The sequence below is a fragment of the Denticeps clupeoides genome, chromosome 12 (genome assembly GCF_900700375.1).
Source record: "Denticeps clupeoides chromosome 12, fDenClu1.1, whole genome shotgun sequence".
NCBI classification, from domain to species: domain Eukaryota; kingdom Metazoa; phylum Chordata; class Actinopteri; order Clupeiformes; family Denticipitidae; genus Denticeps; species Denticeps clupeoides.
Window position 1 is genome coordinate 15,456,806 of NC_041718.1, and position 144,179 is coordinate 15,600,984.

A 144,179-nucleotide genomic window follows, 5' to 3' on the forward strand; every position below is an offset into this window, starting at 1 on the left:
GAATCCATTATAACATCTCCACATTCACAAATATACATTTCTGACATTCAAAAACAAATCAGCGGCCAATATAGCCACCTTTCTTTGCAAGGACACTCAAAAGCCTGCCATCCATGGATTCTGTCAGTGTTTTGATCTGTTCACCATCAACATTGCGTGCAGCAGCAACCACAGCCTCCCAGACACTGTTCAGAGAGGTGTACTGTTTTCCCTCCTTGTAAATCTCACATTTGATGATGGACCACAGGTTCTCAATGGGGTTCAATTCAGGTGAACAAGGAGGCCGTGTCATTAGTTTTTCTTCTTTTATACCCTTTCTTGCCAGCCACGCTGTGGAGTACTTGGACGCGTGTGATGGAGCATTGTCCTGCATGAAAATCATGTTTTTCTTGAAGGATGCAGACTTCTTCCTGTACCACTGCTTGAAGAAGGTGTCTTCCAGAAACTGGCAGTAGGACTGGGAGTTGAGCTTGACTCCATCCTCAACCCGAAAAGGCCCCACAAGCTCATCTTTGATGATACCAGCCCAAACCAGTACTCCACCTCCACCTTGCTGGCGTCTGAGTCGGACTGGAGCTCTCTGCCCTTTACCAATCCAGCCACGGGCCCATCCATCTGGCCCATCAAGACTCACTCTCATTTCATCAGTCCATAAAACCTTAGAAAAATCAGTCTTGAGATATTTCTTGGCCCAGTCTTGACGTTTCAGCTTGTGTGTCTTGTTCAGTGGTGGTCGTCTTTTTAGCCTTTCTTACCTTGGCCATGTCTCTGAGTATTGCCCACCTTGTGCTTTTGGGCACTCCAGTGATGTTGCAGCTCTGAAATATGGCCAAACTGGTGGCAAGTGGCATCTTGGCAGCTGCACACTTGACTTTTCTCAGTTCATGGGCAGTTATTTTGCGCCTTGGTTTTTCCACACGCTTCTTGCGACCCTGTTGACTATTTTGAATGAAACGCTTGATTGTTCGATGATCACGCTTCAGAAGCTTTGCAATTTTAAGAGTGCTGCATCCCTCTGCAAGATATCTCACTATTTTTTACTTTTCTGAGCCTGTCAAGTCCTTCTTTTGACCCATTTTGCCAAAGGAAAGGAAGTTGCCTAATAATTATGCACACCTGATATAGGGTGTTGATGTCATTAGACCACACCCCTTCTCATTACAGAGATGCACATCACCTAATATGCTTAATTGGTAGTAGGCTTTCGAGCCTATACAGCTTGGAGTAAGACAACATGCATGAAGAGGATGATGTGGACAAAATACTCATTTGCCTAATAATTCTGCACTCCCTGTATGGAGAAATCTCAGCACGAAAGCGGCAAGGCCAAAAACCAACATTGGTCGACCTTGACCTTCGATCCCTCAGGTGGCACTGCATCCAAAACCGATATCATTCTGCAGAAAAACATTACCATGTGGACTCAGGAATGCGTCAGAAAACCGCTGTGAGTTAACACAGTTCATTGATACACCTGATACGCTGATGCAAGTTAAAACTCTACCATGCAAAGCGAGGGCCATGAATCAACACCACCCAGATACTCTGGGCCCCAGCTCACCTGAGATGGACAAAAGATGGACCATCAATGCTGCGAGGTACAGTACAGGCCAAATGTTTGGACACGCCTTCTCATTCATTGTATTTTCTTTATTTTCATGACCATTTACGTTGGTAGATTCTCACTGAAGGCATCAAAACTATGAATGAACACATGTGGAGTTACACAGGCTGCATCTTTTTCTGGACGTTGCCTCTCAGTTCAGCAGGACAATGCGAGGACACGTTCTGCACATGTTGTAACAGCGTGGCTTCGTGGTAAAAGAGTGCTGGGCACTAGACTGGCCTGCCTTCAGCCCAGACCCGTCTCCAGTTGAAAATGTGTGTGCAAAATACGACAACGGAAGCCTCAGACTTTAGAGCGACTGAAGTTCTACATCAAGCAAGAATGGGAAGGAATTCCACCCACACACCGTCAACCATTAGTGTCCCCGGTTCCCAAATGCTTACGGGGTGTTGTTAAGGGAAAAGCAATTTAACAGATGGCTTTATACTTTATCGGAACGTGTCGCAGGCAATTCAAAATGACTGAAGATTTGCAAAAAAACAATAAACTTCATCTCCCTGAACATCAGATATCTCGTCTTTGTGAAGAATATAGGTTGAATATAGGTTTTTTACGTTTTTACACAACTTCCAAACTTCATTAGAACTGGGGTTGTGGGAACCCCCACAGAGCAGAAAAGTTACACTGATTAAAGAACCACGAAAACTGGCCCAATTGACACTAGTACTGAATCTGCAGGGTCTCGACAACGCCGCTGTTTTAAACATAGTCTGATTATGAATTTTGGTGTTGGTACACGACCTTAAACTTTTGATCTGTAGCGTGTTCCTGACCGGTGACCTCCGAAAACGGGAGGAAGGCGAGGAGTCCGCGTCTCTCGCCGTGGAAACTCGCCACCAGACCCCCGTGCGAGTGGGATCCCGCCCCCACCCCCCCACGGGCCCCAAGGCCCCCACGCCGTGCGTGCGTGGTACGTAATGGAAAAAAAAAAAAAAAACGAAGTTACTACTTTCGCCGCCGCCCTCTCCGACGGGATCGGGTTTATCCGCCCAGCACCCCTCCCGGCTCCGACGGGCGCGAACAGGACGGGGGGACGAGACGGTAAGGAGGGCGATGTTACTGCTGTTACTGTTACGGTTACGCGCGTCAATGTGGCGACTTCCGTCCACGATCCCGCGGCGCGTCGGTACCTACAAACCGAGCCAAAGGCGCATTATCAAACAGTAAAAAAAAAATCGACGTTTTTATAAATATATAGATATCTATATCTTGAACGGTAACTTTGTTACGACGCGAACCAATCAGACGCCGGCGCGGACGCACGTGCGCCGGTGCTGTTGCGCAACGCGTATCTCCCGCGGAGCGGATCAGGTGAGTCGGGGCGGCAGCATCCTTCCCTCCTCTCATCCCTCCTGTCATCCCTCCTGTCATCCCTCCTGTCATCTCCTCCGTCCCGCGGCTGACAGGTGAGCTCCGTGCCGGGGGACGTCGGTGGGATTATATATAATTAATAATTATATTATTATATTATATTATATTTATAAAACCACCGAACCGATCTGCTGCTCTGTGCGGGTTTGTTTTTTTTGGTCTCATAGTTGTACAGATGCCTTTGGTTTAGATTACGTACCGTCTTGGCGTTGCCGTTTACAACCTGTGTACTACAGTCTTACTGTACGACGTTCCGGTCGCGCAACCGCAGAGTTGCTGTACTAAGATTTCTGCTTTTTTTTTGTTGTTGTTTTAGATCACCGTGGCTTTAACAGATATTACTGTTTGTTGGCTTTTACGATCTTTGTACGTTGCTGCGTTGTTCTGCAGTGTGAACAAAATGTCGTAGCTGAATAACCTGTAGCTCGCGTGGCTAAACTGGCGTCTGAAGGAACATTTCCACCCAGAACGACCGCAGTTACTGCTAGCTGTCCCAGTTTAGCCAAACTTGTGTCTGCTCTGTATCGATAAAAGTCATTTGAAGCATGGTGGCAGCCATTAGCCCGCAGGTTCTGTGCGCATTTGTTGTGCCGTGGACGTTACTGGAAACACGTGGAGTTATTCCCACGCGTTCCATTATCCTCCAGATGACCTTTGAGACGATGGAGGACCAAAGGATCGACTCTACATGGAAACATTACCAAGTAATTGCATTTGACAAAGGACGTTATCGGATAACTTCCGTAGATCAATAGGTCAGGGTTGTGAATGTGTTTAAGAAGGTTCGAGTCATTCAGCTACAAATTTAAAACGGCTATGGATTAGATTTCGTCCTTCAAATGACCTCGTTGTTATATTTAACCTGCCTAAGAAATCACTAACAATAAAAAAAGACGCGCTAAAAACGTCTGAATTTAAGAAGTAAGAATGCAAATAAGTAATACCAATTATTACTGATGATAGGACGCTTCTGATTGTCCCCATTACGGTCCCTGTAAAAGTATGATATAGATTTTCTACATCTTGTGCCAGATTGACAGTCCCCAATAATTCTGCTGTAGGTAACGCGACCCCGGACCTTGCAAAGCCATGCACACCCTGTCTTACCTGGAAATGTGAGGTGGTGGGGCAATCGGATCTCCTGTATTAGTTACCGAAGCGAACATTTTCTGTGGCAGTAAGTGGCACCCAGTGAGCGGGTCGGTTGTTTATCGCGGTTTGTCATCAGTGGAGGATGGAAATGAACACCAAAATCTTAACTTCTGCTTTTGATCTTCTGTCAGTAGGTCGGTTTTTGGCGGATTCTTTTAGTCTGAGACTAGGCTTAAACCATGAACGGGAAACTGACCCTTATGAACATGGTTAAGACAGTAGGAAGGCTCTTGTTAGTTGTTAGAAGGCACTGAATGATAAGTGGTGGCCTAGCGGTTAAGGAAGCGGCCCCGTAATCAGAAGGTTGCGGGTTCGAATCCGGATCCGCCAAGGTGCCACTGAGCAAAGCACCGTCCCCACACGCTGCTCACCAAGGGTGACTGTCATGGCTGCCCACTGCTCACCAAGGGTGACGGGTTAAAAGCAGAGGACACGTTTTGTTGTGTGCAGTGTAGGACTTTCACTTATTTCATTTATGGTAAGTGTACAGGACCGCGTCACAAAGAATGTGCCAAAAAAAGCTCTAGCTGCACCTTCTTCAGGTGACTGTCCAGCAATGCAGCTGCTTCTGAACATTCCAGAACGCACAGGCTGCTGACATGAATAATTTGAGGCCGCCCAGGCAAAACAGGGAGGCAAGGGCAGCAGTCTGGACAACAGTGCTGCAGTGTTCCTGCTGTTTTCCTTCAGAGGAGTGTCCCCTGTAGCAACATTAAAGTCAGCTGCGCAATTTCCATCCCATAAACCGCTCTTTTACACCCCGACACTAATCAAAGAGCTTCATCTGACGCATTTATACTCAGACGGGCTCCATTAATTACCTAGAGCTAATGAAAGAGAATGATCAGAAGATTTTTTTTGGTAGGAATCGGAAGGAAGCACCTGCTTTGAGAACATTGATTATAATTAAACATCTGTTCCCACTAATGTTCCATCTGTCAATCCACAGTCTAACTGATCATGATCAATTAAGGCAAACCCAAAATAATGCTTGAAAAATTGAAGGCACATGGATAAGACTCCCCATTAAACGTCAGAAGAGATCATTAGACCAAAAACATTAATAATGGTATCTACTTGGTATCTACGTTCATGGTTTAAGCCTAGTCTCAGAAAATTACAGTAGTGTATGCAAATACACGACCGACAAAATGTTTATGGCCTGAGTGAAGACGTGGATTTACTTTTTAAACACGATCGTGAGAAGGTCTCCTTGCTTATTTTGGAGGTGTCCATCTCCTTTCATCTTAGTGTGAGGAGTGCTTCACTCTGTTTTGATGGAGGTTTATGGAGTGTCAGAGCTCATTATCACGTCCCAATGAGGAGGTTTATTCACACAAGTCAGTCGTGAGACTAATAGTGACTGAAATGAACATTGCTCCTCAGAGTTTCAGGCTGAGAATTTCAGTCGGCCAGTTGTAGAGTGTCTGTGGACAATCTCAGGTGCTTTAAGAATGCTGAGGATACTTGTGTGCCTCCTTGAAAATTGGTAGAATTCCTAGATGTTGTAACAGTGATCAAGCTTTTTCAAATGCCGCTTAAGATACACCTAAACAAAGCAATCATTAATGAACATTGTAAAAATGGAAATTTGCTTTTTTTTTAATGTAGAAGCCTCCTTGGCTGCTATAGTTCATCTCTGTTACTGCTCAACACAACTCACTGGTTCTCAAAGACTTAATAACATTATAATATTACAACACACGGTCCAATTCACCTTTATACCCGTTAGTACAAGCCCTTAATCTGCTGATTCTACTACTGGTCAGCTGTTCCGCCCTTCTCATCTCATCTTCCTGCCATGCACCTCCGCTCTTACAATAGAAGACCCCTGACTATGTGTTCAGTGTCTGTCGGTGTGAAATCAGAACATTTCAGCTGTAGTTACATATGCAGTCACCGGCGTCCAGCCTCCGATTTACTGCCTGATTATGAATGCCTCTGCCGCACATCAGCACCGGCTCCTAACTTAATTAAACTTGACCCGATCGCTTTCCTTAGAAGCTTTCCCCCTCGCCCACCGTGATTTATGCTTGGGTCGTAAAGTGTTTAAACCCTCCCTTTGCCTTATTGCCTCTGTCAAGAAGGATTCGCACCACACTAAACTATATAACAACAACAGTTATCACCAGCATGAATTAGCCATAGAATAATAGGCCAAATGTAAAATTTGAGTGCGTGCTTGGAAAGCATAGCAGCTCTTGACCTTATTATGTAAGGTGGGATGAGGGAAGTGTAACATTGAAGGCCTTCTCAGGGCAAAAGTATGACTGAGATTTAGGTCTCAGAATAGACCTGGAATCGGCTTTCACCTTTTCATTAGTTGGCTGTTTGGCCACCTATTTAATCCAAAGCAAATGACAAAATTCTGAAGCTTATTAGAACAGTAGTGGTGCATTTTTTTAACGCATGCAGTCCAGAGACCATGCTCAAGGGGGCGGTAATTATGCTTTATTTGGTGCATGTGCCAGGTTGTTTTGGGGGGAAGCTGTCATTCAATGTCTGCATATTTACATTGGACTGGATGTACTCTATGTACTGGTTTTACTCATGTACGGGGCAGCATGGGCCTAGCGGGTATGGAAGCGGACCTTTAATCTGAAGGGTGCCGGTTCGAATCCCCACACACTGCTCCCCAAGGGTGATGGGTTAAATGCTGAGGACACATTTTGTTGTGTCACCGCGTGCTGTGCTTGCTGTGTATCACAATGACAAGTGAAAGTAAAGTGATTGTCATTGTGACACAATCACTTTACTTTCACTTTCACTTTTATGGCACTTATCAGACACCCTAAATCAGTAGCTACAGGGACAGATCCCCTAGAGACACTCAGGATTAAGTGTCTTGTTCAGGGACACAGTGGTAGTAGATGGGGTTTGAACCTGACTTTCTTCTGGCTCATTGGCGAGTGCGTTACTATTACCAATTACATGATGTTGATTGTCCGTAATTGACCGGTCATCACTGTGTTTTATAATGTATTTCATTTTCTCTACGCATTTCTGCTAATTTTTAGCAGCTTTGAAAGGGCTTGGGTGTTTTACAGCTGCTTTCTTCTGAAGCAAAATCAACCAGCACAATGTCTTCTGCACAATGTGGCTGGAATTGGAGCGTGAAAGAGTTGATTTATTGTCCTCCATGATGATGGGTGGCATTTGGGGACTGCTTATTTCTACAGTTTAGCGCACTTACAAGTATTTATGGTAGCGGGTGCATCAGGAAGTTTTGATATGAGCAATATTTAGTGCGGTAATGATGAAGTACACCCCAGGCCCTAAGGCAGTCAGTCTTCTGTAGGCTTTTGCGTTGCCATTTCTAAAGGCTATTATTTATTTGTGTTTATTCATGCTAAGCTCATCTGGTTCATCTGTTTCAGTTGATGAACTCAATTGTAGATGCACTTACAGATACAAGGTTTTATAGTCACTCCTATTCATACAATGCAATCATATTTATGGTATTCCAGTTCACTGTATTACTCTAGCTGTTAATTTTCTGTGCATGATACAACTGGAAGGCTTTGGAATAAGGTTGGACTAGCAAAAGCAACTGAAGGGCTATTTTTTGAGAAACTGTACTATTGGCAAAATGTGGAAGCAGGTAGGAAAATACCTGGCTTGTAGTTACACCTTTACAGAACCGGAAACAAGGCAACTAAATGGGCCTTCAGAACCCAAATGAAGAGTCTTTATTAAAATGAGTAATAAATTCTCACTCGAGGGATGTCTAGGCAGCAGAACAGTGCAGTCGTTTGGCTAATTATACAATTAATGACTGGTTGTGACCCAGATCAGGCTTAAATGTAGACTACTCCTGCAGAACAATGTCATGTTCCAAAAGTAATGCAAAGAACATAAGTGTCCTTTGGTCATTTATGATGATCTCCATTTTGACATTAGGTGATCACAGTGCCATAAATTCTTACTGGGTCTTGGTCAGCAGACTAGTAGTTTCACCACCACAACCAGTCAACATTCATATCCTTGGCTGGTTTTAATGAACTATCACATAACTGGCAACACTATGCAAAAAAATAAGTCATTTTCAGTATTCATATTTGAGTCAGATTTAAATTGTGCACATGTGGTGCAGTCACCTCACTACTCCTTCCTCCGGCTGCTCCTGTTAGGGGTCGCCACAGCGGATCAGGTGGCCTCGCTGTTTGCACAACTGATTTGGGAAAGGTTTTGCGCCGGATGCCTTTCCTGACCCAACCCTCCCCATTTACCTGAGCTTGAGACCGGCACCAAGAAATATACTGTCATGTGCATGGGTGGCAGTAGCCTAGTGGGTATGAATCAGAAGACCCAGGTTCAGTCCCCACTTAGTATCATTGTCCTGAGCAAGACATCCTTGTCTCCGGTGTCTCCAGTAACTACTGATTGTAAGTCGCTCTGGATAAGGGCATCTGATAAATGCTGTAAATATAAATAAATGTAATAAATGTAATACAGCCCTCAGTGGCTGGAGTGTGAAGTCACCTCACTATTTCTTTCTAACGCTGGACAACTGAAACATTGACATCAAATAGGAGGGAAAAAAAGATTGTCCCCCTTTCAGGTGTTTCCTTTTGAATGCAGGTTCTGGTTGTGGCGAATTGAAGGGGTAGTGGGGGAAATGTCTTTCAGATGCAGACCACGAGTGGGTCTAGGGAGTTAAATAAAACAAGATGCCTAGAACATCAGCATCAGAGGGGATGTTAAAGTTCTGTTTAGCATGCGGTTGAGTCCCAGCTTTCATCCTGTGTTGTGACTCCATTGTAACCCACTTGTGTGTCACTCCTGGAGGGCGGAGGCTATCCCAGCATTCCTGATGCATGTGAGGTCAGCCAGCCCACATCTTTTCACCAACGAATTTTGAGTTTTGCCAAAGGCATGTTGAAGCAATGCTGGTACCCTCAGTGACACAAAATAATATATAGGCAACCCACTGATAGCAGGATGTATATTAACGTAATGGGGACTGTCAATCAAGACAGTTAAATTGTTAGCATGGCTGACTGGAGATGAGATTCAACATAATTTGAGATGAGATTCAACTTAATTAGTGAGAGACTGGTACAGTTGCACTAGTTCAAACATTAACTATTAATATGCAATGGCTTTAGTTATAAACAGCCATATGGTCTCATCACTGATCTAGAAAAGATGCTCGTTTAGGTAAAATATTTTCATGGATTCCTAAAGCAGATTCTACCCAAAAATCAAGGACTGACCCACATCTGACTTTGGGAAGTCTTCTGAATAGTTATTCTGACTACTAGACTTTACAGTGTGCTTTTGCAATGCCCAAAGTAATTTTGGAAAATCATGTTTATAGTGTGCATTTTATGTGAAAGTACTTGATAATATATAATTTGGTGATTAAGTGACAATTGCTGTATAATTTTAATTGATTTTCTATTTGTTCACTTCAAATAAATTTGTGGGATTGAAATATTACAGTCTGTGCATTTGCCTATTTCAGAATGTACTCACTAATTATACTTAATACAACTGCATCTTCCTTCCCTGGTTTAAGTCATGTTTTTGTTGTTGTTGTTTTTGTAAAATCTCACGTCATATTTAAAGATCGACGCGTGAAATAGTTTCAGCATGTTGCTATAGTTTCAGATGTTTCCTGACTCTGAAGCCAGTTGCCATACACACATGCAAACATTTATATGCTGGCAGGGCGCCACGAGTTCAAGAGCGCTAATCGCTCCCAGAAACTCATCACGGCCGGCACAAGCACACTTAACGCATCAAGAATTATTTACAATGCAGCTGGAAGAAATGCACGAGCAAACACACGATAATGTACCCTCGAAAAAGAATAACAACCTTAAAAAAAGGAAATATTAATGCATGTTTGCATAGAACTGCTCATTTGCACATCTGTAAGCAGATTTACAGATGTTGACCTTGTTCTTGCAGGTAAACATATTACATATGTTTTTTATGTCCAACGATTTAGAATGTTTTCTGTGATAGAAATTCCCTTGTTGCTTGTTGTTTATCTTTTTTTAATGCTGCGCTCATTCACTGTTCACCTACATGCAATAATTATCACTCATTTCACATCTTTCATGAGCTCTAGAGACTGTGATATTATTTATTAACATTATACGAATAGAAATTGATATATAGAAAAATACATTTGTACTATTTATTCTTTATAGAAGCAAGTCTAGTTGGACCCCTCCTGCAGATGATTTTTTGAATAACTGACCAAGATGGGCTCTTTTCCGGGGCATATGATCCTACAAAGGCACGTTGAGTATATAACCTGCCTTGTCCTTTGGCTGTCCCTTAGCATGGGCTTAACATTCGCTGTAATTTTCAGGGTGGCCACTGATGTATTTAGACTGAATTAAGTCCTCAATTTCTGTAGATGTAACACTTGGGTCATTTTTCTTACCTTGCCAGGGTGGCATAATAATCATATTAAAGAATACAAGCGCGGCTGTAGGAACATAAACAGGTTTATTTTCAATGTCGAACTGAACATAAATGCCGCTTGATGTTTTTCGGCTTCGGGCCAGGCCATTACTACAGTACAGATTCATAAAGGATTCATAAAGGACGTGCTCCTGGTCAGTAAGGTTGAATCCTGCAGTGTGAGCTGGGCAATTTGGTTTGTTGGTAAAAGGATTATGTTATGGCATGCTGTAAAGATTTGCTCTTGCTGCGAGGGTTGCCTTAGTTACAAAATAGATTTTCTTTGACTGCATCTTAATAATTGGTTTGAATTGTGTTACAGTGTTACTATATATCGAGAGTTGGATTGTACATCAAAACTAAATATATATATAATATATATATATAAAATCTGAGAATTGCAAATTAAATAGGCATTGTTCTAAACCCCATAATTATGATGGTCTAGTTTCACACAAATTCCAGTATCACTAATTGTATCAGTAATTTTTAAAGCTCATTGGTCATTTTTCATACAAATTTTGAGATCTACTGGAAATAATGAAATTTCCGAAGCCCCAGTGACATCTGTGCAAAGATTAACAGAGTTTTGGGAAGTGTTTTCTGTTGCACTACTACAAATTGACATTAGACCACTGTGTCATACCTGGGCTCTTTCGCTGAATAACGCGGCGTTTTGGACGCCATGCTGCGAGCAGGTGACTGGGCAGGGACAATTTATAGCTCGTATGTTATCAGGCATCAGCTCCTTGCCTCCACTCACCGGTGTTGATTGTTGTACAGGCAGGTAATTTAATCTTCGCCTTTGACCTTGGGTCGCACACAATAAAGATTCAGTACCATCTGGTGCTGACATCCCAACCTCCATTATTCAAACCAGCTCGGGCCACTGTCACTGTTCCACTCAGCAGAGTTCCTCTCCACGCTCATGCAGGTTTGGAGCCTTTTAATTACAGAATAAAAAGCCTTTACTCTTTCTGTTATGGCATGTTGGGGCTGATGACGCTTTCTGCTTGTTTATCATGTGTGCGCTAGGCCTTTGCAAGTAGTACGTGCATTGGGTGCATGCTAGGGTTGGTCAGATAATCAGTACAGATTATCAGTAATCTATCGAAAATATGACATCCATGCAAAATCAGGATCATGTGTTTTGTGTGGTCTTGCCAAAATAGATGTTATTCATAATAGCTGAGAATAACAATAGGGCATGCTTTGCTCTTTCTGAAATATGGCTTTTATGTCTGTTTATGCTGATGTCTGCTGAAGGCCCTTTTGTTTGTATGCTTTTGAAGGGTAATTTAAGTGTATTTTATTGTAGATAATCTAGAACTACTTTTTTGCACCAATTCAGTTCAGATATTCTGGTGGGAACAGGTAGTTCATTTAAGGTGACACTGCATTATAAAAATGCTCAGTATAGGCTACTATTAATTTATTTTAAGCTTACTTTCATTTAGTTTGTCTTGGTTCTACACCTTTTTCATTTTAATTAATTATGTAAATTTGTTAATAATCAGTAAGCCATGAAGTAATATGCCTGCGCAACCTGCAGCTAATAAGTGCAATACTTTGCATATGTTTGAATCATATATAGTGATGGGCTTTCTTATTAATGCATGATAAATACCTTTAAGAACTTTTAATGCACAACATCATATATTTAATTACATGATTTACTATACAGTGAGTCAGTGTACTGAAAATAATCAACCTATTTAGAATGAACCCCATCTCTTCCATGACAGGCTGTGCCAGCAGGAGCAAGCAGTCAGTAAATGTGGACTAAATCCAGATGTTCGTCGCAATTGACTGGAACCGACTGACATAATCTCTTGTGACAGACAGAAGTAATTTATTATTCATTTATTAAATGTTTAATTGAGAACCTTCCAGACACTTGTTTGGAAAATGGACAAATATGGGCAATGGCTGTGGTGGAGTGGGGGTGGGAGGTTCCAGTGGGCAGGCAGTCATGCCCAGGTAAAGATCATATATCTACCTTCTGGATCATAACGGTGTCCTATTGGACAGCAGGAGTGCCATTGGATTCTGGGCAGGTGAACTCTATCTGAAACAGTATCTAAGAGTGATACCTTCCACTGATCATGTTCAGGTATTATATTAGTCTGGTCTGTTTCCACCGGGCTTCATTAATTAACAATAGGAACTCGGGTCAAATCAATTATTCAACCCTCTGACTTCACGGAATTTAACTCTTGCCGAATGTAAACAGACTAGGCTGGGGAACGGCGTGTGCGTCTCAGGAAAGTGACCTCACCTGTTTTATTTTCTGACCTTTCAACAGAGACCGAGCCCTGTGAGTCGATATGTATGCAGCTCATTTGCAATATGAGTTATGTGCTCAGCTGAGCAACTGATGCTCTACACAACACCCTATGATGTGTGCATGAATGCAAGTAAAGAGAGAACTTCAGCGTTCACCACAAGGGGTTACGTAATGGAGTTCCAGTGCAGGTTCTGCTCCTGATACGTCAGGTGACAATTTTATGCGGAACCAAAATTTTACATTTACGGCATTTAGCAGACGACCTTATCCAGAGCAACTTACAACCAGTAGTTACATTGCCAGTCTCCCTGGAGACACTCAGGGTTAAGTGTCTTGCTCATAGACACAATGGAAGTAAGTGGGGTTTGAACCTGGGGCTTCTGGTTCATAGACAAGTATGTTACCCACCAAGTTACTACCACCCGAGCAGTATACATTTTTATTTTGATAAATTTGTATATTGCTAACAAACTAGCAATAATATGACTGCCAGGCTACAGGCTACAGACTACATCTGCTCCAATATTCAGTTAATGATATTGTCACGTCCGCGAGCTGACAGGGGAATGATTCGCAGAGTCGGGGCATACTGGGAATGGGATTTTATTAATAATAACACAACAAAGGAAAACAGGGGCAAAAGGGGGAGAACGAAAACAAACCTGCAGGCGTGTGGCCATCGGCAGAACTGAAAACAACACTACACATATGTTGCACGTCCACATAAAAATGTCGCAGCCCCGACCGGCTGCTCCAAAGTTCCTTATAACCAGGCTCCGCTGTCATGCAGATTGGTGCCAGGTGCGTCTCCAGGTGCACCCAGTCGTGACAGATATTGTCATTTCTATGGGTTTTCACTGGATTTTTCCATTGTTAGCGTTCAGCAGAGGTTGCGCATCCTGGAAGCCACAGTTTCTACAATTTCACAGTGCTGTGGCACCTTCAAACAAAAAAGAACAAATAACAAATTGCCTAATTTGATGTGTTTTTAAGAAAAACAGCAGTCAGATTGCAATGTGCAGCTTCCATCTCGGCAAACTCTGGGGTCTCCTTGGACGGGGTACAGAATAGTTTTTTTCCTTGCACCAGACCAGGAATATATCAGCACAAATTATAGTCCATTCCAGCAAACCGAACCAGGCTCAGCTGCTTAATTAAACCCCCCAACACCCCGCTTGCCCACCCACCTACCCACCCCGCTACTGCATGATTGCTGCAGTGTCTGCTGCCTTTCCCTGTGCGCTATTCTTAGTTGCTCAATGTCAAATGAATAACAAGGTACAAATCTGGTTGGAGGGAACCTTTCTGCCATTCTGAACAGGTGCTCGCAGAATGAAGGGAGGCAGAAAAAAAAAAAAAACAAGGAAGGAGACTTGTGGGGTTTATTCCACAGTTGGCTGAAGTGTGGAATTAGGGGACTTTTTAAGGGACTCTCTTGTATCCAGTGTTAAAATGTCAAATGCTAAATGAGCATGAAGGAATGTAACATAACCAAAGAAGAAGAAAACATTCCAGCTTTAAAAAAAAGAATTTAGTATAAATCACTTATGCAATGTAAGTAAAATGACTGAAGTATTTTAACTGTAATGTGGTGAAATTACCTAGAGTACAATCGTGGCCAAAAGTTTTGTGAATGACACAAGTACTGGTTTTCACAGTGTTTTTGTCAGTTGTTTCTGTGGCGTATTGAAGCGTAATTATAAGTATTTTATAAGCTTCAAAGGCTTTCATTGACCATTACATCAAGTTTATGGAAAGTATTTGCAGTGTTGGACCTTTTTTCTTTCAAGAATGTATGCTGTCATGCTGTCAATCAACTTCTGGTTCAAATCCTTACTCATGGCGACCCATTCCTTCATAATCAGTGCTTGGAGTTTGTCAGAATTTCTGGGTTTTTGTTTGTCCACCCAACTGTTGAGGATTGACCACAAGTTCTCAATTGGCTGAAAATGTTCCGGGGAGTTTCGGGGCCATGGACCCAAAATTTTAATGTTTTGATCCCTGAGCCACTTAGTTATCACTTTGGCCTTATAGCACGGTTCTCCATAATGCTGGACGAGGCATTGTTCGTCACCAAACTGTTCTTGGATGGTTGGGAGAAGTTAAATAGTTAAAAATAGTTCTTAGTTAAAATTGTGAGTGAACCCACTGCCTTGGATGAGAAGACGCCCCACACATGAATGGTTTCAGGATTCTTTACTGTTGCCACACGATAGGACTGATTGTATTGCTCACCTTTTCTTCTCCAGACAATCATTTTTCCAGATGCCCCAAACAATTGGAAAGGAGTTTCCTCAGCAGTCCAATCCCTGTATTTTTTTGCAGAATATCAGTCTGTCCTTGATGTTTTTCTTGGAGAGAAGTGGCTTCTTTGCTGCCCTTCTTGACACCAGGCCATCCTCCCAAATGCCCTCACACCCGCCTGCTGCCATTCCTGAGCAAGCTCTGCACTGGTGGCACCCCGATGAATCAGCTGAATCATCTTTAGGGGACGGTCCTGGCGCTTGCTGGACTTTCTTGGACACCCTGAAGCCTTCTTCACAACACTTGATCCTCTCTCCTTGAAGTTTCAGATGACACGATAAATGGTTGATTTAGCTGCAATCTTAGTTGCAGCAATATCCTTGCCTGTGAAGCCCTTTTTGTGCAATGCAATGATGACTGCACGTGTTGCCTTGCAGGTAACAGTGGTTAACAGAGGAAGAACAAAGATTTCAAGCATCACCCTCCTTTTAAAGCATCCAGTCTGCTATTCTAACTCAACCAGCATGACAGAATGATCTCCAGCCTTGTGCTCATCAACATTCTCAGTTGTGTTAATGAGAGAATCACTGAAATGTTCTTAGCAGGGCTGAAATGCAGTGAAATTTTTTTTGGGGGGGGATTAAGTTCAGTGTCATGGCAAAGATCACTCTTTCACACATTCTGGAGTATATGCAAATCGCCACAATAAAAACAGAAGCAGCAACATTTGTGAAAACCAGTTTTTGTGTCACTTTTGCCAACGAAAAGCAGGAGATTGTGATATATCATAATCCCTGTCCTCAAGTTCAGACAGAGAGCGCTGGTCAGAGTAGCAGACCTGCTCCGTAGACCGGCATCCATCTGCAGAACAAATAGGTTGTCAGAAAGGACCAGCTGTCTCATTATCGCTTATACAATGCGAGAGAGAAGTTTTAAAGATCGCCCCCAGTCCTCAAGTCTCACTGAATGCCACGTTGCCGACTTCGTTCGGGGGTTTTTTTTGTGGCCTTGGAACAGCAGCGCCCAATGAGAACGCTGAGCAGGTGGCTGGATTTTTGTGATTAACATTAGCTTTTGGAAAGATGAAAGAGACACCCTAGTGGTTTGCAGGAAGCGGGCAACCTCACTGTGTCTCTGATGTCATTGGTTGGCCACGGAATCCAGATTTATTGATATTAACATCTTCCTCGAAGCAGGTTACAAAACAGTTGGCAATAACATTTGAAGATGGATGATGATTTTTTTTTAGTTTAAAGTACACAGCATATAACTCTCATTGAGACACTTCCCAATGTTATCACCAGTAAATAAAGTTGTGGTAAGTAGTAGTTGTCGTAAAAAAGTACTGACAGCAACTTTATGACACACATCAACAAATCATAAAATCTTTTTAAAGGACCCCTATTAATAACAATAGTTACGTAAGTGCAGTGCTGGGGATCTACTGATTAATTAGACTTCACAGCTTTCCTTTAAGCCACAACCACCCTTCAGTATCGTAATGATCAGTTTCAGATGTTTCACAAGTTTCTTGCTGAAGATAGATCTTCTTTGGAGCACATTTGTAACATGGTGAATTTCCTATGCGACTGTGACTGTGTGTATCATGCATGCTTTGTGTGGTTGTTACAAACTCAGCGCTGGCCAATATTCTCGGCTGCCCACATTAATCCCCTGCCCTCGGTCTACATTTCTACATTCAGGCCACTGATCCATGATGTAAGCTGTGTGAGGTCCCTAACCATTTAGTCAAAGGTCAGTGAAATGGAAGCGTTTTGCTCCAGTTTTGGGTGGTCCTCCTCCAATAAGGGTCAAAGTTCAGGTGCCAGGGTGAACTGCAGGATGGCCTTTCAGCAGAGGGCAGCATTTGCCTGCAACCAGAAGCCCTGGCCCCAGGTTGTTCTTTCTGCTGTTGGCTTCCATGTTAGAACTGTTCGCACGCAACTGTTGTTACTTCATAACTATGTAGGTCATTTAACATAGCGCACCGTGTCATTGCAGCTGGCTCCTGTCTTTCTATGGGTCACAGCGCACAAATTATAGATACAAAAACCTGATAAATAATAAATACTTTGTCATTTAATTTAGGTTTTTAGTTACCATGGACTATTTTTGCTCATTTGGAACCCAAATAGGACTATTTTTAACATTTGTCTGAAACTGAAGAGGTGCATAATTGACTCATTATAAGAACGACTCCAGTCCAGTAAGAAACATCCTGTATTACATAAGATTGCATCTTGGCCTTATTTGGTATCAGGTCTTCAAACCACAGGTAAACAAGTCAACAAGTTATAATGTATACCATGCCAAGATGCAATAGGGTCAGTAAACCTTTTTTAGCATTTACCAGCTGCGCTTTTCAATTCTTAACCTCCTTTCATTATATATATATTTATTCAACATTATGTGTGGTGTGAAAATGTCATGTAGAGGAAAGCTCAATTACAGTGCTATAGATAGGACTTGATTTCATTAACTGGGGCCAGCACATCAAGTTGTAGTTAATATGAATTCCAGTGCACTTGTCTCACCTTGACATCACAGGCACCTGTCCTCATGGTGAACGGCCCAAAAGTCAGACCAGGTACGTCCAGGCGTAACAGAACAGATATGTTATATGGCAAGGGTCAGGCCACATATGAATATAATTCTGAAATATTATATAATGTTGCACGAGAGGCTATGTATTTTATGGATGCATCTTTTTCAACATTTTTTTTTGTTTCTCATAATATCATTTTTCCAGTAAGTTGGTAGTCATAGGCTTTCATCCATGTACCATGTTAGGCGTAAAATGGCAGAATAATGACTTCATCTCTTTTGAAAAATGGATTTTTTTTGGAAAAATGGAAGTTTCTTGTTGGCTGCAGGGGACTGATTGAAGTGAGGGACAGTCCATTTACTATTAAGCTCACATTATGTCATTCCAAATCAGTGTCAGATGCAGCTTCAGAAAAAAATTGCCACAGGCACCAGTTCGTCTAACAGTGTCTTCTAAAGCAGCAATGCACTGTGTCTTCCTTAAGCTTCTTGTTCCAAGTACGGCCTGTTCTGGAATACTGGATTTTTTGCAAAGTCGCTCAGGTTCATGAGCTAGAGAGGTCTGTCTCAGTTTTCATATTGGAACATCACTCGGCCTTTATTCAGCTCCAGAAGTAATAGGTATAAAAGAAGGGGTGACGACTGCATCTTGACCTTTTAAAATCATTTGAATGCAGTTTGAAAATGGGTCTTTGGGGATTAAGAAATGTTTTAGGAACTTCTGTTACTGTGAAAATAGGTTGCATGCAGTTTATAATTCATACAGTGCATCCATAAAATTTTTACATTACTTTTCCCACACTTTTGTTATGTTACAGCCTTTTTCAAAATGGATAAAAAATTTTTTTACATATAACAAAATGTGAAAAATGTACAGGTCCCACAGTTGACAGTTCATGTCAGAGCACAAACCAAGCATGAAGTAAAAGGAATTGACTGTAGACATCATTGTCTTGTGGCGCAAATCTGAGGAAGGTTCCAGAAAAATTCTGCTGCTTTGATGGTCCCACTGAGTACAGTGGCCTCAATCATCTATAAGTGGAAGAAGTTCAAAACCTCCAGGACTCTTCCTAGAGCTGGCTAGCCACTTTAACTGAGCGATCAGGAGAAAAGGGCCAGGAGAGTAGTCAGGAACCCGACCAAGAACCCGAACCCAGCTCCAGTGGTCCTCTGTAGACAGAGGAAAACCTTCTAGAAGGACAACCATTTCTACAGCAATGGTAGAGTGCCCAGATGGAAGCCACTCCTTAATTAAAGGCACCTGAAGGACTCACTCAGACTTGAATCCGAATTAACTTTGCTGGAGAGATTTTAAAATGTACACCAACTCTTCCCATCCAACCCGATGGAGCTTGAGAGACGCTGCAAAGAGGAACAGTCAACAGTGTAGGTGTGCCAAACTTGTGCCATCTTATTCAAAAAGACTTGAGGATGTACTTGCTGTCTAATGTGCTGTGACACATTAGTGAGCAAAGGCTGAAAATACTTATGTAATTGTGATTTCTCAATTTTTTCTTTCTAATAATGCATTTGCTTTTTAATAAGTTTAAGAATTTGGGAAACAAGCTTTCTTATTTTGTTATAATGGGGTGTTGTGTGATGAATTCAGAGAAAAAAAAATCCATTTTAGAATAAGGCTGTAAAATAACAAAATTTGGAAAATGTGTTGTGCTGTGAATACTTTCCTGATGCACTCTGTATTCTCAACCCATTCTTACTTAATGCAGGAGGCTGAGGACCTTATGAAATCGGGGTGGGACAGTTTATTGTGATAATACTAGTGTTAAATTTTCAATGCCCTGGTATCCAGTATCAATGTATTAAGTTTTAAAGTAAAATTGTTGTGTGAGCAGTTTTCACCCAAGCACCTATGCTAAAAAAAAGTAATTTAGGATACTATTCAGCTTTTCTTAGACAATTATAAACATTTCATGAGCATATTGTAATTTAGTGGACATGAGAGATTCAACAGTATTATCCTTGTCACCTAAACCTTGTCAACATATCAGATGATTCCCACCCCTATTATGAAACTCAGGCATCACCTAGTGACCTGTACGTGTGTGACTGGTAGCAATAACAGGGAGTTCAAGAGAACTCCCAGTGCTGGAACCAGTAATTCATGTTCCTGTAATTCATTCTTTCTTTAGCGAAACACTATCCAGTCAACCTCATATGGCATTGGCAAATCAAAGCAACTCACCAAAGTGCTAGCAGACCAGACCAACTGGGCCAGGAAACTTTCAGTAGGTTACTGCACAAGCCACGAGACTGCTAGGAGACTTATGGATCTCGGACTTTCTATAGTAGGCACATTTGGATGTCTGTTGATTCAGTATTGTGTAATTGGGATCTGGTGATTCCATACTGATTTTGTTTAACACCCTTTTTTAACAAGAAAGTCTTTGGCAGGTGTAATGTGTTTACACCTGCCAAATGGAGCTGGAGTCCAAATTTTATGTTGGGTGTTTTAATGCATTTGCCTAAACTTAACTTTGGAAATAGTGAGCTCATTCAGTGCAGTTTATAGGATGTCTGTTCGCTCTACATTTCAGGACTCTAGATTACAGCATCCGAAAGCCGCCTGTTGAGTTTGGGTCTCATATGTCATTGCGTCCCTTAATGAAGAAGGCCTTTGTAATGAATAGAGCATCCACTGCACCATGCAAGTCCTCATAAATGAACCACTCGTTCCTTTGTTTTCATTGCCTTTGGAAAATACATTTCAATGTGGCCATGCTTTAAATAACATTGAAAAAGGACAAGTTTGCAACGGATTGGAATCTGAATCCTGAACCAGCTGCTCTTTTCTGCTGTGCTCTGAACAGCTGACAGCATTATTGGCAGTCATTACGTGACATTAAAAGCGCAGCATTCTTAAAGCGCTCCTGCTAATGGCATGGAATTTTAATAGAGAGTTCTTATTGCTTTATGATTTATTCCGGAAGGCAAGAGTTTGACTCACCTTGTGAAGGGCACTGCGTGGGACCATTTGGATCAGCTTTTTAAAACATTATTTTATCGCATTAGCACCAGGCTTCATTTCGAAAGCAGAGTTTTTGTACCATGATGCTAGGAGCAGTACATTAAATATCAACATATACAACTTGTGCTTTGAAAAATTTCAGAAGATAAGCAATACATTGACAGAATTGTCAAACCTTGATTTTTAAAATTTATTAAATTGTTATATTTATATAATGTATTTTGGATTACGCAAGTATGACATACAGATGATGATTAATTCCTAGACCTCTAGTCAAAGATGAAAACAAATGGACATAAACCTCCTTATTATCCAACCAGAGGTGGGTAGAGTAGCCAAACATTTAATAAATGCTAATTATATGGATTAGCATTTATATATTAAAGAAAAAAAGCTAAACAATAACACTAATTCCTTCCTCCACGAAAAAAGTATTGAGGTCTACTTAGCTTATGGCACTATTTAACAAATGCTAAAAGGGTCGATATGAAACACTGGGATTCTGTATTCTTTTTGTAACCTCTGGTTTCAATTAATTCAATTAAAAAAGTAAATGTGAAAAAGCATAGCGTTGTAAAGCTACTCTTACAAGTAATTCACTTTTTCCAAAAAGTTACTCAAGTAAACGTAATGGAGTAAATGTAACTTGTTTCTACCCAACTCTGATTCCATCCTTAGCCACCCACTCATCCACTGATGCCCCTGCTTAATTAGCTACTGGATGTAGAATACATGCAGGGAAATTCCAGAATTCCAGAACTAATACTGACATAATATGTTTATTTTGATACTGAAATACTGAGCATATATGTTTTAATGGTTCAAAATATGCATTCAATTTCTGTAGGTTGCAGTTTTATGTTACACATGGAATGCACATTCTACGTTGTCCACAGAGGTTTCTGGAAGTCAGGAAGGCCATGCTACAACTGCCTGTCACTTGGAGAACTAGGGACAAATGGAGGGAAGCCACTGTTACGAGAAGTTGAAAGTTCCTACTGGGCCCAGTAAGATACTCTGAAAAGCACATGGTGGCTGCTAAATATAGCAGCCTCAGCATTTGTGTGGGGGAGGGTGGGCCGGCTATATAAAGCAAGCTCGGTCTGTGAGAGATGTCCAACTCCCACCCAAAGGGCATGGGAAGTCCGCTTTTACATTTGGCTTCACATGTCATCCTACGTTAAAGAGGCTCGACACTGTTTCCGTGATGCTTGGCTGGGACGCTGTCATTGAGTCCCGCGAAATCTGATGACATGTGAGACTACTTTACAGTCACCCCAATTTCGTATATATACAAAAGGATGCTTTGTGTGTGTGTGTGTGTGTGTGTGTGTGTTTCTTGTCACTGACAATGTTGTGTGAAAATGCAAGGAGAGACAGCAGATCACTAGACTGCAGCAAGTCAAAGCACACAGTCACCCTTATCCCAAACCCGGCATGTGGAATTGGATGAAAATAATTCCCCTTCTCCCGCTCTCCTCGCCTTTATTGCGGTGTAATGACTTATGGGGCACAGATTATGCAGGCTTTCCGAGGATAATGCACTGGTGGAAGGGGGTGTGGTGGTAGCAGGTGGAGGGTTGGTGTGGGTTGAGAACACTGAGGGGAGTTCACCACACACAGCCTGGTTCCCTCTGGCAGAGAGAGTGAGGGAGGAGAGGAGCGCTGGGATGACCGCGGTCACCTGCTGATGGGCCATCGGCGGCGAGAGCTCATTGCAGCTGTTCCGCTGTGACCTTACGCGACCTTACGCCTCACTCAGATGAAGGTATGTGCAGCGGCGTCCACTCTTCCACCCGATAATGGCATGGGATGGGTCACCGCGGGGAACCGGCTGCTGACTTTTCGGGCCCTCGGAATGAGTGTTCTCATGACAAATGCATTGTCCGTGGTGAAAAGCACGATCTGGGCTTTGCCGGCTATTTTTAGTGCCCGGCCTCTGCAGGATGTTCATGTTGAGTGTGACACACTTTCTCAGATGCTTTAGCGTAAGTACAGTTTCTGAATCTTGATCATCCAGTGTTTAATTCTACTTACTTTAAAGACAAAAGCGGCCTAACAAAGGTTGGTTTGGCTTAAGTAATTTTTTTGGTGTCGAAAAGTATCTCAATTCGGACTGTCTTCAATAAAAATCTCCTAAATATATTTTCCCATGTGTGCATGAATGGCTGCCGGGATTAAATAGCATTTTGTTTTTAAGTAGCCCATGCTTAACGTCCAATGTGTTATATTTCTATGCTTTCAAACGCATTGATTTGTGCCGTTATGTAACATGCATAAATAGCAGATGCCGTTTCATAATAATGCAGTCAGGGCTTTAAGTCAGCTTTTGCTGTGAAGTTTTGCTGACAGTTTTTTCTTGCTGGTGATTTTTTCTTGACTCAGACATAAGGGGCATGCTGTATGAATTGTAAAATGAAATGGGAGGTAGAATGTGCACGTCATGTGTTAGTCGTAGTAGGAATGTCTGCTGTAGCTTGTTGCCAGGATGTTGGAAATTCATGCCATCATAAGCATAGGCATCAGAAAAGGAATGCTTCCCCTCACATATTTCGTTTTTTTAGGTTTATAAATACAATAATCTACCTAGAGGCTATTGTAAATGCCAACTGGTGAAACCTTACAGGTGTTGCTAGGTCCGTATTGCAGAAGTTGATGCAAAACTCACTTTCTGTTCTTTATTATATTCATGAAGTAGGCCATGTACCCTCAAATGAATATTTTGTGTGTGTGTCGGTGTGTCTGATTATATAACTGTCATTAATGCTTGACGTGCGCTGGCTGCCCTATTGTCAGTGAATGGCATGCAGATTTTATTTATAGACTGCAGCGGGTCATTATATACTACAGTATCTAATTACTCTCAGAAGGAAATTAAAGAAGGAGAGAGATACGGTGACAGGCCTGTCGCCATATGCCCGTCATCAGCTATGCATTTTTTTAACTATGCTCTTTTGTTTTAATTTGGAGAATGTTCATCATTGCAGGTAAATTTGAAATCAGGTTGAAACAGGTCTTTTTGAACCACATTACTGCATCCGGTGACATCTGTGCTTAGTCAAAGTACAGAATAGTGAAGTAGAGCTGGTGCAAATTTAACGGAGGTCTTTACACATGGAACAGCACAGCAGTAATGATGCGGTCATACACTAGCTCTCGAAAAAAAAAATTATACAGAAAATTCCAGTGCAGGTGTTAAAAATAATGTTGGTTGCATCACACACTGTCACCAGTATTCTTTTATCCAGTCAACTGGGTCCCTGCCCACACATGTGCATTGATGTGAATGTTGGGGAGCAGTGCTAGAGCTCCGCTTCATTAACTTTTCAGTGCGCATAACACCGAGTATCTATACCCATATTCTGCTTTTTAAACACCTCAGAAAGAATCAACTGAAACTCACACGATACTCAAAATAGTTTTTCAAGAAAAGTACCGATTTGTAGGTTGGTACATTCTGGACACTTTACATGGGACCACTGTTTGACTCTTTGATCATTGTTCGAGGAGGCTGTGGTGTGGTCGATTCTCATTGGCTGTCAGAAAGGTCGCCTGAGGTTCGCTCTGGGTGAATCCCAGGGTAAATCTCTAAACCGTGATGTAAAATGTAAAGTCACCCAAGGTTCCGTCAATTTTTCCATGTGGCAAAGGCTCCACTGTTAGATAACGTCTTGTCATTATGACGCACATCCAGACCTTTAGCCCCACCACACCCTGCCCCGCCCCTGGAAAACCACACGGGTTATGCGGCTGCTAGTGGTTTGCGGGTTAGTCACACAAACAGTGAGAGAAGGTAAACTGAGCGGGTCGTCCACTGGTCGTCTGTTGAGAGATGGCAGTAATGGAACTGACAGTAATTCAGGGTAATTGGCTAGTTGAGATCGGTTGAAGGAAACGCATGTGCCCCATTTACCAGCCGTGGTGACACAGTTCTTTCTTTCGTCCTTCAAGACATGGACAGATTTATGCAGAGTATTTCCATGCATAGGAAAAAAAAGTGTGAATGCAGTTATAAGCAGCTATCATTTATAGCCTCTAAATAGAGCAACAATGTTACATAAATAATTAATTGAAGAGCAGTGTTCAGAATAAGTGTAAAAATAGGGTATAGTAATGCTCCTGTTACTGGCTAGTCATGTGACTGGCCGTATATGGCTGCCTAGTTGGTCGTTTTTGCCTCTGGCGGCTGCACATCAAACCAAATTCATCTGCACTCTGCTGCCCTGGGCTGTCTGCCTGCTTCATATGTTCCCAGCAGCGACAAACTCCCTCAGCCAATCAGAACCATGAGCAGATAACCACAGTAAGAGGTCAAGTAGTAGATCTAAGACTCTTAATAGCATAAATACAAGATCATTTATTTGAAATGTACTATAATTAATCTAAAAATTTGGTGAAATTGGAAATGGGTGGAGCCTACAGAGCCTAAGAAGTGAGAATTTAATGTTAAATTAATTTATAAACATTAGCAATTTTTCTTGCATTTGATATCAAAAGAATTTTTGCTAATTGGAAATAAATAGAAATCAAAGTTTCCAATAGACTCATCGAAATGGGTCGAGATGAATGTTTCAGCTGTTCTTTCTGCATGCTGTCAGGGCTACATTAGCAGAAATAATAATCAATTCATGCTTTGGATTTGACAACGGGGCCTTTAGCGTCGCATGCGGTGTTGAAAATAATGGAAAATCACAGCTAGCCCTTTCTTACACTCCGAGCAGTGGAAAATGCTTGCCAGTGGAAAGAACCCCGGAGAATAAATAACTTGATAATGCTAATGGCTGACTCAAAGAACAGCTTAGGAACCCATTATAGTGCCTGGCAAGATGCTATCTCCTGAAGCCAAGCTGCCCAAACCCGAGGACACATGAGCGACCTGCTGATTGTTCACCCACCGAGGGCTACCTGCCACTCCCGGGGTTACTCGGTTCAATTACGATACATAATCAATTGATTGTTTATAATAATCTTGGAAGTGGAAAAGAGGGGACTCCTGGCGGGAGGGGGTGGGGGGCGGACTGTATACTTTATGACATTTTGGGAGATGGGCTGATGCACATTTGCGTTTGGGGCTTCACATTTGCTAGCACTCTGGATTTCACAAAGTCACGGAGAGGCATTTCATCTTGGATGAAGGCTTAATGCATCCACGCTCAGTAACAAGCAGGCAGAGAGACCCTTGTGCTGAGACGGGGTTATGTTTTTAGCTGCCAGAGTTGCAATAAAAAGATGACTGATCTTTGATATGCATGTTTGATTATGTGACTTAATTAAATTGTGCTCCTTTAATGTTTACTGCCGTGTCACCCACCCTAGCAGGGTCATTGCTGGAGTAACGTCTCTTAAATGACACGTAATGTCTGTGATTTAGTTTAGCTAATTGACTTTCTTTAAAGCTAAAATTAAAGGTTGAAGAAGTAAACAAGTTTGAATGGCTGATATTCCACCACTATGCATGATACAATACTGTATTACTGAAGCAACTCCTTCTTATTTCCAGGGAGATCACATGATTAATCTGGCATTCAGTAATTCATCCCTGCCAATAAAATACAACAAAAAGGTAAGTCTGATTTATTAATTTGTCTTGTTTGAATTTTTCAGATATGTGCAAGTATGCAGCAACACTGTACTGAATGGTAGACTCCAAAATAAGAAAACACATGAACTTCTTAGCCCAGATCATTTTTGGATGACATTTATTTAGACCCACAAGTGCTGAAGACGGAGCTACAGCTCAACCATCACCTCTGTATTCTGCTGAGAGCAGCATTATTGACTCTGTGTTTGGGCTCTATTTTTATATGTATTAATCTTTTTCACCTCAACCCACGACACATTGATTAAAATGCTCGAGTGGACATGCACTGGGGCACGATCGTGGCAGCGAACCGCAGGACTGCGAACCGTTTATTTCAATAATAAAAAAATAACGCGGTGCTCCAACTCCCCTGAAAGTCAATGATTCGCATTTCTTTAACATTCAAACGTCCAGAGGAGCCCATTAACTCAGGATGAGTTATACAGCTCCTGGGCTAGTGTGCAGTCCGCTGACGGTAGGTAAATGGACGAACAGCATAAAACGTCTGTTTCTAGCCTCCAATTAAACACGCAACAGAGCAAATTCTGCCTGTTTACCACTAGTTAGTTTGATGGGATGTTTTCCAGTGCCGTGCAAGTGATGTGACTTTGAGCAGGAAGCCATGCTGATTTCTGGACATGTTTTGTGGAACGACTCCAGTGGGCAATTTTACCTGCTGTAAATATCTTTGTATTTATTATCACTCAGCTATGCATACAGTAGTCTTGGTGCGACGTGTCAGCGGATGTTTTGAATACATTAAATAGATAAAGTGTAATGTGGCTTATTGATTTGCCAATATCAACTCTAAATAATAGGCTTTGCCAAATCATGACTTTGATTCATGGAAAATGATGGAAAATTAATGATATTTAATGATATTTATCATTTAATGATATTTAATGATATGGAAAATGAATGATATTTAACATTTTATGGATCTAGTTTAATTGCTGTGTTTGTTTTATATATTGGTTTAGTATATGCATTAAAAATGGTTGGGGAGCCTTCATTTACTATAGGATGGGTCACGCTATGGGACACTTCATGCTGCTCAATATTTCAGTAGGTTCAACCTTGCTGCACAAGTCATATACAGAAGAAATAGGTAAAAGCTTTATTAACTTTTAAAATTGGATTTTGGTACACACTGTCGTGACTTATGTATTTATATAACAAAGGAAGATCCCACTTCGTAGTGAAAGGTCAGATTTTATGGTAGCTCATCTTCTTTGGTCAGTGTTGTGGCGGTGTAGTCATATATCGTAGCTCTAAACCACAAACGCTGCGTCAGATAACTGCAGCCGGCATTCGCTGTTACACAAACCCTGCCTGTTCTCTGTAGGAACTGTTGAATGGCCCTATAAATATAGATTAACCATCTTACTTACTATAAATTTGCTTCATATTGTGGGAATAGTACAGAGAAGTTGTGTCTGTGTGTGTTTGTGTGTGTGACAGTTCTGATGGAAAGAGAGGCTTATGCGGAGGTGTCTTAAACTAGGTCAGGGACACTGGGTTTTATGTTACTCTTTCAACAAAATCACTCTGTTCCGTGCAACAAGAAGGATTCAAACAAAAGATCCAACGTAAGAACAGTATGTTCTAGAAATTCAATGAAATGGAAAGAACCAAGACAATTATAAATGTTTTCACAGCATTTATCAGACGCCCTTTTCCAGAGTGACTTACAATCAGTAGTTACAGGGACAGTCCCCCCTTTGACAACTCAGGGTTAAGTGTCTTGTTCAGGGACACAATGGTAGTAATTGGGGTTTGAGCCTGTGATCATCTGGTTGAAAGGCGGGTGTGTTACCCACTAGGCTACTACCACCATGTCCAAGCTACACTATTCATATCCATAAGTTAAATGAGCAAACTCCTGGCATTTGTTAAAGTTCTGCAAAGTTCTGGCCCCCAACTTGCCTGCAGTGAGGAGAAAGTGTTGTGGATTTGTGCGCCCTTGGCATGACCGTGGAGCATTGCAGCAGGAGCCAGCCAAGCTGAAGCCGAGGCTGGGCCGGTTCTGCAGGTGGCCCTGGTTAGCATGCAGCGAGGCATCTCGCCGCCTGATCTTTAATCACACGCTCTACTGTCATTTAGGGGAGGCTGCGGCGCTGCAAGGGGCCGCGCAGCACGTGAGAACTGCATGAGTAATGCCAGCTGGACTTCTCAATACTCATACCATTCACCCTGCAATACTTTAATTGATGTACACTCAACAGTCAGATTATGTCCCATGTTAACAATGTTGTCAATAACAGTCCTTAATGGGCTCACCTCAGGGTTTCTCCGTAGCATTGCTGGGGGATAGGCTGGCTTAGGCATTGCACTAAGCCAACGGCTTTGGGCATTGCACTTATTTTATGCACTTTGAATTAAATTTTGCTCACATTTTTTTTCTGATATTGGCAGACTGAAACATATCTTACACAGTGGCTAACCATAATCAATATGGTGACCAGATTTCCTCTTTTCCCTGTCCTCTTTATGAGACCTGGAAATAGTGTTTTTAGAATTGTCCCAGTTTTTGAGCTGTTTAATAGTCATCACGTCTCTCTACATGCCTATTCACTTCCACTTGCGCTAGTGGGTTGTTTTTCTGCATACCCCTCAATCCTTGTTAGACACCGCAAAACTATTTTTTTTCTCAAGACTGCATCTAGAAGAGTGCATCGCTTGCAAATATAGTAGTTTTCAGTTGGTCACAGATGGACTTGCTTGACTATAGTTAATTGTTGCAAATGAAAATTTGAAGAAAGTGTAGCAAAAGAAACGGGCAATTAAATCAAACAACACCCAGCTCTACTGGTGACCATGGTGATGTCCTTTAAAGAATCTCAGGGCTGTAGGGATTGTATTTATGATGGCCGAGTGTTTTAAGCTTAAAAGGAGGCTAAACGGGGTCTTTCCTTCACTCAGACTTATTCAGTGATCATCACATTACGAGTAACACTATATAAAATGCAATAAACTTTCGGTTCCTGAGTAGAATTTACTTTTAAACCATCGTCGTAAATAGAAATTGAAAGCAGTGAGAACAGGGTGGGCCTTGTCCATGTATTTTTATCTGCTTACTACAAAAATAAATGTCAGCTGCAGTGGGATAAACAAGCCAGTCTCACGTTACTGAGGAGACAAGTCATCCTCTAAGAGTGTTATTGTCTCCAAGTGTTGGGTTGCCCTAGAGGTGACAGAATTATGTTCCGTCCCAAACTTGTTATGTTATTACAGATAGAACTATATACCATTTTATTAATATTGGGGTCAACTATTTGTGCACAAATTAAATATGGTAACTAAGGGTACAGTTTCACCGGTCTGCATAATACATCAGTTTAAGGGGTAAATATGGTACCACCATAATATATTTTTTTATAATAAAATATAAAACATATAATTTGATTTGCCTCACGGTCATGGTGTTAGGAAAAACCTCATCTTGTGTTCAGTCATTTCATGTTGCTACATTATGCACACTGATCACGATTACCCATAATATACAAATATATTAAAATAGACAATCTTTTTCATGTAAATATTTCAAAGGCACAGTGTGTGGCAATGTTTTATTAGTAGTGATGCTAATTAAACATGGACACTATATTTTAATTGCAAAAGAGGACCGCTTGGAACCAGGGACCCGACTTGGAAAGTGCGCCGACAAAAATGTTTGCATGTTTTTGTGAGCTCTGCCACCATCATCGCTCACACTGCTGGGTCTGGTTCGTTGCTTAGCAACTGGAACTTTTGAGGCCATAGAACCTTTCACCAAATATACTCAGGCGGGATGAGATCCAGTCTAATTGAGATTATTGAATGATGTGACTCCGTAGTCATGTTAGGTGATACGCTGGGTGTAAACCGCCCCCCCCACACATGCCCTCTTCACACAATTAATATTTAAAGGTGAATCAGACATATAAAGTTACAACCTGGACTAGTTTCAGGAATAGCGACAGAGGGCCGGACGAGCTCAGACGAGATGATCTGTGTCTTCACACTCTCTGTGTGTCAGTGTCACTGCGCGATACAGTGTGGCTCGATGTACAGTAAGTGTCATGCGGTCTCGTCACCAGAAGTCTGCCGCGAAGCCGGCCTGCTACAATTAGCGCAATGTTGACAAGCCCCGGTGATAAATGCTAGAGGGGTTTATGTGGTGGAGTGTGGCTGAGAATGGATTTTGTCATCGGCTGCTTCTTTTGCAGTAATTTACTATAGACACCCAAAGGCCACATGACGTAGGTCATTTCAGCAGGATGATATGTTGGGTCTGTATTTGGGTCAAGGATATAAGAAGATCCCTTCTACCAGGTTGTGGCACAGATGACATCATTTAACCCCCAGAAGTTTAGACGTTTTTAGACATTTTTACATTTACAGCATTTATCAGACGCCCTTATCCAGAGCGACTTACAATCAGTAGTTACAGGGACAGTCCCCCTGGAGACACTCAGGGTTAAGTGTCTTGCTCAGGGACACAATGGTAGTAAGCGGGACTTGAACCCGGGTCTTCTGGCTCATAGGCGAGTGTGTTACCCCTAGGCCACTACCATCCCAGCAGTCGTTGTGCTTCTGTTTTCATTAATACCCAACAGCTTTCATTTTTCTTGGGTATATATCAGCAGTGTGTGTCTGTAAAATGTATAATATACAAACACACCCTGCAGGTAGAGATGAACAGCAGTAGTGAGATCATAGACACAGGTTTTGAAATTATATGTAGGTCAGTGGCCTTTACTGTTCAGCAATGTTGTTTTATTGGTAATGTGTTATTCTATAGCCTGGTCTAGTCTGTTGTATAACCTAGTGTCACTTTTCTGCCCCAAAGTAAATAAATCTCTCCGGCCAACTAGTGTGGATTGTCTGGGACTGTCACATAAGAAGAGCCCTGTTCAGTATTTATTACGTCATTCTTACCATTGTCTTGTAAACCTCTCTTTTATTACTGTATTTGTGTAATATTTGTATTGTGGTTGGATGAATGGTTTGAGGTGGAGCTTTTTTCCTTCCCAGTCTTGGGTCTCTTGTGAAGTCCCGCCCACAGATCTTATGTCTCACTGTGTTGTAAACGTCTCTTTTATTACTGTATTTGTATTATAGTTATATTGTGGTTGGATGAATGGTTTGAGGTGGAGCTTTTTTTTCCTTCCCAGTAATGGGTCATTTGTGAAGTCCCGCCCACATATCTTATGTCTCATTGTGTTGTAAACGCCTCTTTTATTACTGTATTTGTATTATAGTTGTATTGTGGTTGGATGAATGGTTTGAGGTGGAGTTTTTTTCTTTCCCAGCCATGGGTCATCTATGAAGCTCCACCCACAGATCTTATGTCTTGGAATAGAAACATAATAAGCCAATCGTAACACTGGAAGAAATATCCTGCCCATCATAGTTCACATAAGGCCAGTCTCATGAGAGGAGTCTTGTACTGACCCGCAAAATCGATCTGAATGCCGTGCATTTAAAAGTCAGGCAACCCAAACATTATTAGGTTACACGCTTGGCCAGACGTAGGCTTCAGTGTCTGAAGACACAAAAATGAACAGAAAGAAACAGAACGGGTCACAGGATGAAAAGATGACTTTGGGAGCGACATATAATTCCCTCTCTATTACCACTGTAGATTAATCACAAACATTGTAGGGTATCAGATTCCGACATCATTATGACGCACATTAGATGTTTCTGATATTTTTTCAAAGATTCGACGCCTGTTACACATGTTCACCAGAAGACTGATATTTCATCTTCATTGTGTTCATTATCTGGCTTCCTTTCTGGTGTGGTTCTATTCATTGTTGCTCTAATTATGTCTGAGGGTACCGTTGTTTATGTGCACCATTTAGTTATCTTGCTTTCTGCATTTCAGTGCCTTATTTCTGTTTTATTATCTTTTGCATGAGGAAGTTTATTACTTTTGGCCCACCTATGGAACTTGAACACTGTGACACAGATGCTTTTTTGATCATTTGTTGGAACATATTAGGACTGGTGTTCTTAACACACTCAGCCGGGCCAAAGAAAACCAACACGAAACATTATTTAATAGGATTTAATATGAAACAGAAACCTTTTCTGGCCTCATAGGTGTCACACAGCACACCTACACAACTACAACCTGCTACATTTCCAAGAAGGTCCGGAGCCAACCGATTCCTGACTGGTCAGACAGTGCAGCAGGACACCGAGAACAGAGGCGTATATCAGCGCCAAAGCCAGTGTGCTAAGTCAGTCTGCACAGGCAGCGTGCCATTACATTGGTGAGACCATCACTGGTGTTGGTGCTGTCTGACTGCTGTAGTGGACAAAGCAGCCTCTGAGCAGCATGCCATCCTGGCAAAAATTCCTAGTGCAGTAAAAATAAATAAATAAATAAATAAATATATAAATAAACAATGGTAATAATTTGGTTGTGCTATTCCAGCGCCCCCAAACGTTAGCTAATGTGTCCAGGTGGCTCAGTCACAGAAACATGGCCACCACATGCCCTAAGGAGGACAAGGGTGTTAGGTTACAGCATTTAGAGTCGTGTTTCGGGAGTGACGCCGACCTGACACATGACTGCGCAACCTATTGAGAATGTGGTCTGTATTCTCAGAAGGTTTGATGGACCGTGGGTGACATGGTGTCACAGGTCATGCAGACTAGTGTCAGTAACGCTTTAGCGTGTAGGGTAGCGCCTGAACTTTGGTTGCCAAGTTATTCTGGGAAAATGGTGTCGGCCGTCTGCATTTTGATCACTGCGAATAATAAGTAGAGTTTGATATCCCCCCATATGAAATAAATGCTTGCAGGGAACCTTCGTTGTTCGGTTTTCACTGGCTCCGATGTAAACTTGAGGGGGGTTGGAGAGCGGCTGAGACCATGTGTCCTGCCTGCCCTGCAATTACTGGCCCAATAGGGCCTAAGGCTGTCCTGCACACATGGAAAGTCAATGTCACATGGCGTCTCTTGAACACACAAACTCAACCCATGCAGAGCTGGAGCCACATTCTGGAGCTGGAGCTAATTCTGATTGTAAAGAACTTTTGCTTCAAAAAGCAAAATGCTTCAAAAGTTATTTACAAAAGGTGGGTCAATGACACCACAGTTAACCCTTTAAATACGGTCAGTACCATAGACAGCTCCCCTAAATTATTCAGTGAATGCATTTTCCAGAGTCAGAAGTCAGGAATTTTGACCTAAGTATTTAGGTTAGGAAAAAGTAAAATAAAATCGTCCTCAGCTATAAATAAAGGAATGGGAAGAGTAAATACTGATATAGTGTTACTGGTACCTTCTCCATGCCTGTGAGCCTCCTGGCTGCTCCCACAATGCAATCCAACCAGGTGTCACACACTGATAGACAAGGTGAGAACACTTGCAGTGGTGGCTCTGTGTCTCTGGAAATTGGAGAGATGTTAAGTACTCCCAGCAGCCTGTCCTTTGCCCATTCTACAGAGACATTGTTTGATGTTTCTCTGATGTTCTGATTGATTTACTTATGACGTTAAGTTGATTCTTAAGCATCTTCATCTGAGGCTGATGTTCCGCCTTTGAACTGAGAGGTTGAACTAATTATATCCCCCTGTATAAGGCTGCTGTGCCATCTAATAGTTTATCATGCCAGAGCAACCATTAGCACCTTGTACAATTTCTTTGTTTGCCTGAGACATCACAATATTTGTGTGTCATTGGGGGCTGTCATGTCCGATGTCAGGGTGAAGTCCCCGTCACTCCCGAGTTGAGCTGACTTTCTCATTGGGCTGACAGCTCCCACTGAGAGCTCAGACAATATGGGCAGTCGAGAGGAGCACAGGCCTCCTCCCTTTTGGTCCCCTGCTCCCCACTGTCAAGCTGCAAGGTCAGAGGACGAATGCAGAGATGGAGGCTGCTGTCACACCACCCTGCTGCAGTACTGTGTCTCCCGCAGCCTCTCCTGATCACCAAAAAAACCCCACAAAATGCGGACACATCATCAGCTATGGGCCATGGGTTCTGCTCTGTCTCTGTCCCCTGCATTAATAGCACACTGCGCACTGTACAGCACGCAGGCAGGCTCCACACGACAGAGAGAGAGAGAGAGAGAGAGAGAGAGAGAGAGAGAGAGAGAGAAAGGTGCGAGAGATGTCCTGTCTTGTCTTAGCACAGTGTGAAAATGCTTCGTAAGCATGATGCTTTCCGTTGCATAACCCTGTCACAGGAATGATAATGAGGCTGTCTGCGTGCCGTGACTGATACGCCAGTTGCGATGCAGTTTCATTATCCATTTTTAACGGCATGCATAAATATACAGTAACTGCTTTAACCGTTTCACTGCTGATTCGCCATCCAGGACACATTTATGCATGTGCTTGACTCAAAAGGTTAACATCATCTCAACTCTGAATTGCTTTTAAATCAGAAATTGGCCTTACCATCTGATAGAAAATGTGTCTGCCCCATACATGTGTCTGCCCCCCTATGTCCTGAAAAGTTTTCAAATTATACTCCTCTGAGTTTGATAATAGAATTAGGTCTGTCCTGGGTATTAAATATATGTACATTTAATCTGGATTGAAATGTTGGAAAGAAGTCATTTGCATGTGAAACAAATTCACCCTCCTAATTTCATACAAAACAAAGGCCTGTGTTCCTTCTATGTGACTCATTCTGACTTGATTATATCTTACTGAAAGCATCACTGTCATTGCATTTCATTCCGCCATGATGCAGACATGCAAATGATAGTAAATCAATGCAGTGACACTAAGGTTGGCTGCAAAGAAACAGAAGTACTGTGGTGCAAACCGTGAATGCACCATTATTGACCTTTCATGAAGAAAAGGATCATACATTGATTTTAAATACATTTCATATGATATTCTTCAACAGAACAGTTGTGTAAAATAGTTTTGTAATGAGTGTTTTTATTGAACTTAACTTGTGTGAAGATATATTAATAGGTTCATGGTACTGTGTATAGCGTTAAACCTTTTAATGTCCTGTTGGTAGTCATATGAGGGTGGTAGTTGCCTAGTGGGCAACACACTGTCCCTGTAACTACTGACTGTAAGTTGCTCTGGAAAAGAGCATCTGATAAAGACTGTAAATGTACATTTCTTGTCTGTATTTTATTTATTTATGTTTTTATTTACTAGGAACTAGTAATGTTTTCCTGTGAGGGAAGTAGGGGAGTCAGTGATGAACACATTAAAATATGGACCACCTATTTGGTGCCTATGGAGACAGCGGTGGCCTAACATGTAAGGAAGCGGCCCCGTAATCAGAAGGTTGTGGGTTCAAATCCCGAAATGGCAAGGCGCCACTGAGCAAAGCTGCCCACTGTTCACCAAGGGTGATGGTTAAAGTCAGAGGACACATTTTATTGTCACTTTAATGTATTGCCCATATGTTTCTTAAAGTGAATGTGAAGCCCATATGACAGGGTCGCTCTGATTTAACACAAAATAGTGTCACTTTCCAGACTTAATTTAACTCTGACCTGGAGTGGACTTCACTACACTGTGTAGTGAATTAAAAGAGCACCAAGGGAGCGTAGATAGTCAACTCTTTCACAGTCACAGCATTTTCATGAAAGTGAAAATAAACTCATGGATCCGCCCTGCGACATTGATCCTGTGTAAAAAAAGAATTGCTTGGTCCTTGGCCCAACACTCTGGGTCACATTCTACGGTCAATGTGTGGGCCAGCCCGTTTAATTTAAAACTTGGCTGTCCAAGTTCAGTTGCCTCAGTTTCACCACTGACACAGTTTGAGAGCAGCACTTCAATGAAGTCTTTACTTACTGCACAGTCAGTTTAAGGACAGTGCTGTGTGCAAATGGGCCATTCTCCATTTGTAGGCATGAGACCAGAACTGTAATTTTAAAGACATTTGGGCTTTTTAAAATATGAGAGTTCTAGAAAATTGGGGGCATTTTCCCCCTCAGTTTCATACTTTGCTTTCGTCTAGAAACCTCTTCTAACAGCACTGATTGAGTTTGGCTTTGTGAAGCACTGAATCGTGAAGCTCTTTCTCTGAAATACAGATATATAGGAAGTTCTGCAGCGGGAGGGGATTTAAAAAAAAAAATCTCAGCAAGGTAATGGGTGAATTGTTATCAGATCTCTGTCCTGTATCAAAGCTGAGCCTCTGAGAAGCTGATAATGCAGTTTTGGAGCTTAATCCAGGGCCTCTGTGGACCACCCGAGACTGTGCGATCCAAAAAGCCACTATGCTTAAACCAGTCCGGCTCACTCTGAGGTAGAGGGGCTCCTTTCAGTACATCTACGTAGCATCTTTCAGCTGAGAACAAGGTCAGACAGGGTTAAGGCCTTTAAACGCTGTTCTGGCCACTGGTATTTGCCAGATCTAATTCTAACTTTATTACACTGTTCTCTACGTCCTGGTTGGTGAGGAATGCCTTTCAAGGGGTGTCGAATGCCATGCAGCAGTTAGGCTGGAGTTACATAAACGAGTGAAAGCTTTTTCGGGACCGACGTTAGGGATTCCCATATTAATTGAATGCTCAAAAGTGTTTCCATTTCTACTGTTCACTTTGATCCATGGGTGCTGTGACCTCCCTCTACAAGTATTGATAATTAGTTTCAAATCAAATGGCTTTGTGTTTTACATACTTTTGTGTTCAAACCCTGCAAATCTGTGTACTATATGGTGCTAGATGTTTTGCTCCAAAAAAAGCAGCCAGTGTGGATAATTTTACATCATAACACATTTATAAAATGTGTGGATGTTATTACAAGTGAAAGTGAAGTGATTGTTATTGTGAAGCACGGCAAGCACAGCAAACGGTGCACGGTGAGATGTGTCCTCTGCATTTAACCCATCACACCCCTGGTGAGCAGTGGGCAGCCATGACAGGGGAGCAGTTGCACCTCAGTGGCACCTTGGCAGCTCAGTATTCCAACCGGCAACCTTCTGATTACGGGTCCTCTTCTTTACCTGCTAGGTGACATTAAGTCTTTACATTTGCAGGGATTTGGCATGTTAAATTGAAATAGAACAAAGGGCTTTCATAGAAAAATGTGTAACCCAGTTCTAAAAACTCTATAGACATCATGTGCCTTATCAGTTATGCAAATATGAAGCCTCCTGCGGAGATTAACACCCATCTGATTCTTTTTTTTTATCCGCCAACATTTTCGTATCGGCATTTCCTCCGCCCACATCCAGCACTCTAATCCGAAGCTCAGAGGTCGAGGAAGATTAGAACACCAGAATACCAATTAATTGACCGGATCACTGTGGCACGGGGACAAAAGCGGGAGTTTTTACCACAGTCACGCTCTCCACTGGCCGTTTGACTCCTTCAGCACAGCGGCTAGCCCTCCACTAACCTGGCTGGTGAGCGTAACTCAAAGTGACGTTGCTGAGGGCTGCAGCCTCCGCGTCTCCAAGCGGATCATCTCTCAGTAGAATTGCTTTAGAAAAACAGAGGAATTAAAAAAATGATAAAAACAACCAAAAGGGGACTACGAAGGGACAACTAGTGCAGACATGTATGCATAACACCATTTAATGTCAAGTGGAGCTTTTGATGCCTGCTGTAGCAATCGAGAATGAAGACTTTCTTCATTAGATTTGCATTTTTCATCAGCATTTCCAGACCTCAGTATTCATAAGTAATGAGCCCTCTTTTGGTAAAGTTGTTTCATGCTTTTTGCCTGAAATCTCATGAGAGGCATAAAGAAATTGCTGCTACTGCAGGCTTTCCTGTTTTTTTTCGAGTATGTAAGGGATTGAACTCTTCTGTAACAGGTTTGTTTTTCGTTCTGTTATTTTTGCAGTGGGCTTTATTCCTTAATTCCATCGCTGTGGAGAATACCTTTAGAGATCCCTTCATCTGTCATTCTCAAATGACCAATATCAAATGTAATTACTACACAGTTTGATTAATTTCACATGAAAAGGGACATGGTTCTGATAAGGAAACCATGACCGCCGTGTCTGTCTTTCTGAAAACATCCGGAATATGAGATCCACCCAGGGCTGCCAGTCTGCGTCTGTCTGCATCATTGTGATGTGACGTTGAGTGGATGTTGAGTGGGCAGTGGTGGCCTAGCGGTTAAGGAAGCCGCCCCGTAATCAGAAGGTTGCCGGTTCGAATCCCCACCACTGAGGTGCCACTGAGCAAAGCACCGTCCCCACACACTGCTCCCCGGGCGCCTGTCATGGCTGCCCACTGCTCACCAAGGGTGAAGGTTAAAAGCGGAGGACACATTTCGTTGTGTCACCGTGTGCTGTGCTGCAGTATATAACAATGACAGTCACTTCACTTTCACTCATGGAAGTGTGTTAAGTCTGAGACATAGTCTGAGTTCTACAATGGGTCTAGTTTTTGTTATTTACTTGTAGGCATGTTTTTTTTGTATTTGTGTGTAATGAAGTGTAGAGCTTGTTGAATTTGCAATTATTTTGGACAGCACTTGAATTTCGCCAGTTGATCATACACTCTTGAGTGCATTTACCATTACATTTAACACAACATGATTAATTTCCTGTGATGACAGGTGCAGTAAAAGGTTAAAGACCCATGGGACTCCCTCCAATTAACTAAACATGATGCTTGTGTTATATTATGCGAGATGTGGGAGGGGTTTTTTTTTTTTGTGTTTTGTTTTTTTTTTTTGGCGGGGAAATCGTAAAGACCATACAGTTTGAGACAATATGTATTTTAATCATGTGAATTTTCTTTCCTGGGCCATCTGTCATGTAAAATAATAATTTGCTTATTAAACCCCTCCTGGGTTATGCGCACATGTGCCAAATCGTCTCTGTAAATCGTAGATCATATGCAGTCCTGAAATGTGTCATACAAACAAGCATGAATGAGCACACACGCATGTGTACACAGGCAGACCCTCACAGGACCACTGGCCAACTGGGATTAATAAACAGGACAAACCTGCAGCCATTGAATCAGTTCTTCCTGCACTGTTTGTATGCATCAGTAACTGAGTATTTCTTAAGGGCCTTTGGGCCGTTTTGGCTTCTTATGCAAACTGTCTTATGCTAGACTTATTACTGTGGTACTGCACCATCTAAATATCCATCCAAGGCTTCTCAGAAGCCTCATACTTGCTAATATAATGTTAATTCTAAACAATAACCGTGTTAGCTGCTCTATTGGCTTTATATTTAGAGTTTATATTTCTCAGTGTATAAAATGTATGTTTGATGAGAGATCTGAAGGGGAGTGAAATTCTAGTATCGAAGTTTAGGATTTTGAAAAAATATAATTGCTTTGTGTTGCTTTGCCCATTTTGCTTGGGCTAAATTCTAATGTTACAAGAGTTAATTGCGACAGTTTTCACAGTAATGTCCTATTTAGCACTTATAGAGTAAAACAAGGTCAAATATGTGTAAATATCTTTACTGTTATGACTTGACGAGAATTGTGCAAGTGGTTGGAAGATGTATTGATGTCCTTGAACGTGTTCAACTCCCAGGGATTCCTTGGGGTGTTGCTATGTAGACAAAGGGTCACTTTTATAATAAAATATTGTATGAGGATACAATGATGGCTACTATGTACTTATAATCATACATACATTTTATGTATCTTTTATTATTTAATACACTAAAATTAAATACATTCCGAAATCCTTTTATAAAAAAAAGATTTGTTAATTTATATCCATAAATTTCATTCGATTAGTGTGCCTTTTTAGCATAGATACCATTTCCCATGACGCTTCTCTCAATTTGTTATTTTCCTGCATCTCCTGGATACAGATCCCACATCGAGTGAGGCTGGTGGCTAATTAGTTGTAAGGGGATGTGTCCACAGCCCCAGTGTGTGTATCGGTAGTCTTTCGGTGTCGGGGAAGGCCGCAGGGCCGGGGCGGCGGTGCTTTGTGCTTTTTGGCTTCATAATACCATGGACAGCAGCTGAGTCGTAGCACTGGATGTGAGTTGAGACTGTCAGCTGGTGGAGCTGTGAATGCCCGGCGGGGGGGGCGGGGGTGTTGATGCCCGGGTCGACTTTTTGGGCAGTTCAGGTGGCCGTGTGACGTTGGTTCGCAGCCTCTCATGGCCAAGGCAATAAATAAGCTCCATCACAAGCCGAACTCCACGCGCTGCTACCTAGCAGCTGCTTTTAATTCGGTTGCAGCGTCTGCTGCTCTGCCCCTCCTGTCGTTTCCACATTGCGTGGTTTTCCCTGTTCTACATTCAAAATGATGGGTTGTTGATGTCACCGAGACTGGTGTGACAGGTCTGGGATCAGCGGCTCAGTGTCGAAGCTCTACCTGAGCTTCTTGCTGCACTGCAGCCCATACGGGGCAAACACTGCATTGATATTCAGAGGCCGACGTAGATCCTCGTCACTGCTCCTCTCCTCCCTCAACCCTTCTACCCCTCTATCTTTCCTCCCTCTTTGTCTCTTCCAGTGCAAGGGGCACGATTACTAATGTCTTCTGGACATTCTGTATCTGTATCTTGGAGCGGAGGAAGTAACTTTCCCACCCAGCCCTTTTTTGTTGGTTTGTAACCTAGGAGACAGACCGGAAAGCTGAAACTAAAGTGATTTTAATCCCCTCCTGTTGAATGCTCAGGTGTAGCACAAGGTCCCATCTCCTCCCTTCCTCCTCCATTTCCCTTTGTTCTCTATATGTCTCATGGGTGTGTCAGCAAACATCACAACACAATCTTATGTTATAGTCTTTATAGTCCACACCCTTTGCTAAATCAAACAGATTATTTCATTTTATTTTATTTGTGAACAGGATTTTTCAGAAGAAATTTGACAATTTTCTAGTGTCAGATGTCAGATTTTTCTCTTCTCATACCCTTCTCCTCTTTCTTTACCTTCTTCTTCACTTCACGCTCTCTTCTTAGCTCTTATTTCTTACCCACAATCCTGTCTCTCGCCCTGTGTTCATCTGTCCCTCCTCTTTAATTGTTGACCTGTCCTCCTGTTGTCTCCCGCTGTGTGCTGCCTGCAGTGTGATAAGTGTACCGCACCACTCGAACCTGAGAGCGAGCCGGACATTGGCGAAAATTAGCCCCGCCTCACATTTTACTACAGGTATGTGAGCTGCTCCCAGAGCTGCTCCCACAACTCAAAATGGCCTCCACGTCTGCAGATTTTTTGGGATTTTTTTCCCGTTCCCTCTATCCTGCCCTCGCAGCCATGTTACGGAGCTGAAGCCAAAGCCCGGTGACAGGCGGGCAGGTTAAAAAAAAAAACATCTCTGGGAGAGAAATCAGCATTTATGTGTCTGTGTGACAGGTCAGGCGTGTGTGTTTCTCTGATACAAACATGTCTGTAGGAGACATGTGTGTGCCCACCTGAAGGAGACATGAGAGATTCTAATGGCCCACGTCCTTGAAAGCCCCCCCGACCCCTCCTCTTCTTTCCACACCACCCAATAAAGTGGCGTCTCTCTCTCTCTCTCTCTCTCTCTCTCTCTTTCTGGTGCCGTTCCTCCTCTGGCAGTCGCCGTATCTGGGGACAGAGTGTCACCAGGAAAGAGTGAAAGAAACAGAGAGAATGTGAGACAGTAAGAGAAGACATTCTGTTCTTTCTCGCACATGTGATCTCTCTCTCTCTCTCTCTCTCTCTCTCTCTCTCTCCCCCCGCCACCCTCCTCCTCCCTCTCCACCTCACCACGTCGCTCCATCTTTTCCTTCTGCAGGACTCCCCCCCCCCCCCACCCCCGCCGTTCGGCGACATGGTACGGGCGATGCGCTGCGCTCCTGTAACGTAGCTCCGGGTTATCCAGATGCTCGGGCGATTACGCGCCGCTGTCGTTTAAATAACAATTTCCCAACTTCCCTTTTGGCGGGGCGGGATTTGAGAGTGAGTATGGAGTGCCTCTCCTTTTCATTTCCATGTGTGTGGCTGTAATCACATCTGGCTAGTGTTCTTCTGTCCATGCTGGCGTGTGTGTGTGTGTGTGTGTGTGTGTGTGATGGTGGAGCCGAGTGCGCTTCCGTGTGGACGTGGGGCTGCGTGTCCAGCATGTCCGAGCGGACATGGGGGTGTTAGTCTTTCTCTCTGATCCACCCCGGCCCCTTGGGGAAGCTCGGGTGACGTTTGAATGGGGTTTGGTCAGAGCCTTGTTAAAATGCATGACCTCTGGTGCGCTGCTCCCGGACGCGGTGGCGGCGTTGGCGGGGCGTAAGCGGCGGTCGGAGGCATGGGTTCGGGGGAGGTGGGGGTGGAGAGTGACACTTGACTGAAGGAGACGGTTTGCACGGCCGCTGAAAGTTACCCCCTGCTCTTCTCTCTCTCTCTCTCTCTCTCTCTCTCGCCCGCTCGATCGCTCCTCTCGTCTCGCTCTGGATGCGCCCGCTCTTTCTCTCCCTGTCTCTCCCTGTCAGCGCGTGGCAGAGGAAATTGATTCCTCTCCCGCAGGAGTGGATGGCGGTGACCTCCAGAAGCGGGAGCCACACTGCGTCAGGAGAGCCGTGACGGGAGCGCTGGAGCCGGCCGGTAAGGCGGGACGATCGGGGGAGAGGGGGACAGATCGGTTTGTCGAGTCTCAGTGGTCAGTGATGTGCACCTCTTCTCCCGAACCTGGCTGAGGGGATTACGCCACAACCTCTGGAGGGGTAAAGTGAGCCAAAAAAAAAAATGCGAGAACGTCCGCGTCGTCCTTGGTCCAGAAACAGGGGCGGATGCACGTCCCTTAAGGACACGTTGTCCTTCTGAACACCATGATCCCTCAGCTGATATTTGCTTTTGTCTTTCTAAAGGATTGCTCCTTCATCCGTCTGTCTGGAAGCGGCGTGGTTCTCCTTTTTTCCGTGGATCTCCATGCGCCAAGGTTGACTCATAGATTGTTATCTAATTTCTGGAGGGAAGGTGGTGGGGGGGTGTTGGGGGGGGTGTATGGCATGCTGTTGTTCGTCGGTACTTTCACTGTGGAAGATGCTCATTGGCATAGACCTGCGTGGGCGGGCAGCGTTAACAGCCCCTGTACATGCTTTCTCCACGCCTCGCGCGGCTGTGCCCCCGTGACCTTTATCGGGTGTTTGCCGAGCAACAGCGTAATTCTACGTGATGCGGGCAACCCGCATAACACTCTCACCTGCGACGGCAAGAAACAGATTCTCCCTCTGCCTTAACAGTCATTCGTCTAATAGTCCCGTCATCGCGGCGCGGCTCGCCAGCGTCTGTAACGTACTGCGATTTAAAGGCACGGGAAGATAAAGGTGCGAGGAACAACAACAATGCGTTACCGTATAAAACCACAATGGTCTAGGGAGGCAGCAGGGGGTCTCTGTGCACCACATTTCATTTTCGGTATATACGTATCGGTATTGAAGGCGTCCTCTTCGGCTACCACACTGCCCCTCTTTTCCCAGCAAAAATGGTGGTCTTTTAGCACCTCCCTGCTTCCATCACCGATGTACCGGGCCGCCAACGCCGTTCCTCTCAGTTGGCAAGTTAGCAACCTGTGCTAACATGCTCTAGATCTACACCAGTATGACAGGGCACAGATATTAATAGTTACTTTATTCCATTTTCTATATTTGCTCATATTGTCGTGCTGAAAACAGAAAGATTTAGAGATTGATCAGATTAAGCTCAGCCCCAGGCTGACCTTGCCACTGATATGTCACTAAAGAAAAGATTGAATTTCTCTATTTATCATTAAAATATCCAATTCACAGAAGGAATGGATGAATGAGGGCTAGCAAGGATTAGCAATTAGCTCCATTGTGGGTTAAGGTCTGTGATGTGGAGATTTCCAGCTGAGGCCCAGATGCAAAGGATGTAAAAATTCCCCCAAAAGCACGACGCGAGTGAGACAGCAATGATCCAGGAATAGTTCCAGGTTACCATGGGTGTGAAGTCTCTTTATCTTTGCACAAATGCTTGCTAAGTCCACGTAGGCTTGAGAGTTGGTAGCATAATTTCCTTTTTTTAGGACACGTCTTCGATAAACTCCTTCTCCTTTCCACAACTCTACGACAGATGTTAGCGTTTCTTGTCCCCTCTTCACCTGAGCTGCCACAGATGCCCATCCAAGATTCATTTTTCCCGCTTTGGATTATGTCTCCGCCCCACCTCTGTAATACTAAAAGGAAAACCATCAACCCCAGCCAAGTATAAACTGAAAGAGTGAAGACACTTTTCTGAAGTTGGACATTTATTTTCTGATTGGTCATAGAAATTAGTCTTACCATTTAAAAAACTACTTGTCAACCATAATCACCAACTTGAAAATATATACATTTTACTTTATGTGAAGTGAAAGTGAAGTGATTGTCATTGGGATCACAAGACCACATTAACACTCCAGCACAGCACACGGTGACACAACGAAACGTGTCCTCTGCTTTTAACCCATCACCCTTAGTGAGCAGTGGGCAGCCATGACAGGCGCTCGGGGAGCAGTGTGGGATTCGAACCGCCAACTTTCTGATTATGAGGCCGCTTCCTTAACCGCTAGGAGCGCTGGATCTATTGTGTTATTAATTCAATTCCAGTAACAAATTTCCCCATTCAAAATATGCATATTATATATTCTTTTATTAATGTTATATATGTGTTCTCATTTCTCAAAAATTGTATTGAAAACGTTCCTAATTCGTTCAAACTGAACGGAATGGGAACGAATCGATGGTGTCAGTACAGGATCCGCTCCTGCGTCACATGACGCCTGGGAGATTCTTGAGAGCGGCTCTTATATAACAGCGAGTTGCCTTTTCAAAGACTTAAAGAGATGATGCTCGCATGCTGGGGGAGAGCATGTCAGCGGCCGGCTGCCTTTTCACACCCATCCCGCTCCCGGCTGAGCGCTGACTAATATTCTGCCGCCCGATGTTTCACGCGATATACTTCAAGGCAAGTAAATAGCGCGAAACATACTGTATGTAGGCAGAGGACGAGCGTATGCAGCAACGGACAGATACGCAGCGGTCTCTCCCTCGTCCTCTTTCCGTCTCTCGTTGCCTCATTGCTTGTGACCTTGTCTTAATTATGCAGACCACGTGATTATTCCCTCCTGTTAAACTCCCTGTTCTCTCACTTCCTTCGCTCTTTTCCACTGCGCTCCTCTCTGCAGTGAATACTCACACTCCTTCCATCACACACTCACACACACACACACACACACGCTGGCTTGTGTGCTGTCATTTTTTTTCCAAAACATGTTTTCACCGACTTCTCTGCGCTTCGAGAGTGTAAATGAACCAGGCCAGTGCCTGGGCGTCTCGGAGCCGCTCTCTGGCATCAGCGCCTCCTTCATGTCACCAACCTCAACATCGCAAAGCGCTTATTTATAGAAGCACAAGAGACAAAATGGATTTAAAAAGTAAAATCTAGCAAGGCATAGAGAGGAGGGGAAATTGATTTTGTCCCCTGGCTTACTGTGCCCATTAGTGGACCCTAATTAATGTTCCAGAGACGAGGTTCTGACTGCTCTCGCAGGTTATTCATTAGCTCTTCAGACTGACCAAGCCACAGCGCAAGAGCATCTGCAGCAAGACGTGCGGCGACGATGACCTTACCATGCCCCTGTCGCTTTCACTACTTTAGCACTTCTGCACATTTTATTTTTGGAATGTTTGAATGTAAGGAGAGGTTCAGGATTTTTTATTACGTATTTTGACCTTGCAGAGAATCAGACCATGCTATAGAAATGCAATATATTTTCATGGTCTGGATAGTGAATGATTATGTAATGAAAGTCCCACTGCATGATTACATGTCGGGTAGAGATGGTTATTGAATATTACAAAGTTAAAGGTCAAAGTCCAAATTTTTTATAGCACATTTAAATAAAAAAAATGCATTACAGTTAAAGAGCAAATATCAGAATGAATTAAGGAATTATGGAGTTTAGAAAGATACAAAAAATTAACCAAAGTAAATCCTGTAAATAATAATAATACATATGAAAGTGTTTAAAATTGAAAACTCTCCATGCAACTTACAGAGCTGACATAAGACAGGGGGCTGTTCCATTATTTATGGTAAATTACAGAAAATGCACAAGTACGCTTTGACTTGAATCTGAACCCGGGTGCAACCAGCAGACTGAAGGCCTTAATGCCCTCGCTGAGACATATGGGGTTAGGAGATTACAGATATAGGCTAGAGTTAATCCATTCACAGCCTTATAAACAAACAATAAAATCCTATAGAACATAAATATAGAAAAAAAAGTAGATGTATATAATTTCACTAGATTTCACATTTTTGTGTAAAATTGTTGTGTGTAGCTTTGGCATTTTCAAACGAAATGTGCAGAGGTGTAGAACAATTTGCACTTTTTATTATATGTATTGTATAGTGTTATGAAAGGGAATTAAATAACTATTGTCCTGTATTAATCTGTCGATGAGTTCAAACAGCCTTATGGCTGCATTTTAAACCATGATTATTGGATATGCCAGATTGACACCTTCTCACACTCACACTGTCTTGTTTGACTGTATCTTGTTTGTCAAATTTCATACCTGAACCAAAAAAACATACCATGCCATGAGAACACTTTGCACTTTGTGAACGTCAAAAGAAATGAAAACTTTTTCCAGTCCAGAGCTGTCAACCGCCAGGGACTGCCAGTCTGTCAGCAGCCGACTGAGGCTCTAGCTGGAAGGAACAGTTTGCCTGCAGGGGTGCCGGAGAGAAATTTTAGAGGTTTTAGAGAGAAATGCCACTGTTAGAGGTCTGCTGAACAATGAACAGACTAATGGAACCACATATACTTTTGCACTGAACAGCAAAATCATTAAAAGATATGTCATACTGAGCTGTACTTGCAGCTAATTTGTAATTGCATTTTGTTTTGTGATCTGGGATGATGTGGCATGTGCAAATTTGTGTGTGTGTGTGTGTGTGTGTGTGTTCGTGTGTGTGTGACAATTTCAAGCCCGGATGATTGTGATAAAAATAAATGTGTTTTCACATTAAAAACAATCAGCAGCATTTACAGCTGCTTTCTGTTATTAACCTTCATGTTATTAATGTGTTATATACATATATAACTGATTCTAAGTTAAGAGGATAAAAGTCTCAATGTTGAGCGCAATTTATAAAGTTTGACCTGTGCATGGAATCCCCCAGTGCATGTATATGCGTGTGTGTGTGTGTGTGTGTGTGTGTGCACGTCTGTGCCCCATGTGTATTTCAGGCACATGGGCGCAGGTGATGACAGCCTCCACCCCACCCCCTCCCTGTCAATGACATTTTCAATAAGAGATGAGAGGGGCAGCCCTTCAGTCAGCACCCCCATTGTACATGATACTCAGATGTTGTTGTGAGAGAGCACGCCTGCTTGAGGCCACTTAAAATGCAGACCCGCCTGTTGAAAGTGTTAAAGTGTCCCTTATCCACTTGATAAAGGCACCATTTAGAATAAACACACACAAACGGCCACCGAAAGCTCCACACAGTCTTGTTGTTCCGTCTTCCTGTCGGTGCCCAAGAAACAGAAGGCCACCTATTATTAGATCAGCCAGATGTTTAATTCTGCATTGTTAGGTGACAGATGTTGTGCCTCGGAGTTAAACCAATGCAAAAAAAAAAAAAAGCAGTTGTAGCAGTTGCCCCCCGCCCCCCGTACTCAACCCTTAATAGTGCTGCCATTACGCAATAAAACAGACAGACAGGCTTTATGCCATTGCTGTGCCGAATAATAAGGTGTTGGCGATAGACTTGTATGCGCCTTGACGCATGAATTTGATGAATTCCTCTGTGTCCTAAGAATGAAAGTTGACAGCTATTCCATAATTTCAGACCACTGCATTAATAATGGCCTTTATTTGAGTTGATGTACATGATTTCTATATGATCTGGACCATATTTCTCTTTTTTTTATTTCTCTCTAATGTCTGTGCATGTGTCTTGTTTTACATTAATCTTTGCATTACCGTTCTTGTTCGGTATGGCCTTGCTACATCTCAACACAACATGTAACGTCCTCAGCATTTTGTGTATTTCCACCTCTGTGCATTTAGCCTCTCGTGCACTTACAATGATTAGCGGCATCATTGATTTGGTGTAAAAATGAGTTAGGAACCCAAATCACTAAGTCTTTAATTTATAGTCTTGTCTTGCTGCTTTTTTAAGATATCAGAAACCTCCACAGGTGTCACTATGAAAAGGTCACTTTTGCTGTGGTGCAACGTCGTGTGATAATGAAGGTAACAGCGGTGGGGCTGTCTGTGCGGCGCGGCGGCGGCGGCCTGCATGTGCTGCTGCTGCCTTTGGATGACCTTTCTGCTGAATGGATGAAGGTGTCGCGGGAATGCGAGGGTGTCCCTGAGTGTGACCTATTCACACACGTCCTCCCTGGTTTAATAAAGCCAAATAGATTAGTCACGGCAAAATTAGTAACATGTCCCCCGATTGGTTAAGCCAGTCATGTGTGGTTTTGGATGATGATCACTATAAACGCATTCCGAGCATCACAAGACTACATTAACACCCAAAAGTATGACAAATGACTTCAAAGCCCAAAGTCAGATAAATGTGATATCGACGTGCATATCGACTGTATGTCCCAGACAAGGCAGGGCTCAGGAAGCGGCATCCCTGGAGCACTGAAGCCATAAGTGTCTTGCTCAAGGGCCCAACAGTGGCCACTCATGGAAAACTGAGCTGACAACCTTCCGATCACCCTCGTGGAGCTTTTGATTGTATGTCGCTAGGCAACTGAAAACTGAACTGCTACACATGGCAGAATGGTTGTTTTGAATTCATTTGTATAATTATTATTACTATTAACTAGGCATCTCATTTTAACCCTGGACTGTGGGATCCAGTATTCCTACATGAGTCTAATAGACATAGGTGCATGAGTACTTCTGTACACATCTCTCCCCCATACAGCCATAAATACACCATCTCCCCTCACACACACACACACACACACACAACACACACTGAACTCAGAAAGCATGTTTTTTCAGAGCTTGTTAGCTGCCAAACCGGGTGATCATCCTGCAGGTGCACTCCTGGCTATTTACAGCGTCTGTCTGTGTGTTTTTGCTTCTGCCTTCTCCATGCACGCACACACACACACACACACACACACACACACACATGCAGTGCAGGGACAGCTCTTACTCACCCATATGCTGGCTGTCTGTTTGGTGTTCAGAGTCATACAGTGCTGCATGCTTGGAGCATGCATGCATTTATCTCAGTAATTCTTCTGGGTCAGGGCCCTCAAAACAACTGCATGCGTCATGCAACCTCTTGCTCTTGTCATAACACTGGCGGCGAGCTGTCGGAATCTTATTGCAGAGCCACATGTAGTTTGTGGTTGCAGTTTGCCACAACAGATCACAAGGGGAAAATGAAGAGGCAACATTCTTTTTCATGTTTGGATTGTGATTAAAATGTTGCAGTAATTAAGTGTATCTGCTGAATAACTGGAGCTGTCTATGGTTCTGATTTCTGAGAGTCAAAGGGGTTAACTCATAATCAATTACTATCTTAAAATATTTTAAAAGTTCATATTTTTGTGGTTTTATCAGGCATATAAAGTTGCAAAAGTGTTCCAGATTTAGTCCAGGGATTTTTATTCACTTGTCTTGTTTTTCCTTTGTTTCACATTCATTTTGGCCCAGTGACAACTAAATATTATTTAATATATATTCATTGAGATTCTTAATACTGATTAGGTAATCAGGAACGGCCTATATACAAAGTTCAGAATTTTGGAATTATAAAGGGTAAAATTATTTACATTTTCTAATTTATAACCTGTAAGTTTGCAATGAGGAATTGTGATTTCTACTGATTTGTACTTACAGTGCAGCTCATGGCTGTAATTCCAAACATAGCTAAGATCAGAAGGGTCCGTGGGGAACACACTAAGCAGAGAGGGTTTTTTATGTGTGAGTAGGGGGAGGTCACCAACCCCACCCAGGTCCACACAACATTCAGCATGAGTGATGGCCATTCGCCATCCCCTGGGGCTTTTTTCTGTAGGGGAATCCATACGGCAGCAGAGTCCATCACATGATGAGGACACGAGGGGGCTCAGGTGCGGGGGTGGAGGGATCCATGCTAAATGTTTAGTGCAATATTGACCTGCTGCTGGGCTGGGTGCTGTTGTCCATAATTCAAACTCACAGCATGTCACGCTGACAGACTAATTAGAGCTTATTCGCCTTATTTAATCAGTAAGGCTACCCCACCATTGGCTCACCCGATGAATCCAATGGCCTGCAAGAGGCCACATTTGTGCAAAATGTGAAAAAAAAAATTGAATTGGCATGTTTGCCAAAAAGTACAGTTGAAAAGAATGTGAAGAGAAGAGAGGAGCTGGGAGAGGCATCTCAAGGACACGGGTTAGACTGAAGACTCTGGAGGTAATGGAGGGGGAAAGAGGAAAGAGATGGATGGGGAGGGGAGTCGCGTCGGGCCGAGGGCTGTGATACTTGATCTGAAATGCTCATGAAACCACTCTACCCCTCTCCAGTGGCACCGCGGTGCCGCTGGCGAGGAGGATGGGCTCACGCTGGGCCATCCACCTTGACATGTTCCTTGCTTGCCAAGAAGCCCTTTATAGAAGCGGACCCTTTTATTCACCCTGGCATTGAAAGGCAGGACCTGCATTAAGGGTTCCCGCGGTAACAAAGATGAGATCACTCAAGCCCACGTTCCCGGCCAGTGATGGGAGAGGGACGGCATGTAATCTCTGTCACTTTCCTGTAAAATAGGGCCTTGGCCAGCCCAAAGCGATCCTGGATGCCTTTTTTTTCCCAAAGGGCCACAAATTCAGGATGAACAAAAGGAGACCCGATGCTGGAGAGATCTCTGTACACTAGGATGACTGCGAGCTTCACCGTCCCGCCTTTTGTGGGGCTACTGCAGCGTTCACTGTGGCTGACAGATGCTTTCAGAAGCACAATTACATGTCGCGAGTTGCAGCTAATCGGCAAAGCCCCAGACACACATTGTTGAAATTCACTTGCTGCCTAGGCCTCCGTGCTAATGTGAGAATGCAGTGGAGTCTGTTTTTTTCTTTTGTGAGGTTCTTAGATGCAATTGTTATATTAACAGTGCTGAAATGCACAGGTCCCAGCTGATGCGCAGAACTAACACGGCCTGAATGCTTTCATTCAAGCCGGTTTGCTGTGACATTTTCATGAAATGGCTGCTGTTGCAAAAGACAGATGGGATGAGTCTTTTGTGGTGAGGTTACTAATTAGCAAGTAATAGCAAATGTTAGTCATCAGAGTTCTGCGAGTACGCTTTTATTATCTGAATACAAGGACCACTCCACGTCCTAAACCATAAAGCTCTGAATAAATTGAATGACTGCTTGAATGCATTTATATTAAAATATGTTAATACATATTCATAATTTTATATGATATAATAATATAATTGTCAGTGCGTAATGCGAGCGGAAGGCAGGAGGTGCAATTGCATGACAGCTGATCACAGTGGTTCAGAAGTTCACAGGATGGGGGGACAGCCCAACCCATCGTGGCCAGGCACCCTATTTTTCAGCCTGGACCATAATAGTATTTAGTAACAGTTTATATTAAATGCTTTTATTACCTACATTGGAAAGCCACAGCTGCACTAGTGTCCTGTATTAAAGGAACATCAGTGGTGCACAATGTCAGCTAGGGGGCCATGTGAGCAACTCAGTCACCATCGGCACGCACACATCACAGTACACACAACATTAAATTTTAAAGGTCACAAACTTAGCAGAAATGACATGTGAGAAGGAGTAATTTTATATACTAGTGGAATGGAAAAAGAAAAAAAAAAAACACCTATCAGTAGACCATTACAGCCAGTTCCATTGCATTAGTAGAATAAATTAACCATATGCTTCATGGTTCATGCAGTAAAAGCCAATTAAAAATGTCACTTTAAGAAATGAAAAGCTCCCATCAATAATTAATGTGGCTGCTCTTTCTCTCCAATTGCACAATGTAAACTATTATATTACTCATGCGCATGGAAAGCTCTCAAACAAATGATATAAATTCTCTGACCGCGGGTCAACACTTGACTGCAGCATGAACGTGCCCCAGTATAGCACCACAGCTCAGTTAATAATGCTGTAACACAATCAGCATTTCACTACCTGATGCTGAGGACCAGTTGGCATTGAAAAATCCGTCCATGCATTCTGGGACATTTTCTGTGAACCTAACGAAACATGGCCTGCATGTAGTACTGTGGTTCCTCAAAAGAATGCACAGACCCTGATGAACATCGTGACGCACCTCGCAACGCCATCTCTTTTCTCGACTGCACTGAGATGAGTCATGGCTGCCAGTGTTGTAGATGCCATATTTGCTAATTTGCAGTGTTGCACTAGCATCCGAACTGAATGCCCCTTGGAGCATTTAGCAAATTTTAGTACTTCTCCTGGTTCAAGCACCATATAATGTTTCCACATGCCTACCTACTATAAAAACCATAAAGACCAATGGCCAGTTTTGGTGTATATTAACTGTAACTATAATGCCAACACACCATAGGTTGGATATACTTTGTTATGGGTGACATAACTGGGCCAGTGAGGGTTATAGAGGGCAGAAACTTTGAAAGAGCTGTGTGATTGAACATCTATTTTCTTTCTTTTGAGGCCAGGCAACATGCCCTCTGTACCATTAATATGGTAATATGTTAGAGCAAACCATTGACCCTGATAGATTTTTGCCATTGTTTTCCCTGCTGGAAATAAGTAGCATGACCAGCTTAAGACAGTTGACCAACTATTTTATTCATCTTAAACTATGTTTGCACATGATTTCATTTGGTCAGACCTTTACTCATCTTTTTTTCCCCTACCATATGTAGTTCTTCTTTTACAGGGTTATCCTTGTTTCATTTCTCAATATAATTTCAATATAATATGCATGCATAATTTATTTAAAAAAAAGTGTTTTGTGCATTTGATTCAGACCTGCTGCAGTTGTTCTAATAAAACGTTATGTTCTGTTCTGCCTTCGGTCTTGGTGCTGCAGGTGGTCTGAGAACATTACACTGCCTGCATAGGCTTTTTTTTTTATGGAGAAAGGGTCCATAAAAAAGAAATATGGTTTAAAATGGTGTAATGACACATTTAAGAACACAAAGGAGAACAATTTGTACTTTTACAGAAAAATAATACGTTGATACAGACTGGCCCAATACCTTGCTTTGTCTTCACCCTACTTCCTGCTGTAAATTAATATGTCAATCAGAGCGACAGGAGTGGTGCCCTGGGGTTATGATCCATGTTGCTCGTCACTTAGACTGACTCAGGAGACTGTTTTAGCAACAACTCTTCCCATGGACATTCGGCTTGGTCAAATTCAGCAGTCGCTGTACCCTCGGCGGGGACAGACTCAGAAAGGGGACGACCGATCTGGGGTTCGGCCGTCTCTTGGGTCCATCCCGCAGGACCAGTGCTGCATTACTGCCAACACGCTGCAATCAACCCATGCAATCAAACTCTGTCTGCATTGATTCATTCAGAGAAATGTTTCACAAGCGGTCATGAGATACTGTGATTAATCCCGGAAACAGATCTACTTTCTAGAAGCCTGGTGACCGGTTCAGGGCTAACCTTGCTCAGACGGTACTGTGCACAGAGGGCACCACAATGGCACAGCTGGCACAATTGGCATTGTCGTAATGGCGAGGGCTTAGATTGGCCCTGGAGAACAGGGACATCTGAGGTGGAGGTTCTGCTGTCGGTTGTATGCCAGCTCCACCAACCACCAGCACACTAAGACTGGCAGGGCCGGCGCCAAGAGGGGTTTGGTCTGTGCCAACAAGATGCCCATGATTGACGAAGGAAAAATTCTGTCATTTCAATTATTAAGTACGTTACTTTCACAGCATTTATCAAACGCCCTTCTCCACGGTGACTAGATGGACAGTCTCCCCCTGGAGGCACTTGGGGTTAAGTGTCAAGTGGGGTTTTCTGGACCATAGGCGGGTGTGTTACCCACTAGGCTACTGCCACCAACGCGTTACTCATGTCAGGCGCGACGGTATTGGCTGATCTGTGCAAGTCAGGTGTTTGGATTAGCATATGAAACAGTCACCCTCGTCGGTTACGCAACCTTCAGCGTTCGTCCCGCAGTCCCCTCCAGCTCACCTCGGCGCGCCTATGATGTACCTTCCCACTCATGTTCCGATGGCAGGTACTCACCGCATGGGAATTTCCGCGGCCCTTTGATGCCGACCACATACCCCTTCACCGCTCCGCGAGCAGCACACACACACACACACACACACACACACACACACACACACACACACACAACATCACAAGCACACGCGCGCGCCAAGGCTACCACAAGGCATCACAACAACACCATTAATATGCACAAGCTCTCGGGGCCGATCTCCTGCTGTAGGGGTTGCCGCTGTTACCGTCACGTTACCGTGACATAGGCAACGGCGTCAGCAGCCACTCCCCCTCAGCTGGTAGGACACCAGCTCGCATCCCCGCCGCAAGACACACAGCGAAACCTGCGTCCCCTCCCACCCTCGCGCCATCCCTCCCTCCCTCCCTCCCTCCTCCACCTCACATCTCCGTCTGCGCCGCTCACTCCTTTGTGCCAGTGCCTCGGTGACTGACTCCTCTTTCTCATCTCTCTCTCTCTCTCTCTCCCTCCCTCCCTCCATCTCTCTCTCTCTCTCTCTCTCTCTCTCTCTCTCTCTGTCTGAAGGAGTGATGGAGAGGAGCATCATGTAGACAAAGCCAGACGGAGGCCAGCCACAATGGGACAGAGCACATGGAGCGGTGCCGGTCTGCAGCCTTGGTGAGCGCAGGAAGCCTGGAGCAGCTCGTCCGGCGCTCTCACTCGCCCCCCCGGACGCCCGGGGAGAAGCCTGCCCTCCCCGCAGCCTGACGGCGCGCGCCTTCACACAGCGGACTGGAATTTGCTTTTTTTTTTTTTTTTTCTTCGGTTGTTGCTGTAGTTTTGGCTTCTTTTTTTTTTTACGAATCCCCCCCCAGTCCCCTTCCACCTCTCTCTACCATTCTCCCCCTCTGTTACCCCCCTTCTCGTCCATTTCCCTGTACCTGCCTCTCCCTCCCGGCATCACCTCCGTGACCGGACACTTGTTTTTGGGAGCCACTCTGCCCGGCGGCGTCCCGTCTCGCTGGTCGGCTCCCGTCGGTTTCTGCTGAAGATCCACTTAGCTTCACGTCGAGCTGTTCTGAGCAATACTCGCCACCATGGGGGACATGAGAAACAGTGATTTTTACGCCAAGAACCAAAGAAATGAGGGCAACCATGCCGGAGGCTTTGGCATCTCGCTCTTGGATCTGCGCACCCTTATGGAACTGCGGGGCACGGAGGCCGTGGTCAAAATCCAAGAGGACTATGGAGAGATGGAGGGGCTGTGCAAGAGGCTGAAAACGTCGCCGACGGAGGGTGAGTGTTCGCTCTGCACGGAGCTTTTCAGTGTGTTTGTTAAAGCATCTGCAAATACACACACACACACACACACACACACGCGCGCGGATCAGCCCACGTAGCACGCACTCCGGGGTGACTCATTTGACTGATGAGTGAAGAGTCCACAAAACCCCCCCCGCCCCAACCCCCCAATGCCTATGCCTGCATGCGGTGGCTCCGCTGTTTAAATATGCATTAAAACCGCTCGAGCCATTTTTGCTTCTAGTCCTGCTGCTTTGGAGTGTGCACACACTCGCTCTCCTTCGCACAGGAGTTATTAGAGGGAATATGTCTCCCAGGCAACAGCGTAGAGGTCACACCAAATGTGCTACCCTGTAATATTGGCGCGCTGCTGCACTGTAGAAGGGTTGCCAGCATTGATTGATGGTTTTAGCAAGGGAGAAAGAGAGATCCCCTTTAATGACACGATTTTGTAATTATGAAATTGAACCCATGTCGACCACCCCCCCGTTAGCGTTAAGCTGGAGATGTGATGGCATCTTCTGCTCTGGGACATTAACATCCGTCTGCGTACGGCCTTACCTCGATGCATAAATAGTTTTATAAATGCTTTATAAGGCCCTGTTTTTAATGTTGCCTGTTGCATAAACCTTCATATGTATTTACCATATAGAACTCTCTAGCACAGAAATGATGTGGCGTAATGTATATGTATAAAGCTAGCTTTAGCCCTGTAAGCATCTGAAATGATCTAAAGCCTTATAGGCAGAATGTCCAATAAATAACTGCCCTCTCGGGAGTATTGATCAAAATGCAGATTTGCATTTAGAGGCAAACATAACTGTGCTTCAGAGCATCTCCGCCCCCCAGAGCACGCAAAACTCATGCAACTGCTCTGATGGGCCAAGACAGAAACACAATCTGCCTGCTTGTCCAAAACGCCGGTCCACACAAACCGAGCGGTGGCCGTGAGACGGCTCTCCCTCGGCGACCCTCGAGTGAAGTCCTTTCGAGGCTTAAACTCTCCTTTACTCTTGCGTGTGGGGGGCCGGCCCCCCTCTGAAGTTGCCCTACAACATCACATGTCCTTCATTCAAAAGCCGATCGGGTAGGTGATCCCTTTCCGCGGCGTGCGGGCGGCAGTCATCTCCACGTGCTCAGCGGTGCTCCTTATTTAGCACAATTATGCGCTAAAGCTCAGATAGTGTAGGGGCCGTCTGGCTGGAACCCTGCCGGTAACGCGGTGGGCTTTCACGAATACGCTCGGCGGGGGTGCCAGGTATATAGGTACCGCTGGTCCCTTTTGATGTGGCCCGCGCGGCAGAATAGCAGGTGTTCTTGTCTGCTGCCTGTAATGATGCTGGATGGTACATGTTGTCTCTTGGGTGTGCTACCAGGTCACATACTGGCCATTTGATTTTTTTTTGTGTGTGTGTGTGTGTTCGGCATTCGATTAGCACCATAGGAAGTCCCCCTCGGTTGTACCATGGTGCCAAAACTGTGCATCCCTGGAACCTAGAGGTGCAAGGAACCCCAAAACAGGACGCAGAGAGGTCAATAAGTCCTCATGTAACCTTGTAAATGCTTGGAGTCAGAGGACCTTAGTGACTCTTCAGGACAAGTTCAGGTACCATGGAGCCGATGCTCATGGACGTCTCGGGAGTTGCCGCTGGAGCAAGACTGCCTGGCAACTCGGGGCTGGAAAAGGATCTGAGGGCTCTGGAGACATCCCTTAACCTCAGTAAACAATTTGCTCAGGAACAGAAAGGGGCTCGGGAGAGGAAGACAATGTGAGACAGCCATTGTATGCTAATAAGTGCAGCACACTATGGCCCCACACACCAGCTGTGAGTCGGCGAGAAGTGTCTGTTCCCTCACCAAGCCTGTCCTCCCACATGGCTCCCTGCGCTCCCATTGCTATTTCGGTTTGATAGGCCATCACAGCCGCACCTAAATGTGGGCTTTTTTTTTTTTAATTTTACTTAATTTCGCCAGTCTTGTGAGTCACCTCACTTCCCTCTCTCATTTTCTCATTGTGTGTTCATTTATTTATAATCAGCCGGAGGATATTTTAATCAGCGAATGCCATCTCCCGAGTGAGCCGAACGCGCCAGGGGTGAAAAGCCTTCCTGCTCGGGCGCAGCTCCACGACTGAGCATATGGGTGTGACCTTCCATAATGTTAGCAAGCCAATTATCTCTTTACTGTAACTCATTAAAGCATTATTTAAGGGGGTATTTGCCCAATGAGGCGAAGCATGACAAATATTTCTTTGTGGGTGTGTGGGGACAACAGACTGACAGCCAGGCTGCGGTTATAATCACAGCACATTCTGCTTTGGGGTCTTCCACAGAATCAGTGACACCAATTTATGGCTAATTAACTATTTGCAATCAAGTAATCTATACTTAATATGTAGTTAAATGATGGCCTAATCGCAAACTTTTATCCCCTAGTAAGTACTGACTTCATCATTACATAACACTACCTATTAATGTATATAATGTCTTAATAATTATATAGTTGTTTTATTCTCATTAATGTATGACGCACATTGAAATACTACATTTAATTTGTGTATTCTCAAATTCTGAGCAGCTTTATGATTGAGGGGTTTTCTAGTATTTAAACATTTTCATTCAAATTTTTTATATGAAGGTTTTTAGATTAGTAATAATTATTAAATCACAAATCATTTATGGTACAACATTATGGGTGTAACCCAATTGAATACTTATGAACAATCATTAATAAACTGAAAGAAAATTGTTATTGTAATGTGTAGTCCATGATGGTTTTTCACATGAAGGGAGGATTCTGGGTAATGGCTCATTCTCTCACGCTTCATAATGCCAGTTAAACAGTGTCCCACGAACAGGCAACGCCCCGCTCACCCTACTTCTCTCCCCTCCCTCTTTTGAACGAGCTAATCTGGTCCTTCAAACCCGAGCCACTCATTCCCCTCTGACACATCCTGTTTAATCTCGGGCCCACCAGGAATTGCTCGGATGGAGCGCAATCTCTTTTAATAAGGACACTCTCTCCTCTTCAGCAGCTTGGCTGCCCTCATTCCGGCAGCAGTTCTTAAAAAGGAGAAAGCGCGCTCTCTGCGGAGAGATTATTAATGATATGTGGCCTATAGTCTCCCCTCCAAGGTATCACGGCTTTCTAACGGACGAACCTCATCGAGCTGGAATCGGGTATGCGCGTGTCCCAATGCTGAAGGCATCTCTTCTCGAGAACAGAATGAATGAAACGGGATGAAACTGATATGAAATAACTGGTCCTGCAAATAGATGATTCTGCATGACATAACACACACAGTGCACTATTCCAACACAAACTTTTTGGTTTACTGAATGCAATGCAAAGTTCTCCCTTCTCATTAAAGGAACAATGTGTGCTATCCATCAAATCGAATTTCACCAGCATGCTGTTCACACATTCTGCAAATAATGAGCTTCCAAAAGAACAAAAAAAGACCTACTTTCGGTAAACTGACTCTTAATCGTCAGAAGAGAGCCAATACGAAGTGACCACGATATAAAAATGTTTTAATCACACAAATTCATTTTTGAGTTATTCCTTCCATCCACTTTGAAGGTCTTTTGCTTTCAGACTGAAGTGAGACGTGAGTGAAGATCACATCTGCTGCCACAATCGATTTGGAGTTGTGCGGCGTGCGCACCGTCAGCGACGCCGGCCTCCGCGTTCCAGCAACTATCGCGCTGGCGACGCCCTGTCATGACTATTAATATAGGTGCAAAGCCCAGCCCCTCTCGCGGCTTCCGTTCCGGTGGCGCCAGATGCTTCTCGCAATCACAGCTCTCATTGTTCATTGTTGAGTTGCCGCTTATTTGGAGGAGAATCGCAGAAGCAGGGGTGACAGCTCCCGTTTTAGAGAAGCCCGCGCCCGCGCCCGGCCGACAGCTGCAGTTTTTTCGTGTGCCGGCGAAGCGCGTGCGACGTCGCCGGTCCTCGCCGGAAAATGTTAGTGGCGCCGGACGGCGCAATGGTGGCCGACAAAGATGCGACTTGCGGCTGTCTCAACATCTCGTTTGACCCTTTGTTGCGTTTCCGTGCCGCTGGCAGTGGCAGGGCCGACAGCGCGGTGTCATTGCGTCCCCGCTGCAAAGTGCAGCCGAGGTGCTGGAACAGTGGCGCAAGGTGACAGGCATGGGCGCGTGATGGATCGCCATGTTCCATTATGCCTGCAGTTTTCTGCGGAGCGGCGGGCGAAGCACAACTGGCGTGATTGATGTGACTTCAGCGAAGGACGGGGCCGCATTTGGCGTTCACCTCGTCGCACTTTTCCCAATGTCACTGGAAGGCTGTGTACCGAGAATCCGTCTATTTATTTTATTCCACCCCTTCCAGGGCTGAAGATCAGCACTAGCGTTTCTATACATTTATAGCATTCACCAGACGCCCTTATCCAGAGCGACTTACAATCAGTAGTTACAGGGACAGTCCCCCCCTGGAGACACTTGCTCAGGGACACAATGGTAGCAAGTGAGGTTTGAACCTGGGCCTTCCGGTTCATAGGCGAGTGTGTTACCCACTAGGCTACTACCACTATACAGTTTTAGCATGCTCCACGTCCACTAACGGCATGTTTAATTAGGAAACCTATCAAGCAGCCCTTCTCGTCTGACCACGGCACGCTGTTTTGCTTCTGTCAGGCCCAGACCCTCACCGCTCCCGCTCCATCAGCACGGCATGAGAGAGCCAGCCCGGCGTCGGTCTGAGAGCGCGGTAAACACCTGGATCCGTCGGAGCGCCTCCACGCGTCCCTCATTACGCTCTGATTGCTGCAGCGGAGCAGCGTAAACAGCGCGATAACTCATCATTGGCCCAGACCGGGCCAGACAATAAATCAGCCGAAACAACGGGCGGCGTGAGCGCCAAATGCGGCGCACCCATTAGAGGCGGCCCGCCACCAATGAGCTGGGACGCGCCATGGCTATACTGCAGCGGTGACCTTGGTAACCGCTCTGCTTCCTCTGGATCTCCACATTATTAACGCTTTGTTAATTGAGGTCGTGGATTTGTATTCTTTCCAGAAATTTTAGATTATTATTTTTTTTATTCAGATTGGTTCTAGATGGTTCTTTAAGAAATTAAGTTTGAGCATCTGCTGTCACACCTGCCACATCATTGCCTCATTCAACTGATCAAGCATGTTTCCTGGCCATAACCACACAAAGGACTCCCCAAAGTTCTTTTTTAATCTAGCACTAGGCGTAATCTATAAAGCGGAAAGCGACACTGTCCCTGATGAGAAATTCTTCAAAACAGCAGTCCTAACTTGTGCTGTGTGAGAGGTTTAAAAAGGGGACGTTGCCATAGTCTTGCAATCAAAGACAGTATGTGATTATGTTCAGAAATGACTATAAAAATGACTATTAAAAAAACATGAAATGCATTAATGCCATGAAGGTGAAATGATGTTCATCACAAGCTTTCATTCCAATGTGATTTGTCATTATCTTACTCAAATTCAGATTTTTTTTTTTTTTGTTGTTGCAATGTTTGATTCTTCCACTCAGTGGTTCTTTGCCCCTCTTTTTTTCTGAATTATACCATCCAAGCCTTCGGCAGCAGTCTAAATTGCAGTCTTAATGCAGTAAACAGAGCAGACGCCTGGTATTGGGTAGAAGACCAACAAGAGAAGCAAGTGAACATCTTGTCCTTGAAGATGATCTGTTGGAAGCAGAAAAATATGTGTTTGACCAGGGCAAATCTGTAATGTTTGACAGCTGGGTCATAGCATCTCCAATTGTGAGGCTCTTGTGTGATGTTTCTTGGCAGCAGTGGTCAGGACCTACCAAAAGGAAGTTGAACCAGGGAACTGCCGACTGGGTCATGGGTTGCCAAAACTGCCGGATACATGTTGGGAGCACAGGCCTGGTCCTAGACTAAAAAGAATTTTCTGAACATTATTGCTGGTCATGACCACGTGAACATCAGACCCTGTCTGACGGATCCCATTTTCTTTTATGTCAAGTGGCTGGAGGGGTTCACGTACATCACTTACCTGGAAGACACGGCACCAGGATGAAATATGGGAAGAAGGTCATGTGATGATTTTGACAAAGTTCTGTTGAGGACTCGTGTTTCCTGCATTCACGTGGATGCCACTTTGGCACATACCTCGTACTTAAAACATCTCCCGTCACGGAAATTATTTTGTCCCTGGCTATTTGGAGCAATGTCTGTTGTCACGCAGGGTGTCATGATCAGTGTAGGTTTAAATACAAAGAGTATATGGCGTATCCATTTCATCGTGCCTTTTGTGTGAGTTTCTGCAGCTCTTGCGTTCTGCATTTTGATTGGCTGCCCTTCTAACAGAGTTCATGCTTGTGAAACCAGAGGCTGATAGGTGCATATGTGTATTGTCAATACATGTCCTCGTTCATGAAGTCACTCACACCTACTTACATGAACACAAACACAGGCTCTTGCTGCAACGTAGAATGCAGTCTCACACACACACACACACACACACACACCTGTAAAACTATTCCAGCTCTTTGAGCTACAGCACACTGCTGGCACACAGACACTCGTGTCAAAACACAGCATATGTGTAATTAAGTTGGAGTGGTACAGCGGGGCGGCCACTCTGGCTGGAGAAGCGAAACAGATGTGGAGGAGGGGTAATGAAGCCAGCGCACATCTGCAGCACGCCGGTCGCGGCCCCGCGGCTCATATTGCCTCGTCTTCGGCCCACACTACAGAGCAGCTTCTTTTATAACCACCATGCCGTATATTTTCTCTCTCTTTCGTGGGCTGTAATCTCTTTTTTTTTTTTTTTTTTTTTTTTTGTACGCTGCACACTTTTCAGAGGCCGGTGAGCTGCTAACTGGAACAACCGTTTGATTACCAAATCGCTTAGATCCTCCAAATAAACCTAGAGGGAGATCAGTTCACCGCAGCATATTTGTGTGCTGCTTTTATTGCTTTCTAGATACACCATGCAAATAAACCGGGGTGAATGATCCGTGCTGCCAACGCACGCGACAGCTCGGATCCACCAAAAGCCCTTTTCCTGTTCATTTTCCCCAGGAGCAGATATTAGGATTTGTTGACTGTTTGGTCTGAAAATGCACCCGTCGGCTTCACAGGTCTGTTCTATTGTTTTTTTGGGGTTTTTTTTTTGCCTTCCACATGTTGGCACCTAAACATTTCCCGTCTCTATGGCGTGGTACAATCAGACCGGGTACAAATGCAAGAAGCTGTGATGGACTTTGCGCTGTCCTTTCCTTTTCCCTTTGACGGGTGCTGGCAAGGTCACTTGCTTATGTCAGACGTACAATAAAAACAAAAACCAAACAACTTGATATATTGTTATTTGTGTGCACATCTGTGTTCTCTGTGTAATCCTATCATTGGATACCATATATAGAAACCTATAGAGAATGCTGTAGTATTGATTCAGAGGGACATCAATACATCAGGTTTCCATGGAAACTAGTTTTGAGCGTATGACATCATAAATATCGTTTGTAATAGAATTGGGCCGCACAAGCAAGTGCTGCAGATGCGTGCATTTTTATATGCATTTATTTTTGTTGTGTTTGATTTACTTTCGAGAGACGGATTTACTCTGGTGACCCCAGATAAGAGTCACCTTCAGCCATTCGGCTGCTGGCTGTTTCTTTCCCTTCCCCAATTTCTGTGCAGCTATATTTCCCTGGCAACGAGGGGATATGTCACCGCTGCCTTGAGCTCGGTTTATGTGACGTTTTTTTTTTTTTTTTTTAAAGGAAATGCGCTCTTGTCTTTGGTTCAGCCTGTACTTGTCATTTTTTGTCTGCGTTGCTGTAAAGATGCATGAAACCAATACAGCGTCCTCCCCAACCAGCCTGTGTGACGTGCAAGATCTATTTTTAGCCCTGGCAACTGTTAAAATATGCAAAATCCAAGCCCCCCTGCCTACACACACATTTCGATTTTCCACAATTGTGAAAAGTGCTGTTTGTTAAGATAATGGTCAGCAGTGGGGTGCATCACTTTTTTTTATGTCCTCATTGTGTTCAGTCCCGCAGTTTTGATTTAATAACACAGACGATCAGTGGGAAAGCTATTCAGATGCGAGTTCTGTCATTTTGCTCCCCTGGGTTCCAAAGAGTCAAGACATCAGTCTTTGATCTTTTTAAATTCAGCCTATTCCCTGTTGTTAGGCTCTTGGTAGATGTGCGGCTGCCTAAGCATCCTGATTTTACACCTGAAATTAAAGAAGCGTTCGGTTGTAGCTTGACTCCCCTGGGCTCACAGGCGCACAGTCTCTCGGTACGTAATGAGGTCGGCACAACGTCTTCCACGAGTCCCATTTGCTCTGATGTGCAAACTGCAGTCTAACATCTTCAGCCCGCATATGTGCACACAGCACTACATAGACATAATAAATACAGGTAGATCCTACAGTCACTCTCGCAATTTACCCTGAGACATTATCACAAGCCTAGTCAAACCTTGCTTTTAATATTGTTACTATTGCTATGTTTTCGGGGTGTTAGGTATCTAATAACCAATGTAAAGAAGTCTTTGGCAAGGACTGGGAATCACAGTACACAGAATGATACAGTACGATACAATAATTTGATACTGCACATACTGCGATATTCTACAGTTCACTGAAAATGTAAAAACAGAGTTGATATACAAGATGCTGTGTACAATCATTACATTACATTAATAATTCAGCCAAAACAACATAACTCATAACTGAAAATTTTACTGTATTGTCTTTGCATTTTAACACACTGAACTAGTGTACACCAAAAACTTAAAATGCATTGGAAGATGGAAAAAAAAAGGTATTTAACTGCGGTGCTTGTAGAGGACTGAAATGTAAACATATAAAAAAATGCATATGCACACAGACACTCATCAGTAATCATCAGTTAAGACTATGCAAATTAAAGAAAATAAAATAGTGAGCATGATGTTAATAAACTCAATGTGCGAGTAAAGCATTCAAAATTTGCCATATTGGCAATCTGCACTGCAATGGCAATGTATGATGCGTTGTCTGTGACTATGGCAGGGTCCTCGCATTTTACGTCCTATCCCTCCACTGCCCTTTTCAGTAGCTCGGCAATGTTGCTACCAGTATGTCTCTCATGGAACACCAGTTGCCAGTCCTTATTAATGTGGTGCTGTGTGTTTGTAATGTAAGATCCAATGGCTGCCGAAGTCCAGAAATCACATGTAAGCACCACTCTTTCTGCACGGAGAACAGATTTTTTTTACAACTCGCCTTACCTCCTTGAACATCCGGGGAACCGTGACCTCCATAAATTGTTTTTGAGTTCGGGTCACATAGCTCGCCTCTGTGTACCAGAACCCAGTATTTTCAACCGTGCTATGGTTTTCAGTTCAGCATTCAACATCATTCTCTAGCACCTAGTTGAGAAGCTGAGCATGAACACTGGACTTCTGCAACTGGATATTGGACTCCCTGGCTGAGAGACCTTGGTCTGTCCGGATCAGGAACAGCATCTCCAGTACCACCACACTGAGTACTGGCGCTCCTCAGGGCTGGGTTCTCACACAATGGAGGGACCACTTTTCTGGACTCTCAACACCAGCTCAACACTGAAGAAAGCCCAGCAGTATCTCTACGTCCTGCAGAGGCTGAGGAAAACCCATCTCCCACCACCCATCATCACCAACTTCCATAGAGGAACTATTGAGAGCAGTCGAACCAGCCGCACCACTGTCTGGTTTGGGAACTGCACCGCATTGGACCGGAAGACCCTACAGCGGATAGTGAGGACAGTTAAGAAGATCATTGTAGTCTCTCTTCCCTCCACAAAGGACATGTATATCACATGCTCCACAAAGGACATGTATATCACAGGAAAGCCACCAGCATTGTGAAGGACTCTACACACCATCCAGAAAAAGGTACTGAAGCATTTGGACCCTCACTGCCAGAATCTGCAACAGCTTCTTTCCACAGGCCATTAGACATCTGAACACTCAGGGACTTTCCCCTTTGGACTGAATCACACACACACACACACACACACACACACACACACACACACACACACACACACAATACTTTGTCTGTGCACTTTATGTCAGTATGTAACTTTGTTTAATGGTTTAAATGTTACATGTAGCACCAGGTTGTTTCGTTTCACTGTGTACTGTCTAACACGTATGTAGCTGAAATGATAATAAAGCTCAACTTACATTTACATTTAAGGCATTAAATCCAGAGCGACTTACAATGTGCTTTTAACTTTTACAACTTCCACTTCAACTTCAAATCCTGACAAATAAAATGCACATGTGATTCTGGAATTTTTTGAGTCTAGGATGGGATTTTGTTTGCACTCTGGTTGTTGTTGTACCGTATGTGGAGGGTTCCTTCAGTAAGCTTCAGAAAGCTATCATGATCCAATATGAGGAAATATGTAATAACTTTACTACATGTTACGTGGTGATGATTCGGTCAGGTTATCTGTTAATGATAAAATGACTGACTCGGCGCAGGAAATGAAGAATAGCATGATTGTGTGCACTCTAGACGTAACATTTCTATATCCTGAGGGTGCTGTGATGATTATAATGTTATAGCAGTATCCAATTTTCTACCTATAACACTATATAGCTTTAGCGGCATGATTTACAGTGGCATAAAAACCCTAAATATCTCCTTCGCCCTGTGAGCAGAAATGACGTAGCAGTTTATCTCCAAAGGTCTGCCGAGGACCTGTCACGGCAAGTGAAGCTCAGCCACGGGGCTTCAGCAGCAGAGCAGCCGTACGCTACAGCGGGGTTCAGCCAGTGGCGTGCCGGGGGATCCGCCGCCTGCAGCTGCGTGCTGCGGAGATCAGTCACACGGCCACCTCGCTGAGCCGGCCCAATTAAAAGGGAATGCTGAATGATGCCATTTTTAGCCGGCTGCTTCTGTTTCGGAACCTGGCCATTCTTTCCCCCCCCTTTCCCCCCTACAGATGGAATTATTGCTTGGCAACCTTTCCCTCTCCTTATCTTCCTCTCGGTGCTCCACGCAGAGTGGGTGCAAAGTCACTTCCCCTCTGTTGGTTTCAGGACTGGAGATGCATCAAAAGCCACAGCAGGCTTGGGAAGCGCAGACAAAGACCTGGCATTTGGGGGAAATAAACCAAGGACATGAATAATACAAAAGTCTAAAAAAAACATCTGCGGCATTCAAGCCACCTCTTCTGTTCCGATCATCTGTGGCCGCCACTGTTAATCGCTTACGCCGTGAAAGACGGTGGCGTGGTGACGGAGAGAGGGCATTGGGCTCCCAGCAGCCGCTCGCGGAACCCTTACTGGAACCCTAATCCCTGGAAAGCCCTGGCCCGCGTGTGGAGAGAAGCTCAGAATCATCGGCCCACGGCCGCACGGGCGCGGCGGCCCACAAATCCCGTTTATTAAAGAGCGCGGGAAAGCAGGGGAGCGGGCCGAATCACATTTACCCAGCTGCTGGCAAATGTTTATCGCCGGCCATAATACCCGAGGACGCCGCGCGCCACCAAATATTATTAGGCCTGCGCTGCTCCTGCCGGAGAAAACAAAGGCCTCGGGATGAACTGGCTCTGGTTTTATTTGCTTATCAAATACCCCCGCGTGGATCTGTATCTACGCCAGAGGTGGCTGGATTTAATAAACGCCGCGAACTCCCCTCCCCCCCGGCAATGCTGTTTTTCTTGTATAAGACCGAATATCTGCTATATCTGAGATCACAAATATATTGCGGCATCGATTAATTGTCACTCCCCTAACTACTAATGAAGTAACAACACAACGGGGGGATCAATAACACAACCGACATGAGTTCATAGATAAAGACGGAATTTGTCTGCATGGAACTGTAGACATCTTTTAGATGAACAAATGTAAGATCAATATCGTCATGGTGGGGGACCTTCCAAAACAACGTAGAATATTCTTTACCAGTAGATTCAGCCTGAAGGTTTTTCAAGCTTCTGCCTACTGTTGGACTAGCTTATCATATTTAATAAGTTGTATTTTAGGCACATGTAGACCTGTAATTATAATTTATAATATTAAAAAATGCTCAGAATGGCCAGTTTGATTTGCAACAAAAAGCTCCTTCTCCACCCACGGATTCCGCGGATCCTTAAAAATTGTAATCCTTAAAGTTAAATGTCTTATAAATACTGCAGATCCAATACATTTATTTACTCTAAATAATATTGCAAATTTCTAATATGTGTTTTGTATTTTTGTCTATGAGATCGGAATTAGTGGAACCACCAATTTTATGGATAAAATTGCACTGGCAGACGTGTTCTCCTTATATTAAAAATTCTCTGATATTACCGAATCAGGTATAGCCTGATAGTGAGGAGGGAAAATTATGTATCTAAATTTGTTTTTTTCTAAATCAATTGAAACAAGCTTTCAATCTGTCAGTAATCCTTGTCTCGCAAACATCCCGGCAGCACTACACATGTCAGATTATGCGATTACATGAACGCAACATTATGCAAATTATATTATGAGTACATAGGCTAAAGTGAGAATATATTATGTCAAAGATAGAGTTAATTTCTATAATCTCAGTCGGGTCGAGCTCATGCGGCAAATAACAAACGTCCGGTCTATTTTACCTTTTCCGTAATTGCGGAAAAGGTTGTAAATAAATGTATTAAAAGGTTTTTTGATAAAATTTTAATTTTATGTAAGTTCACCTGTGTGCTCACTCAACTCTCGGCACAGAGTTAACCAGCCAATCACAGACCAGAGCAGAAAACAGCCAGTCATATAACTTCTTGTCTGTGATTGGTTGGTTTTGTGGCAAAAGCAGCCTTTTGAGAGAAAAATAAATAAATAAAATTCACAGAATCATTTTTTGTTTTGCTCGGATTACATTTTCTATGCACATTACCTTCGCTTGAATGTGACAAGTTGTGTTTTGTTATGAAGCTGCAGTATTGGGAAAATAACATTTTTAATGATGTAAAGATTTAGTAATTAATAATTTTATGTCTTTTTTTATTGATACGTGAGCAAGTGCCATTTATCATATCACATATCGCAATATTGATCTCAGTAATTTCATGCAGCCCTGAAATAAGAAACCGAAAATATTGCCCCCTAGTGGCTCGCTGCAGTACCGGTAATGTGAGTCTTCAAAGAATTTTTTTTTTTATCAATTAATAATATATTTGTTAAGATAAAAAACAATTAATATTGTATTTTAGAAGAGCATCTGACCCTCACAGTCTTTGACGAACCTGATTATTTGATGAAAGTGGCCTTAAAAAAGGTCTTAAAATGTCTTAAATTTGGCTTCCTTAAACCTGCAGAAACCCTGCATGTTGACTGCATGGTCATGACTTCAGTGGGTTATTGGTTATGCATTCATCAGAAGCAAAGATCTATTGATCGATGGTGTTGCGGTGGCCATTTGTAGTCATGGCACACATTTGTAAATCTCTGGATTGAGCGTGCCTGTGCGCTTGCCCTGAGAAACGAGGACGTACACGTTTGTTCACCTTCTCAGCCTGAGTGGGCATCCTAAATGAGAATTGTTTTCTTTTCCACGCGGTTTTCCTCATTGTTTAGCGACTCATTTATCTTCTGCGGCACTGGCCTAATGAAGTCTGATGACGTCGGCAGGTCCTGTGGTCCTTCTGTTTACAGATACACTGTTACCCTGGCTGTGGCTCCTGTATTGCCCAAGGACCAGTTAGTGGAAGCCTCAGCTGTAGATATCAATGTTCTTCTAATTAACTGCTGAAAATTAAATGTCTCACAAGGCCCTTTTTACTGCTGCCGAGCTTCTCGATTCATCTATACCTGGACTTGGTTCATAATCCTGATGTAGTCGGAATGTTCAGCCATGTTATTCATAGTAAAACTTTCAGCCTTTGCATGCAATATTAACGGACTTGCTGACTTCCACTTCCACACCTCCCTCCGGCAGCTGCACCCTGCATGCACACCTGCCCCAGTGCATGCTGTCAGCAGCCTCCCATAACGTTTGTATGCGGAAAGATGGATTTCTGTGTAACTAGCAGTTTGAGATATAAACATGATGTGAAGCAAGCGTAATGCTTGCAAATGGTTTTCCAGTCTCCATGTAGTCCGTGTATCGCGTTTCTAGCTATTCTTACATTTTTTGAATGATTTTAAACTAGTTTTATCAGTGGTTTCCTTCATTCCCTATTTGTCAGACTTCACGAAGTGTTTAGTAACTGATGCTTGATCAATACGTAAGGCCTTGCTGGTGTTATTTAGTTCAAAAACACGCCAGCAAGGGAATAAGATCTGTTTCCTTTCAGTCCTTTTTTGTTTTAATTTTGCTTCTTCATTTGCAAAACTATACAGTCAGCAGGAAAACACCCTTCCCTGATTAGATGCAAACTAAATCTGCAGTTATTGACTCAAAAATCCTATTAATAAGCATCAGCATTTTTCTGTTTAGTCTGGAAAACTTTACTGCCTGTCCATGCATATCATTTTAAAAAAGCCTTTGATGCTGAATGTCATTTTAAACGCAACTGGCAGAGGGTAACTTTGGAAGGATAAGATGCATCAGATCCATAGCAGTGACGGCCATGCCACCTTTCATAAAAAAAAGTGTGTATATACTCATATGTTCACACACATATATTTTTTGGAAACTGTGGGCACACTGATAAATATGCCCGAAGCATGCTGGAGTGCTGCTAATGTCAGGATGATTTGCATGGCACATGGTATCTGCAGAGGAGGGGAGGGCACAGGTCAAGGCTCTTCCTCCGAAACGCCTTATATAAGAGCAGAGAAGTGCCCATCCTGATGAGTCAGCAGCATAATTGGAGACTCTGGGGGACATGAGAGCTCTATCTCGTACACACTCTCACACACATACGCATGCACACACGGAGTGAAAGTGGAGGAGATTGCTCATTTTTAATCTGTGGGCACGATGCTCTGGGCCTTGCTGGTGCTTGCCAAATTTACCGCAGCTTAATCTCACTTGAGAGGAATCCAGTTTAAATACCCAGTTCAAAATCCAGTCTTCATTCCTAATGCAAACACTCAATTAGAAATATACCTGTACATTGTATTATACACAAAACATAAGTGTCTTGAGTATTATCCTTGGCCAAAAATGTATACAAACTGAAATGCTGTGATTTAATGAGATGCGTTTATTATACGTTATGTTATGTTCCTTAATTATGATGCCGAGATTTCTTTTGGTAAAAATGGTCTGGGCTCATAAAAAACAAGCATTTTCATATTGACATTGAAATAACAATGATTATTATCCAAAATTGAATAGAACATAATAATAGTAAAGTTTTACAAGGCTTCATAGATTTTGAATTATAAACATTTAAAATAAATATTTTACAATATTACCTTGCTAATATTTATGTGTGTGTGTGTGTGTATATGTTTATTTATAATTATATGTTGTATTTTTTTTACAGGATTGACAGGGGATCCAGTTGACCTAGACAAAAGAAAAGAAGTCTATGGCCCAAATCTTATACCTCCAAAGAAGCCAAAAACTTTCTTACAATTAGTGTGGGAAGCGCTACAAGATGTGACCCTCATCATCCTGGAAATTGCAGCGATGATCTCGCTCGGCCTGTCCTTCTATCAGCCCCCTGGAGGAGGTGGTGAAAGTGAGTGTCTATAGCTGCTCCAACTCTTGTCTGTTGGTGTGTATTTATCTTATCTGTTATGCACTGTTATTTTGACATATACATTAGTTTTGCAGGGCAACATGATTAAATACATAATCTAATTTAGTTCATCATTAGAATAACCAGTGAAGTGATTGTCATTTTGAAACCCTGCAGCACAGCACCCGTTCACACAATGAAATGTGTCAACTGGATTTCACAATCCCTTTAGTGAGCAGCCATGACAGGCGCCTGGGGAGCAGTGTGTGGGGACGGTACCTTGCTCAGTGGCACCTCAGTGGCACCTTGAGGGGATTTTAACCCAGAACCTTCCGTTTATGGGTCTGCTTACTTACCCGCTAGGCCTCCACTGCCCACAAATACCACAAATGAATGTTCATTAAGTGCCTATAGTTGCCTGGCAACATGTCAGCAAAAACAACATAAAAATCAGTCCACTTTCATTTGAGTCAAGAACATATATTGTAATGATATTTAACCACAACTAATAAATAAACCGGAGAGTCACACATTAACAATCGACATTACTTATTCCTAATGTACATACTAATGTACATTTTTATTAACATTTTATTAAACATCCATTTTATAATACTTTATTTAATAATGCCACAACGGTACACACTACCCACAGTAAATAATGACACTTGCTAGTCCTAAAAGCTCTCTTTATGTTGAGAAAAGTATGGAAAATGCACACACAAACACACACACATACACACACACATGCATTTTCATGTAATGTAACACTCATATTGAGCAAATACACACACTGAGCAAGGTACCGTCCCCACACACTGCTCACGGACGCCTGTCATGGCACCTCACTGCTCACTCAGGGTGATGGTTAAAAGCAGAGGACACAATTCGTTGCTGTGCTGCAGTGTCTCACAATGACAATCACTTCACTTTCACTTCACTTTCACACCATTAGTAATTAATCTACTAAACACACAAAATTAATTATTAAATTAATAAATTCAGTTTTTATAGACAGTCTTTAGCTCTATGGAGACTTTTTGTACATTATACGTGTTTAATGCGTCTTCTTCAACCAGCCAGTATCGAGCATTCCCCCAGAGTGTGGTAAAATGGACTATAATCACTTTCCAGAGTGAATCAAAGAGAACTGCACCAGACAGCAGCCTCACCAGGCAGCGCTCTCCGCATCATACAGAGCGCTTGCACTGAAAAGGCCGTCCTTGTTAACCAGAGCAACTGTGCATTCTGGGCTCCTTCAAACCAGGCGGGGAAGCGAAAGTGAGAAAGCAGAGAAAGGCAAAGCTAATGAAGTGTGCCTATGAAAAAAAAAAGAAAAAGAATACAATAACCTTTCGGCGAGGACCATGCATCAAATCCTCCAGCCATAAAATGTGCAGTGAAGACACTGTCATTAGGCAAGTGTATAGGAGATGCTGAGTAAGTAGTATCAATCATCATAATGGTGCAAAATAACTGCAGAAAATGATCTTTGATTTGAACAGACTATGAAGAGTGCTGTTGTCTTTGTGGTACACAGCACAGCACATGGTGCACACCTCTGCTTTTTGCAGTGGGCAGCCATGAAAGGCACCCAGGGAGCAGTGTGTGGGGACGGTACCTCTTTCAAGGACACCTCATTGGCCCCGTGACCCTTGTGACATCTGTCTGTAGTTCAGTGAGTGCTGCTGCCCCCAGCGGGGATGGTTGTGCTGTTTTTACATTGTAGGATAATACTGAAGACTCAAAATTGTGAAATCGAAAGAACTATAAACTTTTCTCGACCAGTAAAATTAAGAGTTTTCTATTGAGTTTATGACTTTAATGGTTCTGTAGGTTTTATGCTCGTCTAAATTATTGTGTAGATTTTTTAGGTAAAATAAAGGGGCTCCAATCATTTTCTGGTAAAGCTCAGTAAGTGCTCTTGCTTTTGTTTCATGCACATTTTTTGTTTAATAACTATGAAAGTGTTGGTTGTGAAGTACGCTCACCGCTAGCTTTAAAGAACGGCCTATTACTAATCTGGACAGCCGGGCAGACCTCCAACGCTAAGGGATGGAGAGAATCCATTTGTCAGCAGCGTGTTTGAGAGCAAACACAATATTCCCTGCTCAGACAGTTCAATTGACCCAGCGCGGTGAAGCAGAGGCGGAAGCGGCGTAGACAGATGTCCAGGCATTCATAAGCGCCTGTTTGTTTGGCCGTGTCACTTTCCCGCACCCTTCTCGTCCCGTTTTTTTTTTTCCCCTGGTTGTCACAGACAGGACGGCCTTGTCTGCATCTCGTAGGGAAGGCTAATTGTGGTGTCTGCCCGTGCTCCCAGACATCCCCTGACATTTCTGATTAAATTACTTCATCGCAGGCCCTCCGCCTGAAGCAAGCTAGATAAGCACACTCGCATCCTGGACGACACAGCTCCACTTTTGTCTTTGGGCCTTATTAATAGACTTATTAAAGAGGTGGAAAGCTCCTTACCATTTTACACTTTACTTGTGTGAAATTGTTAATATGGTTCTCTGATGCTATGCTACCCACTGCAGTGTGAAAATTGTGCAATGTACAGGTACAGAAGTGGTGGAAGGGTAGCACCGGTTTCAGGACCAAGGACAGCTCACTGCTGCTCAGACAGGGTTTACGTCTTATTCACATCGAGCCATATCAGGAATACCATGGTACATTTACTGGCTAATACGACCCGTGGACCTCATCTCTCAACAACTGAGCAATGTTATGTGTTCTCTGATCTCCCATCATGAGCCAGATATTCATCTATTTAAACACAAAAGTTGAGTCGGCCATGTCATAAGGGCTTGAAGAACCCCAAATCTGTCGCAATAGATCATAACATCAAAAAAACATCTCTCGATTTACAGCACTTGCTTGACTTTTTGGATTGTAAATCTCCTTGTTTTCCTGTCCCTGTCACACCAGCCATTCATAAGTGTTATTAGTTGAACTACGGGATTACAGAAATAATACGCATGGGGCCCTATTTTATGCACAAACTATGTATTTGCTATTTATCTGTATCTTAGAGGTGAATTAGGAGGATCCAATGGGGATGATTACTATCTCTGATCTACTTACTCCCTCCCATATATTTCCATTCTCTAAACTTGCGATGCATCACACAATATCGGCTTCACTCTTGGGCCTGTAACTGCAGCACACCAACACTACCAATACTGATGGCTACAGAGATGCAAGGCATGCATGCGAGGAGTGTGGTTGAACTCATTTATATTATGAAGTGGCAGCATAGCCCACAATTGAAACCCAACCTTACAAATTCTATTTTGTAGAACGATGCTCCACCCCAATTGCTAAATGAAATGTATATGCTAATGAGGATTGTTTTATGTAAATTGAGTTTTATACAATTGGAAGGCATTAAGTTCCTGTTAAGTTCCTATGGCATGCTTTAAAGTAAACCTAACAAGTTGTATTTTGCTAGAGTTTGTTTGGTTAGATCGGCGCATGCCATTTTTGTCCCAGTGGTAGACTCGGGCTAATGAGACTGCGGCATCTCTCTCTCTCACCATGGTTCCCTTTCTGCCACTGCGCTTTCATTTGTGCCCGTTGGCTTTCCAATGCAGCGCTGCGGCCTCAGCCGAATACATCAGGGCTTTCTGCGGTGCCCCAGCTTTTGTAAAACAGGAACAATCTCCTCTGCCTTGCTCAATATGCTGCCCATAATGCCTCACTGATAAATGGGTTGAATGTATGTATTAAGCCAAGAATAAAAGCTAATTTTGTTCCAAATAGATTTTGGCATCTCAGTGCTTGCCTGTTCCTTTTGAGTCTTAACTACCTTTCAGGATTTAATGGGAGGTTTCAGTCAAAGGCTTTGAATCGAGGGTGATGTAATGGGATTGCATGCGAACCCAATGCTTGTATGAGGACGCAAGGATGCATGCATGCACTGGTGCTCAACCCTCAAGCTAAAGCACTGTATTCACCATGTAATACATTGAATTCAGTATTGCTATATTACTGAGCAGATATAAAAGATTGTAACATAAAAGACCAGTGATCTAGTTTTCACATGCTACACTTTTATTTAGGGCTGCAACAACGAATCGATTGAATCGATTAAAATCGATTACTAAAAGAGTTGACAACGAATTTCCTAATCGATTCGTTATGTCACGCGACGCGGAGACGTTTGATTATTTAAAAAAAACTTTATTTGAGCGCGGAGCGGAGTGAACACACTCGGTCTCTCTCGCGCACAGATGCTAGCAGAGTTTGGCGCCTCATAGACAGCGCGGAGCAAAAAAAAAACAAAAAAAACGAGCGGAGGTAGAGGACAGATACATGGCGGAGGCAGAGAAATCTGCGCGAAAATATGCAAAAGCGACATGGCACGGCACGGGAGCACCACGGCAATGATCCAGCACCTGAAACGCGTGTTTGATGAGGAGGAAGGGAGTTCAGCAGCAGGGGAAGTCGCTACAGAATCCTACTTTAGTTCCTCTGTGAAGTGAGGAACGTAATGTCCCTGGTGCTGGTGTTTAACTCGCCGCGGAGGAGAACTAGACGGGGACTTACAGCGCCACCTACAGGTGTGGAGGGGGATGAAACAGCTTTCGGACTGTTCTCTGCGTCTCCGCGGGGACGACTCGCCTATTGTGTCCCTGAGCAAGACACTTAACCCTAAGTTGCTCCAGGGGGACTGTCCCTGTAACTACTGATTGTAAGTCGCTCTGGATAAGGGCGTCTGATAAATTCTGTAAATGTAAATGTAAATGTTTACCCGTCATCCAGCTTGACAAGCATGACAAGTTAGTGTTAGCTCGTTAATAACAGTAAAGCAGGGGTGCTATAGTTACTTTGCATTAAAAGACAAAAGACATGTTTTTATTCACTAGCCTTTTTTGGACCATTCATTTTTCAATCTGTTGTCATGTATAGCTACACTGCAAAAAAAGCTTTTCTTACCTAGTAATTTTGTCTCGTTTCCAGTCCAAATATCTAAAAAATCTTGATTAAATTTATCTTGATTTAAGATTTTCTAGAGATTTGGACTGAAATCAGTACAAAACTATTAAGTTAGAAAAGCATTTTTTGCAGTGTGTGTCAGTGTGAGAGTTTGTGAGTGAGTGCGTCTGCGAGTGTGTGCATCTGCAGTATAGTGTAGAGAACAAGTTATGACATTCAAACAAATCCTGTTAAATTTTCTGATTTGTATTGTTCTTTATTTTTTTATAAATTATTTATCGTTCTGGCAGCTCAGGTGGCACTTTATTTAAAAAAAAAAGTCTATATTTGGCAGATGTAAAGCATACATGTGTATTTTTTTGTGTTAGTCAATTTTTATTATATTTTATTATTATTATAACAGCTCAAGGAGCAACATGTTTGTGCACTTTCTAAAGATTTTGGTTCTGTTTTTGAATAAAGGGTTGGAAATGAATTATTTTCTTGTTTTTTTTTTTTTATCCGATTCAACGATTAATTAAAAAATAGTTAGATTAATCGATTATTAAAATAATCGTTAGTTGCAGCCCTAGACTTTCTGTCATGTTACAATGAACATAATTAGATGGTCCAATATGCCCTTATGAAGCTTTCGGTTTTGCAAATAATTTTGAAATCGGTTCAGAACTGTCCAGTTATTACACATTAACTTGTGGCTTTTGCCTATTGGTGTTTACAGCTTACCCCACCACATAACACAGATTGTCGTAAAGGTGCATTTTAAATCTGTAACAAACTGAGTGAAATGGCTTCTGTCTATCGAAATTACTTTTGAAAAGACTTCAGATAAACACAATAAATAGACAATAAAGTGTTTATGTTCTCCTCTTCTCCCTCCTGCAGCATGTGGCACTGCGAATGCGGGTGCAGAGGACGAGGGCGAGTCGGAGGCTGGCTGGATCGAGGGAGCTGCTATCCTACTCTCAGTAGTCTGTGTCGTCCTTGTCACTGCCTTTAATGACTGGAGCAAAGAGAAGCAGTTCAGGGGTTTACAGAGCCGCATCGAGCAAGAGCAGAAGTTCCAGGTGGTGCGCGGGGGGCAGGTCATACAGCTGCCAGTAGCAGACATTGTGGTCGGTGACATTGCACAAATCAAGTATGGTACGTACCCAGTACCCTCACATGCACAGGACACCAGATTTAGTATAACTTCAATAAAGTCAGTTCATCTTTTATTTCATACAATTTCCCATCACCATGTGGTGTAACCGCAATGATACACTAAGATCTCAAGTCTTTGCCACTGTTCCTTTAACCGTAGTGCGTCAGTGGAAGTACCTTGTGGTACAGCACATCCTGTATTATTGCTTAATTACACCCCTGAGAGGGGTTCAAGGAGTGACTGCATCTCTTTAATTATAGCATAAAGCCATTTACCTGATTGAATGCCGTTGCTTAGCAGCAGTATGAACAGCGTTTCAAAATGGTAGCTACATCTTCTATACCTGTGATATTATACACTGCGTGTGAACCTCATGGTCGCTGTAGGACAATTACTTTAATAGCACACATACTATACTGTGAAAAGTAGTATTGTATAATGTAGTATATTTTAGTAGCGTAGTATTAGTCTCATGTGTAAGAATGTAGCATTTCGTATTGCATTTACCGAAGGAACATGCATTAGAAAGTTCCCTGTGTGTAAAGATGCCGTTTCTATAAAAGGACATTTGAGGTCGAGAATCCATTTTGTGTGACGGCCGAGAAATTAGTTCTCTCTTCTCTTTTTAAAGGTGACCTACTTCCTACTGATGGCGTGTTGATACAGGGCAACGATCTGAAGATTGATGAGAGCTCTCTGACGGGCGAATCAGACCACGTTCGGAAAGCTGCCGACAAAGACCCCATGCTTCTGTCTGGTCAGTGTTGTGCCTATACTTTGTGGCGCATTATTATGCCTCTGGACAAATGGCTGCTTCTGTGAGCATTTCACCTACCGGCAGTCCAAATTTTTTCAGAAGATGGCAATGCATCTGAAACAAAAATCACAGTGGCATTTTGTGACATTTTGCCTCATTGACAGTCTGAAAAGAGAGCAATTATAATTTGTGTGTGAGAGGAGAGTAGTGTACTTCCTCTGCATGCCTTAATACCTTTAGTAGCCCTTTTGCCAGTTGTGCCACATTCAAAAAGTGTTCACATTATGTGATCTTGAAGGATAATTACAAGCACAAAAGACAAACGCGGAAAACTCTGATTTAATTTTTCCCCTTTGTTTCTTGAGTTCCACATTGAAGCTAATTGCAGTTGCACACTTGCTATTTCCATAATTGTTCTTTTCTCAATTGTGTAATGGACTGCTATTTACACAGCAAAGGCACATTATTGGAATGTAGAGTACACATAGTTCTTGGAATTCTTTAATCAAGGACAATCAAAGACGCTCTTAATTCATTTTTGAAATGAATTTTGCATTTTATAGGCTTGAAATTCTGGGGTGAAACAAACATTGCATCCTTAAGTATGGACTGATGCTAATTTAGTGTAGCCTTTCTATTTGCTCCCATGATAAATAAGCCAGTAGAGGACTGGCGAGGTCAACGGGACCCTTGTGGGATATGCTTGCGTAGCTTAATATTATTAGGATTATCTGTGAAAATGTAAGTCATCCATTATTGACAGTAGTTACTGTCATGCATGAATTTTTGCGTTTATTTAACATTCACAGTTTTCAAGAACTATCATACTATTGGCCACAGTTGCCCATCAGAAGGCTTTAATTACAGCCCACTTTAGAACATTTAGAACACGTGATTGCGCCATGGTTCAAACAACAAAGGTAGGCAGGTCACTCAGCATTTAGTTAGTTTCTCGTCTCCAAGGCACAGCTATCTAGCCAGCTGGTGATTTCTTTTTTTAATCTGTTTATTTTATGTTTTAACATTGTACATTTTTTTGCTCCCACTCATAGCGTGTGCAGTTCCATCATGGCATTGGACATCTTTGCTCAGATTTCAGTCTTGTAGTTGATTTGGTCAAGTAATTCTTTTTAGTCAATATAATAATGCAGACCCATGACTGTAGCCACCTTGACTAACTTTGTCTAATGGCTGCCATAACCCTGCACCTCTTCCTCATCTCAATAGGGACTCACGTGATGGAGGGATCAGGACGAATGGTGGTCACTGCTGTCGGGGTGAACTCTCAATCTGGCATCATATTCACCCTGCTGGGTGCTGGTGGAGAAGAGGAAGAGAAAAAAGAAAAGAAAGGTACAGAAGCGTATCCTTGAGTGCAGAAGCACTGGCTTCTTCAGGGCTTCTGTGTGAGCCTAGCTAAATCTAAATCACCGGACACACACAGTGAAAGTAAACAATGGTCAATGTCTGTCAAGAAAAAAGAAAGTGCTGGATGAAGGGAGAATTAAAATAGAATACTGAGTTGTAATTAAGGGCATCTATCGATGAAAATCTGACCTTGGGGTCGTATTCAGCATCTGAAAAAGTATCCTAGAATCAGAAGATTCTGGTGTGTCAGCGAATCAGGTCACACGACGTGACCATTTACTGTCTGTTGTTCTGCAAACTACCATGCAGGTGTGGGAGTGCAAGATGGCCAGAACATGGCAGGTACAGTACATCGCTCTGTCCCCAAAGTCCCACTGTACCCTGGGAACTTCCACCCGCCCAATCACAACTTAACCCACCGTGACCCTGTGATCACCCTCTTCCCAGCCCGTGCCGCTTTCCCCCTCCCTCCAATCAGTGATTAGCCACTTAAAAAGAGGAGCTCACCTACTGCATCTTTTTAAGTATGGAAAAGTAGCGACGCATTCTATCCATACCCTTGCATTTAAATTGCTGATCAATGGTCCGAGCAGCAAATCCTGCTGTCCTACAGATCAACTTTCTCAAAAGGCCCACTCTCTGAATCAACTTGTGTTTGGCTATTCTGTAGTGTCTGAAGCTTACAGCTTGTAGATGAACATTTCTGAATATATGTCTACATTTGACCTGTCTGTTTAGAACACTGTATTCTTCTGAAGGGCGTATATCTGCATCAGTCAAGGATCTGATGACATGATAACACCGCAGCATGATCAGTCTAAGATTCCCCCGTAAAAATGATTCAAAATTCTCGATGTTTTGAAGATCTCCTGTTACTGGGGTGATTAGTAATCATGTCCTTTCTCCTCATTTATTATTCATGTCACACAGTTTATTAGATGTTCAAAGTCAGAATTTAGTTTCTTTTATGCAATGGTATGACATAGGCTAGAGGTAGCAAACATGCTGATTGTTGAGCCATTGATCATTGTGATGTATTGTGTCTTCTGTTCATTTTGAGTTATGTGTTTTTGCCAGTACTGTGTTATTATATGTGACTGTACTTTATGTTGCATTTTGAATGTTTAGTGTCATTCCTCAAGTCATTAAACTTGAGAAAACAGAGGGGAAAAATTATAATGCCATTTCTATTCACTGTTATCCTTTTTTATGCCCATTATGGTTTGCTAGACTCCCATCCTTCCTCCCACCCCATCGCAACTATTGCCACCGATGGTGCTGCAGGTGCAAATGCCACTGGTAATGCCAGCCTAGTCAATGGTAGGTTGAGAAGACCTCCGTTGTTCTCTCTCCATGGGTCCTCTGCCTCCCTCAGCTGTCTTGACTTCCCTCTCTGCTAACTGTGCCCTCCTCAAAATGCATGTCACCCTAAAGGTGTGAATATTCTTTCCTTCCCTCGCCTTATTTCGTCTTTATTTCTCATCCTCCTCCCTTTTAATAGCCTTAATCCTATAGATTGGAATGCCACAATAAGCCACAAATCATTCAGTCTACACGAAAGGTGAAATTTTGCCGGGGTCTTTACTGATGGGGTCGGTTTGTGATATACAAATACAATTCAATTTAAATTATTGGCTTTTGTATATGGTATCTGAATTGTTTTCCTTTTTACCTTTTCCCTCATACAGTGTAAACACCAGATCAGCATAGGTACCTGGAGGACATGGGTTGGTTTGGGGGGGTTGGGGGGTTGATCTGACCCAATGAACCTCATATGAAATGGTGTGGTTACTGTGTTCATTAAATGTGACAGCTCAATGTTTGTGTCTTTCGAAACAAGGGGTAATGCTTTCTCGATATCAATATTAATATTAATGAATACTGTAGCAGTTCTTTTAGCATGCCTACTATATTTCGGGGTCTTAGCATGTGGATATATTTTCATGCTAACATATTTTTCTTTTCAAAAAGTAGGTTTGTCTTAGTTATTTTGCATTGCAAATCTCAGAGGGTGGATGTGCAGGCGCAGAATGAAAGTTGATTTCCTAGTTACACTTCAAGTATGAATACGATTGTTACGTCATAAGGGTATATTATGGTCTGGCATCTTCTGGATGGCATACAGAAGAATAATGCCCTGATTTACAATGCAAAATAAATCGGCGGCAAGTTTTTTTTTTATTTGTTCAGCACAGAGATGCAGGGTGTTTGTTCTGGGACAGTTGTCACCAATCCGCCGCTGTAAATCTATCTTCCTGCAGAGTTTGTTTCCGGCCTTGATCAGACGGATCAGGTGTGTTTGTTTAGAAATGAGTCCGGGCCCCACGGGAAAGAGGATCTTTGGGAGGGGAAGCCTGGTGACCCCCAGAGGTGGACATTTCAGGTCCTGAAAGTAAAGAGAGAAAAAAAAGCAATATCCAACCATTGGATTCAGTGCTCAACTTGTTTGGTATTTTACGTCCTGAACCTGAAACCTCTACCCTAAGGATGCTTTAGGTAGCACTGACATGTTATCAGAGTAAAATGTGATTATCATATCACATTTGCTTTTGATGTTAGGACAGGATGCATCAAGGGTCGAATGATACCATAAAGATGTGGCATTCAAGGTTTGAGTCACCAAATTGAGTTTTGAGCCGAGTTCAGTTGTCTCATTTGTTTAGAGGAAATAGAGTTTAGACCCATGCCTTTCCTGTTTTCTTCCTCGCCCTTTGTGATGTTGCATGCGCCTCCTTGTGTATGTGGTGACCTGCATGTCCTCTGTCGCTGTGTTCCTGTTTAATATGTGATTTCTGTGTGTGAACTCCCTGTGGAGTATGTGAATGGCTTTTCTCGTGTTGTTAGATATGTCAGGTTTTAGTATATCAGTACCAGTCTAGTATACACCAAATAACTGTTTACATGTAGATTTTGACCTTTATATTAACATATAGGCGTTTAGGCTCACTTTCTGCATCTGGTAAATTTAAGCAAAGATAGTAATAATAATAAAAATTCCTCACTTGATGAAGATCTTACATCTACAATATAGAGTACATAGTCAGCAGATAATTAAATGTTCATGAGGAATGAAGAGGGATTTTATATCCAAAGTGGATTTTTCTAATTTTAAGTTATCCATAATCTTTTCATCTCTCATAATTAAATAAAAAGTTAATGTAAATCCTGAGATGAGCGACTCCCACAGCCAGACTAGACTATGCCGTCACCCAAAATCACATTGTATTTCTCATTACAATGCTACATTGTGTTATGTATGTTATTGTGTTGGAAATGTTGAATAAACCTTCATTTTCTGTCTTCTTTTTATTTTTAATTTCACTGTAATGTCCATGTGACTGTCTGATGTCTTATTGTTGTCTGCTTTGGTTCCCTTTTTTATTTTTTTTATTTCATCATTTTTTTCCCTTTTCATTTTTTGTGTTTCTATTTTTTTCTGTCTTGTATGTCTCCATCATAGGTAAAATGCAGGATGGAAATACGGAGAACAACCAGACTAAAGGTAACCTCCTTTCACTTTGCCCTCCCCTTCTTCCTTGCCGCGGTTCAGGGCCTCTCTGGTTTCTTCTGGCTTCAGGTCTCACCGTTAAGCCTGATGTCTGTGTCCGCAGCATTGTGACTCTGTCTTCCACCTGTCTGTTGCTCCTAGCGAGCGCCAACATCCCTTGATTATCTGTGGTGTGCTCCCATCTCCAGCCCTGCGGGAGTGGGCGGAGCCTCTGACTGTTCGCCAGGTTTTTTGTGACCTTGAGATGATTTGTTATGTTGGACCACTGCTCTAAAGAGGAAATGTTATGATACGGGGTCAGGAGGAGAGTACATTTGTTGTAATGGTATAATTATATACCAACTGCAAATAAAGATGGTTCAACCCCTTAACATCACTATTCCATTTTGTAGTTGTTGCATTGGTTTAGTTGCATTAATAAAGTCGTAATTGAAAAATTGTTAAGAATAGTTCTGGTATTTTAAGGGGTTAAAAAAAAGAAGAATATATTACGTCTGTAATTTAGTGCAAGGTGTTTTTAAGAGGATGCAGCACAGATTGTCCACTTGATGAGAACGTGACTATGCAAGCCCTCACACATTTGGTCTCGAGGATTAATATGATATCTCTGGCTCCTGCTGAGAATTGTGGGGGACTCAGCCATGCACAGAGCCACTCTGCGCCAGGGCTCAGCGGTCGGCTGGGAAGATGATAGCCGTTTGAGGCCCAGCTTGCAGGGAGTTGGCTGCTTTGACTTCAGGTGTTGATACGCTAATGGCACTGAGCCTTGACGAGGGATACAAAACGGCGAGTGTCTCTCTGTCCACCCAGCCATATGCAAAACAATAGAATATGATCTCTCGGACGTTTCTGGAAATGATCCGATGCTCTGTCAAGCAATACCTCCCGACACTGAGTGGAAGCCACAGTGCATTGTTTGTGACAAAAATCTACCCTCTTCTCAACATTGCAGTGAAGAAGCAGGATGGTGCCGCTGCCATGGAGATGCAGCCACTGAAGAGCGCCGAAGGAGGTGAGAGTGATGAGAAGGAGAAGAAGAAGTCCAGTGGCTCCAAGAAAGAAAAGTCTGTGCTGCAGGGAAAGCTGACGAAGCTGGCTGTTCAGATTGGCAAAGCCGGTACTGTATCCAGGCCACCTTCACAATGCCGCACTCACCTTGTTGTGGTCCACACATTTAGTATCAAACAGTCAGGAACATGATCTACATTCCTGCTACACCAACACAACAATAAATGAGGCCAGTTTAAAGATAAGATAAGATGATCCTTTATTAGTCCTACAAGTGGGAAATTTACAATTAACCTGAACTACTTGTTAAAAGCCGATTTGTGATATTTTATGATATTTAATATATTGTGAATACCCAGAGTGATCAAATAGTCACCCAAAACATCCTCTGTAATTCATTTGAACAGTCAGGAAATTCACTGTATTTCTTTATATTTACTTTTTATTATCATCTCCCTGTTCATTTCTTCAGGCTTGGTGATGTCGGCAATCACGGTCATCATTCTGGTGCTATACTTTGCCATTGACAACTTTGTGCTTAAGAAGAGGCCGTGGTTGCCGGAGTGTACGCCCATCTACATTCAATATTTTGTCAAGTTCTTCATCATTGGTGTGACTGTGCTGGTGGTGGCTGTTCCTGAAGGCCTTCCTCTGGCTGTCACCATCTCTTTGGCCTACTCTGTCAAGGTACTGCACGCTCTGCTCACTTTGTGTGTTGACGATCACTGCCTTTCTGTTTTGTGCAGTTTGGATTTACTCTCTTTCTTAGCATGTTGAGTTCATAATGTTCAGTTATTGTAATGCACACTATAGCAGTGAATATAGTGAATATATAGTGTATTGTGAATTGCAGTAATAGCAATGTGATGATGTTAGCAGTACATTCCATGAAGTGCACACAAAACCATTAAATGAACCCTGAAACTGTCCATGCATCAGCACCATAGACATTAATGCACTATTATAAGGATTAAAGATAGTGTGTCTCCATCAATATAACTTGCATTTGCGTTGACAGAAAATGATGAAAGATAACAATTTGGTCCGTCACCTGGATGCCTGTGAAACCATGGGCAATGCCACAGCCATCTGCTCTGACAAAACCGGCACTCTTACCACCAACCGCATGACTGCGGTCCAGCTGTATGCCGGAGACGTCCACTTCAAAGACATCCCAGACCCCAGCTCCATAAATGCCAAAACTCTGGACATGCTGGTTAATGCCATATCCCTCAACAGCGCCTACACCACCAAAATCCTGGTAAGACTGTATCATTAGTTTCCATAAAAAAACTAGATTTACCTGCTCATTACCTGCTCATTTGTTAAATCCTGGCTAGATCTTAGATCAACATTAATCAAGATTAATCAAGATTCAATAATTTCACTAGATTATTTACTAATCAACAGATCCAGTTGTTACTATATTAACAGATTACTTGCTCATGATTGGATAATCACTAGACCTTTAATTATTACTTGATCACTAGACTATTTGCTCATTTCTAGATCATTAAAAGCTAGTAGATCACCAGATCATAAATCGATCTTTAGTGAAGTAATTGTTTTGTAATTGTGATACACAGCGTAGCACATGGTGCACACAATTAATTGTGTCCTCCGAATTTGAACTCTCACGTTTTGATCAGCTATGAAAGGTGGTTGGTGGTTCGATGGCTAAAGCCGCAAGTCAGAGTCAGCTTCCTTAGCGGCTAGGCCATCACTGCCTCCCGCAGGGCCACCACTTCCACCATTGCTAGATGCTTAGAGCACCATATGACCAAATAATCAATATATCAGTAGATAGCATGAAGTCACCAGTATGCTAACTCAGTACTGGATGCTACTAGATTATCAGAAGTCTAGTTAATTAGATGAGATTATTAGACTAGTTTCTTTCCAAACTAGACTGCTGGGTTAATTGTTTCAACCTGCACTACAGTAAATACATGTTCAGCCATAACTGGAGACATCTTAATTCCGGCTTAATAAAGAAGACCTCTTTAAAACACCTCAGGGTATGTGGACACCAGTGGCAGAAATGAAAGCACTAATTTGGACTACCATCCCTTGATATATTTTAAATTAAATGATACATTAATTAAACACCTTTCTTTCAGAGAAGCACATTATAAAATCAAATGTATGTATTCTAAATTAGAAAAGGCCCCAAAGCATGACATTTTTAAAATAGTAACCTAGGTCCTACGAATAAGACACTTCACAGCTTGGGATGTGTCCTACATTTGGTCATGCCTTCCAAAGAAATTGTACTAATTAGAACGATTATTTCCTCACCATCTGCTTGGAGTTTTGGCCTGGCACATCTCCTCACGTGAAGCGGTCGTTTCTGTTTTTGTAGCTAGAGTAGCACGGACAGCCTGTGGGTGCTGAGCCAAGTGCCTTATGGGAAATGGGGGTCTTTCATATGCAATTCAAGAGAAAAACTGTATATGTATCTATTGAAAAATTAAAATAAAAGACATAAATGAAATGAGTGTGGAAAGAGGTATAAATGTGCAGATTACACATAAGACACTGAGCTCAATTTGTAGTGTAAAATGTAAAAAAACGATACAAGTGGGACAACAGTGGGAGGTACAAAGTGACTGAGTGATCTAATTATTGATCACATCAGACTTTAGTTGAGGGACCAAGATGTAGACAGACAATAATCTTCCAGAGAACTCTCTGAAGCTCATGACCATGAAATCATGATTCTTACACTCTTTGCTAACCACAGAGAGATCTTCTAATCTATGTATGTGATGAAATATTCATGTTAATGGATTGGGAAATTACACCTGATATTGGTCTTTTGTCATTTTGCTTGACGCTACTCTGCAGTTCCCACTGCAATATTGGGAGTTTCTTAGCTGTGAAGGGATCCTTGTGTATCTGCCTGTGCCCATGAAGTATCCTTAGCACTGTCCTGAAATGCAATACACGGAAAAGAGTGACTCCAGGAACTGTGCGAACAAAGCTTCCTCTGAATGTGTCACATACACTGTTCTCCATAAATGCTTTAGAGAAGGTTAGACTAACGTTCTGCACAGATGGCCGGGTTACTGATGGGTGGGCATCACTGAAGTCACAGTGGAGATGAATGGCTCAGCATCAGGGCTAGAAATTGAGTATTTCTTTTTATTTTTTAGAAAACCAAATTATATTAGCTGTTAGTCAATAATAATATTAGCATTTTAGTCAATAATAATTATTAGCATAAAACAATCATAGTAATATATAATTTTAAACTCAAATGAACAGTTTGAGCTGCTTGACCAGCTCAAGATATGTTCTCAAACCGTTTACACTCTCAACTTCTCACTTTACACTACACTTCTCAAACTCAAACCGTATGGAGTGGTAGTAGCCTAGGGGTAACACACTCACCTATGAACCAGAAGACCCGGGTTCAAGTCCCGCTTACTACCATTGTGTCCCTGAGCAATACACTTAACCCTAAGTTGCTCCAGGGGGGACTGTCCCTGTAACTACCGATTGTAAGTCGCTCTGGATAAGGGCGTCTGATAAATGCTGTAAATGTAAATATTTACCTGGTTATACCAGAACATTACACTATTTCAGCTGATAGCCTCCATAAGAGCAATTCTACAGTGTACAATTCTATGATGGAAAAGACATCATATGGATGTGAAGGCAGTGACCTTTTTTATTTGACAATCCTGTGTGCTTCTGGACAATGCAACTGAATGTTGTTCTTTATACTGCTTGATGGAATCAAACTCCTAGATGTGTTCACTCACATACTTGGCCAATAAACGTGATTTTGATTCTGATGGAAGTCCCTTCATTCTGTCATTCTGGAGAAAAGTAAAGCATTTCAGCCATAACACCATGTCAGGTCAACAGACATTCTGTGACGTTGTTGTTGTTTGTTGCTGTGGTGTCATCTTCAGTGTGGAAAGGTAATGTATCCCGCCGGCCCCCGGAAATCTATTCTATATTGATGAGCACAGAATCATCTTGGGCGGGCGAGCTCAGTAATCGGGCTGTTGTCCCTGTGTGCAGTCTGATGGTCTGCTAGCATTCTCTTGACAAGCCATAGGTTTCCATTGATGTTAAACCTTTCAATTGGACAGCTCACCTCTTGTCCCAAAAAGTGAGATCTGTCAGCCATCTCGCTTTAATGAGCTGAAATCAAAGTGGTAAAATGAAAACGACCTTAACGGGGACGCAGGGGGAAGCTGGACGACACTGCGGTGCCAGGAATGCTGGGAGTGGGAGCCTGTGGTGAGGGAGGGGGTGCTGATGGTGGGAGTGGCAGAGCTGCTTGTGTGAAAGCGCTCTCTAAAGAGGAAGTGGCGCTGCCAGATCTCTCTGTGCCATATGCCGAGGATCGCAGTGGCACCCACTGACCAGGGAGAGGACAGCTGTTCTTATGCACTACCTGTGCCAACTCCTCTCCCAGGGCACAAGAATGCAACGTCAAACAGGACCTTGGTTAGGTCCTCCGAAAAATTAGCCCATGCAACTCATGTCCCATGATAAGAAAATGTGATGATAAAGAACCAGGGCAGGCCAACATGCTGGTTCATTGGTAAACTAGTACAGAGATATATGTACCTGCAGATTTTGGAACATAAGAATTTAATTGTAAACCTTTAAAGATATGTATCATATTGATGCCGATATTCATCATGTGGTTAAACACAACTATTTAAAAAATCTTACTGTTTATAATAATTATTTATTCGTTTTTTTCAAAACCTTAGTTGTGATTAATATACAATGTGTGTGAATTAATTGTGGAGTGAAAGACACATTTGCGTATGTCAAAATGCTCTGCCTGTGTGTCATAATCTGTTGTTTGAGAAAAAAAAGTTATAGTTTTATTATTCAGGAGACATTTATGAGATTTGTGAAAGTTTTTTAGGCTTCTGTCAAATCCTGGCTCCATTCAGTGCATATTTGAAGATTACTTAAATGCAAGCAACCCAAAAATATTACATAAATATGCATGGCAAGGGTCCACAGAAGTGTTCTTATTCATATGATATTAATTTAATTTTAGAGTCTGTTTTCAGAGGACAAACTACTGTGTCAGGATGCAGAGAAATGAATTCAACTAGACAAAAGGTCTCAGAAGGGAGGCCACTTGTTTCTGGTCCTGATGATTTGTCTGATGTACTCTTAACAAATCACCGTGGAAACTGTCTTTTATCTGGCTTAATCATCTGCTCATGCTCTTTCCACCGACTCGCCAGCAGACCTTAGACACATTCTTGGTTTGTGCATGTTCTCACTGGGAACATATCTCTTCCCTCTGGAACATTTCTGCCAGTTATCAGATTTGTTGATTTTTGCTTTCAAGATTTCCAGTGCCGCTGCTATCTGTACACCTAGTTCTTAGGATGGAGAAAGATGCAGTATCAGCTAAAATACCATTACTCTGCAAGTTCCTCCCAGCTTGAGAGACATATTTGTTGTTGTGATTCTAAATCCCTCTGCTCCTCATCAGCAAATACGAGAGATTATATGACACCTTGCCTCATGTTGTTGCACCTTTAAGTAAATTACCCTTTTCTACAGTTTGATATGCAAACATGGCTGACAATGCATGGCTGTCATACTGAAGGTCACCGTTTGATCCTTGCCAGTGTAGTGTGACATAAAAGCCAGGAAGAAATGTGATTGCAGGGACCACAAAATAATGATCATCCCAGTCAATTTCCTTTGGACTGCTAAAATGAAATTGAGTCAAAAATGTCATGCACAGTGTGGGATTGTGTGGGATTAGTTTTTCTCATTTCATATGACATTTAAGGTCCACATAATTTGCCATATTGCAAACATCAGTGTATTAATACAATGCATTGACTTTAAAATTCTAATGATTTGTGAATCAAGCATCACGTGTATTAACTTTCATTTGTATATGCAACATAACCAGGGTTAATTTTAAACTGTGTAAATCACAAGAGCTTCCATACATAAAAGTGGGAAGTAGCGGGGGGAAGTGGAGAGTGAGTGAGAAAATCTTAGAGGGTGAAATACATCCAGCCATTGAGCACATAAGTCATCTCCTTGTCACTTTGCCTAACAGCACTTTGCCTATGATTTCCATGGCAACAAAAATTTTCAGTCCACTGTAAAGCTCTTCATATCTCTAGTAATATACACACTGGCATCATTATGCTGGGACAGAGACTCCTTGAAAGTACAACCAGTTCAGGTCTTAAAAAATATCATCATATCAGTAACTTTGTTGTGTTATTTTCATATTATGCCAGCCTAATCCATATGTCAGAAGATTTCTATGAACAGCACATGCTTTGGTCCCAGTGCTGTTCCATGTGGAACCCCGAATGAGATGCAGATTTTCACGAATCTATTTTTCCCATAGCCTCCAGACAAGGATGGAGGTCTTCCGAAACAGGTGGGCAACAAAACCGAGTGTGGTCTACTGGGGTTAGTCCTGGATCTCAAGAGAGACTACCAGCCCATTCGCAACCAGATTCCAGAAGAGAAGCTGTACAAGGTCTACACATTCAATTCTGTAAGGAAATCTATGAGCACAGTCATCAAGCTTCCAGATGGCAACTTCCGCATGTACAGCAAGGGAGCATCTGAGATTATACTGAAGAAGTGAGTGATACAAATGACTGCTTTTTTACATTTTTGTTTTTAGAAATTTACAATATTAAACTGTTCTGACAATATGTACTAATTGCAATGCAGGTGTTCAAATATCCTGAATGGGGCTGGGGAGGCTAGAGTGTTTAGGCCACGGGACAGGGATGAAATGGTGAAGAAAGTGATTGAACCCATGGCTTGTGATGGATTGAGAACAATCTGTGTGGGATTCCGAGACTTCTCTGGCAACCCTGAACCAAACTGGGATGATGAAAACAATATTCTGACTGACCTGACGGCAATATGTGTGGTTGGCATTGAAGACCCAGTTAGACCCGAGGTAAGGAAGAATTTTGTACACATTTTCTCATTTATGGGTCTTCCATTTTTTACTTTATATAACAAAACTTAATACACAAAATTATGAAATGACACACATGAGGTTATGTAATAAACAAAAAAAATGCAAAAGTTGAACATCTGAGTCTCTCCAAATCAGGAAGCTTTTGCTGTGATTGCAGCATTTAACAGTTTTGGCTCCACTTTAACAACAGGGATGGTTTCCAGCAGTCCTGAAGGTTTATGCTGAACACTTTTTTATTATTCAATCATGTTAATGAGCATCTCATGAAGCAGCTTTTGATGACAATAGTGAACAACGCAGCCATATTAGTCTCCATAAAGGCCACAGAGTATGTGTGTCCAAACCTTTGGCTGATAGGCTGATAATAATTGTATTAATTCCGTTATTGTATCTGACATTTTGTTCATGATGTAAATGTATATGTAAGGTGTTCTCTTATACTTATATAGACAAATATGTTATGCTTTAATTTCCTTGCATCCTATTATGGAATGCAGATGCTCATATAAATGACAAAAATATATTTTCATTTAACTGAAAACATCCATGTATACTTATATATGTTACTTATAATATAATATTATAATGTAATATTTCCTACAATTATACAATTACATAATTATCATGAATTAAATTTGCCCACATATGAGTTTATGTTAAAAAAAGTCCAGATAATGCAAATTGTTGTTACATATATATAATAATGGTTATTCTTTCCAGATATTGGTGTTAAAATGATTTACGTAAGGTGTGAAATGCATTGTTCTCCTGGAACCCACTGATCAGAACTTCTTATCCATGCATGATACATTAGATGAACGGAAGATGGACTTTGAACTCTTATGTGCCAGAACAGCGTGAGTCAGCATAGGGTTAGATTCACCTCCCTCCTCTAGATAATAGACCCAGGTGAAATGGGAGCAGCTGGAAACAAATACGTTTGTGTGAGTTTGGTGTCTAAAGTTACCAAGTCACCTTCCTCTGCCACGCTCCATTATTGATGTATCCGTTTGTGGCTTGTGTCCAGTGAGTTAAGTGGAGGTTGACAGCCGTTACGATTAACAAATTCTAAGAAATGCTGTGATGTCTGTCCGAGTAGATAGCATCAATGTCTAGCCAAAGTGTCTGGCATCTGTCTGATTGTTTTAAGTGTTTAAGGACAGGATGGCATGGCTAGTGTAATCAATAACATGCATCCCCCTTATATGTTACTGGCATGTCAGAACAACTTCAGATCAACTTTTTTTGTATTTTAACAATATTTATTGTATTTTATAATGTACTTTATATAAGGGTTGAGTAGCTGTGGCTGTGGTGAACAGATTTATTATGTGTGTTTTGAAGGTGTCGATGTTATCTGATCTTCTTATGGACAGTGAATTCAGTGGGCAGGGTCTGATTGTAGAATTATGGATTATGGCCATAATTTTCTCTGTTAAACACTAGAATAATCATGCTATTTAGGAGATGCCAACTTGCAAAAGCCGTTGAATTAGGATATTGTTACTGTACTCAGTACTAGCCTGTATCAAGGTGGGCCTCAGAGTAGGACATTTGTGAGTTTCTGTACTGTGGAATTTTACCAGAAATAGACTGAAGTGGCCTGTTGTTTGTAGTCAAGGGCAGTTTTTTCAAGCAGTCCAGCTGGCTGTCCTGTATTATTATTTCAGATTGATTGTGCTAACTCAGTTTGTTATGTTATGTTAATTATTGTGTTTAACAGACCATCATACATTATGTAATTTTACTTCAAAGCAATAAATAGCACCCAATAAGTATACGTGCAACAGGGGAAACATCTAGTCATTGGTAGCTTTTAGTCTGTTGTGTTTCAACAGGAAATAGGGCTTTCTATTTAGACAGTCTTTATGGATCACATACTAATTTTTTTTCTGCGACCAGATCAAGACACAATAGATGAACAGAAATAATAACCATTTACAGACATGCAGTCGGCAGTAGCAAATGAGGATTAGTCAGATGAATCACTGCACAAAGAAAAATAAAACAGAATAGAGTGGGATAGAATAGAATAGATGCTCTGTAGACTGGAAAAAATGTGCCATAGTAAATTCCACTCTGCATATATTGATTGATGGTTTGAGATGTTTGAATAGGATTTGAATATGGGTTTGTTAATATACTCATCTGCATGTACAATACTTCCCTCCAGGCATTTTTTATGTTCATGATTTCATAAAGCGTTGCAGAAAGAATGCAGAGAACAGAATTACAGGATCATCATCCTAAAGATGATCTATAAAAGAGTGTTGCTTCTAGAAAGACCAGACCATTTTGTAGTTATTGCAAATGAACACTGTTCTAATATCAGTGAGATTGTTCAATAAGGATAAAATGTGGTATGAATTTGATGTGTCACATGACCCTCTTCCTATTGAAAAAACTAAAGATCCAAGATGACCAACTTCAAAATGGCCACTATGGTCACCACCCATCTTGAAAAGTTTACCCCCTCACATATACTAATGTGCCACAAACAGGATGTTAATATCACCAACCATTCCCATTTTATTAAGGTGTATCCATATAAATGGCCCACCCTCTAGAATAAATAATATGTCATATGTATACATTTAACAATATTCTGTTAATATCTTTTAGAATATTATTTGGGGCATTGATTTGAAATCCTTGTGAAATTCTTTCTAAAAACTATCAAAGAACAGGCTTATGAGATGTAGGGTCCCACAAAGATATAATTTTTTTATAGTGTCAGGTTTGTCTCTCTTTTCCCAGGTGCCTGATGCCATTCGGAAGTGCCAGCGTGCTGGGATCACTGTGCGCATGGTTACCGGAGACAACATTAACACGGCACGGGCCATCGCCATCAAGTGCGGCATCATTCATCCTGGAGAGGACTTCCTGTGCATTGAGGGCAAGGAGTTCAACAGAAGGATCCGTAATGAGAAGGGAGAGGTACAGTAGCTGGTACCGCATTCAGGGATGCAGCGGGTGTATCACGTTTTAGTGCCTTGCTCAGGCTCTCTCTGCCATTATTCATGGCTGAAAACAAGTCCAAATGAATGTCTGCAGTCCTTTTCACTTGATAGTCAGGGAACAGATTTTTTTTGGTCAAAAAGATGGCAAGAGGACACTGTGTGACAGGGGGGCAGTCTGGTGAATGTGACTGTGTTTGTGCTGCAGGTGGAGCAGGAACGCATTGACAAAGTGTGGCCCAAACTGCGAGTGCTGGCCAGATCTTCCCCCACTGACAAACACACACTGGTCAAAGGTATGTGCCAGTCTTTCTGCTACTCAAGAAGAAAGTGAATTCTAAAGCTACTTCTAAATTCAGGTGGATTTCATATATGGACTTTCTGTTTCATTCACCCTGTAATGCATTAAATACACATCAAGCTGCGACAACCCATAATCACAGACAGCTGGAGTGGATCTTTTTCAGTTTTGATTGGTCAAAAAAATCTCCAAAATGTGGAGTCCTGTGGCGAGTACTTACCAAAAGAGTTCAGAGGAAGGACAGCTGGACAACAGGCTTTCTAATCTTGTGGCTGATCATGATTTTGGTGAAATACTATTTATATATTACTTAATGTATCGTTAGGTATTATTGACAGCACGTTGGTGGACCAGAGGCAGGTGGTAGCAGTGACAGGAGATGGAACCAACGATGGCCCTGCTCTGAAGAAGGCAGATGTGGGCTTCGCCATGGTGAGAGAGAAGATGGGTGTTCAGTCATTTCGAATGCTGTTACCTGGTTATCTTTACCACAGCGTGTCATCCAGTCTTTCGGAAGGGAAAACAGGCCATGAAGTTGTAATTTCATCCTTTCTCTGTGCCCTTCTTCATCACACGGCTGTGCAGATACACAGTGCCCTCATTTCTCAGCAAGCACCATGCTACCCCACACACACACACACACACACTCACACACGAAAAACAAAACTTGTCGCGTCCGCTGTAATCACAGAAGGGTTAGAGTGCCCCCTAGTGCCTTTAATTCAAATTTTCCTATGCAACCTTTGTCCTTTTTGTCCTTCTTGTCATCTTATCAGTGTCTCTGTTGCATTTTTACAAATTGTAGTAAAGATTAGTAATATTTCATTAAGAAACAATTTTTATGTGCTGCTCATAACATTTATCAGGTTCTATACTTAGCCCTGCTTTTTCATACTTGTACTGTCACGCTTGTTTCATCATATATTTCTTACATGTTTTCATAATTGATATCATATTTATGTTTATTACAGTATAACCTTCTGCTTCTGCGTGGCAGGACCTGGTCAGTGCCCTCAGACTGACATTTCCTCTTTGTCTTTGTCAGGGTATTGCAGGGACAGATGTGGCCAAGGAGGCCTCTGACATCATCTTGACAGACGACAACTTCTCCAGCATTGTGAAGGCAGTGATGTGGGGCCGTAACGTCTATGACAGCATCTCAAAGTTCCTGCAGTTCCAGCTGACCGTTAACGTGGTGGCTGTGATTGTGGCCTTCACTGGCGCTTGCATTACACAGGTTGGCGTGGTTTCTTTTTTATCCTCTGGCCATATGTCTATACTTTTTTCCTCGGAAGACTGCAGGTGCTTGGTTTCAGGCTAAGGTGTTACAGATAGACTTGTAAAAAGTAGGCTAGCTGGGAGTCAGATAATCAGGCCATTAGGATTGGGAGATAGAGTCAGTGGCCTTTTAAGCCCAGCGCTCCAGTTTATAAAAATATCCAGGTATAATACATTACCTAAAAAAAGAAGGGTCTGTCAAAATCAGTGCGTTTAGGTTATATTGTCCTTTTATCAGGCTAATTCATGTCAAATTATGTCTAACAATGTCTAATAACTAAATATCTAGGCTCTAAATAAATCTAAAATACTCAGGCTGACTTGCCATTGCCATTGTGTGGCATTGTCATTGTGTGCAATAATTTCCAAATTCTACATTGGTAAACGATCAGCTGAATCTAAACAAGCTGCTTCACTTCCCATTTTCAATTTTTACTCCAACACAATTAGAAGAAAATGAACTTGGTTTAAGTTCATTTGAAAAAACTTCGCCACCAGAATTGTGGGTGATTTAATCAGTCAGGCTGAATTTTCTTTTTGTCCATCCTTCCCTGCGCAGGACTCTCCTCTGAAGGCAGTGCAGATGCTGTGGGTGAACCTCATCATGGACACGTTCGCGTCTTTGGCCCTGGCCACAGAGCCACCTACGGAGTCACTGCTCATGAGGAAGCCGTACGGCAGGAACAAACCCCTCATCTCCAGCACCATGACTAAGAACATCTTGGGCCATGCCGTCTACCAGCTCATTCTTATCTTCTCCCTGCTGTTTGTGGGTATGTACTGCAACTCATCATATGTAGTGTAATATTAGAAAAATCTTTAGCATTATATGGTAAATTTATTTCATCTTAAATAAAATGATGCAGAGTAGTCTCAACGTAATCAGCAATTCTGGTATTAGTTTTTGATGACGGTTGTAAAATAACCAAATAACTATTGTTTGCCACAGGAGAGAAACTCTTTGACATTGACAGTGGTCGAAATGCCCCCCTGCACTCCCCTCCCTCTGAGCACTACACCATCATCTTCAACACATTCGTCTTGATGCAGCTCTTCAACGAGATCAACGCCCGCAAGATCCATGGCGAGAGGAATGTGTTTGAAGGCATCTACAGAAACCCCATCTTCTGTTCTATCATCATTGGCACTTTCGCCATCCAGGTAGTAAAAATCTACAACACGAGGTCAAAGGCATTTAACAGCTTTGACCTTCTAAGAAATATTTCAGCAATCAGGATTTTGATGGATTTTACCATCAAAACACAGTCTGCTTGCTGGCAGAAATTGTGGAGTGCTGAAAGGTGTGTGTTTCCCTTAGATTGTGATTGTGCAATTTGGAGGAAAGCCCTTCAGCTGCTCCCCGCTGAACCTGGATAAGTGGTTGTGGTGTGTGTTCATCGGGATGGGAGAACTAGTCTGGGGTCAGGTAATTCTGACGAGAACAATGGATCAACCGTATCATCAAAATAACGTTTTATGACTGCAACTAAAATAGTGTAAAGCTGCAGGTATTTGTAAAGATAATGATTGAGATTCCCCATCTGTCTGCCCTACACTAGGTGATCTCCACAATCCCAAACAGCAAGTTGAGGTTCCTGAAGGGAGCCGGCCAGCTGACCCAGAAGGACGAGGTGCCAGAGGAGGAGTTTAACGAGGACCAGGAGGAGATTGACCATGCAGAACGGGAGCTGCGGCGTGGTCAGATCCTCTGGTTCCGAGGCCTAAACCGAATCCAAACTCAGGTGAGATGCCTGGGTCCTGCAAGTTCTTTCTTTTCTGTGTTTGTAAGCTCTTTAATATTTTTTTAACATGTTAACGTTGTTTACCGAGTAATGCAATGGAGGTGTGGTTCTTTTTTTTAACTTAAGCAGCATGTTTTAGTCACGGAAATGGCATGCGCGTGTGGCTTTTATGGAACATGATAATTCACTGAGCTGAATGCATGGAAATGTTCTTGAGTCTGTGCATTTGTTGCAGTAGTCTTGTGCTTTGAGTGAAAGATCTACCGTAAACGGCATGTTTCTCAGGGGACTCTTCCCCCCCGGCGTGAAGTCCAAACTCGACAGACCTGCTGAAGATTCCAATTAAAGTTCCTTCGACGCTCCGGTTCAGCCCTTTTTTAAATCCACCAAATCCAAACATGGGTCGTTCACTAGCTGTCCCTACGTGTTCACATTCATGACAGAGCAGCCTTCTTCAGTCAACGTTGTTTTTCAGCGTAAATATGTCTCTCCCCTTGTTACTCTGCCACCCCCCACTCCTCCATTCTCATTTGTTCATTCTCTCAGACACACCTTCCACAACTGTACATGTCTGTACGTATGTATTTTTCTTCTCCCTGTTGCAGATCGAAGTAGTCAACACGTTCAAGAGCGGGACTTCCTTTCAGGGTGCCCTGAGGCGACAGTCCTCCACCACCAGCCAGAATCAAGATGTAACCAATGTTTCTAGTCCTAGTCACGTGTCCCTGTCCAATGCCCTTTCTTCTCCTACCAGCACTACTGCTGCTCCTGCTGGGCGTGAGTGAAATCTCTCTGTGCTTTGGTCAGAGATGCCCGCTGCCCTAAAAAAATGGCTGCTCTACATACGGAGCTTGTTTTCTGAAACCATTGAATTAGTATCGGCTTTAAGTTTTTCTTCTTTGAGCCAGTGCTATCATGCTTTTAGGACACTGAGCCCAGTTCAAGAATTACAGTGGCCAGGTCTCCTGAAGGCAGTAATTTTGTAGATCAACAATCTTACCACTTCCATGCTTTTGGTAAACTCGGCTCAGGACAGATTTTCGGAGCAGCAGCATCAATTGAGCATGGTCGAGCAACAGCAACCAACAAACATAAGCTATTTTAAATTTTCAAATCCAGAAAGATTGTATTGCATAAATCTACTTACAATAAAGCTCTCGTACACACGAGGGCCTTGAGCCAGTCCCCAGGCAAGAACCGCACAGATTAAACTGGTGGTTGCAATCAAACCAGATCATAATCAACTGCTGTCATTGTAACCAAAATGTAATTACAGAAATGTAATGATATTATATAGCTCATCAAAATTAAAAGGCCAATAGTGTACAATAAGTCTAAATATCTGACGATGCTGTAAATATAGCAACGTAATATTGGAAGAATACATTGCTATTAACATTTCTGACAGAGAAGGTCTGTTTGCTGTCATAATATCAGAATTATAGCCTCAGAGCACATGAGTAACATTTGCTAGATTGTTGCCGAGTTGGGCAAGACACTTTGATTATTAGTATACTGTTGTGATGTACGTTAAATGGCAAGTTCAGACCAGGTCTGGTCTGATGAACCTCCATCACTGTCTTAAAATAAATATACATTTATTATTATTATTATTATTAATGTATTTTTTTTTTACATTTTGGAGACTACCTGGTTTCAGCAAATTTCCAAGCTAAGGATTTGGATCTTTGAAAGTAAGATCTTACAACCAGATCTTGAATTATTCACAAATGCTTTTTCCAAAAGTCAAATTCATTGTAGCAATCAAAACACAACAATGCATGGTGTCTTCGGATTTATCATAAATATAATGTGACTAAACTGCCGGATTTGTATGGTTTGATCCCTATGTTGAGACTGAATTGAAAAGGATACTAGGCTTGGTTTTTGCAGGGTGGCATCTTTGAGCATATTCTTCTTTGCTTCTGGCTTCTTGCTTTCTTACTGCATTTTCTTCTTTCATATTGTGTGACTTTAGATTCAGTTCATCTCATAATTTCACCATTTCCCCAACGGGCACTCTTGTCTGAATGTTTTATGTGTTTGTCTCCCTCAGAGTGCTAAGGGCCCTGGAGTAAGGGTGAATGCTTCGGAGTGAATTTCAGGTTGTGAGTCCCTCCGTTGTCTGAGAAACAAATAATGTGAACTAATTTCTTTACTGCTGACAAACCCACCAGGGTTGGGTAAACATTCAAGTATATGCCAAAGAAAATTCTGCATTTACCTCCTGGCTTGAACATGGCTACAGCTGCTGGGCAGTCTGGCTTTCTGCAGGGGACTATGGTTTTCTGCCTATTCTGTCTATCTCTCTTCCTCCATACAGCGGAGAAGATGTGCAAAGAGAGTGGAGCCTCTCCCCCATAGTCCTGTCTTATCTGTTGGCCTTAGGGACCCATTATTGTCTTGTGGCTTTACACTGTGGTTATGTGTTGCTGAACCAGAGTCTGCTTGGTCACTCAGGCCAATACACCACCCATCGATGTGATTTGTCTTGACATTGTTTTCATCTGTCATTCAGACTGGTATAGGGTTGAGTCTCGTAAGTTGCGTGGTCTAGTATCTTTTCTATTTCAAGGTGTTTAGGTGTTTGGCCGAGATGCCCACTGTGTTAGACATTAGTGAAAGATTAGTGATTTCTGCTATTCCACTAAAACTTGAGAAAACCTGAGTATGAATTTTGAAAAATAATGTGCTGCATCCACAATGTGGTAGCATACATCCTTGGAATAGGTTGATAAGATAAATAAGCCATAAGATGATTATCATTCTCATTAAAGTATACCTTTAATGGAACACTGGGTGCAATAAATATCAGGAGCAGAGACTCTAGAGCATGTGGTGGTTCCTAGAAGATTCCAAACAGCCTCTTTCTCCTGTAATCTCTGGGTTGCAAATGGTCCAGTGTAAACCTCTGACTTGGTGCAAGAAGTGTGAACGTAAGAGAAGGTGGTGTTTTGCAAAAATGGGTTCCTTGATTTTCACTGATCACTAAAAATCTGTTCGGATTATTGGCATACAGTCAAATGATTTGGGCCTATACTTGAGTGTTTACACAGATGTGCATGGAGTTGTTGAACAGAAGAATAGAATTTTCATCTGTTCACGTCTTTGTGTGTTTACGACTATCATTTTAACCTATCGTTGTTGGTGTTGCTGTTTCTTTCTTTAGCAGTCCGTGTGCCTGTGTTCATTTGTGCATTCCAGCATCGTCTTGTCGTGCACTGCATGTTCATTGTTGTGTGTTTGGCTGTTGATCCTGTGGTGTGCCTCATTGTTTCGTGGAACAATGGCCCCAGGCATCGAACCCCTGTCTCTCATCTCTCTGTTCTACCCATCTCACCCTCTCCCTCATGTGCTTGTACGTCCATAAGGGGAGTCTTTGTGGGTATTTTTTTATTTTTTTTTGTCTGTTTTTTTCGTGGCCCTAAAAATCTACCCTGGGTCTGAAACTGTAATATTTTCCTCCAACCGATTTACCACAAGACTTCTTCAACTTGCATGTGTGTATTTATTATTATTTATATTTTTCTTTATTAACGTGGCTTGTCTCTAGGTATACACCCTGTTGGATCTTAGCATATACTTCCCAACAGAATTTGCCTGTGTCTTCTCCTTTTTTTCCCTTCTTTTTCAAACTGTTTCCTTTTGACCTTCTGTTTGAGTTTCTTTTTTGTGGACTGACTGCAGTCTCCACAGTGTTTCAGTGCACGTGAATAAGTAAGTTGTGAATGCTTTCCCAAGTTCTGTGGCCGCAGGACATTGGACTGTGGCATCTCAATCAGCTTTTCCCTCTCCCTCTCCTAAATCCGAATTCCGTGGGCTCTCCATGTCAGTTGTTGCAAACGCATCAGGATCGCTCTTTTTAAAGTGTTCTGTTTTTTTTTTGTTTCTTCTCGACCTGTCCCCTCACCGCAGATCCGTGTCGTGAATGCGTTTCGTAGCTCACTGTACGAAGGCTTGGAAAAACCGGAATCAAGAACCTCCATTCACAATTTCATGACACACCCTGAGTTTAGAATAGAAGACTCCACCCCCCACATCCCGCTGATAGACGACACCGACATCGACGACGAGGCGAGGAAGAACTCGGCCAGCCAGCCTTCATCACCCAACAAGAACAACAACGCCATCGACAGCGGCATAAACCTCACCACTGACACAAGTAAATCCGCAGCTTCATCCAGTCCAGGGAGCCCCCTTCATAGTCTGGAAACGTCCCTTTAGCACTCATCTCATGGGAAAATATAAAGCATCATCATTATTATTATTAAAAAGAAAAACAACAAAACTATAATATTTCAAGCGCAACAAAGCCAACGCACGCGTCTGAGGCGTGTGCGCGTCGGACTGAACAGGTGTTCTGAACATGTTCTTCTTCTTCTTTTTGAGTTTGGGCTTTTTGGTGGCAACAAAGGAGACATGCCGGTGGAGTGACTGGAACAGTATCCGATTTAAACCTACCACTCCTATCTACTGACATCACAGAGACTATTATTGATAACAATTTAAGAAAAAAAAAGTTGAATTCAGCTACTATAACTGCATGAATGTACATTACCCACTTTTTTATTTAGAACATTTTTTTTCCTTTCCTTTTTTTCTTTTGATTTTATTTGAGTTCTATGACTTTTGATTTGGTGGGAAGTGCCGTGGACTGCTATGTTAAGACAGATTATTCAATTCACTGGTCTGTGAGTTTCTTGTGTGGCATGTACCTAACTGTATAGACTTATTTGATAAAAATAAATAAAAGTGTATCAAGGTTGCAGGGCTCAACTTGCACAGTAGATTTGCACCCGTTGGAAAAGAGGAACCCAAGGATATTTATATATATATATATAACACACACACAGACACACAAATATATATTAATATATATGAAATATATATATATATATATATATCAGAGCGAGGGCAGGAAAAATGAGTAGTGGTCCGTGGCTGAAGTTCCACCTCTGTCTCGCAAGCTCTTGCATAGCTGATGAAGGACTCGACTCTCATGTGAAACCCTGTATAATACTACTGATTTTTCCTGCCTGTATAAATATATAGTTTATCTTTGTTGGCATGTTGCCTTGTTTTCTGCTTAAATGGCTCTAAAACTACTTTAACTTATTTATGTCCTAAAGAGAATGAATGTAATTTGTTTACAAAACCCGTAGATACGTCCTGGTTTTATTTGTAGGGTTCAAAAACCACACAACAGATGTAGTTGGAACAGCTCAAATTGTTGAGTACTCCTGTAATAATGGACTGTGTGTGTTATATTACAAACTGTGTGCTGGACTTGCCTGCTATTTTGTCAAATATTGTAGATATTTTTAGAGGATAAAATAACACAAGAAACCAAAATATAGTGGAATATATAATTCTTATGTGGCATCTTAGTATTATACAAATGTTGGGATCAACTCTGAGCGACTCCATTTGTTTCCAACCATAGATTTTAAGATTTTTCTTTTTTAAATATTTGATTTATTTCTCTCTACTCCCTCTCTATTTATCTGCCTGTCTCTATATCTTTTTTGAATTTTAATTTAATGCTTGAAACAAACTTGAGGTCAGTCTCAAAAGTGAGCAGGACATTCAGGTCAAATTTAACAAACTGTCTTCTATAGAAACTGCTTGTTTAATGGAAAATATTTTTAATTTTGTGTGACCCATCAAAGGCTGCGATGGATGGAGTTTTTTTATGTTAGAAACAATTGCAAGTTATATTTGGCTTCTTTGTATGGGAATCAAAACATTGTGTTGGAATCTTGTGATATATTGTGTTGATTTTCTTTTGCCTTTTTTAATTTTTATTTTTTATCTTTCATTTCCACATGTGTTTTCTTCGAAGCAAGGACCCAGCTAAAGAGCTGATGGCATTTTGATTTTGAACAATTGAAAAAAATAACAAAATGGAATGTTGCTTTTGACTCTTTTTCTGCCACACACACACACATAAACACAAACATATATCCATTTATATACATCCACACACATACTCACACAAACAAACACAGAAAAAGAGATGCTAATCTGCACTATCCGGATATGAATGAATCCTGTGGTGTAAATGTAGATGTGCTTCTGTGTGTTTTGAACAAGCTTGTCTTCCTGCCGTCACAAAATATATACTCTAGCATCTCGAACAGTATTCGCTAGTTGTCAACTATTTATTGTGCTTTACACAACAAACGGTCACCTTTAAAAAGGCCCTTCTTGGAAGACAAATTTCAGGAGGCACCCTAAAAATCTACTGTCTCCAAGTCATTTCTCTTATTCATAATTGGAGCCATTGGAGAAGCATGATTTTATATGCTCAATATGCAAGCTGAACCAATCGAACTCTCCCATATTTTCCTTGACCTACTCCTTTTTCATTTGTTCCTTTTGGCTTTTATTTCCTCTTTTTTTCTTATGAAAGAAAAGCCGATTCCTTCATCTGGAGAGGGTGAACAAGCTTTAACTGTTAGCTCAGGCATGCGTAAAAGGACTTCAGCAAAAGGACCATTATAGAGAGCCCTCATTTTAAAGCAGGACCTGCGTTTTTTTTCCTGGCAGTCCCCACCGAGGTGGATTCGTTTTTATGTGTCCCCTTGTCTTCATCGAAAATGATAACCGCCGACCAGGTTCAAAGCGGACAGGGACTGCAGTGCTTACCTATTGCAGCTTATTTTGCTCTACTAGGTCATCAGTACAACTGGACACACTCTGCACAGAGGCCTGCCGATGTTGAGCTCTAACACGGATGCAGTTTTAAACATGCATTACAAACATCGGAGCGAACAAAACAATGTTGAATCATTCTAATATGAATAATAAGAATACTAGTAATAATATATCTTGCAATACATCAAACTGCTTCTATGTACTGTACTTAGCAGCATGCATTTTGTGAATCCAAGAAGATTAAATGCCAACAGTACTGTCTGGCACTAGCAATGTATGGGTAAAAGATAAGTGTTCATCCATCTTGTTTTTATGAATTTTTTTATCTCTACAATAATTGTAAATAAAGAACTCAATGTCTTTGTTCATTTAATACTATGCAAAAAGTCATGCTTTCTGATTGTTACCAAACCTAATCCCCTAGAGTGTGTTGCTGGAATGTTTGTGGTCTCAAAAAAAGTCAGTAAACAATGTGATGTACCTGATTTTCTAGCTTGACGAAAAAGTGATGAACTGTGACTCTTGCTGCCTGCCTGTCCACAATACACGTCCCGACAGGAGCACAAGTGAAAAGAATTAAACGGAAAAAACAGCACTCATTTAAATAAATTCTCAGAGCAGCATGAACCTGAACAGTGTTCTATTACCAGTGTGGCGTCTGTGTGATGTTTGCATTTCGTGGGCCAGAACCCTCCGCTGCATGCCTAGTGTGTGAGTCGAATGCTGTACTTGAGTCTGAAAATGCAGTTGCTTTGAATTTTTATGGACATTAAAAAAAAAGGAAAAAAAAAAAGGAAAAACATAATATTGGTGGTACATTTTCACAAGCCAATGCCAGGAGTAAACACTGTACTCTGCTCCTACTGACTATGAAATATAAATTCATTATGTTTTATTCCACTTACTGCATTTGTGTTAAATTATTTAATTAATTTAGCTGTAACTTATTCTACAGTTTCAAATATTTTTATTTTTACCTAAATTTGATACATTTGTGCAATCTTGCAAAAACACAGATACAGTACATTTATATATTTGTTCCTATTATAAATATATTTTCTATAAACTACGTGTTGTGATACCACAATATCTGCTGTTGTTGCCGTAACTACTTTAAGATTTATTGCTTTATTTATTATTAAGCATACGATCCACCAGGGGGTGCTATTAAATTGGGAATGTTTGCAAATAATATCACAATAACCCATTATATATTTTCATAATAATTACAATGGTACACAATCATATTATGTGAATTTAGTCTTTATTATGAAATCAAGTAAAATACAATGTATTTGCCTTCTTCTTCTTCGTCACAACAACAGTCTGCTTATACTAATTCCAAACTAATACTGCACAATTAATTACATGTTTCATGTTTGTGTTAACACACCAAGTCAACATTCACAGTGCAGGTTGAAAAAGTATGTGAACCCCAAGGCTAATGGGATACCTCCAAGAGCAAGAAGTCAGGCAACCTGGAGTCCGATGAGATGCGATTGAAGGCTTTGCTTTTCTTAAGAAGCATTGCCTATTGTGAAAAATGCCTTGCACAAAAGAGCTCTTAGAAGACCTCTGATTAAGAATGGTTGACCTGCATGAAGCTGGAAAAGGTTATTAAAGTATCTCCAAAAGACTTGCTCTTCACCAGTCCAGACAAACTGTTTATAAATGAAGTTCAGCACAAAGCTGTTTTGTAAAGATGACAGTAAGAGCACAGTTCAGAATGTTCAATGAGGTGAAGAAGAATCCTAGAGTGTCAACTAAAGACATACAAAAATCTCTGTCACATGCTAGCATCCCTGTTGGCAGGAGGAAGCCATTGCTGTCCCAAAGAAACATTGCAAAAGAGCACCTGGATGTTCCACATCCCTACTGGGAAAATATTATGTTAGAAAAAGAGTAACCGCACACCAACATCAAAACCTCACCTCTACTGTGAAGTTTGGTGGAGGGTGCATCAGGGTTTGGGGCTGCTTTGCTGCGTCAGGGTCCAGACAGATTGTTTAATCGAAGTTTACCTGGAACATTTTCAGGAGTACTAAAGGCCATCTGGCCATCAACTGAAGATTAACAGAAGATTGGTGATGCAACAGGACAATGACACAACGCAGAAGTAAATCAACAACTCAGATGCTGTGGCATGATCTCAAGAAAGCGATTCACACCAGACCCAAGAACATTATTGAACTGAGATATGAATGGTCAAGAACTACTCCTGACAATTGTGCAGGGTCAACCGGTTATTAAATCCAAGGGTTCACACACTTTTTGTGATTGTGATTGTTTACATGGTGTTAAAAAAAATTACAACATATAATTATTTGTGCAATAGTAGTTTAAGCAAACTGTGTTTCTCTATTCTTGTGAAGATCAGATCACATTTTATAACAAATTTGTGCTAAATTCCATATAATTCCAAAGGATTCACATACATTTTCTTTCAACTGTATACCAGAGTAGTGGGGAAGCTACAGCTTAGTCTGATTATTGACATATATACTAAACTTTTGCTGTGATGCATAAACACAGCAAAAAATTTTTTTTAATTATTATTATAAAAATCAGTGTGTGTGTGAGTGAGTGTGTGTGTGTATGTATATCCTGCCAAATGCACACACTACTGTCAACTATGAATGAACACATGTGCAGTTATGTACTTAACAAAAAGTGGAGACCTGGACTCCAGACCTGAACCCAGGTCTAATGAAGAAGGCAAAGGAGCCAACACGTGCCAAACACCTCTGGGAACTCCTTTAAGACTGTTGGAAAACCAATTCAAGTGACGACCTCATGAGGCTCATCGAGAGAATGCCAAGAGTGTGCAAAGCAGTAATCAGAGCAAAGAAACTAGAATATAAAACATGTTTTCAGTTATTACACCTTTTTTGTTAGGTACATAACTCCACATGTGTTCATTCATAGTTTTGATGCCTTCAGTGAGAATCTACCAATGTAAATGGTCATGAAAATAAAGAAAACACATTGAATGAGAAGGTGTGTCCAAACTTTTGGCCTGTACTGTATATTTATTCATATTTTATCACAGTGATAATAATTATTTAAATTGTAAAAAACAAAAAGTTATTAAAATACACCGTCAAGTGTCACCCTAATGATGCATTTGGCAGGGTGGAATGGATGGTGATCAGATGTACTAAATGCCTGGTACTGTAATTTCTCTTGATGGTTTCTTCTTGCTAATAAACAACTTTGTATTTGGCTCCTGTGCAATATAGTGTGTCTAGAAGGGGCTCCATGAATCAGTCTGGAATCTGAATCTGGCTTGTAGGGGTGTAAATCATAAGTGATGTTTTTCAGACAATCAGTAGTTGCAGGAACAGTCCCCATGAAGCAACTCAGGGTTAAGTGTCTTGCGTGTTTGATTCTGTGACTTTGTGGTTGTCTGGTTTATAGGGGGTGTGTTGGTACATGGCACATTAATGTCCACACAAACATCCACATTACCTAGAGTCTTTCCCAGGACATGCTCTATGATGATTTGCTCATTGCAGTGGGCAGGGATCAGCATGGTTAGTCTGATGGCTCTGGAGCTACACAGATCCTGCGTTTCATGATCTTTCTGTCATGACTATCGTTGCATTTTTGTAAACTTGTGCAACCAATAGCCATCATTGGCCATCACTGAACCTTGAGCATCAGGTGACCAGATGCCAACAAACCATATGTGGGTCAACTACCAGCACACACCTGTAAAGAACAGGTAATTTTATTTGTGATTATGCACAGAATATGACATCGTAGTGCAAATAAACGCTTCTTTCACACACGTGTAATCTTTTTTTTAATAGTAGAGGTGTTAGAGGATCTTGATCAGCACCCTTCTCATTGATTCATCTTTTGGAATCATTATTGCATTTGTAATGCATTTGTATGCGCCAATTTTGCTTTTGGCATTTGATTATTACAATAAAAATAGGAAAATGCAGGACAACACCTCAAGACATGGGGATGTGGGGTCTGAATGCCATAGAATCGAAACTGGACCACTTTGTGATCTTAATCAAATGTTTTAAAAATACATTTCAGCATTCGGTACTCCGGATGCGTCACCGCCATTGGCACCAACCCATTTCATCCCATGCTTGAAGTGACACAGACCAGCACGACTGAATGTGCAAGCGAGCCCATTTCTCTTCCTTTGTTGCATTGCCTCTTAAAGACCATTGTCAGGCACAGCTGTGAGAAGCACTTCACATGCATCCTATATAAATGCACGAACAAACCCAGTGTGGCAGCATGGTGCTAAGTGACTGCCTAAAATGGTGCGTTGTGGGTAACCGGACCCATTTGTACCCCAGGGCTGTCGGTGGGAAAATTCAGCCTCTCAGCAAGCCGATTGTTTATGCATTTTTGTATTTTTAAACCCACTCACATGAGATTAAAGTAACTTTAAAAAATTGCATCTGTCTGCCAAAAAAAATCTAATAATTAAAATTTTATAGGACAAAATTATTTTCTTAAGCATATTTGTAGAGATGCATCCAAATTCTTCAGCCATGTATCATGCTGAGGTGAACTGTAAAAAATTGGACAGCAGGTTAAAAACGTAAGGGGAGAGAGAGAGAGAGAGAGAGAGCGTGAGTGAGAGAGGCTGAGAGTTAGGGAGTCACAGTGAGAGGGAGACTCTCCACGTCAGGAATGCGCTATTTGCATGCGGTGATGTGGCTGGCACAGTCAATGAATATTTAGTGGGCTCCCACAGCCCTGCCGAGATTAATGCCGAATGAATTCAAGTCCATGCACAGGCAGATTTCCCTGAAGAATAGGCCTTTATTGGGGCCCAGTTGAATCATGCTGCTTTCTTTTTGCCGAATGGAGGTAGACGTAATTGACAGTCCTTTAGAAACAGCCAACACTGGTGCTTTTTTGGAAGGGATTGATTTTGAAATTACATTGCCCTGGGGTCTTTTAAGGCCTGGCTAGAAAATGCAGCCTTTAGTAATTGTTCTAATGAGATCAGCGTACCTATGGTTCCTGTTCGGGATGCCCAGTTGTGGGAAGGACATGGGAAACTAAGAGGGGACCGGCCCCCGAACCCCCCACACGTCCCAAAGAAAGTTGGTTTAAAGGAAAGGGTCTTTTGTTCAAACTGATTCCCGCCTTCCTTGTATTTTTTATTTTTTCTCCCTCTGCAATGGCTTTACCATGCAACAGACAACATATAGGTTTATGACAAATTTTGAAATAAAAAACATTTCCTGCTCATGTAAAAAAAAAAAAAAACGAAACCGTGTCCTCTCCAGCTTTAACCCATATTATCCGATTAACAATTACAGGAAAACAAAATGTGAACATATTGCAGCTTTCAGGCAGAACAAGTATCAGCGCTAACATGTTAACTTAGTGACTAACGCTACCAATTGTCAGGATTGACTGCAGCTGTGCAGTCAACACCGGTGGCCAATCCTGACAGCGCTTAAATGCCGGATGTTTCCGCCCCTTCCAGATCTCCGGCATTTTCGTGGACGTTAGTGCACTGTTGAGTAATTGTGTATTTTCAGTTCTGGCAATCGCCACACGCCTGCGGGCAAGTTTACTTTCATTATTGTAGTTAAATAGTTTTATTTGTATTTATTGTTTATTTGTTAATAAAACCCCCTTCACAGCATGTCAAACCTCTGCGCTTCCTTCCCCCGTAAGTCCGTAGACGTGACACCAATAGCTTAAAAATGAAAAATGTTTGTGTCATGTTCGTGTCATGTTGACAGCAATTCATCAGCTCTGTAAAAAAAGACATTTATATGAGGACGCAAATGGGAAATTTGCATTCGGAGTATCCAGCCAGCAGATGTCCTCCAAATAGAAACTACTTCTGTTTACTATGGCCTTATTAGAACAGGGTACAACACATTACAATACATTCTTTTGTTAGGAACAGAAACAAAAAAGACCAATTAAAAATACACTAAGGGACACACAGTTCTATGTCCTTCTGTTTTCTAATTAGATTTTTGTATAGTAGAAAAACTAACCTTAAGACTCAAAAGTATGAATTGACACATAAGGGGCTATGCAGAAAAGATAAGGAATATGAATAAAAAGGTTTTTCACACTTTCTGCTTATTTCAGCCACCTTAGACAATGTCCTGAAAGAGTTATCTTGAAGAGCTGTGTTGAGCATTGTTAATGTTAATGTTAATGATCATCTCATGAAGCTGCATAGCAGTCAGGGTGGTAAATATTCAGATTCATCATACAAACATTGTTTCCATAAAGTACTATAGTCTTCATAATACTTACTTTTACTCTTTCAATAGTCTCCATAGGGTGTGTCCAAACTTGTGAGTGGTAGTGTACAATCTGGTATGATGGCCTAAATGTCACGATAAAAGATTGACTTGAATGTTGAGTTTATGTGTGAATTCTGAAGAATTCACAATTCACACAAGAAAGCACTGTTTAAAAAAAATGAATAAAGATGAAGTCAACATGACATCCCATGAATCAGTAACCAGAATAAAACCATACCAGCAACGCTCATGCCAGCTCCAGACAGACAACAGTACAGCTCACACTCCCCAGGTAAAGCTAATTAAGAGTCAATTCCGCCATTGCCTGAGGAAGCTGACATGTTGGCCTCCCACCAAAATTCAAGCTGCTACTTCCTGCCAGAGCAACTGAGAGGCAGGAGCACCACCTTCACATATCTGGCTTTTGCAGTACAGGCCAAATGTCATTCAATGTGTTTTCTTTATTTTCATGACCATTTACGTTGGTAGATTCTCACTGAAGGCACCAAAACTATGAATGAACACATGTGGAGTTATGTACTTAAAGCCCTTCGCTCTGATTACTGCTTTGCACACTCTTTACGTTACTTTCTTTACTTTACTTTATTTTGCAGACTCTTTTATCCAAAGCAACTTACAGGAGGAAGACACCAGCAATTCTCGTTCGATTTCTTTAGATTTTGAGTTTACAAAAACTAAGAGCCCTGATAAGCCCTAACTTGTCAGCAAAGAGTGCTAGATGAAGAAAAAAAAATTATATATCTATATTTTGTATTGTTTTGTGCAGTGTGTGTGCATGTGCGTGTGTGTTAGATTTGTCTGAAATACTTTTTGAAGTGGGTTTTCAACTGCTTCTTAAAGGTGGTGGTAGTCTCGGCTAGTCGAATGGAGGAGGGCAAGTTGTTCCACCAGCCAGGGACAACAACGGAGAACAGAGTTGATTGGAATCGGAGACCCCATGAAGAAGGAATTTTCAGTCTCATTTTGTTTGCCGATCTGAGAGGGCGTGCAGGAGTGTAGCTAGCTAGTATTGTATTGATGTAGGAGGGTGCAGTTCCATTTACAGCCCTGTAGGCAAGCAAGAAGGATTTGACTTTAATGCGAGTGGCTACCAGGAGCCAGTGGAGGGAGGTAAGAAGAGGCGTAACATGGGTGTATTTTGGCTGATTGAAGATGAGACGGGCTGCCATATTTTGGATCATCTGGAGTGGTTTTATGGTGATTGCAGAGAGTTTCAATAGTCGAGTTTGGAGATGACCATTGCCGGGACGAGGAACTGCGTAGCCTGTTGTGAGAGATTCTTGCGAATGTTGTAGAGAGTGAACCTGCAGGATCTGGAGATCGCAGCAACGTGATGGTTCAGACTCAGTTTGTCGTCAATCCAAACTCCAAGGCTTTTTGCAGACGCCGTGGGTGTTAACAGTAGCGAGACAATTTGAATTGAGAGGTTTTGCTGAGGGGAATTGTTGCCCGGAAAGATCAGAATCTTGGTTTTGGATAGGTTGAGTTGGAGGTGTCGCTCAGACATCCATGCCGATATGTCTGAGAGACAGGCCGAGATTTTTGTTGCTATAGTGGCATCTTCTGGTGGGAAAGACAAATAGAGCTGGGTGTCATCAGCGTAAGAGTGATAAGAGAAGCCATGTGATTGGATGATGTGACCAAGTGAGCGAGTGTATATTGAGAATAGAAGGGGGCCAAGGACAGAGCCTTGTGGAACCCCTGTGGTTACCCTAGAGAGGACAGATGTCTCACCTCCCCATGATACCTTGAAAGACATGAAGATAAGAGGTGAACCAGTTTAGTATGGTTCCTGTAACTCCTAAATCTGAGAGTGTGGTGAGAAGAATTTCATGATTAACTGTGTCGAAGGCAGCAGATAAATCAAGTAGGATAAGGACAGATGATCTGTGGGCAGCTCTTGCAGCACGAAGGTCATCCATCATTGCCTGGAGGGAGGTTTCAGTTGAATGTCCTTTCCTGAAACCAGACTGAAAAGGGTCGAGAAGATCATGCTCGTGGAGAAATGAAGAAAGTTGAGCCAGGACTGCTTTTTCAAGAATTTTTGAAAGAAAAGGTAGGTTGGAGACTGGGCAGTAGCTATCCAATAAAGACGGGTTTAATGGGTCCAGCTCACCCCAAACTATCTGGATTGGGTTCAGGTCCGGTGGCCAGGTCTCCACTTTTTGTTAAGTACATAACTCCACATGTGTTCATTCACACTCATAGAGTGCAGCCGGCGGATCAGGGCTGCAACATCCAATGGAATCTGTTACATACTTTATGTCTGTTTTCAGTTCCTGACAATCAGCACATGCCTGCGGGTTCATTTTTGTTGTTTCTTTTGTTTTGGCCCTCATGCCATTTTCCGTTGCATTATTATTAATAAATCATTGTTCCCAGTATGTCCCGTTTCTGCACTTCATTTCCCCGTCAGGCCGCGGATGTGACAAGTGCACAGTAATAGGGTGCCATTTTAAGCCATTTTGTCCACTAACAAGTTTTAAGTAATCACATTTTAATTTGTTTTGTTTACTTGATTTATTATTAAAAAAAAAACGTCTTTATTATGTTTAGTTGGCACAAATGTGCTAGTGGCAATAAGAAAACCTGTGCGTTTGAATCTGGGGTGAAAATGGATGCATGACACAAGAATTGAGCCTGAAAGTTCAGCTCTGCTAATCCTGTATGACTCATGGACACACACTGTAGGTGTGAGGTGACGCTCCTGTGATTGCTGTCACCATCCCCGACAGTTGTAATAGCTTTTTTTGTTAACCTGATTGCACCTCTCCATTTCCCAGTGTAATAGTGGTGTCACTGTTATAGGAGAAACATCGGCTCCTCTGAGATCCCTTTCCTGCCTTAATATAGAGTCAATCCACCAGCAGGTAAGGGGTGTGGAACAGATGATCAGAGGGAGCAGGGCATTTCGTCAGAGACATCTCAGCTACCTAACCGAAAGGTACAGGGCATTCGCCATCATTATTGTGATCTCCTGTGGAAGAAAAGTTCATACTATGAGCTGTTGACATGCTTAACTGTGAAAGTGCTTAATTATATAGAACTGACATCTCCATTATGAACAGGGACATGTTTTGGCTCGTAATGAAATCATTTTTCATTTGCAAACCAAATCTCCCAGAGGCCTCAACTCCAGTTTTAATTTAAGGAGTGAGAACATCAAGTCCACACTGATCTGTGATTATTGTCTGTTCATTCCTAAAGCTTGACAGAAAGAGGATGCCAGGCTGAGCAGTGACATTTCCTAGGTGTGATTGTATATGATTGTTGCAGCCTGGCTGTAGATGATTTTCTACCTTTCATAACTCAGCCTGAGCAGCTCTGATGGCCACACTCATTTTACATCAGCAGGGCTGAGAAACAGCATGCTAAAGCTCTCCTCGGGCCTGAAGAAGGCACTGTAGCACTTGTGTGCTGCAAATAAGCGTCGCATCTAAAGATGTTGTGTTAATATTTAATCATCATTGACATGGCAAAGCCAGCTTCAGCTGATGTGCCCTTTATAAAACAGAGAAAACGTGGGACTGGCAGTAGAATAATGCTCATACTTGGTGAAGTTCTGTGTGTAAAATGTGCTTAAAGAGAGGAGGTTGGATTAAAAAAAAAACACACACACACAAAATACAATTACGAAATTGTTACTGTGACACCCTGCACACACGGCTCCTGCACCTTCACCGGATTACTTATCATTCACTCCTCACTAGCCACGCCCACTAAACCCTGAGCACCTGTGCTTACCCCAGTCACATGTATCTTCTCCAGCTTTCATGCATGCACCTGCTTTTCCAAGACCTGAACTACGGTGACAATGAGAGACGCTTCTCTTTTCATGCCTATTGTTTGCTCGCTCAGAAACGGTGACATTTTTATGGGCATTGTCCTGGTTTTTTATTTTTTTGTTGCATCACACAAGAACTTCACCTTGAACATGGACCTAACAGAACCACCACTTCTGCCCTCACCGACTGCCGCTGTCACTGGAGCGACACACTCCCACATGTAGGGTGACATAGTGGGTAACACACTCGCCTATGAACATGCAGGTTCAAACCCCACTTACTACCATTGTGTTACTACCTGAGTTGCTCCAGGGGATTCTGATCGCAAGTCGCTCTAGATAAGGGCGTCTGATAAATACCGTGAATGTAAATGTTGTGAGCGTGCCACCTGCGGGCTGTAGCTTCCTCCGGCAGTGCAGGATGTTTTTCCTGTGTCACCCCCCCAGTCGACCGTGACAGACTGGTTGGGGGGGTGACGTGTTGTTGTGGGTGACCTCTGTCTGGCAGCGATGGTCTGGCCGTGATCAAGCTGCATTTGCTAATGCGCCAGGGGGGTTGACCTGCAGCTGAATATGCGATGAACATTTCAGACTTTGGTATCGGTGAGGTATCGGTGTGGCTGGAATGATGTTGCATTTCGCACCACGTTTGGGTGCAGACTCTGAGCAAACCTCCAGGCAGACATAGCGTGCTGCAACACTGGAAATAGCCTGGACAGCCTGGTGCAGCTTGCCATCTCCGCCACAGTCACCGCTGCCAATGCAGGCACTGGACGGACGGTTAATCGGAGAGGGTCCGACAACGTATCGCACTGCACCTATCACACTGGGGGTGTTGCCGGCAGAGACTGTGGCTGCCTGATCTGAGTACATCCAGGCGGGAGTTTAGCCTTGTCCACACGGACGTTTGAAACGCCCTGTGAATGCCATACACGTGCTAGAATGCCGTTTTGCTGGTGTTTGCTTGTCGCTTTTTAACAGTATTTTGGTAGAAATTCCAAATTTGCAGCCAACTGAATGCTGGTTTTGAACGCCCATGCGGATGCTTCGATTTCTTCCAAAGAGCAGAAAACGGTCTGCACTCACCTGACTCAAAGAAAGCCAGAAAAGCGCCTGCTTCAGACGTCCTTCTCAATGAGTCTTTGACTTCATTTTTTTTCTGGACACATCCAGTATGTTTTTGTTGAGAGGCATCCCTGGCTGCGCTGTCACAACCCCCACATAGACTGGCCGTTGTACACCGTGAAATCCTGGTTCCTAACACGGTCCTGCCACATCCTTACAGTAGTGTTTCCCATACTCTTTCATAACATGTGGTGCATGTGCATCGGGTACACAGCTGTTTGTAAAATTCCTCCAGACTACAATCTCCTCCCTGGGTTATGTCATTGTGCCAGAGGGGTGAAGATGCAGCTAAACCCTTCATTGTGCCTCAGAGATTGGCATGGGGTGGTCCTCTCCCAGAGATCATTTGAGCCCCTCCTGTCACATGTGGGCACACACTTAGCCCTCCTCAAATCATCCTGGAAGAAGAGGACCCGTGAGGTGCACCAGTGGAAATACTAGAGGGCCAACCTGGCACAGGATGTGAAACAGCATGCAAAGTCGTACGCCACATCCAATGACTCCCATCAGGCACCAACCGGGAGGATGCAGCCATTATCAATCCCAAACAGGCTGTGGTATCACATTAGACCTCATGCCATGTTTCAATCGAGTCACAACAGTCCTGGTTCCGTTCATGGACCATTTCTTGCCATTGTCATGTCATTTTCTTCCCTTGCCTGCTTTGCCAAGTTCTTATCAGGTTTCTGAAAGGGTCGTTCTTAGGTACTACTGTCTTTCCAAGGAGATACTATCAGATGGCGGCCCTCAGTTCACGTCCTGGGTGTGGAGGACTTACATCCAGAGACAGGAGAGCCTAGACGACCCAGGTTATCCTCCCCTGCGCACTTCTTTCAAGTACACACTACTGTACACACTACTGTCTCATGTGTTTGCTTTCTCTAGTTTCTGGATATTTTATTCAATTTGTGGGCATCAGGGACCTGACCTGATACCATACTGAATGCTGACACTCCTTAGAATGAAAAAAAACTATTGAAATAGGAAGAACTTCCAAACTCCTCTCACATCAAGAGCACGACTCGCTAGTACATGTTTATGACCATTTTCTTCTTACAAAACTGATTGATAAAGTCACATTTGGTGGATCTTCAGACCTCGCCTGCTTCTCTGGCTAAATCCCAATATACCTCTCATGCAAATGAATAGGTTTTCACACATCGTGGGTTTCCAGAACGGCATTCAAGGCATTCAAAAAGCACAGAGTTCAGAGGTCTTTCATTATTGTTTTGGGGACTGGTGTAATAATGGAGGGAATGAAGCATGTTGAAACAGAGTGAAGGTCTAATAATGAGATTAACATGCATTTGAAAGTCAATGGCAACTAACCACACCATTAAAGGCATACTGTGATGTCACATCAGCGCCGGCTCCACCCCCCATGACACACCCCCTTCCCTTGAGTATTAGGGTTTATGTCTGTGTCTGTGTGTCATGTTTGTGCGTGGCCGCCAACTTCCTGGTAAGTCCTCATCCCGTAGTGTGCACTTGGCGTTATCCTCCTCTCATTTATGGGGTGTAGGTTCCTGATCACGTTCCCTCCCTAGGGCCCTGCGGCATGGATAAGGGTCCTCAAGGTGTGACGGGTGTCAGTAGCGGCCAGTCATGTCTAATCGTTCGCCTATTTAAGCCTGCACGATCTGGAGAGATGTTCCCCATGTGTGGTGTCTTCCCATCCATACTGGTTGTGCTCAATGTCAAAGTGTGTGTTCATGTGTGCCATAAAGGACTGCTGAAAAGTCCTCATAAGGTGCTGGACTTGTGACAGTGGACAAGCAGGCAGCAAATAAATAATTTTTTGTGAGTTTTTCGATAAATGGTGATGTTGACACAGTCCTGCTGAGCTTCATTGCTTCTTGTTTTGGGTCAGTGCTCCGGAACCGTAGAGGAATGGTACGGTGACCAGTGATTGGGGTTTTATTGAGTCATCTGGATAAACTACCAGGCATGTTCTAATGCATTCTTTTCCTAAATTATTTGCGGTAATAATTCCCACATTTTGGGTGAAATTCCTAGGCAACACAATGAAACCCAATACCAGTCATGATGTGTTGTGGATCCCTGTCTGTCGCTATTTCTGGCATTCAGCTATTTCAGGTATTCAAACGAGAATTGAAAAACTCATCACCAGATGACCCAATGTCTCAGTATATCTGTATGCAAATAAGTGACATCATCTCGTCTTCTCCCTACCATCTGTTCTCACCAGTAGGAAGTAAAATGAGCGCAAATTTTGGCCATTTTGAATAACTTTCCGAATAATTTAGTGAACCACGTTATAGTCCACTCGAAAAAAGGGATCTGTGTGCTTCCCATGGACTCATTTCAAACGCACTGCCCTCACCTTCACGTGTGAAAGCCTTCCTTTACTACGAGATATTGTGTGGTGATAGCTGTGGAAAATCATTGATGGATTAGCTGTGAGCAGAACCGAGCTCGCTGGGAGCTCAGTGTCACAGCCAGGAGGCTCATTCATTGCCCCCTGTTATTTATATGCCACATCGCTTCCCTCGCCTGGGGTTAAGGCTGGGTCAATATTTGGTCCCGGAAGCTTTACTGGGAGATTTGTTTTGACTCGGAGGCACTTTTATGTCACTTTTTCTTGTGCTCCCTTTCATCTGCTTCTTTTTCTGCTCTGCGTGGCACCCCCCCATGCCATCATTAATCTGCTCCCTTTACGTTATGATTTTCACTATGTTCTCCTCACCCCAGATCTCACTCATGATTTCGAACAATGGACGATTACGAGGGCTAGTTATTCTCTTCCTGTCCCTGGAACTAACATTGCCATAGAGACACACGGTCTGTTTGTATTGCTTAACCTTGTTTTCAACTTTGTGTCTTTACAGTCCGCCTTAAAGGGCCATTCTCAGCGCTTAGCGAGGGGCCATCTTTCATGCGTCAGCATCCACAGTGATATATGTACGTTTTGTCCTCCTCCTCCCATTCACAGGCACAATTACTTCGTTGGAGCAAAGAGCGACTTGTTTGACCTCCCCGGCGACATCCAAGGAGGGGGGGGTGGTCCCCTGGTCCCCGGGATGTCCAATTCAGATGTCCATGTCTCTCAGCTCTTCATCAGACTGGCTCAGGAGGAAATGCAGAGAGATATTACAGATGCAGATAAGTGTGCTTTTTTGAGCTTTCCGTTTTGTTTAAACGTCAAGGACACAGTAGAAAAAGAAAACTGAGTAGATCTCCATCCTGGCAACGATGGTACACTTATTTTCTGTGGTGCTGGAGGCTGTGTTGACACTCTTCACAGGTTGCATGCCCTGTGGAGGAGCAGCGTTTTAATATTCAGCATCTCGTACCAACACTCATGGCTCACTTGGCACATCTCACAATGCCTTGGCAGATCTCAGTCATTGGTGGGTGGTCTGTTTATGTGCTCTGCTGTGGCCCGCAGAGCTTTATGCACCATTCCCAGTTAGCAGAACATGGGCAGTGGTGTTTGAAGTGATTGAAGACTGTCCCTTGTCTGACTCAGTTGGATGTGCAGGTTGTGTGTTGAGCGTAGATGTTTCTCACAACAGCTTCTTTTGAAAGGAGCTCCTTGCTGTGCCACACAGTGCTGATCTGCTTTCCTAATTCACCAATAGTTCTACACAGTATTTAACATGATCCATAGAATCCCTATGGGGTTTCATTGTTTAAAACTTCCCACTAAATGTTTCTTACCAAAAAGAAATCTTGGCCAATCAACTGTCAGTAATTCCATGTAGTTAAGGCATTAATAAAATGTAGGTTATTAAAGTGGTGCTGAATGCTGAGGTGTTTGTGGACAATATAATGGATTGCAATTAGAGTCTGTGGATAGGAAGCAGAGTCATCTGCTTAGCCAACTACTTACCACGGCTATTTTGGGTCACAATGTCTGTCATCAGCCAGATGGACATGGTCATGCAGTGATGGTTGCAGGAAGGTAGACATATGGGTACCTTTCACTCCCAACAAGGGTCTTCTGGAGCAATACATCAACCAAATTGCCGCTCTGTTTACGGTTGTGTTTGTCTGCTTATGGAACAGGAATATGCAACAACTCTGTTCCAGAGTGTGGATATTTGTTAATTCTTCCAATCGGGTATAGAAAATAACTGTTCACGTTAACTACTAATTATGGTCCTTATATTTTTCAGTGGGGCACATTGGCTGGGAGGAGCTATAGACAGACCTTACCTGCGGAGTGAATGTTCTGCCTGTGGATCAGCTGGTTGTCAAAATCTCCATGGGATGTACCTTTGGTGTGTGTATAAGTATTGTTTGACTGATTAATTGATGTGACATACCTTTGGTGTGTGGCCATACAAGAACCATAACTGTGTCCATATTTTCCTTTCATATTCATACACATCAAACGATTTGTGATTTTTGAAGATCCTCACTCTACTCGGGTCTTAGTCTGATTTCCTTGGCTTCCAATAAGGACAGGCCAGTAGTCAACTGTTGATTTCACTGGAACTCTGGCCTTTTGATAACCATTAAGATAGAATAGAAGCAACAGCTAATGTTGCTGGATCTTGATTACTGCACCAGTAGAAGCACTACAATTGAACAAAACAATCAACCTCAACATTCTACTGACCCTTAGTTCAAGATCAAGATTATTCAAATTCAATTCAAATAAAATGTCTTTTTCTGTTATGTAACATCACTCTAAGTAAAGACTTTAGGACAGAGAAACACTCTTATTTACTTCTTTCTGGCTGCAGCATGGTGTGAGAAAGGGAAAAAAGGGCCAGTATCCTAGCAACATTTCCATCCGGTCTAGACTCACACAGTTCCACAGAAATGGGGGGGGGGGGGAGGTAAAGGGGGGGGGGGGGGGGGGGGGGGGGGGGGAAGGTAAAACCCGAGCAGGGGGCTTTTTATTTTATATATAAAAAAATAACTCATTGAAATATATCACTAACCCCAAATACTCAAATCCAGGTTTGGGCATGGAACCTTTTCATAATGTCACGTAATGCAGCATGTTTGGCATTTACCAGAGAACACCAAGATTGGCAAATTCACCACTGGCGCCCTGTGCTCTTCACAGATGAAAGCAGGTTCACACCGAGCACACGTGAGCACATCTTCCTGCATGACCAGTTTGGCAGTGGGTCAGTAATAGTGTTGCGTGGCAAATCTCTTGGGAGCCGCACAGCCCTCCATGTGCTCGCCAGAGGTTGCCTGACTGCCATTAGTTACTAAGATGAGATCCTCAGACCTCTTGTGAGACCATATGCTGGCCCTGGGTTCCTCCTATTGAGAGACATTGCTAGAACTCATGTTGCTGGAGTGTGTCAGCAGGTCCTGCAAGATGAAGACATTGATGCTATGGACTGGCCACCTGTTCCCCAGACCTAAATCCAATTGAGCACATCTGGGACATCATGTCTCACCATCCTCCAACGCCATGTTGCACCACAGACTGTCCAGGAGTTGGCGGATGCTTAAGTACAGGTCTGGGAGGAGATCCCTCAGGAGATCATTCGTCACCTCATCAGGAGCATGACCAGGCATATGGGAGGCCACACACACTACTGAACCTCATTTTGACCGGTTTTAAGGATCAGCCTGTTGTGTGTTTTTCCACTTTAATTTTGAGTGTGAGTCCAGACCTCCATGGGCTGATAAATTTGATTTCCATCGTTAATCTTTGTGTGATTTTGTTGTCAGCACATTCAACTATTTAAAGTATTTAATAAGAATGTTTTATTCATTAAGCTCTAGGACGTCTTATTTTTGTATATCCCGGGTGTCACTGTAACAAGATAATGAATGATATTAATGTCACCGGTCAGTGGTCATAATGTTGTAGCTGAGTATTTTATGCCACTATGAAGGAACCCGGCCACAACAGGTTCGTAGTTGTATTTTGTGGAATGGTTCTCCTTTGATACTTTGCATGAGTACTTATGGTACTGAGTTGTACTGAAGACAGCAGTGACAGTCTGCCAGCGTCCTTGGTGGCCGAGCTTTTTATGCAGGACCCTGCTCCTTCTCCTGCTTTTTTTCCTTTAAATGACAGCTGACCCTTAATTGAGGGGGTATAGAGACTGGGTCACTCTTTTCCATGGTTTTAGATGGGCTGTGTGTGGGTATTGGGGGGGGGTGGCATACAGCTGATTCTGCCCAGTAGAAACTGCATCGGTGAAGTGTGAAAGAAATCAGAGAAACTGCATCCGTGAATGTGACTCTTTTTCATTATTATCAGCCGTTGTTACAGGCCTGCCGTGGCACACCGATTAGCCTCACCAAACATGTTACCATAAAGCGTGGCAGTTACATCACATTTACATTCATTTACATTTATCAGACGGCCTTATCCAGAGCGACTTACAGCCAGTAGTTACAGGGACAGTCCCCCCTGGAGACACTCGGGGTTAAGTGTCTTGCTCAGGGACAGGATGGTAGTAAGTGGGATTTGAACCTGGGTCTTCTGGTTCATGGGCGAGTGTGTTACTCACTAGGCTACTACCACCCCAGTTGAAGTGAGTTAAAGTGTGGCAGATACAATGATGACCTAACACGACCTGTGAAACAGTAACTTTTATTAAAACATTTACTACGACGTTTCGCGTCACCAAGGTGTCCACATTCCCAGAGGTCAAGGCGTCATTCACATACACACACACACACACACACACACACACACACACCGTCGGCTGTCCCAGTGCAACAGTCACCTGTGGAAAGATCCTGTTAACAGTGGCACAGGTCAGGGGACACACGCGCAGCCCCGTGCGTCCGTTGCGCGCCGGTGACCCCCCGTCCGCGGCTCTGATGCTCCGCCGCCCGGGTGCAGTGACCACATGGCTCGATTCCAATGAGAGAGGCGTTCTGGGATCAGGTCGCCGAGTCTGAGGTGCGGCGACACTCGCGAGCTGTCCTGCGCGCCGGGTACCAGACAGGCTTCTCCGCGGCCGCGTCCCAGCGCCCCGACCCTCCATCCGCGTGTGTCCCTCTCCCCCCCTTCCCCTCCCTTCTTCTCGTCGCGCCACCGCACCGACCTGCACTGGTGAGTCTTCTCAACTTCGCCTTTTTTTTTTTTAAAACCAGAGGTGCCTCGGGGGTGTTACGCGGTACCCCTATTTAATTCACCCCGGGCTTGACGCGCTTTATGCCTCCTGTCCCAAACTCAGCTGTTGCTTTTTAACCCCGGAGCGTTGGCTTGATTTAAAAAAAAAATCATTCCTTTCTTTCATTTCTTTCTTCCTTTCGTTCTTTGATCCTACAAAGTAAAAGCTGATGCACTTTGCAGTTGTTTAAATCCGCCCGCGGCACACGGAGCTCCGATCGATTTCTTTCAGGCTGTTGGAGCGTCATGACAGGCGAAAAAACGAGTCCCATTATAAATGGCAAGACGGAGGACGCCGTGGACGCCGAGGCTTCGAACCCGGGCGCAGCGCGCGGCAACGACAAGAAAGTGAACGAGCGCGGCCAGTGGAACAATAAGATCGAGTTCGTGCTGTCCGTGGCGGGGGAGATTATCGGACTTGGCAACGTGTGGAGGTTCCCATACCTCTGTTACAAGAATGGAGGAGGTAAGGACATCTCATCTTCCCTACCACCACCACCACCATCATCATCATCATCATACAGCGTGTCCTCTGAACTTGTTCAGTGACAGAATCTCACACTCTGGAGAGAAATGGACTTTATTTACTGACCATCTGTTTCAACTGTTATTCCCCACAGCCACATCCTGGTACACGTTTATTCATTTTACATGAACATTAACGCAGCACCCAGCCCATCTTTGAAATGGCAGAACCTTCTGGCATTTCTCTCTCACGTGTATTGCTCAGAGACCACAGACATCTTCTGTTTGGCAGGGGCTTTCCTGGTGCCATATGTCATCTTCTTTGTCTGCTGTGGGATCCCCGTGTTCTTCCTCGAGACGGCACTGGGACAGTTCACCAGCGAAGGAGGGATCACGTGTTGGCGGAAAGTGTGCCCGCTCTTTGAGGGTGAAGTTACGATTTGGTCCATTCAGATTAACGCCTCAGCCAAATTGCCGCTTTAATTACTGCTTTGTTAATACATTGATTGACTTTTAGGCATTGGATACGCCACACAGGTCATCGAAGCCCATCTCAACGTTTATTATGTGGTCATCCTGGCCTGGGCAATCTTCTACCTGTTCAACTGCTTTACGACGGAGCTGCCGTGGGCATCTTGCGGGCATGAGTGGAACACAGGTTGGCATTAATGAGGCATGTCATTAGGGGCTAATAAATTAGTCATGGTGTTATCGATTCCCAGCCGAATGAACGTTAATGCACTGTAGACGAACGCTGGAGCTGACTTGGTTGTGTCTGCTCTGCAGAGAACTGCATGGAGTTTCAGAACCCGAACAGCTCCAATATTTCCAACCCGTACGCCACGTCTCCTGTGATGGAATTTTGGGAGTGAGTATGAAAGGCCAACGGGAATCAGCGAGGTTTAGCCCCCTCGCCGAGTTCGGCGGGTTCGGCGGGCTGAAGTTATCAAACGCCAATGGCGACGGTGGAGGAGACGGAGAACCCGAACATTCCCAGCGATGCACCGCCGCTCGGAACAAACCGTTAACCTTTTTTCTCCGATAATTTGTCATCCCTTTTACGCCTCTGTTGTCAACAAGCACCGAAAGGGCACTGGCACAGCTAGAAATGGTATGGCACAAATTTGGCGCCAGCTGACTGGCCTCCCCATTCAGACTCGCTGTACCCCTGCCAGCGGAGGGCAGCGAGGACCCGGCGAGGCTGCGGCAGTTCGGCAGCTCTGACTCAGTGTGAGACTCCGACTGGCCGACACTGGGAAGGTCCTGAGCCGTCACTGTCAAAGAGCTGAAAGCCTGTAGGTTCCTTCCATAGGGCGGTTGCCCAGGAGCCTGTCAGAAATGATGAATGGTGCTGGTTATGGTGACTTTGACGGACGAAGCGTTGTCCCAGTGCCATTGTAGATGAGCCCTACTTCAACTGAGAATTTTATTCACGTTTCCTGTCTGATGGCCGTCTTGTGTGTCTTTTGAACATGTCCTTGGGCTGGACGCATGCTGATTTGAAAAATGCATTTCCCCCTGACAGGCGGCGGGTTCTGAAAATATCCAGTGGTATTGAGCATGTTGGGAAGCTGCGCTGGGAACTGGCACTGTGTCTGCTGGTGGCATGGATCATTTGCTACTTCTGCATATGGAAAGGGCCCAAGTCTACTGGCAAGGTAACTGGATGCCGCTGCTTCTCATTAGTTAACTGTGTGTGCAGACAAAACACGTACTAAATAATAACTTGCACAGAAACATAACCACTTTACAAATGAAAAAGAACTAGATCATACTTATAGCTCTTTTTTTAAAAATTATTAAAAACCATCAAAATGCTTAAAAATGCTTTGGCCATGCTGGGTGCTGGCTGCAACGCCCGTTGGGTTTAAATCTCAGAATCCAGTCGATTGCTGGCTGATCCATTCCAGATACCTTTTGAGCTTAGTCGTGCTGGCAGACTGGTACAGACACAGTGCTGATCTTCGCAAGAGTGACCGCCCCTCGTCTTTTACTTTTATTGTTTGTAAAATTATTGGTTCAGTTCAGTGTGCACAAAAAATATGAATATGTTCAATTAACGCAGTTTTCAGGCACAACACTGAAAATATGTGCACAAACATGATCACCATTTTTTTGGAGGTGCTGTTATCACTTCTGACATTACTTATATAATGTCACAAAAACATAAAAATGCTAGGAAATATGGACCATCTGCAGCACATAGTCTATGTGCTTGAAGGATCAGCCATACTGACGGTCTCACTGGATAACTGAAATAATCGAACAAGTTGTCCATGTGCAAAAAAAAGATCAATAAAAGGAAACAGTTGAGGCCATGAATGAAACCGAATGTGCCAGCATTAAATTCACACCCTGCCCCCTTCCCCAGAGAGCAGAGAGAAAACACCCGGAATTATTCCAGATCACCAAATCTGGCCTTCCTCTCGCCACCTTTGCCTTGCACCCGGAATCGGCCCGCATCTGAGGGGTCGCCGTGCAACCGCCGGGCTGCAGAACTCCGCTTCTTGCCTTCTTCTGGATGCTTTTCTTTCTGCTGCCTTTAAGAAAGTCTAACAGATTCAATGAGCCATAAAGAAAGGCGAGAGAAAGGAAGAGGGATGTGTGGGGAAAAATAAATGGGCCCACATTGTACAGGTCCAGGAAAAAAGGACCTCGGCACTGATGCCTATATCTCCTGAAGTGGCTTTTGTTTGGACATGAAGTAACAGGAAAGAATGCTCCTTCATGGCAAGGCTTCAACCGACAGTCCAAGATTGATTTCAGCATTCACTGGGCGAAAGTAGAGCGTTCATGAGGAGCATGCAGAGAGCTTCCTCTTGATTTGCCTGCTTCTATTTTCAGTGGAATTAGTCCTAGAGAGTGAGTTTTTTAAAAAAAATTTTAACCACCGTACAGGTCTGACCATAATGCACAATGGCTAAGCTGTTTTTGCTCCCCAGTTAAACCGGCGCATGAAATTATAATGCTTTACTGCAAATTTCAGCAGCCGAGAAGCAGCAGGACACCAGGGTCCTACGCTGGCAACTTGGTGGGAGTGAAAGTGAAGTCCTACGCTTTATGATTTATTTAAGCGAAAACCCACTCACGTGCATCTCAGAGCCAGGCTGTGACTCAGCTTGCCAAAGTGACCCATACGCTCTCGTCTCTTATTTCACTAATTAATCACGGTACAACATTTTCTGTAGGCGAGCTCTCCAATATTCACACCAGAGGCTACACTCGGACTAAAGGGTATTTATTTCCCAATTTACGCTGGATTCTGTCTGTTGCATTCACTTCCTACTGGTGGCATCGCTTGTCATATTTATGCAGTGAGTGTCAGTACAAGGAGAACAGATTTTAAATCGGAAGTAATACAACACGTTTTCACTTTTAATACTGAACTAAAACTCCCTCCAAACCACACTGGTCTCGATCTAATACCCGGTGTTTGGGTTAAAAAACAAGTACCAAATCCTTAGGCAAAAACATCTTGGCTCAAAGTCATCGTACTTGATTTTACAAATATATAATAAGTGAAAGTGAAGTGAAGTGATTGTCACTGTGATACACAGGAGCACAGCACACTGTGCACACAGTGAAATTTGTCCTTTGCATTTAACCCATCACCCTTGGTGAGCAGTGGTCAGCCATGACAGGCGCCCAGGGAGCAGTGTGTGGGGACGGTGTTTTGCTCAGTGGCACCTCAGTGGCACCTTGGCGGATTGGGATTTGAACCGGCAACCTTCTGGTTACGGGGCCACTTCCTTAACCGCTACGCCACCACTGCCCCAATCCAATCGAATTTAGCTAATATATTGAAAATGTTTCAGTTACATTTGTTTTCTTGTCATTTTTGAGAATGCAGTAAATTTTTTGATATGCTACATATGCTACAGGCCAGAGGTTTGGGGCAAACCATCAGACAAATACTGTAGTATACTGCACTCTCAAAACATTTACTGCATTCTCAAAAATTACAAGAAAACAAATGTAACTGAAACGTTTTCAATATATTAGCTAAATTCGATTGGATGTTGAACAAGGCAGATCAGTTATGTATTCATTGCATAACATTCACTTTGCATGCTTGACAAGGTGCCAGGAAGGATTGGACTAAAGTCATTGCTGGAAAGCATAGTTGTTTTTAGTTTTAGTCTAGTCTTTGCGTCAAACTGTCATTTTATTTTTTATCTTAGTCACTTCCATATTCATTTTAGTCTAGTCAAGTTTCAGTTAACTAAAAGTCTGAGCATTTTAGTCCTATTTTAGTCATAATTATCCATGACTGTCTTAGTCAATGATTAGTCAATTGTTTTTTTGTCTCTTTTTAGTAATGCAAATCTGTTTAACCTAGTCAGTATAGTACAAGTACCTAGTAGAATGGCCCAACCCATTTCAAACCAGGTTATCTCAGTGTTATATTGTTGATATCTTACAGACTCAAGAATATGCTACTTCCATTCCCGTGGCCACATGTCTCCCCGTTTTTTTTCAACCACACATTCTGCATACTTTTTATTGTAAAGAAAGTGTGTCCAAATGTCACCCTTCCTCCCCCATCCAGCAGCTAACCCACCACCAGAATCCTAAAATCTAAATTATGCCCCAAAGGGAATTGAATAAGTGGAGTCTTCAATGTGGCCAGATGGGAGACACAGGAAACAGAAATACTCCAGTAATAATGCGACAAAGAAATAATGTCTTGACTCGTTATCATCAATGAAAATTTCGAGAAATTTTAGTCTAATTTTTATTTTATAAACAACATTTAGTCTTGTCTTTTTGTCAACTATATTACATGATTTATTTTGTTATAGTTATTGTCACATGACCAGAATTTACATTGCATTTTTTTTTTAACAAAAAGCACTACTGGAAAGCACACATTCACTGAAGGTCTGCAGCATTGTAACTGTAACTTTAAAAAATACATTAACTTGGATGTATATGGTACAGTAGAGTGACCTTGGTCAGACACAAGACATTAGAAGTAATTGCAAGGTGTTTTGCTGCACATTTTCCCACACTGCCAGCACAACTCACTAGGGCTCCTCATGCATGGAAACCGGGCTGAACACTTCTTTTTCCTTGTGCCTGCCTGGTCTTGTTTGGATGCCAGGGAGAGGGGGACCTATCGTGCCCCCCAAGGTTGGTTTTGTTCCTGCATTTGAAAGCGCCTTAAAATGTTGAGCAGATTTCTGAGAATCATGAATAGCCTCACGCTAAAGTGGAAGAGGTGCCAGGGCTGGGACTTGTAAATTGTGCAAGATTTGGGACCTCAGCTCTGTGATGCATGGACCACTCTGGATGGTATGCATGGTATGGGGGGGTGCAATTCTTCCTAGATCCTGCATGTGAAGGCGCTGTGCTGAATGCAGCTAGGAACATCATGTTGACAACTCATAACTTAAGAAGCATCCTTGAGAGTGTTATTTTGTGCCTGAATTTTTTTCCTTTCACAGCTTGCGGGTGGGTGCACACTGAGTGCTTCTTCCTGCAGAAAACCTCTGGCTCTCAACCTCTTCCTTCCTCCACAGAATTAGTCTTTCAATCTGCTCTCAATTAGGCTTTTCATAAAAGAACCTGCTTACTTGGCGTTGCCTAAGAACATTTCTTAACCCCTTCCCTCCTCCTCTAGAACTAAGGCCTCCACTCACGCGTGTGTTCTCACGTCCTTAAACATGCTGAGGTTCTTTGTGGGACGGTTGGAGAACAGTTTAAAAAGGCATCCATTATCCATGTGTCAGTGAGCTCGATCATTAATATACAAATGGTGGTCAAAGCAGCCTTCATCAGGTCATATTGTTCACCTTTGTCACATATCTCTGTTGCATGTTGGTAGAAGCTTGCACAAAGGTTTTATTGTTGCATATATTTTGCAATAAATTAGAACAGTCGCTATATCGATACATGACGTGGTAGGTAATCTATATATCTAAAAAGTCCTAGGTTTGAATATATTGTCCCTTTAATTACTGAGGTGATGAATGTATTGTATAATGATGAATAAGTATTGATGCCATTAAAATGATAGTGTAAGTGTCATAATAAAGTAACTACTTCTCCATCTTCAGGTGGTGTATGTCACAGCTACGTTCCCCTACTTCATGCTGGTGATCTTACTCATACGGGGCATAACACTACCTGGAGCCGCTGACGGGATTAAATTCTACCTTTATCCGGACATGTCACGTTTGTCTGACCCTCAGGTGAGGCAGTTCCATCTCTCACCCTCACCTTTCTACCATTTTCTCCTCATGTAAATGAGTGCATGCGCCATGCTGAGGAGCATGCAGTCGTGCAGGAATGGCTCAGCTATGAACATCCTGTCTGGCTTTTGTGCAGCCAAGTGTTTTGGGTTTAAACACACGGAGGGTAAAGAGGATCAGGCGAGTCGGCCATTGTTAGAGGTGGGAAATTGTAATCCCTGTGCAACAAGATGCAGCGGTCCTCCCTATGATGAATAGAGTACCTGACCTGACCTGGAGAAAGCAGACGTCTGAGGTTGCTAGGCAACCACCAGCGACTGAATGCCACCAGTCCTGGTGTGATATTTAGCCACCTGAGTGCATGACCAAATATATCGTAAGGAAAATTAAAAGACTTTTAGGGGGGAAAAGAAAATTATTGTTGCTTTCAGTGTCAGATAATGAGATTCATGAGTGTGCACTTTGTGGTGCCATGGTAACCTGCACTTGTGTCAAGTCTTTGTACATTTATGCTGTCCCTGATGGCCCTCAGTGGACTCTTAGCATTGAGCAGCAGCCCTCGCACCCAAAGATCCAGCTCCACTGATCCCTTATGATAGGTGCCCAGATTGAAGTGTTTTGGACGCTCTCCCTCTTAGTAGATTTGGTTCTTGCCCCCTTGGATTTGCACAAAAATGTTATTCAGTGTTGCTGGTCTGATATACATGTAATGGGACACATCCAGAGATGGCCAATAGTTTGCCTTTCCTCCTTATCATCTGAGGGCGGGGCCTGCTGTGTGGGAGAGGCTCTGACTCCGGGCCCTAATTAGCTTTCAGGAGAACAACGAGGGGTCTATTTGCGCTGTCTGTGCTAGCCGTCCTCTCCACATGCTGTTCTTTCATGACACCGGGTCCTTCAGGTCAGCAAGCTGTCCAAGACACCATCAATAAGTGTCAGATGCCTCTAGTTTGGTGTAAACAGTTCCTAACTCACCACCTTTCCAAAACAGTCAGGAAATCACTTTTTAAATAAGGGTTGCATGAGAACGCTGGTTGGGAAAGGTGGGCATTAAAGGCCGAGCTGGATTGTCTCACATGTAACATTCACTTCTGTAGCCCCAACATCACTAAACAGTCCAAGGTAGCCACGACACCAGTGGGAAATCTTGCATATTTCAAAGCACTAGGGCCAATCAGAAGAAAGAATAATAATAATTAAAAAACCAACGCCAGCAGTAGCCATGTGTGAACCAAAGAGGACATCAATGAACATCCACAGAGAAAGGTTGTTCTTGGATGGAAGCTGGTTTGTGTTTGTGAGGTCAGTTGGGTTTCCTTGGTAACTCCTTGGGGGCAGCAAATAGTGAGTTGTCAATTGTTTTTGTGCTAAATTAGATTAGTGGCTCAATAGTTAAGTGGGAAGCTCAGTGAGAGCCATCTGAAATTGAAGCAATTGATAATATTATTATATAGTATCATATATTTAAAAGTCTGGATTTGCAATTTTTTTTATGTGCTATGGTGGCGTTAGTGAATTACATTTTTACAAAAATGTCTGATGTCTCATTGATTTGGTGACTTAAAACACCCAGGCATAGTGTTCACAAAGTCAGATTCACTAGTTCACTAGTTTAATTTAGAATTCATGAATGACAGTTCTGATAATCTATCAGTTTGGCAGTGGGTATAACAGAGATTTCATTTGTGATGTCCCCTTTGTGGTGTCATTGAAAAGCAGGGAAACATGCCAATGAATCAGACAACCACAAAGTCACAAAAAGTCTATAAGGTAACAGCTACCACAAAGTCTTAACCCTGAGTGTCTCCAGGGGGACTGTCCCTGTAACTACTGATTGTTAAGTCACGTCTGATAAAGGCTGTAAATGGTATTGAGATGGGATGAATTGCCTTGAACTGATTTAAATCATCAGTTCATTTCTATAAAAGACTTTACTTGATTTAGTATATAAGTTAGTGTAAAACTGAATGCTTGAAACTAATCTGATGTCATGGTCAGTAGACAAAGTGACCAATCAGAGGAACAGATGCGGTTCGGATACACATTCATGCGTGTGAGGGCCCTGACACTCAAAAAATGCAATTGCAGAGAGGCAGTCAATAAACAGGGGAATTTCACACAGGTCATTATAAGAATTTCAAGAAATGCTCATCTTTTTAACTAATTTCATTCAAAAGGATAGCTTGGCGATTCTTGTTGCTGATTGAATATTTTGCATGGGTCTGCTCCCTATAGCAATGCTTTTGCTGAACTAAATTCTTAGTGTTTTTCCCACCATCACAGGTCTGGGTGGATGCCGGAACACAGATCTTCTTCTCTTACGCGATCTGTTTGGGTTGCCTCACTGCCTTAGGCAGCTACAACAGCTATCATAACAACTGCTATAGGTAATACTTTATGCAGCTTGCATTTACACTTAGTATCGGCACAAAATATTTCTGTTTAGATGGCCTTCATAACTGTAGACATTTGCCCTTGTGTGTTACAGTCACACATATGCTCACATATTTGAGATGCTTTAGATTTAGTCAGTCATATGGAAGTGGAATGATATGCACTGTGCCCCAGATTACTATTCACAGTTGTTAGTTAACACACCTCAATATATAAAAAAGATAAATAAGGCCAAATGCCTAAAGGAAAAAAAAGACATCCTGGTTCTTTCTCTGCACCAGGGACTGCATCATGCTGTGCTGCTTGAACAGTGGTACGAGTTTTGTCGCAGGCTTTGCCATCTTCTCTGTGCTCGGGTTTATGGCCTACGAGCAGAACGTGCCGATTGAAATGGTGGCAGAATCAGGTGAGTACTGCTGAAAGGTTGTTACGTAATGGCTTGACTCCACACAGATGCTATCTTATGGTATGACTTATTCAACGTAAAGTCAACCTGAATGATTTATGACATTTGTAGGCAAATGGAAAAGGACAGACTCCGTAAGAAAAGGCAATGAGACTGAATCCTGTTCCACTGTTCTTTTTGTCAGTTGAGAAGGAAATAATTATTGTTATTTCCATGATAACATGATATAAATTCACTTCAGGCACAGACTTAAGCTAAGATAAAATAAATCTTTATTGTCATTGTCACTTCTAAAGGAACACGGAAAATGAATGTGCATATAGTTAAAAATAAGACAACCTTAAATAACAAACAATAAAAACAGTAGTAAACATAATATCTACAAATTACACTGGTAAAAAATATAAGTACAAAAAACTCCATGGCAAAAACTTAACAATGTCTAACTGTAATAATAGCAGTTGAGTCTTTTTTGCATTATGTGCATTAAGTCTAGTTTACTGTCTTTTACTGATGGACGTTGCACAGTGTTTATCTCATGTTTGCATAATGTTTCTTCCAGGACCTGGCTTGGCTTTCATTGCCTACCCCAAAGCTGTGACCATGATGCCCTGGGCTCCGCTGTGGGCGTGTCTCTTCTTCATGATGCTCATATTTTTGGGCCTGGACAGCCAGGTAATGAATTTTAATTCATTAGGTTGAATTTGCTTTTGTGCAAATTCATGACCAGTTACATGATATTTACCTATTGGTCATCCACAGATTATTATCTGTTTTCTGATGCTGCTGTTTGGATTTAACTGTGGTTAAAATGGTTCTGTCATCTCATCTGAGATATCTTTTTCAGGTCTTGGTTAAACACTCCTTTCTAAATGTTTGAATGAAATGTTTTGCTTATTAGATTAATTTTTTAAATATTTATTTATATTCCAGCTATTTCATTAATAAGCTAAATAGATACAAAAATCTCAGTACATCCATATTTTTAGCATTTGCCAAGGTTTGGGTTTTGATAAAATCATAATACCTCCTCATTGCCTCCTCATGACCCAAGTGTGATGTCTGTTCTTTCTTCTACCAGTTTGTTTGTGTAGAGAGTCTGGTGACGGCCGTGGTGGACATGTATCCCAAGACCTTCCGGGTGGGCTACCGCCGAGAGCTGCTCATCTTAGGCATGTCGGTGGTTTCCTTCTTGGTTGGGCTTGTCATGTTGACAGAGGTAAGATTTTGGCTCTCGGGCTCCTCCGGCTTCATTCATCAGCCATTAAAGGTCATGACTCTGTGTTGCACCCTGAACCAGGCTGGCTGCTCACCCAAATGAGCTTCTGACACGTGGTCTTGTTCTCTCGTTTCTCACTGCAAAAACACAGCAGTTTACGTCTGCTGCATTTTGTGACCTGATCGTTCGCCCACATTGATTATGTCACCTCTGATATTAGGGCACTGATGCTTTTACACTTTTTTTTACATTTTACATTTTCTGCCGAGGTAAACATCCCCACTGACCCACGTCTGTCTGCCTGCTTCATCAGGGCGGCATGTATGTGTTCCAGTTATTTGACTATTACGCGGCCAGCGGAATGTGTCTGCTGTTTGTGGCCATCTTTGAATCCATCTGCATAGGATGGATCTACGGTAAGGACCTACGGATCGATTGTTAGTCTGCTCTTTATTCAGGTCTGACACCACTTCAACCCAGACAGGCAGTGAGTCTGTGCTGAATGGGTGCTTCCTCTTCCATCACCATACACTGTATTCTGAAAAATGTATTATTGTACTTACTACGCCCCCTGCTGGTGTTCAGCTCTTGGTACATATTTAAAATTAAGCACCTGCCATAAATGCATAGCATTATGTACTAGTAATGAAGTAGTAATGGAGCATAGCATAGACCATGGCATTACAGTCTTATTATTGCATGTAATTTAGGTTATATATTAAGGTATTTTACTGTTATGGTGAGATTTACCATAATACCTGTCATAATAGTGTTACAGTTAATGTTTTACAGTGCTTTTTGTGATATTTTCCACAGGAAGTGACAGATTTTACCAGAATATTGAAGACATGATTGGATACAAGCCCATCTTTTTCATTAAATGGTGCTGGAAGATTCTTACTCCAGGAATATGTACAGTGAGTTATTTTGTCCTTCATTGTTTGATGTTATTTTTTAAAAATTCTATGGGCCGCACGGTGGCACAGTGCTTCGCGTAGCAGCCTCACACCTCCAAGACTGTGAGTCTGAATCGCATCTCCAGATTGTTGTGTGCAGAGTTTTCATGCCCTTCCCGTGTTGGGACGGGTTTCCACAAGTTTGAGTGTGTTAGTGAATGGTGTGTGCACCCTGCAGTGATCTAGCACCCAACCCTGGCTTAGTCCCCAGACTGTGGCCATTATGGATAGTGAGTCCCTTTCTCTTTTTATCTCTCTGTTTCTATCAGGGGATCTTCTTGTTCTATCTGATCAAGTACAAACCTCTGAAGTACAACAATGTTTACACATACCCAGACTGGGGCTATGGCATCGGCTGGACGATGGCCCTCTCCTCCATGGTCTGCATTCCCCTGGGCATTGTCGTGAAGATCTGGAAGACAGAGGGAACCCTTTCTGAGGTCAGGATCAGAAACTCTGGTCATCTGCCAGTTTCCTTGTTTCATTTGATGTTGTTTTTGGTATTGTGTTATTCCAGCTCTGTGGCTTCTTCATTCCCTTTTGACTCACCTTTGACAACATTTTTCAGAATATTAAGGACAGTGTAATGACAGCTGACACAACCAAGTTAGCCTCTAAATTGCCTTCAAAGAGTCAATGACAGTCAAAGAAGACACCTGGAGAAGGAAAAACCCTGTCTCTAGATGTCAAATTGTGTATGTGTGCGTGTGTCCTTCTAAATTCTGTTTTGTGTCCTTGAACAATCTTAATTAAATTTAAGTGAATTTATTTATTTTATAGGAATCATTTTGCTTATATTTACATTTACAATTACCACATTTTATCAGAGGCCCTTATCCATAGTGACAGGGACAGTCAGTCTTGAGACACTCAGGGTTACCATGGTAGTAAGTGGGGTTTGAACCTGTTACACTCTAGGCTACTACCACCCCAATGTGTTAATTAATAATAATTAATTTTAAAAAATTAATAAATAAAAAAAGTGACTTCATTCAACTTCACCCAAAGTTGACACCATATAGTACACTATGTATGCAAAGTGGACTATCAGAAATTAGTTTAAGACATTACTCCTCACTGGACATACAGAACTGGAGTCACAGAACATGTAAGCTAATTGTCAAATACCTGCATTTTTCAGAGAATTAAAAAGCTGATGACCCCTCATCCAGGCCTCAAGATGAGGCGAAGGCCTGGCGCCGGCAAGAGTCCCTACGCTGTCAACGACTGTGATTCCAAATCCAAGATCTCAACCATCACAGAAAAAGAGACCCACTTTTGAACACAGACACACACACACACACACACACACCTCCATCACTACCAATTCAACAATAGAAACCAGAAAGAAAGCAGACATGTTGATTTGATGTTAAGTTTTATTTTCTTTGATGTTTGCGAGAAGGACACAGAGAAATCTATGATCACATGATATTATAGTCCTGCTCCTTTTGCACAAACGTAATTAACACATTAATTCCATGTGGTTAACAACGTGCTTTTGTATCCTCAGTGTATCAATATATAAATCTAGACTGTTAAAATATTGAATCTGTGAATATTTGTGAGTAGCAGTGCTGACCATATCGTTTTAGAAGGGGACCTGTGTAAAAAGGCTGAAAAACGTTTTAATCGTATTCCTCTTTCTTTTATTTTTCTTTGTCTCTCCTTGTGTGCATGTGAGTGTGTGTTTTCTTTGCATGTCTCTTACATTAGACATGTTTCTAATTTGGTGATCGTTCACTTCACACCATTCCAAACTGGGATCCATGAATGTGGCTCATTTCAGTCCAAGACAGGGTCTGTCCTCTCTACAGTCTGGGTCCAGGAGATCCAGTAGAAAGCCAGATATAGCCCTGCAGCCCATCTACTTCCACTCTGTGCTTCCTCGACAGTCGTATGTAAGCTGTGTTGCTTCTTGGGGTGTAAATGTCCTGCAGTATCTGTAGTTTTGAAGATAAGTAGCTGGAGATTGTCATAGTTCTGATTCCTCACACCTCAGCAGAATCTCACTTCTGGGACGTTTGCGTCTTGTGGCATTTTAATGTCTGTGATGTGAGCACATGAAAAGGTTTATGAGCTGAGATCCTGTTAGATTTGTTTCTGGAGTGAAGCATCAACCCCTTCACTCTCACCTTAACCTTGTCAAGTCTTATATATATCTCCAAATTTCAGAACATTTCTTTTATTGACTCTCTTTCTCACACAACCACACACACACCTATACATTCTTGTGTACACACAGCCATGTATGGTTTGAAAGTGAAAGTGAAGGTGAAGTGATTATCATTGTGATGCGCAGCACAGCACACGGTGACACAACGAAATCTGTCTTCTGCTTTTAACCATCACCCTTAGTGAGCAGTGGGCAGCCATGACAGGCGCACTTCAGTGGCACCTTGGCGGATCAGGAATAATTTGTTAAATTAATTAGTTAAATTAGCAGCAAATTCTTTGAAACACTGAAATAGTTGAGGATATGAATCCTTCTTTTGGAATGGTCTATTTTTACCCTGCTACCATCATGTCAAGTTTGTGCAGGTAAATGTTTTAATAGTCCGTTAACATTTGGTCATGTATATTTTTCCCTTTTTTTTTCGAAATTATTCTTTGGGATAAAAGTTTTTTTTTTTTTATATGTCATACAACAATATGATATGATATTTTAGGAGTATAATTGAATTTGTATGTAAGGTTTACACTGATTTTGGGATTCACAGGACATTCTGCTTACCAATTTTTAAAAATAAATATTAAAATGGAAACACTTCTCATTGTTTTTATTTGATAGAGAATGTTTAGATGTTTCTAGGTTTTTAAGGTTGTTCATTAAAGTTTTTGAACAAGTTCATCTCATCACTGGCCTACCGAACTTGTGAATTTTAGCAGGGGTCACCTTTGACCTCCAGGCAGAGAAGACTGATTGGCCCAGTCACAGTGGCAAAGACCCAGGCAAAGCTGGTGGTGCTGTCCCAAAAAAAATGTACCCGGGCCGCTACGAAATGCCTGCAGCCCAGATTCACTCTTTTGCTATTTTTAGATGAAAGCGAATGAAGATTTATGCACATGCCACGCCCACTCACGCTCAATGGCAGCGGTGTTTACCCTCGGCAACACAATTATGCCAAATGCGCAGAAAACCAGTCGGAACATTTGGCAATGACCAGCGCTGGGTGGCATATGTTGCCTGTAGACAGTGTGAGGGATAAATCATATTATGCAAATGAGACAAATTCAGTTCTCTTAATACACATTTTAACACTAATACTCATTTAGTGTTGGTGCAGGCCTAAAAAAAGAAAAAGAAAAGGTGCTCGCTTTCAGAGGTGTGAGCTTGAGCTTGTTCCACTTTAGGAGCAGTGAGGGGCCAGCGGTAGAGAGGAGCGGCGGAACTCGAATTCGATGCAAATGAAGAGGCGTGCAGATAAGCGCGGCAGCGAGGGACGAGTGCATTGTCAGCTCAGACTAAACTCACACTCGGATTGCTCTGAGTATGATTGCCCTTGAGCCAAGTAAAGGCTGGGGGTTGGGGATTGGGGGTTGGGGGTTGGGATTGGGAGGGGGGCTGGACAAAAAGAGGACAGGAAAAATGAAGGAAGTAGAAATGGGAGAGGAGGGAAGGAGATGGGGAGGGCAGGTGAAATGCATTCGCTTGGAGAGAGCCGGGCGGCTCATAATGTCCTATTTACAGGCTGGGAGGGGGGTTGGTTAAGGTTATTTAAACATGATTGGCATCATTAAAACCATGGCAACTCCCGCAGGAAGGCGCTGAAGAGGCAGAGGAAGGACGTGTCACATGACCACTTTGGTGGGAAAGCGGTTTTGCAGGGTAGTCCATTGCTCACAATGTATCTGGGTTTTCTTTGCACATTCACAGAAGTGATGCCTTCATCTCCCACACTGTAAAGCATCAGACGGCGTCACCACCGGTTGTTTAGCCAGCAGCCACCGATTCCTGCTCTTCAGCTTTTCTTGCACCTTAGACCCAAGAGGTGCACAAATTACAGCTCTGATCATCATGAGATGATTACAACTACGGGAGCCTGTCTTTGTTCTGCCCTCGTCCATGCTGCAAACTCGACCCCACTCAGAAACGGCAACTTGGCCGAAGAGAGAACGCTAACCATGGACAGGTTCATATAAGCCGCCAGGGAACAGGGCCAAGGGCTCCAACCTTCGGCTTCGACAGTAATAACAGTAAAATTTAAAACAGCCCCCCTCAGAAATGAGGTCAGCCTTGCCATGAGGAGACCACACCCCCCACCCCAAAAAAAAGGAACATAAAAGAGACAGGGGACAGGCAGCCTTAAAACAGCTCGGAGGGGGAAATGTGAATCAGCATTCTTGCCACTCTTCCGCATTTTTTTCCTGATCCGTGAACTCTGAGACGGTGTCGGCGACAGCTGAGGGGATGCAGCTGGTGCTCGCTGCAGAAGACTCACACACACACACACACACACACACACACACACACACACACACACACACACGCGGCTGTCAGTCGGATGCACGGTTCCAATTTAGACTCTTCTGCTCAGCCTGTGAAATGAACTTGATCTCTTGTATCCACAAGGCTGGAAAAATAGAAAGACGCAGGTGCGAGAGAATGTCATCTTTCTCAATCAGCAGAGGGCAGCAAACTCAAGAAAGAGGGTCTTGCCCCCCCTCCCCGTTCCCCAGTCTCTCCTGGCACCGCCTGCGAGGCCCGGAGTGGTTAAATCAAAGAGACGTATGCACTCCTGTTTTCCTGTGGCATTTTAAGTGCATCATTTTACATTAAAAAGGCTTTCGGAACACCCCTCTCCGTTCAGACCTGTAAAATGATGGCTAAGTGAATTTCAAAGCCACGCCACAGAGCCCTGTTTGGAATCCGGCAGTGGGTTGCTATAGAAACTCCTCTCTATAGTACAATTCAGGTACAAAATGCTAATGGACCAAAGACAAAAGAGGAAGTTTAGGCCCCTGGCAGATGATCCAAATTTAGTCTGTGCTACTATTTGTATTCCCTTCCCTTATATTTAGGCAGTTTTTGGGCTTTTTTGTTTTCTTCTGATCTGTCTTTGTTCATTGTTTGTTTAGCCTAAGCCAGAAATTGGCATCCTCCGACTCGAGGACTCTGGCAGGTATCAACCACCCCACTATTATTTTTTCCAGCAGTGGTTTCTATAGTAACGGAAAGACGATGACCAGTTTACCAGTTGACTGATTGGAGGGATTTTCCTGGTCCCAGGCCGTTATGAGGACAATAATTAAAATAAATTAACTGTTGTATTTATTTAGTATTTATTTGTGCTGTATGCATCTCTTCATAAACATTTATTAGACCACACAAAAACAATCCTTTCCATTTCTATGGCAGCTGTTCCATGTCCATTATTTGTTGAATTTCAGCTCCAACTCACCTCCTTCAACGTGTTGAGTGGTTGATGTCTGAGGACCACTGCTGTCGACCTAACACCCATTTTGGCTGTTGTTAGTTGTTCGGACAGCATTATGTTTCAAATGGGATCAGTAGTTTACCAAATAACCTAAAGAAAATATTAAATATAATAATTAGCATCAGTTCATGTTAGATTAATTACATTAAATTGTTAATCTTATTTTACATTCAGGGACTGACTACAGAAAGACAGAAGGATGTTCTGCACCACACCTCTGAAAGTCCAGACACCAGGGCAACCATCAAAGACTCCTAATTAAGTTTGCTTTTTTATTGCTGAAATTTTCTATTACAACTTTTTTTTTTATTCTTTCCCAATGCAAATATTATCGCTGACTGAAGGAGCATTAGCATAACATCTATCTTTATCTGCAGGCCAAATTCTGTCCTGGTCCAATAATTTTCTCTGTGCCGTGGCATGCCAGGCAGACATGCCGTGCAAAGACCATAATCTGAAAAACGCTAAAAAAAACAAAAAGAAACAAAACTGAAATAGCAGTGGCCCAGTATTCAGAAAGGCTTGATTAAATGTCAGGGCCAAAAGGGCAAAAAATTACAGCAAAATGAGAAATGTTACTATTTACTTAAAAAAAAAAAAATCCTCCAAATCAGCCTGTGACTTTTTAATCTTCTAAATGTCTTGAATATGGAGTCATAATGGATCCTGCAATTTATTTCAATATATTCAATACCAGCCACCGCTGATCAATGAAACCCATTATGGAATAGTTTGAACCTTGAAGCCCTTGTCAAAATGTTGTCATATCTGTAATTGGATGGGGCTGTGTTAAAATGGTGTGCCTTTTTTTTTTAAGGCTGCTTGAGTGGGGGGTTGTGATGTCTGTGAGGCACGGTCACCAACCTCTCCCTTCTTTGGAGTACTTAGTTCACGGGTAAAAAGCACAGGACCCCTGGGGCAACGGCTCCACATCTATGCAACCATTTGTTCACAGTTTTATGAACAGATCATGGGAGCCTATTTATAACCGGAGAACAAGAGCGTTGCTCGGAGAGGGACAGGCAAATGCAGTGTCCACCATGGCGGCAGAACTTTATACTCATGCACCAGGCTAAAAAACCCACGGTGTTCGCATATGGCGTGAAAAGGGACACGATTTGTTTTGGCCCCTCCCCACCCCCCGCAACTTTGTTTCATGACCTCAATGTGCCACATCAATGTGCCACAGTAACGTACGTTTCATTACTGTAATAATATTACTCACTCCAGAGACCTGGCCTTAGACGGCACTGCCAAGTCGCCTCAGGACCAAGACCTACAACAGCCTGACAAGCTCCACCCCTCTTTACACAGGGAAGGAACTAGTGCAGCCAGCATCGGCATGACCTGTCCTCATGAAGGAGTATTCCACGTTACCCAATGTCAGGCGCTCTTTAGCATTTTGCTAACATTTTACATTTTATATACATTTTATATACATTTGATTTGTCACCATAAATTATACAATTGGAAAATATTTTTTTCTTTGAAAACTTTTTTTTTTTGTTTTGCTTTTCATCATGGTTCAGGTCCCTGATTCCACTGAAATAGGGTACTTTGAAGTGACGTGACTATCCTCCACCACTAGATATACCGCAATATGGTGGTCATTATCCTTTATCTCAACACGCAAAGCCGCTCTCAGTCCAGATGAATTCTATCAATGCACCCATTCAGTCAGGAATTCATTCAGAACCAAGGCGCTAAATGATATTTGTAAGATGAACTCTAGGTCAACATTGATTATTTTGCAAGAACACATTCTGCTCAGGGTAGTAATCAGTTGATCTGAGAACGGCGTGTTGAGATAAAGAACAAAGAAATCCAATATTAGCCAAAGCAGTGGTTGCATTTGATTGATGAAGAAGCCGGAATGCTGACTTTGCAGTGGATGTGTTTATGTGTGTGTGCATGTACATGTTTTGTAAGTGTGTGTCCATGCCCCTTATTTTACTTCATGCTGAATGATGGGCTTTGGCAGCTGTGTAATTCCTTGTGATTTTTACGTTGACCTACGGTGACCCCTCCCTCGCTCTCACTTTCTCTTCTCATCTGGTGCCACCGCAGCCTGAGCAGCTGGCACAACCTGGACATATCAGCCTAGTCCAGTTGTAGGCCTTTAGCACAAACAGCACAAAGACCAGCATTGTTTTTCTGCCACTCACGCCACACCGCCCTGCCCGGTGAAGCCACTCCCCTCCACAGGCCGCTCTGTCACATGCAATCAGGACCCAGCTGTGCCACCAGCCAGCAGACATGTCACCGTTAAAAAGATACTGGAGGACCTGCCAGGCCAAGCACAAAATGCTGGACAGATAATCACCACGTTCATAATCAATCATTAATTATCATTCATAATCTTGTAGATAAGGTATTATGTTAAATACCCATTCATACCAGTTCTGATAAAAGTACTTTTAATAACAATTTTATATCTTCAATTACTGTTATTCACATGCTATTATAACTAATTTAATAAATCATGTTTAAAAACAAAAACCAAATTACACATCAAACCAAAAGACCTGGGTGGATAGGTCCGCCACACAGATAAATAGCAAGTAGTCCCTTCATTTTTTTTTAACTTGCCTTATATCTATTATATAAGAAACAACTGCCAAAACAAAGTCTTGATCAAAGTGTCATATATGGCCTAGTGGGTAACACACTCGCCCATGAATCAGAAGACCCGGGTTCGAATCCCACTTACTACCATTGTGTCCCTGAGCAAGACACTTAACCCTAAATTGCTCCAGGGAGACTGTCCCTGTAACTACTGATTGTAAGTCGCTCTGGATAAATGCTGTAAATGTAAATGTAAATGTAAAATATTTCAAAAATGAAAGTCTTTTTTGGGTTTTGCCGTTGCCGGCCTCTTCTGTACCTTGTTGGCCATGTCAAGGTCAATCAAGAGTGACTGATGCATTGTTTAGACAGTAATTCTTTTGAGATGACACACACACACAATACCTCCAAGTTATATTGATTGCTTCGTGGATCAATCAAATCAGTGTTGAACATTCACATAAATGGAAACAAAGAACAAACCCTAAATGAATTTAATGCATGTGGTGACAGGCAATAAAATAGCTTCTGAAACAAAAAGCAAGAAAAGGGTAGAGGTGTCTTTTTTTTCCGGAAAATGTCATTTATTCCAGAGGTGACCTCTATCTACCTCAAGAAATTCAATAACTCTGCAGGCCCATGTCTTTCGCGAATGAATAAACCACATCTGAGAAAGTGCCTTGAACTATAACGCTACCAAAAACTCTCAAATTCTTGGACATGTAGCAATAATAATAATAATAATAATTACAAAATCATTATAACACTATTATATATTTTCAAGAGATAGTTTTCTTTCTTACTTTTTTACTTTTTAAGCCCTAAAAACTAAGCTGATTTGATTATTTTACATGATTATCCAGGCCTTGGGGCAAAGCATCCCCCCCGCATTGATTTAAACACCCACTGATGTATTAAAATAGTTTGATCTGGAATCTTCTAAGGCAGTCGACCGCTGTAATCACATCAACAGCATGAAGTATATTCAAGACAAGTGACAAGTCACCTATACTCAGCGGTACATAGTGTGAAGCCTACAGACGTTAGGTTGATGTTAGCATCTAGCTCATGGACTCAATGGTAGTAAGTGGGGTTTGAATTTGTGACTTTTTGGTGGTCTGGTTCATAGGCGAGTGTCTTACCCACTAGGCCACTACCACCATTTTTTGATTTTATGATTTGTAATACATGTACAAATAATGATAATTCATGAAATAGGGTTTTGCTTTTGTCCGTCCAGCATCTGCATATGCATGCATTTGATCCTTTTGGTTTCTGTTTTGACTTCAAAGACTCATCTGTTTTGTTCATTTGTTGGTGAGGTGCATGAGATTCTATAGGGGGTCCAGACTCCCATTACATGAGGTCATCAACAACATTGAATAATAAATAGTCCCTGTCCGTGGTGCTGATTCACGGGGCTGTAAGGTGTAAATTGCATTCATGATCCTCTCCACCATCCGCTAACGTTCAGATAAAAGCTGTATACGTTTTGCATTAAGGGTGTAGCCTGGCATGCAACAAATGTGTTTTCTGTTGCCTCCCACATGGCACAAAGGGCAAATGTATCTTCTGTGTAGTGGCAACAAAGCAAGCTCTGTTCCATTCGCCAGATTTCACCCTGCCCTTCCTGAAGTCAGCCGTAGGGGGTTTTCGCTTGTCCTCCAGTGGTGAGTTACTTTTCGCAATGAAATAAATATTTCAGGGAAATACTAAGGTGATGTGGAAAGCTGTGATTATGTTTGTTGTTACATCTGTGAACAGGCTGTACTGTACTATAGATCCTCATTATATGGAATAAGGTCAGTTAATGAGTTTTTTTTTTTTGACTGGCCGAGGTTGCGACACCACTGACGGAAGAAGTCCCCGGTTTGCAGCGGTCCACGAGAGAATCAGTTATTGATCCGTGTGTGAGATAAGATAAGCGTGGCTCTGCAAATGCCACACTGCGCCGCACGAGGCTCATTACGATTCGCTGAACACCCGAGTCTGACAGAATTTGTGTAGAAAGAGAAATTGTGCCGTCTGCTGTCATTAATTACTGGCCTGTAACAAACAGGGTGATTCATCGACGCTGAGAACCGGATGCTCTTAACAGTCCATCTTTTGCTATTGTAGCTGCTGTGTGTGAACACTGAACCACATGAATGCTGATGTTATTAGGGAGATGAGTTCATTAAAAAATCCTGAATTGTGAACAATGGGAAATGTGATGCCAAATATGTATGTTATGTTTATGTAAACTACCCCAACCCCAGAAAATCAAATTGTCTGAACAATTTTCAGACAATTAGATTTTCAGTCCAATCATGCTGTTGCGCGGATGCGTGTTAAGTGGTCAAAACCACTTTTTTTGCCCCTGTGGTCATTGAAAGTACAGTTATGACACATCAGATTCAAACAATGCAACCAGGATGGCTGCTGAGAGGCAAGAGTCACCTACTGGCTTAGTACTTCAATAGTAATGACAAACTGCCTCATGCAATGAAAATTGGTGCACACGAGAAGTGTGCAATGATTTCTGATTTTCCATT

General features: G+C 42.6%; 2 protein-coding genes across 18 annotated transcripts; both read left to right on the forward strand.

Moving 5' to 3' along the window:
- The first annotated feature begins 2,601 nt into the window (after positions 1-2,601).
- Positions 2,602-104,407, forward strand: atp2b2 (ATPase plasma membrane Ca2+ transporting 2). 17 transcript variants are annotated; one of them, XM_028999473.1, is made up of 26 exons: positions 2,927-3,033; positions 26,132-26,194; positions 54,806-55,516; positions 70,942-71,139; positions 76,963-77,220; positions 77,853-77,978; positions 79,206-79,331; positions 79,656-79,688; positions 80,577-80,666; positions 82,807-82,848; positions 83,807-83,971; positions 84,335-84,549; positions 84,881-85,123; positions 90,230-90,471; positions 90,565-90,799; positions 93,581-93,760; positions 93,989-94,076; positions 94,407-94,513; positions 95,127-95,318; positions 95,919-96,132; positions 96,309-96,520; positions 96,678-96,785; positions 96,919-97,101; positions 97,707-97,793; positions 99,158-99,209; positions 101,017-101,153. In XM_028999473.1, the coding sequence occupies exons 3-25, from the start codon at positions 55,318-55,320 to the stop codon at positions 99,197-99,199; spliced, it is 3,585 nt and encodes a 1,194-aa protein (XP_028855306.1). In that variant the 5' UTR covers positions 2,927-3,033; positions 26,132-26,194; positions 54,806-55,317; the 3' UTR covers positions 99,200-99,209; positions 101,017-101,153. The 17 variants fall into 17 exon arrangements, with proteins under 17 accessions (XP_028855293.1, XP_028855306.1, XP_028855305.1 ...); XM_028999472.1 differs by having other exon boundaries at positions 99,158-99,206; positions 101,017-101,152; XM_028999468.1 differs by having other exon boundaries at positions 97,707-97,878; positions 99,158-99,206; positions 101,017-101,115.
- Positions 104,408-121,385: 16,978 nt separating this feature from the next.
- On the forward strand, positions 121,386-136,407 carry slc6a11b (solute carrier family 6 member 11b). The gene is made up of 15 exons (XM_028998212.1): positions 121,386-121,948; positions 122,241-122,474; positions 122,766-122,900; positions 122,991-123,131; positions 123,260-123,341; positions 123,999-124,131; positions 128,533-128,667; positions 130,951-131,054; positions 131,343-131,467; positions 132,030-132,142; positions 132,549-132,686; positions 133,000-133,102; positions 133,503-133,603; positions 133,912-134,082; positions 134,784-136,407. The coding sequence occupies exons 2-15, from the start codon at positions 122,255-122,257 to the stop codon at positions 134,922-134,924; spliced, it is 1,842 nt and encodes a 613-aa protein (XP_028854045.1). The 5' UTR covers positions 121,386-121,948; positions 122,241-122,254; the 3' UTR covers positions 134,925-136,407.
- Positions 136,408-144,179: the final 7,772 nt, after the last annotated feature.

Excerpts from the sequence above, each read along its gene's own strand:
- slc6a11b (XM_028998212.1), top strand. The coding sequence starts at position 122,255 with ATGACAGGCGAAAAAACGAGTCCCATTATAAATGGCAAGACGGAGGAC. Across the intron at positions 123,132-123,259 it reads CGGGCATGAGTGGAACACAG|AGAACTGCATGGAGTTTCAG; the intron begins GTTGGCATTAAT and ends TCTGCTCTGCAG. Across the intron at positions 133,604-133,911 it reads TTACTCCAGGAATATGTACA|GGGATCTTCTTGTTCTATCT; the intron begins GTGAGTTATTTT and ends TGTTTCTATCAG.
- atp2b2 (XM_028999460.1), top strand. The coding sequence starts at position 55,318 with ATGGGGGACATGAGAAACAGTGATTTTTACGCCAAGAACCAAAGAAAT. Across the intron at positions 55,517-70,941 it reads GAAAACGTCGCCGACGGAGG|GATTGACAGGGGATCCAGTT; the intron begins GTGAGTGTTCGC and ends TTTTTTTTACAG. Across the intron at positions 97,102-97,706 it reads TAAACCGAATCCAAACTCAG|ATCGAAGTAGTCAACACGTT; the intron begins GTGAGATGCCTG and ends TCCCTGTTGCAG.